Source organism: Pelodiscus sinensis, chromosome 5 (assembly GCF_049634645.1).
Source record: "Pelodiscus sinensis isolate JC-2024 chromosome 5, ASM4963464v1, whole genome shotgun sequence".
NCBI classification, from domain to species: Eukaryota; Metazoa; Chordata; order Testudines; family Trionychidae; genus Pelodiscus; species Pelodiscus sinensis.
In genome coordinates this window covers 57738112-57882290 of record NC_134715.1, presented here as the reverse complement: position 1 = coordinate 57882290, position 144179 = coordinate 57738112, and the positions used below count along the sequence as shown (strand labels likewise).

General features: G+C 41.1%; 2 protein-coding genes and 1 long non-coding RNA gene across 4 annotated transcripts in view; 1 reads left to right on the top strand and 2 right to left on the bottom strand.

The window, feature by feature from the left end:
* LOC142829607 (uncharacterized) overlaps positions 1 to 6205 on the bottom strand; it is a 19855-nt gene extending 13650 nt beyond the window's left edge. Inside the window, exons 1-2 of the long non-coding RNA XR_012904181.1 lie at positions 6015 to 6205; positions 263 to 417 (exon numbers count right to left, since the gene is read on the bottom strand). This is a non-coding gene — a long non-coding RNA (uncharacterized LOC142829607). The remainder of the gene's footprint in view (positions 1 to 262; positions 418 to 6014) is intronic.
* Positions 6206 to 10777: 4572 nt separating this feature from the next.
* On the top strand, positions 10778 to 36080 carry ASIC5 (acid sensing ion channel subunit family member 5). The gene is made up of 10 exons (XM_006119672.3): positions 10778 to 10829; positions 15788 to 16094; positions 18268 to 18496; positions 19650 to 19772; positions 20823 to 20972; positions 22153 to 22300; positions 26768 to 26824; positions 29573 to 29741; positions 34389 to 34480; positions 35015 to 36080. The coding sequence occupies exons 1-10, from the start codon at positions 10778 to 10780 to the stop codon at positions 35203 to 35205; spliced, it is 1518 nt and encodes a 505-aa protein (XP_006119734.1). The 3' UTR covers positions 35206 to 36080.
* A 32121-nt stretch (positions 36081 to 68201) lies between these two features.
* Positions 68202 to 137785, bottom strand: GUCY1B1 (guanylate cyclase 1 soluble subunit beta 1). 2 transcript variants are annotated; one of them, XM_075930114.1, is made up of 14 exons: positions 137638 to 137785; positions 137054 to 137127; positions 113785 to 113885; positions 112636 to 112754; positions 106174 to 106371; positions 89732 to 89962; positions 89321 to 89437; positions 85797 to 85930; positions 84761 to 84958; positions 80973 to 81210; positions 80400 to 80540; positions 77360 to 77514; positions 75963 to 76089; positions 68202 to 69324 (listed from the first exon to the last, which is right to left on the bottom strand). In XM_075930114.1, exons 1-14 carry the CDS (start codon positions 137638 to 137640, stop codon positions 69301 to 69303), a joined length of 1860 nt encoding a protein of 619 aa, XP_075786229.1. In that variant the 5' UTR covers positions 137641 to 137785; the 3' UTR covers positions 68202 to 69300. The 2 variants fall into 2 exon arrangements, with proteins under 2 accessions (XP_075786229.1, XP_075786230.1); XM_075930115.1 differs by having other exon boundaries at positions 68202 to 69137.
* Between the last annotated feature and the right edge of the window lie 6394 nt (positions 137786 to 144179).

The window sequence follows — 144179 nt, the reverse complement described above, 5'->3', positions numbered from 1 at the left end:
ATAGAGGTGCTCAGCATGTAAAGGATGGACTGTCCACCAGGGCTTCTTCCTGGAGGCCTTTTTTTTCCCCAAAAGAACAGGCTCCCCGTGTCCCCACACACCTTTTTTCAACAGAATTCTGTTGAAAAAGGCATTATTCTTCATAAAACGAGGTTTACCGCTGTCGACAAAACCACCATGTTCTTTCAATTTACTGTTGACAGAACACGGAGGCAGTCTAGATGCAAGTACAGTTTTTTCGAAAAAGGCCACTTGGACACACCTGGAGGGTCTGATGCAGCAAAATATATAAGTTCACCCTTGCTGTGGGAGACTAGGCAAGGCTGTGAAGACAATTGAAGTCAAGGTTGAGTGATCTGGCCCATGCCCCGCCCCCAGCCTCAGTCAGGTTTCTGCAGCGTGGAAGGCAGAAGCAGTCTAGGATTAACAGAGATCTCAGTTAATACAGTAATCTTATCCTAACTGTACAGTGAGAACATTTGATTTCATCATGAGGCTAAACACTACACAAACAGCAACACAGAATAGGAACACACTGAGATTCTTGGAACTCAACTGTGTGGCCTTCAACTCAACTATTGATGTTCTCCTGGGCATGGTTTAGAGTTACAATGATAATGCATCTGGCAACAGAGGGCTGGACATGGGAACAGGCGTCCAATTAACAGTGTCCTCTATCATCCCCACCCCTCACTCCTTCCTGGTAGCTGGACTAGCTTACCTACTCTCAACTGTGATAATGTTCAGCCTGATTCAAACAAGTTCTGGTTTGTCTGCTTGGATTGAAAGGAGCAGCTCTGGTAAGTAAGGTGCAAAGGACTAGACCTACAATGGGACTTAACGTATGTCTACACTGCACAACTACCTCTGGTATTCCAGAATAGCTACCCTGCGTCTACACAAGCTGCCCGTTATTTTGAAATATTTTTTGAAATAACAGGCAAGCTATTTTGCCAACCTGGTAAACCTCGTTGCACACAGGATAAGGGATGGCTTGAAATAGCATGTTATTTCAAATTTTGGTGCTGTGTAGATGCACCAAATTTCAAAATAAGCTAATTCAAAATTCAATCAAAATAAGATACACAATTTATGTAGTGCAAATTGTGTCGCTTATTTCAAGTTTAGGGTGCTGTGCAGAAGCACCCTTAAATACCTACATTCACTCAGCTGCCCCTCCCCTGATAGGTGCCTACATTTCCACAGTTAGTACCCCTATAAAGCTGCATTTCTATCAGTGAACATACACATAGCCACCTCAGTCTGGGGTCTTAACTAATGTAGTCCCCAGCAGGATCCACAAACTAGACATTCCCTCACCTTTGTTATCTATAGGATATGACCTCACCTCCCACCAGGCATTTTCAGAGATGCTCTACAGAATAGCCAGGGTAGATGGAGGAAGAAGATATCCCTCTTATAACATTTAGTCCAGTGGGCAGGCCATTCACCTGGAATGTGGGACAACCCAGCTATGTTTCCTCCCCTGTCCCTTACCTGTTGACAAGAGATTTTAACTTGGGCTTCATTCCTTTTAGATGAGTGTTCTAACTCCTATGCTATGGGACATTTTGGTGTGAGTCTTTCACAATCTCTTCTATTGTTTTTTCACTATTTAAAAACAATTGATATGGATTGGGCCAGAGAGTGGCAATGACTCTATACCACAGTGATTATGGAACTCACCTGAACAGTGTTTAAATGCCTTCTTCACAACTGGTAGGGAGAACCTTATCACAAGTGAGGGTACGTCTACACTACAACGTTAATTCGAACTAACTTAGTTCGAATTAGTTAATTCGAACTAAGCTAATTCGAACTAATGGATCCAGACTAAAAAACTAGTTCGAATTAGCGTTTTGCTAATTCGAACTAGCATGTCCACATTAAGCGGACCCTGAACCAGGCTTAAGGATGGCCGGAAGCAGTGCCAGCAGGGCATCAGAGGAGGACTTAGAGCGTGGAGATGCTGTCTCAGGCTAGCCGAGGGCTGTGCTTAAAGGGTCCCGAACCCCACCCCGGACAGACAGTTCTCAGGGGTGCCCCGCTTGCAAAGCAGTCCTGGCTTGGATTGCCCGAAGTACCCACACTGGGCACATCACAGCACTCGGCCATCAGCCCAGCTGCACTTGCCGCAGGCTGCCATCTGGGGAGAGGGGTCAATTGAGGGGCTGCAGGAGAGCTTCCACCCCCAGAAGCCCGCAGAACCAGCCCAGTCCTCCCCATTGGGGGCGCGTACCCCATTCCTCCCTCACCTCCTTCCACTTACCCTTCCTTAGCCCCTCTTCTTGATGTACAAAATAAAGGACAATTGTGTTCCAAAATGGAATCTGTCTTTATTGAACAAAACTGGGGGAGCCTGGGAAAAGGAGGTGGGAGAGGGGAAGAGAGAGGGTGGGAGAGGGGAGGGCAACTAAAATGACCAGAGGTTGGGAACAGGTCCCATATGAAGAGAGGCTAAAGAGACTGGGACTTTTCAGCTTAGAAAAGAGGAGACAGAGGGGGGACAGGATAGAGGTCTCTAAAAGCAGGAGTTGGGTGGAGAGGGTGCATACAGAAAAGTTCTTCATTAGTTCCCATAAAGAAGGACTAGAGGACACCAAAGGAAAGGAATGGGTAGTAGGCTTCAAACTAGTAACAGAAAGTTATTCTTTACAAAGCAAAGAGTCAACCTGTGGAACTCCTTGCTGCAGGAGGCTGTGAAGGCTACAACTAGAACAGAGTTTAAAGGGAAATGAGATCAAGTCATGGAGGTTGGGTCCATGGAGTGGTATTAGCCAAGGGGTAGGAGTGGTGTCTCTGCCCAAGGTTTGTGGAAGGCTGGAGAGGGATGGCACGAGACAAATGGCTTGGTCACTGTCTTTGGTCCATCCCCTCCAGGGTCCCTAGGGTTGGCCGCTGTCGGCAGACAGGCTACTGGGATAGATGGACCTTTGGTCTGACGTAGGACGGCCATTGTAAGCTCAGGGCTCAGGGTCGGGGGTCTCAGTGAACCATCTTGATTTTCATGCACACCTGCTCCTGGGTGGCCAGGCTGGGAGCTATCCTGCCCTAGACAGCCACTTTCCTGTGCCTAGTGTGGAGGTCGTGGACGAGGTCCACGATGTCCGCACTAGCCCAGGCGGGTGCCCGCCTCTTGCGGTCCCGGGCAAGCTCCCGGGAGCCGCCAGCCTGGTCCCGGGAAGAGGGAGAGGGCTGGGGGGCATCGGGTGGGTGGCTCGATCTGTGCCAGGTGCAGGGTCTGCTGGCTGGGTGCTGGCAGGCTTGCACCTGGCACGGGCACCGTAGCCAGCCCGTGTCCCTTTAAGGGGTCCGGGGCCGGGATGGGGGCTGACGAGTTTCCCTGGTGTTGGCCAGAGTGGCCACCAGGGAAACCTGGGGAGGGCGAGCCTCCCACTAGTTCGGATTAAGGGGCTACACAGCCCTTAATTCGAACTAGCTAGTTCGAACTAGGCTTAATCCTCGTGGAATGAGGATTACCTAGTTCGAACTAAGCGCTCCGCTAGTTCGAATTAAATTTGAACTAACGGAGCGCTAGTGTAGCGCCTATGAAAGTTAGTTCAAACTAACGTCCGTTAGTTCGAACTAACTTTGTAGTGTAGACATACCCTGAGAGAACCAGATTGCCCATATCACAAGTGACTGTGTTAATCACTGGGCTAAAAGGTTATACAGAAGTTGACTGCCTTTCTTGCATGAAATAGCTAACTCCAAGAGAGGATTCATGGCTGTGAATCCCATGTGGAGCTAGGTACGTCCCCCAGTCTGCATTTACTTACCTAAGTTACTTCGAGAGGTGGCTCTTATGACCCACCTCTCTCTTCACCACCCTAGAAGAGGCAGTTTTCTGTTCAGCATGCAGGCTTTTGTAGTTCCTACTATTAAGCTCCTCTCCCTTGCTCCAGGTATTGTGTGGGGATTCTAGGCGTTTAATTCAGGGCTATGGATTTCACTGGGTGGCAAAAGATCCAGAAGCAAGGTGCTGAAACACTGAGTATTAACAATGGCTAAATCTTCTTGTAGAGCTAACAATGCCAAAAGGGAACCTTCCTCTGGCCTGGCCAATTGAAGCTCTCTAGACTTGTGTCATCCAGAAGTTATTCTGGGCACATTTTATAGTTGCAGTTAGAGTGAAGTTTTCAGCACTCATTTGTGTGTGTGTGTGTGTGTGTGTGTGTGTGTGTGTGTGTGTGTGTGTGTGTGTGTGTGTGTGGCGCTCTAGACATAAAACTTTAATGTACTGAAGACAGAGAAGTAATCAAAACCCAATATTTGAGTCTCAAGTAGCCACCTGGAATTCTCACACCTGTTGGAGCAGAACTGGTTTAATCCATCGGTCCAATTTAGCCTATGTGAAATACATTAGAAAAATATTTTATATATGCAAATAGTATGACCATCAGCACCCTTGTTTCTATTCAGAAATTATCATTATGATTAAAAATTCACATGAACTTCATTTTCATTTGCACTCACAATCAAGAGAGCTAGGAGATTCCTCAGCTACATGTAAGTAACATATAACACGCACCCTACTTATGATTCTTTCATTACTACTGCTAATATTTCTATGCCTAGTTACACCCATGCAATTCAAGTGAATTCAATGAAGGTAGAATTTGATCCTGGGATCCCACAACACTTCCAGCATAGCTAATAATGGAGAAGCCATTGCAGCCATTTCTCAGAAATTCTGTTTGCAGTTTACACATGACAGGCCTTCTAGAAAATCATTTTTCTCTGTTCTCTCAGACTCCAGGTCATATAAGCACTTAAACACATGCTTACTTTTAAATTTAAACAAGTGCCTAAGAGCTGTACTGAATCCATATGTTCTTCCTGAACTGAGGCCTCAAACACATAAGGCACACATTTTCTTCTCCTTCTACTTGCTATAGTTGTGTTGGATGAGTTAGTATTGCCTATTAACTTATATTTACTAGGGGAATAATCCTGATCCTTTTAACATGCACACTACCAATTATCTATATCTATATCCATATCTATATCCAGGGCTCGCTGAACCACGGCAAGCCCCGCTCGCCAGCCACGCTGTCTGGCGATCTGCGCACGTGCAGATCGCCCGAACCCGGCTCTTCCGGGTTGCAATCTACTCACCATAGGTAAGTAGATTGCATTATTTGTCGAGCCCTGTCTATATCTATATATCAAAAGCACTTAGGAGCTCCAGTCATGTACCAAGACTCCATCATGCTAGGTGATGTACAAACACTGAACAAAAAGATGATTCCTTCCCAAAGAGCTTACAATCTAAGTGTCAGAAAAGAGACCATGTACAAATAAAAAAGACCAATGTATTGCCCTTTTATAATCTAGTTTCCCGTTACATGTTCCATTGAGCCTAAAATTACTTTTCATTACTATGTATAATGCATATTCTAATAATTTATGCATTTCCTCATTTTGCTTTATTATGTATAAAATTCTGAAGGAAAGGCAATATTAAATAACAATGCTTGATGGTGTTTCTATTAACAAAGACTTTAAACATAAATATTCTGTCACAAAACATCAATATATGAAGTGCTGTGCTTCATATCAGAAGCAAAAATTCCCATGTGTTCAATGAGTATTTTGTAATTTCCGTAGTTTGTAAGAGCCCTTTGCAGTTAAAAAACAAACTGTTAATTGCAAGTGGCAGTTAAGTCAAATAAAGATTCAATAACTCAAGGTTAGACAAATAAGGGAAAAGATTGACGCAATATTAATAATCCAATCAGCCATTTGTACTTTGTGGGAGGAATAAAGTTCAAAGTCTTGCAAACAACCAAACAATTGATTTGTAAAACACAGTGAAGAAAGATAGTACCCAAGAGGATTTTTTTTTCAAATGCTGCATATGAGTGGCCTTCTAAACACAAGGGGCTATCTTGTCTCTCCTCAACATTTCTGTCATTATTTCCAAAGTATACTCAGAAAGATATCCTCACAGTTGTTACCAAAACTCCTCTCCTTCCCCCAATTAAATACATCAATAGCAATGAAAACAGTACCTATGAAGATAAATCTTAAACAGATGCACAAACTTGTCGAGTTTTATGGTACTCTGCCAAGATATTATTTTGGAAGGGGGATCGCATTTCCTTCTCTTAATATGCTCCGACTCTGTATTGCAGTGACTAGCTCTCCAGCTCAGGATAGCTGGCTGACTTTTCCTCCCAAACTCAAAAGCATGGATGCCCCTGAAAAGCACATGGAAAGAACTAGAGTGATGTCAGTACTCCCATCCCCACTTCTCCCTCCCCCCCCTCCCACACGGCTGAGCACATGATGTGGCTTGTTTTGTAACACAGTCAGCACAACTGACCAAGAGGAGAGACAGACCTGGCTCAGGACATGAATTCTAATAGTATTACACTACCAGTCTGACTGACTGGTTAGCCCCGTAATAGGATAAAATCCACCCCAGCCCAGTCACAGGGATTCATCTTGTCCATTCAGTTTTATTCACCATTTTTCATGCATCCCATAATTTGCCATTTTAAAATGCATCACTTTCATTTATTTTATTATTCTATTTTTCTAATCCAGTTCCGAGCTAATCATGAAATCTTAATCTTCCACATTCTTCTGATTCAGATCTTGTATATTTCTCAAGGCTGACTCAAGAACTTCTCCTTGTTAAGAGATCATTTTATGCAATCTGGCATATGATTGGGAGTCTAGGTTTTATTCCCAGACCTGCCACTGATGTGAGATATCATCTCCAAGAAGTAAATGCTTCTCTATACAAAATTTCCTCAGTCTATAAAATTCTCTGTCTGTAGGTTCTTTTAAAAACAAATCTGGAATAGCTCTGTGATTTATTCATGTTTGTAAAAGCCATAGATATTTTGATATAGACAGGCAAAATATTTTATTATACTGTGTAAGTAAAAAATCCTTTCTTATGTCCACAGATATAAGAATGTGTGTTTTCTTTTGTAGTAGAAAGCAAAGAAGACCTGAAATGCACAGTAGATCTGCATAGCCATTTGCTCCTAGGCAGCCCACAGGAATTGTTTTAAAACATTATCAACAATGTGACAAGAATAAAAATATTTTAGAACTACAGATGGCCAGAGTCACTAAGTCACATAGAATTCTTTGAAATATGGGGACATGTTTGGAAAAAAAAACAAAAAACTGTGTCTGTTTTTTTGTCCAAGAATATTACAATTCAGAATATATGGACCAGTGGCAAAATATACTGACCAGTGACAATACCATCTTTGTTGTACGCCGTTGTTGTGTGGGGAGATGTTGGGGGCTACAACACAGATACCCTGAGGAGAAGTAATGTCATTGTTATTCTGTAATATTATAAACTATAATTTAATCAGTAATATGTTTAATTTAATCAGTAATATGTCCTCTTCTTTGTATTCTAGGGTATTACAAGATTGCCTATTGCCATATTGCAGAAGCACTGGATGATGATTGCATCTTGAACTCATCCTCTGGTCCCTTTGTAGAGTGAAGTGCATACCCAGAAGTTTCATTCATTCAAAATTTTGCAATTTGTTTTCATACTAGATAGAAAATGTTGGTTATTCCTTTTTTTGTTCCACTCATCGAAGAGTAGATACAATATAATACCATGTAACTTAGGCTATGTCTACACTAAAAAGGGAAGGAGTGTAATTATCAGAATGTCTAGATTTACTGTCATTAAGCTAGCATGCTAAAAACAGAACTGCAGTCCTGGTAGCTGTGGGGCAGTGGTGGCAGCAGTACAGGCTAGCTGTCCTGAATACAAACCTGCTTGACCTCCATAGATACATATTTGAAGTGAAGTTCATACTGCTGCTGCTGCCACTATCCACACTAAGTGGATTAAGGTTTAAAGGAGCCTGGACCAGAGCTAGAGGGGGGCACCTCCCCCGCAGCTTTCTTCCCTGGTCCTATCCTCATTCCACCCCTTCCATCTATGGCCCCACACCCTTCAGCCCATTCCTTACCCACTGCAGCTCCAAAACTGGCCAGGTCCCAGGGATGCAGTGTGGAGTGATAGCTCCCCAGTCCTGAGGCTGCAACAGGAGTCAGACCTCCTCCAATTCTCCCTTTACCTGGCATTTCTGCTAGGGAGCAGAATTGGGGTGCTGGGCTTCTCCTAGTGCTTCTGATAGGCCTCTCAACCCTGGTCTACACTAGGGAGTTATTTGGAAATAATTCCCCTTATTTCAAAATAAAAAGCAGAGCATCCGCACTACCAAGCCCATTATTTTGAAATAATTTGAATTAATGGGCTGGTTATTTCAAAATCTGTACTTCTGCTTTCCTCAGGGAATAACGCTTAATTTGAAATAGTGTTAGTGTAGACGCTCTGCTGCTGCTGCTTCCTGGGGCTGTAAGTCAAGATAGCACATCACCAACAATGGAGCCTGCCTCAGACTAATTTTGAGGCTCCTGCGTAATGGGATTTTGTTATTTTGGGAGATATTATTTTGAAATAATTTCTTAGTGTAGAGATGTTCTAATGCTCCCCATCTGTTGGAGATGGTCAAACTTTTTTCTTATAGACTGGGGCCTTTTGGCGTGAGTCCAGTTAGCCCATTGGCTAATTCGCCACTGTGTCCATGCTACCACAACTGCACTAGTATTTTTAGCATATCAGCTCCATGAGAGTTAGAATGACAAGTGATGGGAGTCACATCCCTAGTAGTGTAGATCTGCCTTGAGGTAACCTGCCACATAATTCAAGTAGTGAATGGATGAAGCAAATAATTTTTGAGCATCCCATACCTTGAAAACCATTTGTGCAACATACAGGGAGAAAAAAGATAATTTGTTTAAAAACCACGTAAACTGACTCCTCTTTCTTATAGGGCTCAGATATAAAGAACATTGATCACATTGTTAGGAGATTTGTTATACTAGGTTAAGACCACAACACAAATATTTAATTTTAGAGAAGCTCACTGTTCATATTGCTTTCTCTCATTCAATGTGCATGAAAACAAGATGTTTCAACCGAGTGCAAAAACGCCAGGCAATTCTCAAAACAGAACTTAGTGTGAGTTCAATTATGCTGTGGACCACACAATATTTTATGCACTAGAATGTATTTCACTGTGAATGAATGGACCAGCAAATGCCTCCTCAGTAATGTTCTGGACATAACTGAGAAGAGCCTTGTTGTTAGGTGTTTAATTTCATGAGCACACAACTGCAATTCTAGATTTGCCCCAGCAGATGGCTTCATTTGTGACCAATAATCAGTACTCTTTATAAGGGCTTCCACAATTACTAAAGAGCCTTGCAAAACAATAGTTTTTAATCTAACAGGGACCAGAGATTATTAGAAAACAGAGCTTATTTCTGTTACATAGGTTTTAGTGACCCGTCAACAAAATGCAGCCAACTGATAATAAGTGAGTAATTGGCTGCATTTTGGTGAGGGTCTCTTCCAAAACCCAGATTCCCATTAACGTTAATAGACATTGCATCAGGCTCTTAGTTTTCTCCCCTCCCACATAGACGATTTTAAACCTAAAATCCCATTTCTATGCAGAAGATAGCTGGGACACACAGTCATGATATTTAAAACAATCCCTCAAGTCCACCACAATACTGGAATGCCTGATATTGTCTATCACCCAGTATTAGAGGCATGGTTATTTATTTTTTTATGTTATATCCTTATCCTTTGGCCTTGCCCATACAACGAACATCAGCCTACTTCATCAGAAGCTGCCAAAACAGTGATGTCCGTGTATCCTTACACGATGAAGCTGAATAGGACAGAAGTAGAATGATCACTCTGTGAAAAAAAATGTTCACCCACAGGAGAATAGGGTATTTTTGTCTTTTACCTCTGTATGCTCATTAGAGAGCACAATGATTGTCTGGTTTCACCCACATAGCTGCTGCTGGAGTATTTATTGCCCTGGATTAAGTATACCGCACATGCAGTCATGCATAGTTTCAGCTGATGCCTTCTCCTCCCTACCTTTATCTGATGCCAGAACCTGGCCTGGGGAGGCTGGTGGTGGCTGCCCAGCTGCTCCCAATTGCTCTGGGACTGCACCATGGAGCCATGTGCCAGTTCCAGCCCTAGAGAAGCTGGTGGTAGCTGCCCAGCTGCTCCTGGGGTAGGGGTGGACCCTGGTCGCGTGCTGGATCATTGTAGCTGTGGACATATGGCTGCAGGTTTTGCATCTGTGGCTCTGGCATGGTCTAGCATCACTGAGTTGGTGTGTCCTGCCCTATAAGGAGCTTGCTTTTGATGATGAGCAAGGAAAGGTTGGGGTTAATGTGAAGGTCAGACGTGGGTGTTCAGAACAGATTTCTTTCAGAATTGGTGATAGTTTTTTCATGATATCCAGTATGGGGTAGTAGGTGACAACTAAGGGTGTTCATCAGAGGGCTCCCAAAATATTTAAAGGTGTGTTATTCTGTTCCTGTACACTAGAGCAGCATTACTTTGCACAGTCTCAAATGAAGTAAATTGGTATTATTAACTGATTTTTTTTAAATAAATCTGTTTGCATTTGAGGCAATGTACTTCAGCACAAAGACTGACTCTCCATTGTTGCATGTCCAATATCATGTGTACTTAACATTATATACCTGATCCTGCCATAAAAATTAATCTTTTCTTTTGCTTTGCAGCTCATGTTATTTAGAAAGCAAAGCATAGCAACAGAGGCAGGTAAATTGCCCAGTGCTGTGTCATCTAATATCCCCTCCCCTTTATTTTCTATAAAAGCCATTAACTAGCAATGATCAACCATGAAAAGGAAGGTTTATTCACTCACTCCTCCCTTCTGACACTATGAACAACATAAGGGACCAGTTTGGGAAATGTAGAGGATTTGATGCCCGAGGTATGTAACAAGAAATATTATAATGCATTCACATATACTTTACTTGCCTTCACATAGGTTTTTAGCATCCATGATGAAAGAGGGGTGGAATAATCTTCTTTCATTTGGGAGCTTGCTCTGAAGTATTATTGATGTAGGGTGAGACTACATGAAGAAGAGGAGAGAAACAAGAGATGTAATAACATGTAATACTTGTAATGAGTGTGATACATAAAAATATATATTTAGAAGTAATAATAAGTTATCTTTTAATGCTATACTATTAACTAGATAAAGTTCCCTATGAAAGATGGCTTTATTTAATAATTGGCAGATTTTAAGGCTAGAAAGGAGGGTCTATTATGATAATCTAGTCTGACCTGCTGCATAATACAGGCCATAGAATTTATCTGAATTAATTCCTTCTTCAGGTCCAATACCTGTAGTTGAACTAGAATGTACCCTTTAGAAAGAAATCCAATCTGGATTTTAAAATTTTCTAGTGCTGGACAATCTACCACGACGTTTGGAAAGTTATTCCAATAGTTAATTATCCTCAGAATTAAAAAAAAAAAATGTGCCTTGTTTCTTGTCTGAATATGTCCAGTTTCAAATTCTGGTCACTGGATTTTATTGTACCTTTGTGTGCTAAGTTCAAGAGCTCTCTGTTATCAGATTCTTATTCCCTGTGTAGGTATATCTAGAGTGTGAGCAAATCATTTATTTTCTTTGATAAGCTAAATAGACTCAAGGATCTCAAGGCTTTTTTCCCAATCATGTAATCATTCTCATGGCTCTTCTCTGAACCCTCCAGAATTTTTCCACATCCTGCTTGGTGTGGGCATCAGAACTGGACAAGGTATTCCAGTAAGAATTATACTATTACAGATACAGCGATAATATAACTACCCCATTTCAGTGCAATATTCCCTATAGCCCTTTTGGCTGCAGCATTGCACTAGGAGCTCATGTTCAGCTGATTATCCCCCATGACACTCAAGTCTTTTTTAAAGTCACAGCAGCTCAGAATAGAGTCCCTCCAGCCTGTATAGCCTACAGTCTTACATTTGGCCATATTGAAACTCATAGTGTTCAATTGTGCCCTGCTTTCCAACTGATCCAGATCTCTCTGAATAGTGACATGTCTTCTTCCTTCCTTTCCATGCCCCCAATGTATGTGTCATTTGCAAATATTGTCAGTGATGATTTTAGGTTTTCTTTCAAGCAACTGATAAAAATTCTAGGTAACATACATACAAGAACTAGTCCCTGGAAGATATCACTTGAAACACATCCTCTTTATGATGATCCTCCATTTACAATTATACTTTGAGCTCTATCGGCTGGCCACTGTATACTCCATCAGATTGATTTGGTATTTTTCTAGTTTTCTTAATAAAAATGTGGTGCCAAGTCAAAAGCCTCACAGAAATCTATTAGATCAATATTATTGCCTGCATCAACCAAACTTGTCATCTCATAAAAATGGATATCAAGTTAGCCAGGATCTATTTTTCCATGAGCTCATGTTGATTGGAATTAATTATATTTTCCTCTTAATTCTTTATTAATTGAAACCCATCTCAGCCCTTCTATTCTTTTGTTTAGTTAAATACCATTAGCACTTATGTTGTTACATACACTTAGACACAAATCTCAAAACAAATTACCTGTGCTGAATTACATACCTGAATTCACATTGCAATTATATGATCAGAAAGGTTGAGCTAACATATTTAGACATTGCTGTAGGTTGCTCAATTACCATAAACTTCTACAATTAGGCTACGTCTACATTGCACTCTCTTGCACAAGAACATATGCAAATGAGGTGCAGCAATGAATATCACCACACCTCATTTGCATATGTTCTTGCACAAGAGAGCGCAATGTAGATGTAGCCTTACAGTATTTTCATGAGGCATCTGTAAGTAACATAAATACAGTCATGAAGCCCTCACTCACATGATGAGATAGGCTGAAGGAGTAGGTGCTAAGATACTTGGTAACATTATGTATTATTACCAAACTATTCACATGAACTATTCACATGCAGGACTATGTATGTTTATAGTAGTTTCTATGTGCAGTACTAGAACTGCATGTTTGCATTTGCTGAATAAACTAGCTTGAGTTTTGTAAGAGTATGTCCATTATGTGACTCATGGATGAGAGATGCCATATATACAAAGTGCTTCCCTAGCTAGTGCAGCAAGTAAGAGCAGAGATACAAGCAAATAAGGCCTCCTTTATAAGGACTCCTTTGCAGGTTCAGCCAGGGTTGAATTGCATATTGTGTCCTGGGGGAAATAAATGTAGACACACACTATGAATGCACTTTGCTTATGATCAGAGCTGCAGCAAAGTGCACATCCAGCTACCATTGATATAAATTGCAACATACATGCTGACTTAGGGAGAAGTTAAACACACCACTTAATTGTGGTGGCGAGGTCTGAAGTCCTGTATGTTAGCTTGGCATCTCTCTAAAAAAACTCATTTGAGCATGAGAGACAGTCTACCTGGCTGCTTGTGTAGGGGTGATGAGGGTAGGATGGGTTCTTTTCTTGTGTCAAGATTTAGCTCAAACCAGTAAAAGTATCTGAGAAGCCTTGGAATAAAAAAGTGCTACATAAACGTTTAAGGTGGGATTTTCAAAAGCCTTCGGCAGTGGTATAATTCTATTTCTGTTGGATACAATGGCATTTTTAAGAATAATTTCAAAGGGATCAGAGTCAGGCCATTTTACTTACTTATGAAAACCCAATCCACAGTGTCAATCCTACATACAGTTCCCAAGACATGTATGCTGGAGGTCAGGCTATCAGGAGATAAAAAGATGTGGAATAGTGACTTTTTGGGGTTTTTTGTGGATCAGACTAAAATATTGGCCTTCAGACAAGAAAAAGGCCTAGACTTTTCTTCTCACATTCAGCTCTGAATACGGGGGGAAACACAATGTTGCACTGTTGCAAAAAAATCTAGGAAGCTTTGTGATTACAGGTTGGACCTCCCTGGTCTGGCACCCTGGGGACCTTACTGGCCCCAGATGAGGGATTTTGCCAGACCAGGGAGGTCCAACCTGACCCCCCTGCCACCAGCTCCCTCCAGCCCTGGCCTGACTGCCAGCCTCTGAGCTGGCTTCTCCCTCTCACTGGTCCCCACTATCCTGACAACCCCTGTTTCCCTGCCAGGCAGCCCCACCGCCTCCGCACGCACTGGGCTTTTGCTGCAGTGCCCAGCAGCCCTGCTACCTCCATGTGCACTGGGCTCTTGCTGCCGTGTGGGGCTCTTGCTGCAGCACCCAGCTCCTACTGTCATGCCAGACACCCCACAGCCTCTGCATGCCCAGCTCCCGCTGCCCTACCAGGCAGCTCCACTATCGTGCGTGGGACTCCCACTACCCTGCCGGGAAGCTCTATTAGTGCATATCAGGTTCCCACTGCCCTGCCAGCCTGAAGGGCTCTCAATGCTAGTTCTCCACTGGGACTCTCTGGTCCTAAGACATTTGCGGTCCTGCCGGACCACAGATGTTGCCAGACCAAAGAATTCCGGTTGAAATTGTTTCAACCTGTCTTACAATTTCTTCTTTGTTCCACTCTTCCTGTGGGGTTGAGACCATAATTTACTGCAAGTCCTGAAGGGGTGCAGCTTACTTCCTCTTGCTGTCCCAGCCAGCTCTGTTGGTCACCATACATTAATGACAGGATCAAGAATCTTCCCATTTCTCACTCCACTCCATCACTTCATGACCACTTGCTCTCTGGAGTGGGGTGCATCTATTATGTAGTCTTTGTATTCTCTACTGTAACCACCAAATCCCAGGCAGTCTTAGTGTGGCTACTGAGAAGCATGAGAAGAGCTTTGTGTGGCTCTATTAGGATTAACACTCCATCTCTAAATACAGTGTGGATAGATGGGTTTGTTATTTTGGGGAAGGAGGGTAGTTAGTAGCGGCCAAGGGAGACATCTATCCTCAGAGCCTCAACATTATTTCTAGGTAAAGCTTCTTTGGGTTAATATTGTCCTGTCGTTTACATCACAAGGTAACAAACAATATCCTCCATGCCACTGCCATGATCTAAGACATTTTGCCAAACTGCTGATCTGCTGATCCTAGTAGAGCTTGATTGTACATTGTTAAAATTCTCTCTTATTGATATTGTGCGGTAGAAGACTCTATTCTAAAACCTCAAAGATCGTTCAGCACTAAGCATTTTGTGTAATTACTGTATTTTCAAATTCTGTATTATATCTACTGATTCTGTAGCTCATAAACTATTTTAAAATTCATGAAAAAAGCTTAGGGTAGTAAGATAAGATCTCTCCACTGCAAAGGTTTGGAGCCAGAGTATAATCAAGAAAAATGCATATAGAATTAGATCTAACCTTTGAGCTTGTAGCCTTCTAGCTTTTGTCCTGAAACATTCTATAGTAAGAGACTGACATTTCTTTTACAATATTGTCTTAGCTCATTTGTAAGACTCAGGGCCTTACCCTTCATAGTTAATAGGAAGTTCTGGGAACTCCAGCTGGTCAGCATCTCATAGCAGGGGTGAAACATTCCACAGATTTAAGTCCTTATTAAAGTATCTCACCATTTAAGCCTTTGTCATAACATGCCAGGCTAGACGGACTATTAGTTTACATTAAAGGAATGTAGTTAAAAAACTATAAGGATATGGTAGGTCATGTTCTGCTGTTGCTAGGGCTTTTGCTTTCTCAGTGTCTGATTGCGTTGACTGTTCAGGATGGACTGAGCTACTCTTCTAGAGCAAAACCGGAATTCTAAAACACCTCCAGGAGGGAGAATTCTATTTTAGAAACAATATGCCAGCTAGTTGTTAAACTCCTTTCTGGAGGGGCATTAGAACTCTGTTTCCTGAGGAATTCCTGCCAAAGGTAACATTTGAATCACTACATATTAAAAATGTTACCAAAATCCCTAATGATAACTTTTCATCTTATCCAATGTTAAGGATTGCTGGAAAAGATAAGGCTATACTTAACAAGGAAACCATTGCCTTCGTTGGAGGAAAGAAAGAAGTTTGACCATGAGTTTGCCATATCCACTTCATTTCATGGAGTGCACAATATCGTCCAAACTCAGAGCAAGATACGAAAGGTGCTGTGGATATTGGTGGTCCTGGGTTCTATTACCATTGCCGCTTCACAAATTTTGAATCGATTCGCCTATTATTTCAGCTGGCCAACCACAACCTCCATAGTAGTTCAGTACGTGGAAAACATTGAGTTCCCTGCTGTGACTTTTTGTAACTTGAACAGGTAAGATATGTCAAATACCTGCAGCAATAACAGATCTCTTTAATATCCTAAAATGCATTCTTATTCTACAGAACATCATTTCACATAAAACAGTACACTAAGACAGCCTATGGTCAATTTTCAACATGGTAGACAGGGAATTAGCTTCATGCTGCTAGTAGGAGTTGAATGAATAGAAGACATTCCTGAGCAACATTTTAAACATGTTAGTCCACTCAGTACATCTGACCGTTCACAGAGGACAGTTCTAAGTTATAACCGGCAATGCATGTATTCAGCATTAAGGGCCAAATCATGTCCTGTTTAAGTGAGCAGCTCCTGACTTATTTGAACAAATTAGATAAGCAAATCAAACAGAGTTTGGCTTTATAGGGATTGCAGGCTCTTTCTCAGAGTTCTGGGCAAAATATTTAACTGAAGAGGAAGACACTGGAGAATGAGAGAATTCTTTGACAATGAATTTCACTACAGAAGAGAGTGAGATTTTAAGAGATTGTTTTAATACCTCTGAAGTCTGGTGTCGGATCAGCGTAGGCCATCAGAAATCATACTTTACTGACAGGTAGAATGTACATGCAATACATAACAACAGGGTCATGAGTATATTTTGGTGACAGATGCTCATCCTGTAATCTTTCCTAAGGAACTCTTGCCAATCCCATGAGAGAGGCCAAATATACAGGCCACATTTGGAAGCGTGGGAGGCTAAAACTTGTCTTCTAAATAATTTTTTAAGTTCCTGCATAGAAGAAACCTCATTATCGGAGGTGCACAGCCTGACAGTTCTGGTTGACATCAGTGCGGTATGTGGGTGTTTTTCCCTTTTGCAAACAGTGACTATTATTTAGGAAGTCACTTTATGAACTTACCTTTGAACATATTGGCCATAATACCCAAATTAGTTTAAAGTGCAATAATATTTAAATACGTGACTCTGATTTAGCTTTTAAACTTTTAAAATAGTATATTGATCCCACTCACTCATTAATATAGCAGCCATTAGGTACAATCTCAGAACCCATGCTGAGTTTCCCCACAATGTTTCATTGGGGAAATGAGCTTTCTTGTGGCTGATCTCCCAGCACAATGGGTCACATTTTTTGACATCTCTGGGGCCCCCTTAACCTTCAGGCCCTCCAGCTATAAACCCATAGCAGGAAATGCAATGCCACTACTAGATGCCCATTTAGAATACAAAAGAAACTATACAATGATTAAACTGTGAATACCTTATATAGGCAGGCTAGTCAGATATGCATCGTGTATAGAGTGGTGGTGGGAAATATGACACAAATACTATTCAATTATTTTAACAATAGCTGCAGAATGTTACAGTTACTTATCAGCAATTCAGAGCATGGCAACGGGCCACTAACATGTCAGTTTGCTTCAACCCCCATCTGTTCATGTCAATCTGAATTATTTCTCTCTCGATTTAGCAGCCCTACTTTTGGAGAAATTGCCAGTCTTGAATATAGTGTGCTTTCAAAATAAAGTTAAAATCAACGTTAACCCAGAAAGTAACAGCATTTTGTTGAGTTGCAATAAGACCGCTGTTTTTAGATATTAAGATAAAATTGATCCATTTATTATCCTGCTGTATAAGGATAATTTAATATTAGCATTAGCATAAAATAGCAGTCCCAGAACAACTCATATAACGATGGCTTATTATTGTCTCTTCAATACCTTAAGTTCAAATCTACAATGGCCATTCAGCAAATCCTTAATTCACTTTACCATCTGAAGCTTTTAACATTTTCTACAGGAAAGTTGTTTTAGGCCCCATAACATTTTAGGGCATTTAAACTGATGGTAGGCATTAGATTCCCACATCTGTCCCAATTTATACCACTGTCTGCCATCAGGCACCCTGGTAGTAGATGTCAGCTGTGAAACCTGCCTAATCCAAGAAGCAGTCAAGGTAGGTATAACCTCTTTCACTGTGAGACTGCTGTACACAGAGGGTGAGCTGTCGAAGTGATACACACGGTTATTCTCAGTTTTCAGGTGAAAAGGGTAAACTGATTTATAAGGACCAAGACTGTGTTATCCATTCACTGTAATACAGAGTAAGGTGTGATTCTGGTGGATTAGGTAATGAATGTTTGCAGGAGAGTTTTAGAAAAAAAGCTGCAGCTACTCTTATAACTGTTCCCTTTCCTATTTACAGATTCCAAACTCATGCAGTAGCCAACCTCAAAATCGTTTTTTTCCTTTGGAGCATTGTGTCTGGAGTTCTTCATGCTTTTTATAGTAACAAGTTCTCGCAAGAGCTAAATGATTTCCTTCTGGGACATCAAAACTTCAGCATAAAAGAATTTACCCGGAATAATGGCTTTTATCTCAACAACAGCACTTTGCTAGAATGTGATTTTTTTGGGCAGCCATGTTATCCAGAGGTGACATTTTTGCTTTTATCATAACATTAACAATAAGACTAAAATGTAATATTGCCTCAAAAGCAGGCTGTTGATAGATTTTATCTACAGTCACAAAATGAGACTAATGATACTGTGAGGCACAACTCTAATTTTTAAAGGCCACCTTTCAAGTGTCTCACATTTTGCATCTACAAGGGCTGACCCTGCAGCCTTGTATATGCAAAACAAAACTCTCACTGATTTCAGTGGGAGTTTCTACATGTGGCATGACTGGAGGGTTACACCTAATCAATGGGATTACTCATGTGTTTAAAATTAAGAACTTGCCAAAGTGCTAGTCAGGGTTTTATTCCTCCCATGAGAACATATTAATTACATGCAGAAATAAAAAAATACAGATACTTAAAGAAAGCCAGAGTCACATTTTTTAGCAAAAATAAAACAGAAGACCTGATTTCTGACTGCTCTTTACATCTATTTTATACCAATGTACTTCAGTGGAGTCATGCCCCTTTACACTCAAGGGAGAACAAAATTAGAAAGAATTTTTTTCAGTTTCACCTAACTCTTATTGAGAAACTACAGCATGCTTAGAATTACTGAAAGAGTTGTGTTGAGTCTAATTTAAAACATTAGCAGTAAGAACATGCCCTTGGAGCTAAGACTCCAAAACAATGAAATACAATCCAAATAGCAAATGTATTTAACCTCATTATTCAGCCCTACTACCATTTGACAAATATGCAAATCCATAATCATCCAATTTACTATGGCTTCATACATTCACTGGAAACTACCAACACCCAGTGAACTAAACATCATCTGTGGAAAATTATACAATTTGGAAGTGATCACCCATTTCTTTATGGAGAAAGCCTACAAAACTTAACAAGAATAAGACCAATAGGATCCTATCAAAGTTACTCTAAGTAGCCCACAGATTTAAGAGAATTACAGTCCTTCTACAAAACTCGATAGGTTGGCTTATGCCAAAGGAATCTCACACTGTGGGACTATTTCTATTAGTATTTGCATACTCAGCTGCCATTTTCATAGGATCACAAGCTGATCATTAGAGAATGTAGCCTATAATACATCCTCAAACCCACTAGCTTAGATTTAGATTATCTTGTTTCAAATTTTATTCTTCTGTTTGTTTTCATTGTTAAAGGATTTTGAACATGTCTTTACTGAATATGGAAACTGCTTTACTTTTAATCACATGGATCTTCAAGCAAGGAGAAGAGTGAGTGTTTCTGGAAGAGGCTTAAGTTTACTTTTTGATATCAAACAGGTACAACCATCACAATAAAATATATATCTTATCATCCATTAACCTGTAGCTTCAAAGATTTGAAAAATTGAAGGGACCATTATTTTAATCTAGTCTGACCTCCTACATAACAAAGGTCATATAATTACACCCATACATTCTTACATCAAGTCCACTACTTCTGGGCTGAGACATCCATTCTTGATTTAAGAATTCAAGTGGTAGAAAGTCCACCAACTCCCTTAGTAAGTTATTTCAAATTACATTTGACCTGTATTGAATTAGTAACCCAAGGGCAAATGCAGGATGTGCTACAGCTTCAAAAATTAGAACAGCAATAAAATGAAAGCTAATTCAAAACATCTTCAAGATAGTACACTCTGCTTTATTCACTGATTTATATGATTTTCCATTAAAGTTTGTTCAGAATCCCAGGAGACAGTCATTTGGTACCAAATACTGAATGTTGACTTCAATGGGAGCTGCAGGTAGTCAGTATCAATTAGGATTTGACCTAATTCATTACCTCATATCACTATTGGCATATTCCTTTAGATACCACCAGCAAATACAGAAAACTGCCATGTACTCAATGGGGAGGGAAATTTTCTAAACAAGATGGGAGGGGGGGAGTGGAAATCTAGGATTTCCCTTCCTATTAGAATTTCTCTCTAAGCAATGTTAGGAACAACAACAGTGGCTGGCTCTAGAGGGAATAATGAGTAGTGTGCTGGAACAGGAAGACTAGTTGTCATGTAAAAAGAGGACTCTCGGAATTCTGAAAGAAGCTTGGATTAGCCTTTTTGATTTTTAATGGAAGTTGGGGAGACAAGGGGAAAGAACAAATAATTAATTATTTTCTAAACTATGAGGAACTTTAGAGACCAAAGCACATTGGATTTACTTACTTTTATGTTTATTTGGTTTTTTTAATTGACAGTGGAGATTTGTCTGCAGGCACTGTAAATTTTAATCCAACCAAAACAGTGGTGCAGCTTTAAGCAAAGCTAAGCCTCAGAGGGTAAATAAATAACATGACATTGCTTTTCTAAAGAATTCTTTTTGTACCAGGAACAATTTACTGATGACCCTGCCTTTGGCTTTATTGATGCTGGTATAACTTATGTTATCCATTCACCTAAAGAACCTCCACATTTTGACGGCTTAGGCTTATCAACCCCAGTAGGTATGCATGCGCATGCTGCAATCAGCCAGCTGAAGGTAAGCAATTTATATTCACTATCTTACACAATATATATAAGTGCATTTCCAATCTGAAAAGTGACAGTAAAATTGACATTTTGAAGGTTCAGTATTTATGGTCTCAATGACTTCCAGGGGAAATGTTCTGCATTTACATTTAAAAAGCTGATTTCTTTCCTGGTAACCTATCACTATGATGATGGCAAAAGCATGTCTGCTTTTAGTTCCACCTTGAAAACCCATTGAAAGCTAGTGCTATAGAGCTATAGTGCTACTATAATTTGAGCCAGTGGCATCTTTATTAATTGGCAATGGTGAATAAAGGAAAGAAGGCACCTTGATTTTCAGAATCCAGGCAAGGGTTGTAATACTGGCAATTAGAAAACAAGCATATTTTTACTCGTGCACTAATATAATAAAAATAGTGCCCAACAGTTCTATATTTACTTTTTTTTTTTAACCAGAAATCACCAGCCTGAAACCAATGCAGGTTTTTTATACTATACATTAAGAGATCATGCATGAAGTGGATTTTCCACAGGGATTAAAATTACTCCCCTAGAATTCTGATAATGTCGTTCTTAGGAGGTTCTTTGAAGTCACATTTCCATAGGACATCCATATCAGAGAGATGTTTCAGGCCTGCTTAGCTGGGTTCAAGAGGAAGTATTTTTGACTACTATCATGTTAAACCATAAAATCAATATACACTGCAATTTGAAACAAACATTCTCTTCAGGAACACAGTGCTGTGTTTCTCCTTCAACAGTGTACACGATAGCTTAAAAATGAAAGGGAGCAACAGTCAAATACTCTTCTCAATGCATTTAGAATTTGACCCTAAAAGAAATTCTGTTTTCTGGACTGTTTCAAGATACTAGTGTTAGCACCAACACTTGAAATCAGTGCTTAGAGGGGAAGTTTCTTATCCTTCAGTGAAACCAGTCAGAGTGGATCCTTCTCCCTCTCGGAGACATATTGAAGCCCAATCTTCCAGGAGCTTGTGCTATCAGATTGCACAGAAGAATCGGGGCCTAGGAGAGGAACCGATGTACACTATTTTTAAAAATAGTTGGATTTTTAAAACTATACTTTGCTACTAATTTGAGGTTTATTTTGGTAGCAATTCTGCTTAACATTTACCAAAGCTTCAATTAACAATTTATGTGCTAAAATTCTGCCATTTTTTCATCTAAAGACAGTTAACCAAGAATACCCTTGGGGAGACTGCAATCCTAACCTCAAACTTAAGTACCACAAAATCTACAGCACCTATGGGTGTCTCCAGGAGTGTAAGGCCAGGCACATACAAGAGCGGTGTGGATGTTTGCCATTTTTGCTTCCAGGTACTTCTTGGGACATGCTACATTTGTGCTTCTAAAAGGTGTTCCATGGCTCTTTTTAAACATTTTGCCTTGTCAAGTTTTACTTTCACTTAGAGTACATCTACACAGCAGTGTTATTTCAGAATAATTGATGTTATTCCAGAATAACATAGTCCATGTCTATACTACAAGCAGTTATTTTGACAATGTCAAAATAATGTCAAGCTGGAGGACTTGTAACTACAACTCCTGCAACCCTCATTTTATGAGGAGTAAGGGAAGTCAGAGGAATAGTGCTCTACCTTGGACTTCTAGCTGTGTAGACAGCACCAAAAGGTTTAATGAGCTATTTCGACTTAAGCTATGCATTGATGTCACTGAAGTTGTGTAGTTCATTTTGGCTTTCGCCCTGCTGTGTAGACATGCCCAGACATCTTAGAATCTTGAAACCCTCTAGGCCTGATGAAAATAGCATTTCTCATGCCAAATTGATGTTGTAGTGAAAGGCACTGAAAAAGTTTGACCAGTTCTAAACCCAACATCTGCTGCTGAGCAGATCCTTAATGCACCCTGAATACTTGTCTTATTAGGTCACAACTTTTTAGTGGTGCATAAACTTAATTGCTCATTAGTAGAGCTGGGCAGAATTTTCTGATGAATGAATTTAGTTGGAAAATATTGGTTCCTCAAACTTCAACCAGTTCATGACAATGGCTGGAGATCAACAAATTTTCATTCAATCTGTCATGATTCATAGAATCATAGAATATTAGAACTGGAAGGGATCTCAAGCAGTGTTCCTTCTAAGCTGCTCAGTAGCAGAGCTTCACAGATGATTAATGAGCCTCTTACTGGGCAGGCCTTATTAAACACCTGTGAAGCTGTGCTGCCACCACGCTTAGAGGGAACATTGATCTCCAGAAGTCATCAAGTCCAGTCCCCTGCACTCACAGCAGGACTAAGATTATTCCTGAGAGATGTTTATCTAATCTGCTCTTAAATATCTGCAGTGACGGAGATTGCACAACTTCCCTAGGCAATTTATTTCAGTGTTTAACCACTCTGACAGTTAGGAAGTTTTTTCCTAATGTCCAACCAAAACCTCCCTTGCTGCAATTTAAGCCCAATGCTTCTTGTCCTATCATCAGAGGTCAAGGAGAACACATTTCTCCCTCCTCTTTATAACACCCCTTTTAGATACTTGAAACGGCTATCATGTCCCCTCTCAGTCTTTTCTAAACTAAACAAGCCAAATTCTTTCAGTCTTCCCTCACAGGTAATGTTTTCTAGACCCATAACCATTTTTGTTGCTCTTCTCTGGACCTTCTCCAGTTTCTCCACATCTGTCTTGAAATGTGATGCCCAGAACTGGACACATACGCCAACTGAGGCTTAATCAATGCAGAGTAGAGTGAGGGTATGTCTACACTACCCTCCTATTTCGAAATAGGAGGGTAATGTAGGCATACCGCAATTGCAAATGAAGCCCGAGATTTGAATTTCCCGGGCTTCATTTGCATAAGCCGGGCGCCGCCATTTTTAAATCCCGGCTGGTTCGAACCCCGTGCCACGCGGCTACACGCGGCACGAACTAGGTAGTTCAAACTAGGCTTCCTAGTTCGAACTACCGTTACTCCTCATTCCACGAGGAGTAACGGTAGTTCGAACTAGGAAACCTAGTTCGAACTACCTAGTTCGTGCCGCGTGTAGCCGCGCGGCACGGGGTTCGAACCAGCCGGGATTTAAAAATGGCGGCGCCCGGCTTATGCAAATGAAGCCCGGGAAATTCAAATCCCGGGCTTCATTTGCAATTGCGGTATGCCTACATTACCCCGCTAGTTCGAACTAGCGGGGTAGTGTAGACATACCCTGAAATAATTACTTCTAGAGTCTTGCTCACAACACTCCTCTTAATACATCCCAGAATAATATTTGCTCTTTTTTTTTTTTTTTTGCAATAGTGTTACACTGTTGACTCATATTTAGCTTGTGGTCCACTGTGACCCCTAGATTCCTTTCTGCTGACCTCCTTCCTAGACAGACACTTCCTATTCTGTATGTGTGAAACTGATTGTTCCTTCCCAAGTGGAGTACTTTACATTTGTCCTTATTAAACTTCATCCTATTTACCTCAGACCATTTCTCCAGTTTGTCCAGATCATTTTGAATGATGACCCCATCCTCCAAAGCACTCTAAATCCCCCCGAGCTTAGTATCATTTGCAAACTTAATAAGTATACTCTCTATGCCAATATTTAAATCACTGGTGAAGATATTGAACTGAACCGGTCCCAAAACTAACCACTGTGTAACTCTACTTGATATGCCCTCATTATGCTCTTCCAGCATGACTCTGAACTACTCTCTGAGAATAGTTATCCAGCCAGTTGTGCACCCACCTTACAGTAGCCCCACCAGGGTTGTACATCCCTAGTTTATTGTCAAGAAGATCATGCAAGACCATATCAGATACTTTACTAAAGTCTAGATATACCACATCCACTAGCAGATTGGTTTGACATGTTTTGTTCTTTACAAATCCATGCTGGCTATTGCCTGTTACCTTATTATCTTCTAGATGTTTGCAGATTAATTCCTTAATTATTTGCTCCATTATCTTTCCTGGCAAATAAGTTAACCTGACAGGTCTGTAGTTTCCTGGGTTGTTCTTATTTCCCTTTTTGTAGGCAGGCACTATATTTTCCCTTTTCCAGTCTTCTGGACTCTCTCCCAACTTACATGATTTTTCAAAGATGATAGCTAATGGCTTAGATACCTCCTCTGTCAGCTCCTTTAATATTCTAGGATGCATTTCATCAAGACCTGGTGACTTGAAAACATCTAATTTTTCTAAGGAATGTTTAACTTGTTCTATTTTTATTTTAACTTCTAAACCTACCCCATGTCCACTAGCATTCACTATGTTAGGCATCCAGTCATCGTCAATCTTCTTGGTGAAAACTGAAACAAAGAACTCATTAAGCACCTCTGGCATTCCCAAGTTTCCTGTTATTGTTTTTCCCTCATCACTGAGCAGTGGGCCTACTCTGTCCTTGGTTTTCCTCTTGCTTCTAATATATTTGTAAAATGTTTTCTTGCTACTCTTTATGTCTCTAGCTTGATTGAGCTTGTTTTGTGCCCCTTTGCCTATCTAATCTTGACCCTATATATGTCCATTATTTGCTTATATTCACCCTTCTCTGTCAGAAGTCTGCCTGACAGACTGCCAGGGATCCCAGTATTATAGATCTTTGGCTCTTGGTCAGATGCCCAACTTTGGAGCTTCCAAGAACTGGAAATTTGAAAGCCCTCTAATTAGGGCTTGGTTCACAGTTCTGCATCAGGCAGTCTTGATACCTTAGAACCCCAGCTCAACCCATATCATGTAACCAAAACTCAGGTTACAAATCAAGCATATCTACAAGAAAAAAAACTTAAGGAAGAAGGCTTAAAGGAAAAGACAACCTGTTGCCTCTCAATGGCTGTGACAGGGATAAATTGGCCAAGCAGGATGTGCCAGTAAGAAGTCTGGAGTGAAATCCTAACTTTCCTGAGGTCAATAGAATTTTGCAATTTACTTCTATGGGGACAAGTCTTTAGGCTGCCCTTGCACATAGTTTAAGAGCTTATCAATCAAATTAGTAGGAAATTATACACAAATCACTTCCTTTCCCCATTTCAATTATGTAATTAAGAACTATAGTTTCTGATTTTAACTCGCTGAAATATTTGGTTTCCATAATACATATTGTGTTATGCTCTAATAAATCCACAAGTATAATGAAATTTACTCTTAATTTTAAATTTTACCAAATTTATTTTTTGGGTTTTTTCTGTTATTTTGTTTCTGCCTAACTCTACTAATGAGCAATTAAGTTTACTTTCTACAAAAAAACAAAACAATAACAAAAACACTGAACCAATAGGCCAACACACTGAACCAATGGGCCAACCCTTTCTAATGTAGGTTCCTAAAGTAAGGCACTTCCCCCCACACACACACATCCCCCTTTGGTTCTGAAATTTGATTTGTCCTTTTCATATGTGTTCTTTTTTTTTTTTAATTGTATCCTTTGGTATATATGGTTGTGACTATTTTCTTCTACTATTTGATCTGAGGAAGTGGGTCTAGCCCACGAAAGCTCATCATCTAATAAACCATCTTGTTAGTCTTTAAAGTGCTACATAGTCCTGTATTTTGGAAGTGAAAAGGCATTTAATCCAATGTACCTGATGTAATTCCCTCTGAACTTAACATTAGAACAACTTAGAACAGAAACTGGTCTACTAGCTTTAGTGAAATCGTTAAATTGAATTTGCATTCTTCAGGTAGAGTAAACAGATAGGGGTGTAAAAATTGGAATGAGGTAGGGAGTAAGAGACACCTATATAAGAAAAATCTCTGAATATTGAGACTGTCTCTATAAAAATCACAACATCTGGTTATTCTAACTGCAAGCTTTAATTATTACTACCACTATTTTTAAGGAAATGGAACAGAATGTGACCTAGAAAAATTCTACAGTTGTGTTTCTCCTTCACTCTGTAAGTAACAGTTTAATTAACATATGAATATTTGTATGTTCTTGAGCTCCATTAAAAGTACATCAGAAGGCTCCAAGCTAGAAAACAGGTAGGAAACCAATATGAAGAATGGCAATACACATTTAAATAAATGCCTTAAAAAGAAACCTTGATACCCATATTATGAATGCCACCTTACATTTTAAGAACGGAGACTGCCAATTCATTCCTTTATGCTTTTTGTTTGCCTTTCTTCATCTCCTAAATTTGGGAACTGCAGATTAGTCAGTTTCAATTTCCTACTTAGGCACAGCTTTACTTACCGGGTCTTTCACCCTAGTACAGTGGTCTTGCATTTCCAGTGCTACATAGGGTTAGTGACATTTTTAATCTGTTTTCATGAATATTTTTATGAGACAGCACTTTTATTTATGGAAGGTGCTGTATATAACCCTTCTACCAAAAACCTTATTCCAACAATTGTGTTGCAGAAAATTCCCTAGAGACGATTCTTGGCCTTAAAGGCCAAGACCCTGCAGTTCTACTCTGTGCCAAATCTGGCTATTCTGTGTGCTGCTTTTAAGTTTTGTTTCTCAAGTGTTCGGTATATTAAATATACTGTGCAAAAAATAGTAGTTATATATTATTGCTATTGTAGTTATTTCTTTCTAGTACTGGAATGAGTAGATAGCTACATCAAAGGAAGCACTAACAAATCACTAAATAGGAATAGTTTTTTTATTTCTAAAACAAAAATTGGTTTAGTACACTAATTTTTACTCATTCTTACAAAATGCATTCTCTTATTCAAGTACTGAGTTGATGTAAAACACCTTTTAAATATTGTTTCACATACCATTATCTGAACTGAATTTTCATTTCCAATGACACCAGAGTATAGGAAAAGCCACTTAGCTCAACATTTTGCTTTTATTAGAATGCTTCTAAGTGTTAGACATATACGGTGCTCAACTTAAATCTTTCATGACTAAGGCTGGATTTTTATCACCATACTTAAGGGAATCATTGGTTCCCTAATGTTCTTGTTCTTAAATATCTGTAATCTTTGACATTTGGGTATTTTTATGGAAGAGGTTTATCAGTCAGTAGATATTCTGAGAAGTAGCTGAAAGCTTCAAAGAGAACCTTGAAATGCAGAACAAAAGGTAAACTCTGAGTCTCATAGAAGGTCAATAGGACAGGAGCTCTGAGGCAACATAGCAGAGACACAAGTACTAGAATGGTAGGCTTTCACTGAAAGCTTCAATTTCAAATTGGGATACAATGTTACCAGATGCTAAAATAAATACATGTAGCTATATAATAAAGGCTGAGTATTTACTTTGTTAAAAAGCCTTTTGAAAAAAAAAAAACATTTGGGATCCATGATGAGTTCACCAATGTTTACTCCGGGGAATCAACTTTTAACATTTTGACCACGGCTGAAGTAAATTAGTCCTGCCAGATCTTCATGTCCATTTCCCTTGAATGCATGAAGTTCTCTCTGTGTAGGATGATATAACTGATATGCACCTAACTGGAACAGAAAAGTTAAGGGGGCCCCAAAATTACTAGCGCAATTTGTTAGTTACACCAAACTAGAAAGTTAAAAATTTATTTTGGAAAACAACTATTAGAGGACCAGATTCCATTCCACATCATTTTAGTGTGCTTAGCCCAGCAAAGAGCTTAGTGGGGAAAAGCATAAGCATATCTGAAATCAAGTTTTCTATGACTATACTCCTTGACACCCTCCCATATCCTACAGAAAAATTAACCTTACACTTGGGCTAGGGGAAGGACTTTGGACTATTTACAATCAGGGTAAAGGGAGATCCTGTAAACTTGGTGTCCTTTTTGTTTTTCCAGTAACATAAAGAGAACACGGTAACATTTTAAATTTATATGAAAGACTTTCTAATATCCTGTTAAATTCTGACAATTTTAACTATTTTCTAGCACAATTACTTTTCCTAAGAATTGCTATGACAAAATGACATCCCTACACATGGAATTACTCACTGTCACAATGAAATTACAGATCTGAATATCTGTGACTTCAAGTAACAATGCCAGAATGTGAGAACACAGAGAAGAAGTGCAAGACAGACAGAATGGATTCAGTCTACACAAAAAAAGTGACATATGCCGATCTTTAACAGGGATTCTTTTCAGATAGCATAACAACACTGGATTATCAAGATGGCAATATAGCAAATGGACAAAACATTCTTCCTGAGATTTTTCTTGATGATCAACATCAAGAAATAACCATTAGCCCATAGAATATTGAGATCAATTTGCAAGCACTTCTACACACAGAGAAACTTCATGATGAAAGTTCAGCAAGACATAGTCAAATGGATTAGCATCGCGTCTTAGTGGTAAAAGACCTACATTCCCATTTCCAGCTATACCAGGAACTTTCTGTGTGGTCTGGCACAAATTTTTTATGAAGACCTGAGCATCCAGCTTCCAACTGAAGTGTGAGAAATGCAAGGTCTGAACATCTAAAAAAAAATCAGGCAGTTAAAGTGTTGAGTGCCTCCATTTCCACCTCCATAAAATGGAAATGATACTTATCCTCTTCTGTGAAATATTTTGGGGTTTACATATAAAGATCTGTCTATCAAGTTTACGTTATTTATTGGGGTCAATTAAATTATATTGGCTAGTTTCCCAAACTTCCTTTGTATAAGACAAAACATTACAAACTTTGCATTCCTATGAACATATATTTTATTGATTCCTTTTTCCCTGAAATTTCAGATAACATAGAACTAAAGGGACTATGTACGGTAGGAACCCACAATTCCACTTGCCCTGCACCTTGTGAAGAAACTGGTTATCCCACTAGTGTCACCTATTCAAGTTTTGCAAGTGAAAAAGCCTTAAAATACCTTTCCACAAAGCTGAAGAAAAGTGCGGAGTACATCAGGTAATCTTATTTAAAGCTCTGTCTTTAAAAGGAATATGTTGGATCACTTACAAATGCCATCTTTACTGAAATATTTAAAGGGCCTGACTAAAATGTGACTCTGTTCAGTTATGTAAGATGTTACAATGGATAAAATATTAAGAACAATGATGTTAATAGATGTAAAGTATTCTCATGGGAAATTGGCCAAGACACAGTATTGTATTGTTTTATCTTTGTTGCCATGTGGGTATCAAATTAGATAACCTGTGTTGAGACTAGTGGTTTAAAGTATTTTCCCCAGCAATTATCCCCATATTACAAATATAGCTATAATGATTTGGAACCTCTCTTCCCATCTAGAGAAGAGAAGAGTGAGGGGGGATTTGATAGCAGCCTTTAACTACCTGAAGGGGGTTCCAAAGAGGATGGAGAGAGGCTGTTCTCAGTGGTGACAGATGACAGAATGAGGAGCAATGGTCTCAAGTTGCAGTGGGGGAGGTCTAGGTTCTATATTAGGAAAAACTATTTCACTAGGAGGGTGGTGAAGCACTGGAATGGGTTACGTAGAGAGGTTGTGGAATCTCAATCCCTAGAGGTTTTTAAGGCCTGGCTCAACAAAGCCCTGGCTGGGATGATTTAGTTGCGGTAGGTCCTGCTTTTAACAGGGGGTTGGACTTGATGACCTCCTGAGGTTCATAGGGCTGACCTTCCAAACCTATGATTCTACCCACAAAGGAAGAGGCAGTGCTCAGGGTTCCACCTGAAACCCATTCATAACCCCCAGGAAGAGAGTTTGTGCAATAGGCAATACTGAGATCTTGGTCCTGATGCAACTCAAGTCAATGGCACAACTCTACCCTACATCAGTGGAAGCAGGATTTTTCCTTCCCTAAAGATAAGTAGAAGTATTTATAAAACCTGAGCAAAGTGAGCTGTCTTAGTGTGGGCCTGTTGCTGTGGGTTTAAGATTATAGGTTGAATACTGTGTTTTATCAATATTAGGCTTAATATAATTCACCCCTTACACCAAGAACGCAGATAATATTTGATGCTATATTATCTAAATAAAGGTAGGCAATACAATACTGTTTATAAGATCATGGAATACTATAAAGGACACATTCCTTAAAAGGGAGTTATTTGCTTGGGAAAGAGATCTTTCAGAAGCTTGTATGATCTATTTTATCGATTGGTTCAATAATATATATCATACACACATATAACCTCACCTCATAGGATTACATTAATTCAATACATACAGATTTCTGGCTAGCAAATGTATGAACTAATGTAATCTAATTTCTCTTCTAATTTACAACAGGAAAAGCATCAGCAAGCACTTGATATACTTTGTTTTGATAGATTCATATGGGATTTATTTAATAAAAGTACTGACTTACAAATCTGAACAGAAGAAGAGAACAACTTATAGAACATAAGAACAGCCATACTGGGTCAGACAAAAGGTTCTTCTAGCCCAGTTTCATGTCTTTTGACATTGGCGAATGCCAGGTACCCCAGAGGGAATTAACAGAACAAGTGATCCACCCTCTGTCACTCATTCCCAGAGATTAGGGACACCATTTCTGCCCATCCTGGCTAAAGTCCTGGTCTTCACAACATCCTCTGGAAAGGAGTTCCATAGGGTGGCATGTCATTAGGAATTACAATCTGATTGTTAGAGATTCTAACTCAGTAAGGGGAGCCAACAGACTTACCAGGCACCTTGACAAGATGGGGTAGTGGCTCCAGGCTCCCAGAAGGGGTGGGGCCTCAGGTAGAAGGGGCAGGAATAGGGCAGCCATCAGTGCCACCAAGACTGCGGCATACCAGCCTCCCCCTCAGTCCATACTTAGCCTGGAGTGCAATGCCCAGGGTTCTGATGGTGATTTAAAGGGCCTGGGGCTTCAACTGCTAAAGTAGCAGCAGCAAGCAGCCAGGAAAACTAGGTCCTTTTGAATTGTCGAGGCCTGAGACAGTTGCCCTCCTTTACCTCTCATGTTGACGGGCCTGAATTCAATTCATAGAACTGTTTGTGTATGTGTAAGCACATTTGGAAGCACAAGCATTGTAGAATCTCAGAGTTATAAAAGCTTCAAGAATGAAGATTGTTTATAACTCTAAAAAAAGTAAGGGATGTCCTGTCCTCTCCTGTCCTGTCCTTCTCTTCTGCCTGATTTTGTACTTCCAGTTCGACATGAGGCATGTGCTTGACTGCTCAGTTCATAACACTGGTGTTTATAATTAAGGTTCTATAAAATGCAGTAGTTATTAATAGTTTCATGGACAGATACTATACACAGAAAAAGACTGTAGGTGTTTTAAAGAATTGTTTGGAAGTTTTGGCCCATAAAATATCCAAGTTGCTTAATTGTTTATGAGTGTGTTAAACTTCCTGTTCCTGAAACCATGGTGTCTCTTGCATGTGAACAAAGGGCATGCAAATTAAGTATATTATTAATGGAAATCTATATTAAGCCTCTGAAAATTCCACAACAACATTATTATGTATTTTACTTTGTCAATTATTTTATTGTTTGTAAACATTAGACAAACCAGCAATTACTCAATTAACCAAGTCAAAATACAAAAAATTCTTCTGTAACCAAGTCTGTAGCCAATATGAATCAAGCAAATATATTAATTAGGACATGCCATAAATTACCAGATGTAGGGATCTATTGATTTTTTCAGACGTAAAAAGGTAACGTTAACTATTTACAGCCTTATTACAAATATACACAATAGCAATTCCTTGGCAATGCTAGGAAGTGTAATTAATAGGATCCATTAACAGGGGAATTATTGTCATTAGATGGAGGACCACCTATGTCATGTACAGACCAGAATGAAGAAAAAAATCTCAGAAGAAAATTTTTGTTGCTCTTCATGGTCTGCTTTGGTCTTAACTATCTTGAGCAGTTTGGTATCATCTGAAAATTTTGCCACCTCACTCTTTACCCCTTTCTCTAGATCATTTATAAATAAGTTGAGTAGAATTGGTCCCAGGACAGACCCTTGGGAGAGCTTCAAAAAGATCTCACCAAACTAAGTGTTTGGGCAACAAAATGGCAAGTGAAATTTAATGTTGACAAATGTAAAATAATGTGCATTGGAAAAAATAATCCCAACTATACATACAATATAATGAGGACTAATTTAGCTAGAACTACTCAAAAGAGAGATCTAGGAGCCACTGTGGATAGTTCTCTGAAAACATCCATGCAGTGTGCAGTGGCAGTCAAAAAAAGCAAATAGAATGTTAGGAATCACTAAAAAGGGGATAGAGAATAAGACAGAGAATATCTTATTGCCTCTATATAAAACCATGGTATACTTGAATATTGTGTACAGATGTGGTCGCTTTAGCTCAAAAAAAGATATATTGGCTTTGGAAAAGGTTCAGAGAAGGGCAACAAAAATGATCAGGAGTTTGGAATGGGTCCCATATGAAGAGAGATACAAAAGACTTGGACTTTTCAGCTTAGAAAAATGGAGATTAAGGGGGATATGATAGAGGTCTATAAAATCATGACTGGTGTGGAGAAAGTGAATAAGGATAAGTTATTTACTTGTTCCCATAATATAAGAACTAGAGGTCACCAAATGAAATTAATAGGTAGCAGGTTTAAAACAAACAAAAGGAAGTTTTTCTTTATATGGCGCATAGTCAACCTGTGTAACTCCTTGCTAGAGGTTATTGTACAGACTAGGACTTTAATAGGGTTCAAAAAAGAGCTACATAAATTCACGAAGGTTAGGTGGCCATTAGCCAGGATGGATTGGAATGGTGTCCCTAGCTTCTTTCTGTTTGGAAATTGATGACAGGAGAGGGAACATGTCAAGATTACTTCCCTCTGGGGCATTCGGTATTGGACACTATGGCAGACAGGATACTGGGCTGGATGGACCTTTGGTCTGACCTAGTATAGCTGTTTTTATGTTCTTATGTGATAGGTAGTGTGTGTGCGCCTGGATGTGCCTACCAAAGTGGATCTCATAGGTGGTCCTCCATCTATCTTCCCCTGGTTTATGCATTGGTCTGGGTCTTAGATGGGGCCTAGCATCCAGATTTCTAGAGCAAGGCACCAGCATATATTTCCAGAGGCAGAAATTTAGGGTAGCAGGATACTTTTACATTGGAAGATGTAGCACCTACATCATTTGGCAGCAGTTGTACACTGGTCTTGTGGATCCCATTGTAACCTAAAACTCTGACATAGGTGCCTAAGTTTGGGGTTTAAATGCCTAAGTACCCTTTTGGATCTGGGCCTTGCTTAATATCCTTGTCCATGTGTGTTTGCCCCCTATATACAGCTCTTCAGTTCTGGTCCCTAATGTGACTGGATTGCTGTGCCTATGCAAAGTTCGCTATAAGACAGGGATTTTGAAGAGGGAAATTCTGGCTGTACTTACATAGTCATAAGCAGATAAGCTTCCAACACTTTGCAAGAGAGACTATTCCACATTCTGGTAGACAACTGCTAGGAAATTTTCCCTGATGATCATCTTAAATTTACTTTTGTCCATTTCATTTCATTGCACTTTAACAGTGCTGGTTATTTCTTTTTCCAATATTAATTTAATTTCTAACTATACAACTAATGATAGAAAAAAGTAGTAATAGTAACTTTCGAATTATGTTGTATGTGTATTTGTCATTAGGGAGAATCTTGTGTATATTGACATTAAATATCATGATCTGAACTACAAAATGACTCGGCAGCAGAAGGCCCTGAGCGTGGCTGAGTTGCTTGGTAAATATTCATTGGTTAATACTTTTTTTCTTTATATCTATTCTTTTTCCACACACTCTGGTCAAGTTTCTAAATGAGGCGAATGCCTACCTTATCCTATATACAACTGTCAATCACTGTTACAGAACACATTCTAGAAAGAATGTTCTGCTGTTCCTTGAAAAGGCTCAGTAGCGTGGACAGCACCTTTATTGCAGATTAAGAGCCTTATTCTGCTTCATTGTCTCAGGTAGAGTTCTGCCACTTGCCCTAAAAAATTGTTGCTTATCAAATTTCTTATCAAATTTTTCTTAAAAGATTGTAAATACTGTGCAAGGGTTTTGTTGGGTTGTAGGTTTTATTTTGAACATTTAAGCATTAGATTCATCTTCTCCCGTAAACATTCAAACACATTTAATTTTTTTAAATGATAAATTAGGTGTTTTTTAAGTGATAAATTAGCTTACTTAGTACTTGAACCTGGCAGGATTTTCTTTGCTGGCTAGACTAAACCAAATGCTTAGGCTGATATGAGTTTATTTTCTTCCATTACAGCTGACATTGGTGGCCAACTGGGTTTGTTTTGTGGAGCCAGTATGATTACAGTCATAGAAATAGTTGAATATATTTTCACCAACTTCTGTTGGCTGTGCATCTTTCTTCTACTGAAAGCACCAGAAATGCCTCAGTGGAATATTCCAGCTCAGACAGAGCAGACAGACAAGAAGAGAATACAAGAATGCTAATGGCTTGTCAAAGAACCAAGCCTCGCTGTCTGCTGTAACTTGTCTTTATTTTTACAGATATTAAGATAAAATTGATATTTAACCTTAACTGGTTTTTCTTGCTTAACAGCTATAAATAATGCAACAATGCAATTCTAAACAGTAGTCACTGGAAAAACTCTGCTTCCTTCTCTTATGATGAAACATGTCATCTTTATCTAATCCTTGTAATTTTTAGTGGCTGAATGAATGATTTATGCTGGCACATAACATTATTGCAAGTGTGACACAGAGTTAAGGACCCTAACAGTTTGGGTAAGCAAAATTAATGGTCTCACAGAGATGATTTTAGCTCCCCAAGGTCACCCACCGTTACCCACAAACAAATCTAGTTATTATTACAGAAGTGATGATAAATTACCAGATGTAGGGATCTATTGATGAAGAGGGGATCCCCACTGACCACAAGATTTTGTGCTGCAGTCCACCTGCAATTACAGTTAAAAGTCTATGGAAGTTCTGCTATGGATCTAGCTCAGTGGAATTAGCTGTTGTCCTGTAACACCGTGTTTCTCAACCAGTGGTACAAGAACCCTTAGGGGTACTTGAGAGAAGTCTGGTGGGGGTACATCAAGACAACTGAAATTTGGAGAAAACTGAATTTTTGTTTTAAGTTTTACAGCGCTTTATTATTTTTGTACTTTTTACACTGAAAAATTTCACTGCCCACCCAGCTATGATTAAGTTGTTTAAACAAATGTGTTGCAATGGTAGGAAAAACTTGTGTGTCTGAAAACTGTAAGTACTGGGAGTACTTATTTTTTTTAAAAGGGATACTGTATAAAAAAAAAAGGTTGAAAAACACTGCTGTAACACACAAGATTTAATTTAGGGTGTGTCAGTCCCAAATAAATAAAAGCCTATAGGTCAGCCTACTGCAGTGCTTGGAGAAGCAAGAATACCTTCTCATGTTCCCTTAATGAGAAGTGAGGGATGGGAAAGGAGTACTGACACTTCACATTCTTTGTCTCCTTAAACATAGCTGGGGGTAAGCACATGACTTTTTGTATTCAAAAGAGTATTAAAAGGTTATAATTAAAATACTGTAAAGGTTATTTTTACAGCTTAATTGCTTACCTCACATACTTAATTCTACTTGTAACTGACTCAATCAAAACAGTGTATAAAGAGATTTCAAAGTGACTTAACGAAGCTTTCAGAATTATTAAACAAATTGATAAAGGCAAAGATCCTGATCCAAGTCCTGTGAAAGTCAATAGAAAGAGCCCAATTGTTCTGGACATGGACCCGACCCTATCTATACAGACTTGTGAAAGGTTCACAATCTAGTTACCAGTGTTACAGAACTAAGTGAAAATAAGAGTTCTCAGCCAGAACTGTGTCATAGAATCATAGAACCATCGAGCTGGAAGAGATCTCAGAAGGTCATCAAGTCCAGCCCTCTGCTTTAGGTAGGACCAATCCCAACTAATCCCAGGGCTTTGTCAAGCCGAGACTTAAACACCTCTAGGGATGGAGACTCCACTACTTCCCTAGATAACCCGTTCCAGTGCTTCACTACCCTCCTAGTGAAATAGTTTTTCCTAATATCCAACCTGGACCTCTCCCACAACATGTCATGTATAAGGTAGTCAAGATAGACTAAGCTACCGGAGAAACTTATGATGGAAGCTAAATGTACAATAAAACTCCAATAGTCTGGCATCCCTGATAGTCCGGCATCAAAATGGCAAGAGCCTAGTGAGTGAGCCTCGGCAAAAAAAGAGTCACAAGGTAACAGCGTCAGCAGCTGAACTGAGCAAAAAGGGTAAAAAAGGCTTAAAAAAACTAAAACATTACAGTATACTGTATACAGTATGTACAATAAAAAGGGTTAAGAACACTTTATATACCGTATATAATGTATACAGTATATATATAACCTGCTTATAGTACCTCCTGATAGTCCGTCATATCTGATAATCCGGCACCACCTAAGTCCCGTAGGTTCCGGATTATCGGAAGACTACTGTAAATGGATACCGGAAAAGCTTTGAGAGCCGAAATCTTAAAGTTATGTTTACTAAGGTGTGTTACAGTTTAAAACAAACTCATTTAAACATTATGAAGAGGAATAAGAAACTCTTGAATAACCAGAGCTTTGTACATATTTGAAAGCATGAGACCATATTTTGCCCTGATTTACCCTCTCAGGCTGTGTCTAGACTGCAGGGTTTTTCCGAAAAAAGTAGCCTTTTTTCAAAAAAACTTCCCCTGCGTCTAGACTACAGCCGCGTTCTTTCAAAATTAAATTGAAAGAATGCAGCTTTTCTTTCGACAGCGGTACTCCTCATTTCACGAGGAATAACGCCTTTTTTCGAAAGTGCTCTTTCGAAAAAAGGCACTATGTAATGCAAACTGTGCTTTTTCGAAAGAGAGCATCTAGACTGCCTAGGTGCTCTCTTTCAAAAAAGCAGCTTGCTTTTTCAAAAGTACTAATTGTAGTACTTTTTTGTAAGAAGCTCTTGATGACCTCTTGATACTCTTTTGAATTGATGCTCTTTTTTGAAAGAAGCTTTTTCGAAAGTATCTTTCGAAAAAGCCTCTTTCGAAAGAGGCTTACAGACTAGATGTAGCCTCAGTTACCCCACTGAAATCAGTGAATTTGGTCTCTTGATACAAATGAAAATGTGGAATTTGGAAGGGATAATAATGATCCATTTTTAAAGTGAAGTAAAGTAAAGTAAAGAAAGTGAAGCTTTTAGTCAACATTTCAAATCAGTGTCATTTCTTTTGCAGCACCTCGATATTTAAAATTAGCTTGCTTGTTTTCTCAAAACTTTAGAGATTATTTTCCTTTGCTTTCAGAGTGAATTGAGTCAACAGTGTGCCCTTGTAACCAAGAAGGCTAATGGCATATTAGGTTGCATTAGGAGGAGCATTGCCAGCAGATCTAGAGAAGTGATTATTCCACTTAATTCGGCTCTGGTGAGGCCACATCTGGAGTATTGTGTCCAGTTCTGGGCCCCCCACTATAGAAAGGACATGGACATATTGGAGAGGATCCAGCAGAGGGCAACCAAAATGAATAGGGGGCTGGAGCACATGACTTATGAGGAGACACTGAAGGATTTGGGTTTGTTTAGTCTGCAGAAGAGAAGAGCGAGGGGGGATCTGATAGCAGCCTTCAACTTCCTGAAGGGAGGTTTCAAAGAGGCTGGAAAAAGGCTGTTTTCAGTAGTGGGACAGATGGCAGAACAGGGAGCAATGGTCTCAAGTTACTGTGGGGGAGGTCTAGGTTGGATATTAGGAAAAACTATTTAACTAGGAGGGTGGTGAAGCACTGGAATGGGTTACCTAGGGAGGTGATGGAATCTCTATCCCTAGAGGTTAAGTCTCAGCTTGACAAAGATCTGCCTGGGTTGATTTAGTTGGGGTTGGTCCTGCCTTGGGCAGAGGGCTGGACTTGATGACCTCCTATGGTCTCTTCCAGCCCTAGGATTCCTACCTTTTAGGTTTAACCAGATTTGCTAGCCAATAGTGCCACAAACATAAAATTGGGCCTATAATTAAAACTAGTAGAAGAACATGAAGAAATTATCTTTATTATTATTATTATTAATAATAATAATAATAATAATAATAATAATCTGCATAATTTCTGATCATTGCAAAAACATAAACCCATATTAATAGTCCATAAAGTATACTCCTCTTTTTGTTTTGTGGCATTTCAATATGGTGTATGTGGTCCCATTTACACAGTGCTTCTCTGAGAAGCCACATAGTGCCACAAATTCAGATAATTTCTCCAAAGTTAGCTACTATATTGCAGAAGCAGAGAAGTAAGGAATGTAATAATGCAAGCTGTTAGATAAAAATAGTAATTAATTAATAAAATTCCATCAGTTAGCTATGTCAGGCCTGGCACGTCTTTCTGGGACTCCACTTTAAGTCCTGGGATAATAAACATTTCTGCTCTCAAGAAATAGAAAAGGCCTCAATTTTAGTTCTCAGTAAGTAGGAATTTGAGTGAATTTGAGGTCAGTATATAGATTGGTGCATAGAATAGCTTAGGGCATTGCTTGATGGGAAAATGTTTCATGGTAGTGTCAAAATTGTGAACAACAGAGAAACAGTGAGAAGAAGAAATTGTTGTCTTGGAGGAGGAGGAAAAAAGGAGTCTGTCCATCATATAGTGGAGCACTTCCCAGGACCAGGCTGGCAGCTCCCAGGAGCCTGCCCAGGGTTACAAGAGGCGGGCGCCCGCCTGGTCTAGTGCGGAGATCGTGGACCTCATCGAGGTTTGGGGGAGGCCTCCAACATCCATGATCTCTGCACTCGACACAGGAACTAACCCCATCTACAGCCGCATGGCTGACAGACTGGCCACCAGAGGACACATGCGGACTCGGGAGCCGGTCCGCTGCAAAATTAAGGATCTGCAGCAGGCCTACTCCAGGGCCTCCCAGCCAGGGGCTGACCCAGAGGCATGCCCTCACTTTGAGGCCATGGACCGCATCCTGAGGGCTCATGCAGTCCATGCCCCCTGGATGGTGATCGACCCCGAGGCAGAGGGACCTGTACCTGACACGGAGGAGGAGGAGGAGGAGGATGCCGGGAGCCAGGAGCCTGCCCAGGACCCGAGGCACCCCACAGAGCACATTGTCTGAGGCCGGGGAGGGCTCCACATGTGAGTGCCATCATGCTCCCCTTATGGATATGGGGGATGTGGGGGAGAGGGAGCCCAGGGACCGTGCGCAGGGGCCTTGCCCACCATGGAGCAGCAGCTGGGTGTCATTCAGGGGCCCTGGCCCGTTCACCCACCATGTCCCCAGGGAGAACTGACCACTGCTCTTGTTTCATCACAGCCACAGCACCTGGGACTGCAGGGTGCACCACCCCGCCTGCAACAGCCACCCGCACCCGGGCCAGCAGGTGCACCAGGAACCTGGAGGACTACCAGCGGCAGCACCTGCGGCTACTGGAGCAACAGCTCCGCGTCCAAGACCACTGGGTCCAGGAGGACCTGTGGCTGCGGCAGCAGAGCTTGGAGGTGCTGGAAGAGCAGAGCCGTGCTCTCAGAGGTCACCTCCAGACCCTGGTGGACAGGTTCCTGTCTCCTCCTGCTCCAGCCCCTGCGGCCGCCCCAGCTCTCGCTCCTCCTCCCACCCCTACTTTCCTGCCCACTTCCTCTGCACCCCTGTCCCTCATGCCCCACCCTCCACATCCACTCCCTCCCGATGCCCCCGCACCCGCAGTGCTACGAGATGGGAGAGCCAGAAAGACCCCCAACCCTGAGCTTTCCCTTCCCTTCCTCCCCTTATGCCCCCTTCCAGCTCCCTCCTCCCAGGTTTCCCCCTACCCTCTCCCACTCTCACTCCTCCCTCCCCCACCCCAGTTATGTACAATAAAGAGAGATTTTTTGTTGGCAAAACAGGTGTGTTTATTTGACATTAGGAAGGGGGGGTTAGAGAGGGGAAAGGGGAAGGAGGGGAGGGTGAAAGAAGGCCCCAGTGGGGCATGCAGGGAGAGTTGAGTCCTCCTCCTCCACCTGGAAGTTCTCCCACAGGGCTTTCCGGATCAGGACGGCCCCCCGCTGGGCCTCCCATATGGCGGCGGTGCGGGGCTGCACATATTGGTCAGCCATGCAGTTAGCCTCAGCCATCCAGGCTGGCAAGAAAGCCTCCCCCTTCATTATTAAAAAACCAACTTGTTTTAATCCTAACAATAAAAATATTGTAATGTGAACAGTGGGGCTTCCTGGGCCACCCATAACTCTTAAACCCGACATGTATTGGACAGTCTGATTCATCTGAATTTTAAGGTAGGTGGTGGTAGATGGACATTTTTTAGACAGGAGGTGGCATTTCCAGCTGTGATTCCAGTTTTGTATTTCCAGTTGTGGCAGTTCCAGTTAAACACATGGTGTAAAACAAACTGAAAAGGAGATGCAAACTGAAAGATTTAAAAGCCATTAAGACTGTGTTTTGTTTTAAATTTCACTCTGAATCAGAAAGGAGGGTTTGTGTGTCTTTTTCTACACGTTGTTCCAGAATATCATGTTCCATTACAAAGAATATTAAAGCTTATAGGGAGAATTTTTTACAGCTCCCTTTATGCTGCTGAGTAACAAATAGAGCAAGCAAAAAAATCAGATTAGTTCCTAAAAACAAAGACAAAACCTTTATGATTCAATCACTGGAGTCTCTGACTCCATTTCAGAATCAGAAGATTAGATGAAAATGAAGTCGACAAAAACACTGGGTGCTTCCTTTGAAAAGTTTTGCTAGCTTTTCCCCCATGCTTCTTTTTCTAACCAGGTCCACTATGAAGCAAAACAAAATTTACAAGGTGAACAACTGGGTCTCTGTAAAGATGGAGTACCAGTAGCTGACAGGGCTTATCCTGGATGGTATGAAAGGGAAATAATGTTAGTCAAAGAGGAATCTTCATGTAGGTAAGGTAGTAGCTTACCCAGCAGGGGGCATGAAGAAATGAAAGAGACTAAAAGTGAAGGACTTGGGATAAGATTCAGTTCTACCACATTATAAGTGAGATTTGGTTCTTGCTTAGATCCAATTAAGTTCCACTGAAATTTCTACAAATTTACACAGATGTACCAGCAGACTTTTACTTAAATTTCACTCATCACTAATTGTTGCTAATCACCAGCAGAGGTCCTACTTAGCCTTGACTTGCTCCATATTCAGAGCCAATCTCTCAGTATTATACAGACTCATGGGATATTTAAAAATACTTTTATCCTTTTTAAATTTTGAAAATGCCTCTAAAGAATTGCTTGTAAACCCAATATGACTTGCTCTGTATATATTCTTTGTAACTTCAAAACCAGTTACATTTCTTTATTCCTTTCTTTTACATTTTCACTTACTGTTATGTAAAAAGATATGTGTTTAAATCACCATATACTACTTCCAAAATTATAACAGTCCCAGCCAATCTTGGCGGGTGGGGAGGCGGAGGAATCATCCAATAGAAACATTAAGATCAAATAATTTTGCCTTGATCACTAGGATCAGTAAATTGATGAAGAAAAACAAGAATCAGCCCTAATTTTCACTAATCCCTTGAATTTGATCCATCATTAGAGCAGTTTGTATATTTAGGCTCTCAAATGTGAGGGAAAGTTAGATACATTTATTCCGTTGCTCTCCTGTGATACATGCTGCCACACTTAGCTCTGTCATTCAAGTAAACTTTAGGGACAGCAAGATGACTTGTTCCACTCCACTGGTGCCAGTGGCAGACCCAGCAGACTCCTTTGGGCTATGCTCAAGTTCTTTGGCAGTTCAAGTAGTTCCTGGGGGATTGTCCAGAAAGCATATGTGCATTGCTAATCCCAGACCATATTAAATTATAGCAGTGCACGCATGCCTGCTATTAAAGCAAATACATACATAGCTTTAAAATTATGTAGATTATGCACTAATGTTTATAATGTATCAGATTAATATAACCATATCCCAAATTAAACACATGATCAGGTTGACACCAAATGCAGCTATTACTTCCTGTATTTTGAGTTTATCTTAAAGTTGGTATTATAATGATTAGTTATTTCATTGTTGAGACACGACTGGGTTATAAATAGGCTTGGAAGAATTAGATTTTTATCAGTAGGTGACAGTTCACATCAAATTCATTGTAGAGATACAAAAAGAAAAAAATATTTCCACTGATAATAGAAATGAACAGATAGTTTTTTTCTTACCTTTGCCTACATACGAATTTATTAATTATTTAAGGATATTTACTTTGCATATTATAACGTGATTTTGACAATGCGTTTTAACTGTTATAAAGTCTCAAAGAAGTAGCTGTGTTAGTCTGTAACTTTAAAAATTACTTGTTTTTAACTGTTATAAATCTTTAATTTTTTAATAGCAGTGTCGACATCCATGTACAGTAATTATTGTCTGCCTTCCTCCATAATTTCCAACAACCGTGAAAATTTAAACTAGAAAAACTGCTTTAAAATAAACTTCATTATAATCACAACTATAAAACTCTCCAAATTCCATAAAGACTAATTATAAATGGCTTGTGTATGTAATAGGAGCGTGATGTGATTATAGATTGAAGTACCAGCACCACAGTCCCATTGCAGGTCACAAAATCTCATCCACCCACTCCTGTAATAGACCCATAACCTCTGGCAAAGTTACTGAGGTCCTCAAATAATGGTTTATAAAACTTCAAGTTACAGAGAAATCATCATTTATATTAGTTTTAACCTACAAGTGACCCATGTCCCATGCTGCAGAGGAAGACAAAAAACAGCAGGGCCTCTGCCAGTCTGACATGGGGAAAAATTCTTTCTCAGACCCAAACATGGTGATCAGTTAGACCCTGACCATATAAGACAGTGGGGCCGACAGACTTACCAGGTACTTACAGACAAGGCAGGGAAGGGAGTGTGGCTCTGCTCTCTGAAGAGGGCAGAGCCTCCAGAAGAAGGTGTGGGACTGAGCCTAGCCTCCCCCATGCAGCCTTCAGTGCTGCCCGGGGCTCCGGCAGCAATTTAAATGGCCTAGAGCTCTGGCAGAAGTGGCAACCGGGAGCCCAAGACCTTTTTGAATCACCGAGGTGCAGGACAGTTGCCCTCTTTGTCCCTACCACCACCAGTGATTCTGCATATGGGTGGCAACCCCCAGTCAGATATCTCAGAAGGAATTCTCTGTAGTAACTCAGAGCCCCTTCCTAAGCCCTGGTCTACACTAGGACCTTATCCCAAAATAACTCCCTCAGGTTTGAATTTATAAACACTGCATCTACACTACCAAGCCCAATATTTCAAAATAATGGGTGGCTGAATTCAAACTCGGTACTCCTGCTTTTCACAAAGAGTAACACTCATTCCTAAATAGTAATTTTGAAATAAAATGTTAGCGTGGACACTCTGGTTCTGCTAATTCAAAGGCCTCTGAGAGCCCTCCCATAGCTCCCCACAGTTCTTGCTGAGGCTCTAAGTCCAAGGTAGTGCACCCACATTAACCAAGCCTGCCTCAGACTAATTTTGATACTTCCCCATAGTGAGGACATGCTAGTTCAAATTTGTTAAATCTGGAGTTTTTAAGTGAAATTTAGTAATTTCAAAATAGTTTCCTAGTGTATACATGGCCTAGATGATCAGTTGGAAATACATCTCTAGTTCCAATTTACAGGGTAAGTATATTTATTAGGGGCTGAATCAAACTAAAACTACTAAATGGGAATCATTCATTGCCTTAAACAAGTTTTGGATCAAGCTCTTCATAAATCAAGTTTGCTCCCCTTTATAGCATGCAAGGTCTTATAATTATTCATTCTGCATATGTTATACCATATCTTGACCCTTATAGTAATTTTAATAAATGGAATTTGAACCATAATAACCCAAGCAACCTGTTACAAAAACTATATGAATACAAATGGCAAACAGTGCCCAGCATGATACAAACCAGACGTATGAGGAGAGATTTTGTTTAGGTAGTTTAACTTCATAAAATGTCCAAAGACTGACTCGCAGGAGGTTTTGTTTATGGTTGAAATAAGAAATTCAGCTAACAATAACAAATAGCTAAAAAGATGAAATGGTCAGAAAGACTTGTGGTTGAAATAACCATTCATACTACAGCAATGAATAGTCATTGGCTCAGGAAAAGCACAGCAATCATCAGGGTATTCACCAAGATGGGGAAGATCCAAGTTCAAGTCCTCGTTTGAATGACTAATTATATTTATGCAAAATAGAACAGCTTAAACAGAAGTCACTGGGATATTTGTGGTGCAGGTCTCTCTCATACTACAGTGGCTAGGAGACTTTTCTGTAATGTTGGAGATCCTAGTTCAAAGCTGTTCTCCACATCAGGCAGAGGGAAGAGTTGAACCTGGGTCTCCTATATCCCAGGTGAGTACCCTAATCATTGAGTTGAAAGTTATCAGGAGACCACATCTCTTCTTCTGTGATCCTAGCCCCTTAAAAATATCACCAATCAAAATATTTGGTGCAAAGCAACATGTTTTGTTTCACCAAAAATGGATTTTCTCAATTTGGCAAAGTTTTTAGTAATTTTCAGGCTGTTTGGCCTAAACTGGTTTATTGTGTTTTCAACTTTTTTGGAACTGTCAGCAAACTGAAAAGTCAGTTATTCACCCAACTCTACCTGTGAATCAGTATAAAGATAACTGTACGGTGATACAGTACAAGGCGATCTACTCTATAATTCTCCTTAATCAATATATTATCTTCATTTTCAATGAGGACTAGACTACAAATTGTTATCAAATTGTTATTTATTTTGTAGCAGTGCCAATGAATCCAGTCAGGATCAGGGCTCCATTGTACTACATTCTATACCAATACATGTGAAAATGTGGTTCCTGCTCCAAAAACCTTGCAGTTGGAGAAAAATTTACAATATATTGTTTATATTAATTACTTGGACACTGATCTTGAGAGGTGTTTAGCACCCTTAGTTGATATAATTTTATTATGATAAATCAAACCATTTCTAGTTACCCCATTTCCCTTCTTCATTCCCTCCAGCAGCTCCAGTTACTACCATTATTTCTCAGTCAATTTGTGTTTCAATAGTCAATAATACTTATGCTACCAAGGTAAAAAGCATACACCTCCATGCTGACAACTATTCTGACAACTTCTTAGGGTACCATCAAAGCCCAGTCATGCAAACTTTAATTTATGAGAGCTGTCTCATTAACTTCAATGAGGCAACTTGGACCATTTACCTAATCTATTAAGATTCAGGATTTGAAAATCTTTGTTTCTGACATATGCCCATATTTTCTGACAGATTCACTGATTTTGAGTGCCCCGTTTTCTGGATCCCCCGCCTGAGATTTTCAAAACTTCTCCTCAAAGATGATGAGCTGGGACAGAAGGGCAGTTTAAAGGCCAAGACCTGGAACCTCCAGTCAGTTAAGGTTCTAGAACCTGGCAATCTGAAGCCTGGAGATATCAAATTTTACAAATTGACTAATTAATTCTCCTCAAAAGGTGAGCATGTGGAAGAATCAGTCAGTCTGTTTGGAACCAAAAAACCTCCCGAAAAACAACAACCCAATTTAGCTACTAGAGTGATCCTTGTAATTTCTGAAATACTTTGATGGGAAATACTATATACAATACAGTCAAAAGAGAGCAGAAGATGGACCAGCTTGTGTTTCTATATTCCTCTCCACCCCTAACTACTCACAGACTTTCATGGAAAGATGTAAACATTTCTGGGAAGTTAAGAAATCACTAGAACAACTTTTAATCTACCTTGCCAAGTCAAGGTTCAATTTTTTGCACAGCTTTATAGTTTCCCCTTGAATATGAAGCCCTTTCTCAATGCCAAATCTGCTCCATTGAAAGAGGAATTTCACAGCTGTAGCAACTCAGATACAAAGACCTTTTCATAGATTCTTGTATCTTTTTCTACATGATTATAGCAAACACAGATCAGTGTTTTCTTCTGCAATTGGACATTTCTGTTTAGTATCTAGTCACATGAACAGTTTAAGAGACAAAGCCTCTTTTTGAAAATGAGGCAGAAGTTAATAGAACCCAAGTGCACTCTGCACCTGACAGGTTCAGACCTTTGATGTTTAGCTGATAGGAGACCTCATCTGGGGGACTGCCTCACATCACTGCCCTCTTATTTTACCTCTCTTTCCTCCAGGATAAACAATTTGAAATGCACCTTCTGAAGGCTGAAGCTTTTACTGAACTTGTATCTAGAAATGAACCTGAGATATTAGATTTTGTGGGAATCCCCTAGGCTCTAGGGTGGAGCCAAAATGAGGGGTTCAGTGTGTGGGAGGTACAGGAGGAAGTGGGGGCTCCAATTGGGGATATGAGTTCTGTGGTGGAGCTGGAGATGAGGTATTTCAAGAGAAGGAAGTAGCTCTGGAATGAGGCTAAGGGGTTTGGAATGTGGGAGCAGGATCAGGGCAGGAGGCTGGGGTAGCAGGGCAGGAGAGGGCTCAAGGTTGGTTTGTGGAGTCTAGAAGGGAGCTACAGTACTGGAGCATACTCAGGCCTGAGGCTCAGGGTTTCAATGAGGAGTCTGGGAAGATTTGGGGGCAAGAGGGGGCTCAGGGTTTAGATGTGGAGTCTGGCATGCATTTAGGGTGCTGGAGTGGGCTCAGAGCTGTGGCTCAGGGTTGGGTGTGGGGGTCTGAGGGAATTAGGGACTAGGGGCTGGGGCATAGGGTGTGGTGTCTGGGTGGGAGATAGGTGTGAGAGCTGATTTATTCCTGGTTTCAGTTAAATCTTGCACAAGAGAGTGAAGCCAAACACTTGTAGGACTGGGCCCTGGGGGAGTAACAGAGTTTAGGGCCAGAAGGCACCAGGAGATCATCCCAGTCTAACCTCATGCACACCACAAACCACCAAATCCAACAACCCTAATTAAACCAAAGTGTTACAGCCCAGAGGACTCTAAAACCCTGGGTGGCAGGTATAAGAGGCACAAGGAGGCAACGCCTTTCTTCAGTCTTAGTGGTCCCTTCATTCTATCCCTATTCTGAATATCCCTGAACACTCCTCCAGCAGGCTGTTGCTGCTTGCAGACTGGTGACACTTCCCCATAAGTGGATCTGTTAACTTAAAAGTGAAAAGCTTTCTAGCTTGCCAGACCTCTTAGCCTAACATTGAAGAGTCATTAATGGGTAAGGAAGCCATATAAAGGCATGAGTCAAACCTGAATTTACTGACAAAAACAGTTGTGCATTACTATGTCTACTGGACCTTAGTTTAAAATTTGCTTTATATATTTCATTCATTTGTTCCTGAAGATTATAAAATCACATCTCTAAAAAAATCCTTCAATAGCTATTTAGATGCATAATCTGAGTATTAGCTTTAGCCTTAAATGCTTGGCCCTTCAAACATAGGGTTTTTTAAACAAATTCTTCAAAAGACCCACTCCTTTATCTAAAATACACATTTTAATTACAATAGTGCAAAAACTTGCTTTTAAAGTCTTCCTGTCCTTTTTATCCATCCTTGCTCTCCTTTCCCCCTCCTGTTGAAGAGAACCCTTAAAGGGACAACATTCCTCTTCTCCCAGATAGCTGGGCAAATGAGTTTCCCTTTTACTTCTGTCTATTTGATGAACTAGTTTTAAGAGAACCATCCAGCAAAATCAGTACAAACTAAGACATAAAATCATTTGTTATGCCTAAAATCTTTAGAAGCATATTTTTAACATAAACATATAGTGAACTACCATTAAAATGTCTTATGAAAATCACACAAAACAAAACACTGTTCCCTTTTTCTAAAAGCAATGAACTTGTTATGAAGACACTAAACTACTTTGAGTGATTAATTTAAATGATGTATTTGTTTCAGTGAATTTAAACATGTAGTATTCTGGAATGCTTTCTATATGAAGGCTGAAGAATATATTTAAAATATAAAGTCAGCTTAGAATTGCTGATTAAGAAAATGTAAAACAGAGAAGAGATGCATCATGTATTCCATAAAATGTATTGTTGTATTCAGCAGAACAACTGACTTGCCATTACTACAAAGTTTCTGCACATAAATCTCTGACAAGCTTCAGGGTATTTCAAAAGACCTCTGACTGACATTTTTTATTCCCAAATTTTTAGTGATTTTAATTAGGTACCTTCTAGATGTCCAGTATTCCCAATCTGGCATGAAGTGGAAAACATGTTCCATTGTTTTTAGAAAGAAATTTTAGAAAAATGATTTTTTTTCAAATGTCATTTGCTATATTTGGGTTTATGATTTGGCCAAAATGGATGAGCAGAGAGAAGAGAGAAATGGTGAGGAGGGGACAGGACCTGGGCACAGCAGCAGTGGAGTATGGGTGGGGCTGCAGGCTTGGGAGCTTCTCTCCCTAGCAACAGCTTCATCCATTGCCCATGACTAAAATATTATGTGCCATGAGCAGAGAATGGGAGGGACTGAGGTGCATCATTGTCAGAGGCCTGCTGTAATAATTGGGCCTAAAAACTTAGCCTAATTCTGAGCCCAGCTGTAAGTATCATGTGAAAGTACATAAGTTGTCACAATAACCTGTAATAACAAATAGAAATAGAAAAATATATGAAATAGAGGCTGAAAGACTGAATTACTCCAAATAAAAATGCCTACTGTTATAATATAAGGCCTATGTAAAGATCATACTCAGTAAACAAGAAAAGTATGGTACCAAAAATCTGAGCCAAATTGGTGTGAACCAAAATTGATGTGTCAGAAATTAGGCCCTAAGTAGTAGGGGAAAAAATATGGCATAAGCTATTCCATACCATCATTCCCTTCAGGGGTGCATCAGGCCTTTACCCTTTTGATCCTTACAGAACTAGACAAGGCCGGAGAGCAGGGCCCAGATGACATTGGCACTTCTACAAGCTCCAACTGAATCTCAACCAATTGGGTAAAACAAGATCAGACTCCACTAATCTTAGCTCAACTTATTTTTCACCCCCAAAAAGACAACTATTAGCATCTCTAATACCATCTAGAAGGCTGTCATATGGAGGGGATTTTCCTTCCGAATACTCTCTCAAGCTAAAGAGAGAGGGGAAAAGCCTCATTGAAAAGCCTTTTTAATACTTTACATTTCAAATGTTTTAACTGTTTCTCCTTCTTTTTTATCTTTAATAAAAGGTACAATTATTTTATTAGTGCTTGTGCCATGGTATTAAATAAGGTAAAGTCTCTGTATGTCAAGTCCCTCTTAACACTGTTTAATGTTCAGCAATTCCTGGGTTATATTAACATCTTTGGCCTACATAGCCACCTAAATTAATACTACAGGTCTCTAACACTCAGACAAGCCTGGCAAATAACCTTCCCACTTCTGAAGAGGAAGGTACAAAAAACCTCTCTCTTTTTAGCAATTTGGTTAGAATTATTCATTCCTCATTTTTTCAGGGACACAAATAGAGTGAAACTACACCAGAAATAAATGTATCCCACTCATATAACATTCTGCATAGGACAAACAGGAGACAATCATCATTTAGGCTATGTCTATACCATCAGGTTATTTCAAAAATAAGTTATTTTGAAATAATAACTCCTGTCGTAACTATTTTGAAATCTGCTCATGGAGAGGAATAAGCTTGAGTTATTATTTCAAAATAACTGGCTTGGTAATGTGGACGTTCACCTTGTTATTTTGAAATAAGAGGAGTTATTTCAAAATAACTTAGAGCCTTTTAACCTTCAAAAAGCCTGCTGAGAAAGGGCAGGGTTAAATAAGCCTAACATTTCAGCAATGAACACATCTGACTGAAAGGTTTGAATGAAAAGTGCATTGTGATCAGAACTGAAAAACTAAGAATTAGGGAGAACACATGCTACAAAACAGATGCATTGATTCAGTTAGGATTTGCATTATGATTTCACTAATTATTACATAAGTAGCAATGAGATTTTTTATATACAAATTTCCCCTAAAATACTATTTTTATTCTCAGCAATAGAAGGAATGGTTGACCATTTCAACAACTTCCACCCCTCAGTTAGCGAGGCTCAGATCATCAGATCTATCTTTTCCAGTCTTGCCACCCCAAAGCTCACTCCTCATCCACTCCAAACAACAGACCATAGCCTTCAAAATATAAGGGGGCTTTGAAAAGTCTAGGCTTGCAGGATTTTAACTTGGCTTTCTGGACTTCTCCATGCCACTATACGTTGGTCTTTCTGGCTCCTTTTACAGAATTGACTAGGCGCCTCTTTCTGTGCAAAACTTCTGCCTGTGGAGGTTGCAGGCACAGCCCCCTAATTAATATGCTACAGGCTGTAGTCACTTAGGTATTGATCTTTGTATCATCACCATGTAAAGTGAGAAGAGTAGAGCAGGGTACAGCTTCTCATGCATCCTGCCCTACACATTCACCCATCCCATCCTCACAGAGCCTGTGGCAACATCTTTCTTAATGTCCATGTACCAGTGTTACAAGGGCTGTTACAGAGGAGATCTAATGCTCATAAAATGACATAGCTAATCATTTGATTTACATTGTACCTTTCTGCCACAACCACCAAATAGTGTTACTTGTTTGCCTTGTTTCTTTGCACTAGCTGCGGGTGTCAATGAGTTTCCCAAAATACGCTTTAAATCCTTTTTTTCTTCCTCCTTATGCAAGAGCGTATTCCTTTCATCACCTATTCCCTTGCTCAGTTCTTTATTACCCCCACTGCTGTTACATTTATCAACACTAAGTTACAAAATGATAGAGCTGCATCATTTTAACAAACTATATATGGGCTAAATTCAAGCTTTTTCTTTTGCTGAAACAAACTTTGCGTCAACACATGCTCTTAATTTAGGAGCAAAAGATGTTCCAAACTCTGGTCCTGCTACTGTGGTTAGTAACACAGATGACTTATTGACGTTTCCAAATCCTACGTGCAAGCAAAACAATTCTGATATGTGCTGCCAAAAACACTGCAGCTTATTTATCCAGGAGATATGGGAAAAGGAGGAGGGTTGCAGCAGAAATAGATGAGGAATTGCAATAAAGATTCTTACATAAATCCAAGCCCATCTGTTTCTTCCACCAGTTTAGTAATTAAGTTTGTACTGTACTTTGAAAATACAGCACATTAATGCCAGACTCACAGGCCTTTGGCATGTTCTCTGTGATTACAATAACTTGGAACTAATGGCAATAAAGATGATGGGTTTCTTATTGTTTGTAAGCCTTTCTGCCTCCACTCCTATTTCAGAGACATGTCCAACCTGTCTTCACTGTTCAACGTTCATTGCTGGGAGCGACTGGTTCAAAGCATAAATATCAGGCTGCAATTGGTAAAGCATAATGTAACATTGCTCTGTAGCCAGAACATCCTCATGACTAGAAAGCACAGGCTCTAGCAGTGCCTACAAAGGTGCTATCTGCTTGAAAGACAAAAGATAGGCAGAACAGTACTAACTGGCTGTGTCTAGACTGCATCCCTTTTCCGTAAAAGGGATGCAAATTAGACACATCGCAATTGCAAATGAAGCGGGGATTTTAACCCCCCCTGCGCTTCATTTGCATAAACATGGCTGCCGCCTTTTTCCGGCTCGGAGCTTTGCCAAAAAAAGCGCCAGTCTAGACGGGGATCTTTCGGAAAATAAAGCCTTTTCCGAAAGATCCCTTATTCCTCTTAAAAAAAGGAATAAGGGATCTTTCAGAAAAGGCTTTATTTTCCGTTAGATCCCCATCTAGACTGGCGCTTTTTTCCAGCAAAGCTCCGAGCCGGAAAAAAGCGGCAGCCATGTTTATGCAAATGAAGTGGGGGGGATTTAAATCCCAGCTTCATTTGCAATTGCGATGTGTCTAATTTGCATCCCTTTTACGGAAAAGGGATGCAGTCTAGACACAGCCACTGGGTCTAATGGGGAATGCACTGCACACTCTCCATGGATGGCAGAACTTACTCTCACCTATGCGCTCCCTGAGAATCCCGAAATGGAATTCTGGTTGGGTCCTTCCCCAGCCTGAAAAGTCAGAATCTAGCCTTAGAAAATGGAAGGTGGCAAGATAAGCTGTTACAGAAACAAATTGATCAGGTTTTTAAATACAGCTCCCAAAATGCAATCATGGACTGCCAGAGCTCAAAATGTTTGCTGATGATCCAAGAATTGCCTAGCTGTATGAGGCCAATTTTCAAGAGCTTTCTATAATTGTATGTTCCTCAGTTTTTGGATGGTCAACTTGAAACATATGGGGCATGATCTTCAAAACCTGTAACTCCACTTAAAGTCAATGGAAATTGACTCTGTTAATTGGGTCTTCGATTTCAGAACAGGAACACAGAAACAGAGGCTCTCAAAAACTCAGAGGATGCTTCTAAAAGCACTAGGTCTGGTGTTGGCTCTTTCAGTTTTGGCCTTCTTATTACTTTAACAAATGGCTAAAAATACATTACTTTCCTAACATTATTTTAGCTTACAACAATTGCTGTGGCTACATTACTGACATTATTTCATTGCCAGTGGGAGGCTGCATGATTGCGACTGGGCACAGAAATAAGCCATGTCACAAGATAATGTTTACATGTATGGTAAGTCTACACTGCAAAAAAATACATATGGATGGCACCAAGTCTCAGAGACCAGTCAATTTGCTTGGGTTTGCAATGCCTTGCCTGTGGCACTGAAAATACCAGTGCAGACATTTCCACTCGGACTGGAGCCCAGGCTCTGAAACCAGGGAGGGGAAAGGATCTTGGAGCATGGACTTGAGCCAAAGCAGGAATATCTACACTGCTATTTTGAGTGTCACAGGACAAGCCCTATGAACCTGAATGAACTGACCCTGCCACTAAAACTTGGCAACGCAGGTTTTTCTTCACAATAGAGATGTCCCTAAGATAAAGTGCCAATAGACAGCACTCAGGAATATTCTGGGTTGTGTAGGAGGAATAAAACTTGCTGTACAAGTACAAATGACTTCCTTTGTGCACCTTTTTACAATAATCTTCCTATTAAGATGTCATCTATGCTATGAAATGTTTAGGACTCTCTGAGGTAGCATATAATCTTTGGGTTATAGCCTCCGCTTTCCTTCACCTGACTCATTTTAAAATTAAAATAAGCCATTCCCTTTTAAAATAGGAGCTGACTTCCAACAAGTGATATATTCACATAAGAAATATTATATTTTGTGAACTGTACGTTTAAGTTTCCTTTAATGGTATTTATGGAACGACTCTGTCTAGTTCTATAAAAAAAAATCCATATTTAAATTGAATTGGATATTATAGGGTGGTATATAACCCATACAAATCCTTTAATTGATGAAAATATTTTAGCTGTTTTGATTCCACTTCTAAAATACTTAATGTTCATTTTAAAAACACCATGTTAAATTACATCTTTGCTATGAGACAGTTCCTATGACACTAACCTACCAACTGCGTTACGTATTCTAGTTAAACAAACCTTATGATACATGTCTCTTAGAGCATGAATATTTGCCCTATTTAGTGAGATGAACTTTTCTGAATATCACCTGTAACAATCACATGGCAGGACAGTAAGGACTGCAAGTATCAGAGCAGAGTTAGGAGGAAAGTTCCAAGTCTTTCGAAAGCATATCATCCAAACTGCTATTGAGTTCAGATTTTCCAGCCTACGAGTGGCATCTCAACCATTTACTTATTCATTCACAATGACAAAAATAATGACAATATACTCCCACTTCATTTGCTGGCTCTTGTGTAGTTGCTGCTACCACCTACAAACCCTGCCCTCCATGTCTTACATTATAGATTTTCATATAAAAAGCCAGAAGAGTTTGTCTGTTTCATGGACACGGGGGAGATTCCAAAGGAAAGATGTTCTCACAGAGAATGCCCCCTCTCTTTTATACCAAGAGTAGTCCAGCTCAACAATTCTTGGGTAGAAAAGTCCTAGCATTCTTACTGAACTTCAGTTTAGCTTTCTGTCCAAATGATGGTATATCTAACAATTCTTTTACATTAGGCATTCACTCTGTTGCTGGGACAAACAGTGCAGCTAAGCCTCCAGCTAAGCCACATCTATGCTCACAGGGGCTAGAATGAGGGCTGCTGGAAGTTTATCACCCCCTATCTTGAAGTAGTTTCCATCATATGAAGGGGTTCCAGTTTGGTTCAATGGCTCTTAGCACCACCATTATAGAAACTCTTCTAGCATCAAGCATTTGAGACACTTAAGGTCCATCTACAAATAACACACTCCCTACTCACTGGTGCAGCAATACACAGAGGACACCCACAGTCCCCAATACAGTTCTCCACAGCAGATGCATATTTTATAAGGTCTGGCATAGCAGCAGGTGCATAATTGTCAGTATAGACTAAAATACGTCATTTCTTTTACTATAAATACAAATGCCATATGCATAGCAGATGATATGGATAGGGGAACAAATCTGAACATTTTTTAGCTTGGTGGCTGGTGGTTCATTTGAGTAATGGGGTTTGGCCCAACAGACTGCGTGTGTCCCAAAGAGCTATGTTTTCATACTATAGTAAGTGGGATGAATGACAGAATTAAGATGGGGTGCTACCCTTACCCCTCTATACCCGAGGGAGACTGGGAAGGCAGCCTACTATGATGAACACTGCTTCATCAGTGTTTCCTGATGTATGCTAATTGTTCCTACAGTTCAATGTTTTATTTTATTGGATAGTTTTAAATTATACGCAACCAGGCCCTGCTCAGATGCAACCCACCAGTCTTGCAGTGTGAGCAGCCTCCTATGCTTTCACTTTCTGGATCAGATTCTGAGAAGGATTGAGGCACTGCATATCTCATGGATGTAGGTAGCCATTTTGAGGAAATTCAGGAGGGAGCTGTTTAGCAAGACTGGGATATGAAGCTAAAAAGAGGTAATCATAATATAATGGTGCGATGAACATCGGGTTACAGTAAGATGAAGGGGGGAGTATTACTTTGGGTTCTTTAATACTGTTACTTTTCTTTTTTTGCAAAGGAAAACTAAAAAAAATCTTAAAACTCAAAGGACTGAAATTGAAGGGAGGGTCATGAATGGTGAGAACAGCACACATCAGACACAATCATCCCATCAGTCATGCAGCACCATTACTCTTAAAGCCTACTTGGGATGGGATCTTGGTATTAGACTATGTCTACACTGGCACTTTCATTATTAAAACTTTTGTTCCTCGGAGGTGTGAAAAACACCGCGAATGACAAATTTTAATGACAAAAAACATTGACGTGGACATTTCATTGGTGGGAGATGTGTTCCCAGCAACAAAGCTCCTGCCCTTCATGGGCAGAGGGTGTTATTTTGTCACCAAGCAGAGCTGGACTAAGACAGTTGGCTTTAGGACTGCAGCCCAAGGCCCTGGGTGAAAGAGTGCCCCTTCGGCCTAGGACCTTGGGCTGAAGCCACTAATGCACCAGGAACACTGGCTGGGGGAGCGGGGGAGACAGCTGTGCACACTGCTGTTCCTCACACCCCATGCTCCTCCGTGGACTGGAGTTGCATCACTGCAAGTCCCAGGAAGCTCAGTACCCATGCTGCACTCACCTGGAGGCTCTGTTCACGCAGCTTCCATTGTTCCCCACAAACACAGGGACGCTTCAGCTGCACCAGATAAGTGCCCTGCACTCCAACCCCTTTCCCCAGTGCTGAGCCCCCTCCTGCATCCAAAGTCCTGCCCAGACCCTGCATCCCCAGCCCACTCCTGGTCCTGAGCTCACTTCCACCCTGCATATCTTCCTACCATTAGCCCCACAGAAATCAGCAACTACAGTAACATCCTCAGAGGTTATGTTGTTTTTCCTACAAATAAAACCTCCTTTGTGAGGCTCTCCCTTTAGACTGTAGGAATCAAACAATAGTCCTTCACACCAGAATCCCATCCAAGTGGCATTGGGTCTTGGTTCCTCACTATCTAGCAGAACTGGGGCAGACACCCAGGATCCCTGAACTTTGCTTCCTAGGGTAGGGAAAAGGACACTGAAAGGTTTTTGAACTGGCTCTCTCAGGGAGATTTCTTTTATTTTGCCCTTTTACATATGCTCACCCCCATGAGTTCTTCTGTGTAGGGGCCAACTGAACATTTAGGTCCAGTATTTTCTGAGGCAAAACTCTTAATGAAGACAGAAAATATCATCGGTGAGGTTGTGCATATGGAAAGAATACATGTGAATAGCTAATGGGAACACAGTAAAGACAATTATCTAACACAAGAAAATAAGTCAGGAGGGTAAAGAGAGAGAGATACTTAAGCTGGGTTTAAGAAGCTGCTACAATTTATATCCTGTAGCTCATCTTGGGTCAGCTCTGTTGTACTCCACACAAGTTTTTCAATTTGAGATTACATGCTGTTAGAAAAACAGTGAATGGCTGTTTCCCATCAGTGCTGTCAGCAACACACTGACTGGACAAGAGAATAATCATCCTGCAATGATTGATTTGCTAGGGACAAAGGCTAGTAACAAAAGCCAATAGAAACTACTTGCAGATGCTAGTAGAGGCACACTGTTAGTACAATAGCAGTATAAGATTCAGGACACCAATGTTTTATTTTTAGTTTGTCAGTGGTCCATCCTGGATGTCTACATTGCAGCAGTGACACATATTTTCTTCCTTGCTCATAACAGGTGCCCAGAGAAACAGTTTGGTGTATTACTGTAAAAAAGATGAAGTAATTCAGCACTATGAAAGCACAGGCCTTATCAGTAAAGCTCTCCCTGGAAAGAGAAGTTAATCTCCTAATATACATAAAGAGGTTACAAACATTAAAACACAACATGAAAATTGCCTTCAGGTCAGTATTTCTTACCCAGCAAAAAGAGCTCAGAAAACAGGTTTCTCCTATGTCTCCTTTTTCTTTCCTGAAGCAGCTGCTTCTAGAACCCTGCCCTAGAGCACCTGCATGAGCCTTTAATTGCTATTAACTCTTTGTTTCCTGGGGGACTTGGCTAGTCCCCTGTGCATATTATGTGTTAAGAAAACTGATAAAATTTAACAAAATATCATAGTAGGAACTTATTCCAGTGACTCATAGATTGTTTTAGCCCATGCTGCTGCTGTATTCCCCCAAATCAGAGGTTCCCAAACTGTGGGGCATACCACCCTGGGGAGGAGGGGGAGACAGGAACATTTGTGGGGGAGACGTGGGGGGGGTACAAACAACCTTCCAAGGGCAAGGAAGTAGGGAAGCCAGTCCAGCTCTGCTGCTGGCCTCAACCCTGGCTGCTGGTCTCAGCTGCCAACCCCACTCCTGGAGCCTTGCACTGCCATTCCCAGTCTCAGCCCTCTTACCATTACATCATTTCCTCCCAGAGCCCAGGTCCTGCTCCTAACCCTGGCTTGGGGAAGGAAATGGACGGGGGTAAGGAAGGGGTTGAGGTAAAAAATTTTTGCTCTACCTCAGCCTTTTTGATACTGTGGTGGGCAATCATGACATGGCATATATGAAGTGGCTTGGTGAAATCTTTTAATCATTTGATACCTGTAACAAACATCCTATGCACACTGTTGCCAACTCTTACAATTTTATCAGGAATCTCATGATATCTTGTGTTTCCTTAAAGCGCCAGCTGCTGGAGTCAACCAAGCCTTTAAGTAAAACTAAAAGTATGTCTCTAGCTTTGTGGTTGTGGAGAAAAGCTTGAACAGGTGACAGGAGTGCATCCTTAAGACTGATAAACAAAAAGGCACATAAAAAGAGCCCAACATTTATTATTTTTTAAAATCTCATGTTTTAAGGCAATCCTCTGATTTGTGAGACCTGATTGACAATTTTGGGAAGCTTTAAAGTGCCAATATTGTATCTTCCTACTCATCCTTTTTAAATCTTCCCTCACCTATTAAGCCTTCCACCCATGACGATGAATTGTTCAGTCTACTCATGTCATGACACCAATAAAAGCAATGCAGCAGAAGAGGCAAAAACCTGGGGACTATCAAAACCTCTAAACTCCCTTTACTTTAGAGCATAAACGTTCTCTTTTGTAGTAAGTAATAATACCTGCCTCTTATACCATGTCTTTCATCAACAGATCTCAAAGTACGTTATGAAAGAGGGCTGTATTAATAGCCCCATTTTATAGATAGTGAAACTGAGGCACAGAGCTCTAAAGTAACTTGTAAAAGGTCACCCAGCAGGCCTGTTGCAGACCCAGGTTACCTAAATACCAGTCCAGGACTCAGACCCTTGTGCAGGCTCTCTAACATGCAAAATAACGATAAGGCTGTCCTTTATAACTGTTCTTGACTCTGTGCACTAGGGTGTAGTGCCCAGAGCAGAGAGACAGACTCAACTCCATGGGACAGGAGCCATTTGTGTAGAGTAAGTGCAGATGGATTTACCCCCCAATCCCTAGAACCTCCCATCTGCACCAAACCGGGATCAGGATTGTAGTGCCAGGGAAGAGGGTGCTGGTGCAGGTGGTCAGTACCCCCTGAGCAGTTTAGTATAGTGCACCCATTGAACTGTGGGTCTGTATCTGTCACAGTATGGAACATGAAGATCGGAGGCTGGCAACTGTGCAAGTGAGAAGATTGTCAGTCAAGTTTATTGATTCACTATGCCTAATCTCAATGTGATATCACTTCATCAGCATGCAGCTCCATTTAAAACAATCTGTTGGAATATTTTTTTTGAGCTAAGGGAAATGAATCGTACAAGGAATTCTTAGCACTTTAACATGCCAAGTTTAATTTTGTCTCCATCCTTGCTGTAGGTACTGGTAGTTGGAGACAGAAAGTTACTGCTCTTTTCAGCTCCGTACTAGTAAAAAGGACATACTTTTGCGCAGGAAGTCCGCAAGATAATTAAGGATTACCATTACGATTTTACATACAGAATTCTAAGTAGATGTTCTAATGCCATATTTTTCAAATGTCACCACTAAAAACTAGCATTTGTGCAGAGTTGCCACACTGTGGTATCTGAAGTACTGAAATCAGACCCCACACTTATCACAGAAAATAAGGATGTTACTTCTGATACCACTGCACAATACCTATGGGCAAATGTTGACTTATTAATGGGAACCACTATAGCAAAACATGAACTGTTTCTAGCTAAAATCAAAAAGAATGCTGAGATTTAAACTAGAACTACACAATATATTTAGATCAGACATTAAAGATACTCAATAAGAGTCTCAGGCTAGAGAATTATGTACATTCATGACACTGAAACTGTGTTCATGAACTGCCAGCTCAAGTTGTTTACACAAGTGGGAAGTCCTTCTAAGCCAGACTTCCTTGTTCCATCAATAAACTCAATAACTCAATAAATCCCATCTTTTTCCCTGCAAAGACAGGTGAGGTGGGAGGAGCTCTGGAGATTGTAGCCATAAAGGGGGCAATTTTGGATCTATTGCTTTCAGCGTACTTGGTTCCGGCCTAAGCCTCTGATAGTGAAATAAAAGAGTATTTGTCATTGTTTCAATAATAGATGGTAAGCAAATTTTGAAATGTTTGCAGTCCTGGGGTACATTTTTGTCATTATGAGTTTAGAAAATCGGCTTGTAACAAATGTGCATTCAAGGAAAGATTGAGGGCTTAATAGAAGAAAAGTCCTATGTAGTAAATGAAAATAAAGCCAAACTGAGAGGTGGTCAAGTTTCCAATTTTATTCACCTAATGTAAACCTTAAAACAAATTGGTCTTTTGTGGTCTGATGTAGTGAAGAATGATAAAGATACCAGATATGATTAAAAAAGGAGATTGTTCGAGCTTTTCCTGAATAAATAACCTTTAATGGCTTTTCAGTGCTAGCTGCAAGATGGATTTGAAGCATCTAGGGATGCAATTAATAATGTTAATACATGCTAATTACATACTTTAAAATGGCAATAAGAAACATGCATTTAAAAAATCAACAGACTTGATCAATGTCTGATCAATGTGACCTTGCCACATCACATTGTGCTTATACATACTTACCTTCTTTCCTAAAGTACTTTAAGATTTATAAATAAGAAGAATTATATAGATATTAAGTACCAGAATGATTGTTAATTTGGAATTTAGAATCATAGAATTCCAGGGTTGGAAGAGACCAAAGCAGGACCAATCACAACTAAATCATCCCAGCCAGGACTTTGTGAAGCTGGGACTTAAAAACCTCTGGGCTATGTCTACACTGCACATTCTTGCACAAGAAGATATGCAAATGAGGCACAATGATGAATATCGCCATGCCTCATTTGCATACCTAATGAGCTGTCATTTTTGAGCAAGGGGCCTTTGCACAAGAAGGAACTGTCTACACTGCTCCTTGCACAAAACACCCCTCTTGCACAGGGGCCGTTCTGCCACTTACTTTCAGGAAGAACGGCTCATGCGTAAGAGAGTTTTTTGGCACAAGAAGGAGAAGTGTAGAAAGCTCCTTCTTCTGCAAAAGCCCCTTCTGCAAAAATGGCAGCTTATTGGGTATGTAAATGAGGTGCGGGGATATTTATCGCCGCACCTCATTTGCATATCTTCTTGCACAACAATGCGCAGTGTAGACGTAGCTCTAGGGATGGAGATTCCACCACCTCCCTGCATAACGCATTCCAGTGCTTCACCTCCCTCCTAGTGAAATAGTTTCCCCTAATATTCAACCTAGATCTTCTCCATTGTAACTTGCGACCATTGTTCCTTCTTCTGCCATCTGTCACTAATGAGCACAGCCTCTCTCCATTCTCTTTGGAACCCACCTTCAGGATGTTGAAGGCTGCTATCAAATCCCCCCTCACTCTACTCTTCTGCAGACTAAATAAGCCCAAATCCCTCAGCTTTTCTTCATAGGTCATGTGTTCCAGCCCCTTAATCATTTTGATTGACCTCTGCTAGACCCTCTCCAATGCGTCCACATCCTTCCTGTAGTGGGGGGCCCAGAACTGGATGCAGTACTCCAGATGTGGCCTCACCAATGCAGAATAAAGGGGAATAATCACTTCTCTAGAGCTGCTGGCAATGCTCCTTCTAATGCACCCTAATATGCCATTTCCCTTTTTGACTACCAGGGCACACTGTTGCCTCATATCCAGCTTCTCATCCATTGTAATCCCCAGATTCTTTTCTGCAGAACTGCTGCTTAGCTGGTTGGTCCCTAGCCTGTAACAATGCTTGGGATTCTTCCATCTCAAGTGCAGGACTCAGCACTTGTCCTTCTTGAACCTCATCAGATTTCTTCTGATCCAAGCCTCTAATTTTTCTTGTCACTCTGGACCCTATCCCTACTCTCCAATGTATCTATCTCTCCCCCTTGCTTAGTGTAATCTGCAAACTTGCTGAGGGTGCAATCCATCCCCTCATCCAGGTTATTAATAAAGATGTTGAAAAAATCAGGCCCTAGAACTAGTCCTTCGGGCACTCCACTTGAAACCAACCACCAACCAGAAATCAAGCCATTGATCACTACCTATTGTGCCCAACGATCTAGCCAGCTTTCAATCTGCCTTACAGTCCATTCATCCAATCCATACATCCTTAAGCTGCTGGCAAGAATATTATGGGAGACCGTATCAAAAGCTTTGCTAAAGTCAAGGTATATCCCATGTCCACAGAGCCAGTTAATTTCTCATAGAAGCTAATCAGATTGGCATGACTTACCCTTTTTGACTATTCCTGATCACTTTCCCCTCTTCCAAGTGCTTCAGAATGGATTCCCTGAGGATCCCTTCCATTATTTTTCTGGGACTGAGGTAAGGTTGACTGGTCTGTAGTTTCCTGGATTGTCCTTTTTTCCCTTTTTGAAAGATTGGCACAACATTTACTACTGATTCATAAGCAAAACTAGGTCCCAAAGAGATCTCCATATAGCAAATATATATGAGATGAATGCCAAGGGAAAAATATACAACCAAAGGACAGAAACTTAGGACATGTGCTACTGACATTCGCATTTGGTGTGTTCTTGAGCACATTAAACCTCTTGAGACTCAGTATCCCCATCTGTAAAGCAGCACTTTGACCAGTATTACTTGTTTTGCTGCAGGATGGTGTTTTTACTGTACCAGTATAAAGTGTAGCTTTCCTGGCATTGCTGCATCCACGCTTGGAGTATTTTGCCAGTATTGTATACTGCAATTTCGATCCTGCTAAATCACTGAGGGTATGTCTACACTACCCTCCTATTTCGAAGTAGGAGGGTAATGTAGGCATACCGCACTTGCAAATGAAGCCCGGGATTTGAATTTCCCGGACTTCATTTGCATAAGCCGGGCGCCGCCATTTTTAAATGCCGGCTGGTTCGAACCCCGTGCCGCGCGGCTACACGCGGCACGAACTAGGTAGTTCGAACTAGGCTTTCTAGTTCGAACTACCGTTACTCCTCGTGGAATGGTAATCACTAAAAAAGGCATGGGACAAAACCTTTGTAAGAGAGAAATCGCCAGCCCTGCAGTAAGCACAAAAACTATTCTTACTCTCCCTTTTCTTCTTTATCAGTATTCACCCTGGAAAAAGGATCAATCAGCTGTTATAGTGGAGGTCAGCATTAGCCTTTGTCAATAACAAATGAAGAATGTCTTACTGAAGAAAGCACGTATTGTTCCAGTTTTTCCACAACTGTCCTTCAAAGCAATCTGAAGCTTGAGAATCAATAGGGGAAAAACAAAGAGCGCTGTATATGAAATTCTATATCCAGAAGTAAAGCTATTTTCTTTTCATGTTTGGATTAGCACCTTCCCCTTTAAAACAATTTTAGATGCAGTAAATCAGAAAAGGTAGGAAAATGTTTGCTGTTGAACCCTGAGAAATATGAGTTATTGTACATTCTTTTCTAATTGCAGGCTAGATGCATAAAAGAACCACAATACCTGAAATGCAAGAACAATTTTAATATTTCTCCAAGTGGAGAAAAACAAAAATTTGTAAGGAAAACAATATGAATACTTCTTTCAATATCCAATAATGAAAAACAGAGCTACAAGGAAAGTAACAGGTTTCTCTAGCCAAATGAAGCAAGCAGAGTGACACTTGTAAATGATTTATAGTATGTAAGATCACAGCTGTGTTACAAGTCTGAGCCAGCTCATAGTTTGGAGAGTATGTATTCCTATCCTGTTCAGGTTCTTGCACCTCTGTGACAGAGGCATTGGAACAATTTGTATAGTGGAGGTGCTGAAAGATGTTGATCAAAACTGTAAATCCTGTGTATGATGGATACTACTTCAAGCCAGGAGCAGCAACACCCTCCCAACCATAGTTCCAGCATCTCTGACTCTGATACATGAGCTTCTAATATAGATTTGTGTTCATAATGTGGCTAGGATAACATGGCTGTGGAAAAGTGTTAGGTAACCTTAATACAACCTATCATAATACAGTTATTTAACTGAACTGTTCCATTCACACTACACAAACATAACAACAAAACTGAACCAAGACAGACAGCCACACACTGGCAGTTAGGTCTGTAGTTTAAACAAGATTTTAGAGATTTCAGTACGTAGGAACCCATTAGATGGGCAGCTTGAAAAGTGCTGATTTTTTATGTTTTAAAAATTCAAGTGGCAGACAACTTCTTCCAGAGAAGAGGCTATGAGGCTCGGAGTTCCCGGACAAATGGTTTCTCTTTCCCAGTGGAACTCCCATTATAGCCATCTGCAGATGCCATCATAGCCAATGTAGACTATTCCCTTTGCTTATACGTTATTTCCCTTTAAAGGTGAGATTCTAGCCAATCAAATTGTAGTAAAACATTTTGTGTTACATACTGGGCTACAAAACACAATCCAACTGGCTGAAACAATGTCATGTGACCTAATTAGTTTTACAGTCTTATCTTTCTATCTGCCCCCTCTTTTTAATGAAAAAGATTTCCTGATTTAGTAGAACTCGGTGTCCTCTGGACATTACTAGGTCTCCCCCGCCAAGGATTCCTTCATGAGATGAGAATTCTCCATCATTTAGAATGCGCCAAATAATAGGTGGATTCAAAAAATATCTATATACAGTTCTAAGGCACTCAACAAACAAGTATGTATGAGAGCTACACACACAAAAAAAGGCACTGATACTGCCAACATTCAAGGATGTGCTTAATATTACTGCTGTGACTGGTTCCATTGAACTCACAGTAGTAAAAGAAACATGTGTGGGATCCGGGTGCAAATAAGAAAACAAAATCATGAAATATGTGTCCCTGTTTTCATCAGAAAATCAACCATCTCTAATTTGCACTTCTCCCAGGCTTTGTCTTCACTGCAGGGTTTTTGCGCAAGAAGCTTTTTGTGGAAGAGATCGTCCTCAAAAACTTCTTGCGCAAAAGAGCGTCCACAACTCAAAAGTGCATTGCAAAAGCAATGTGCTTTTGCACAAGAGAGCGTCCACACTGCATGGATGCTCTTGCACAAGAAAGTTCTGATTGCCATTCACAGAATGGCCATCAGAGCACCTGTGCTTTTGTGATAGGCTCTTTTTGCACAAGAAACCCCTGTTGAGCAACCACACACACCTTTTTGCACAAGAACTCTTGCACAAAAAAGAGTTATTCCTCATAGAAAGAGATATACCTACAGTGCAAAAAGCTCTCTGTTCTGCTGTTTTACTGTTTTTTACTCAAAAACATGCTTGAGGTGTGGATGCTCCACGGAGTTTTGCGCAAAAACACTGTAGTTTAGACATAGCCTTTGTCCCTGCACTGGGTAAGGACCAAGTTAACCTAGATCGTCCTTGACAAGTGTTTGTTTAACCTCTTCTAATGTTCTACACAATCTTCTTTGGAAGATTATTCCAGTGTTTAAATATCCTGAAGGAAAGGTTTTTAAAAATAATATCTTAGCTAAATCTTCCTTGCTGCAGATTAAACCCATTATTTCTAATTTTAACTTCAGCAGATGTGGAGAACAGCTGATCAACTGATCCTCATCCTCCTTGTATCAACCTTTATATTTGAAGACTGTTTTCAATTCCCATTCTGTCTTTTCCCTAAATTAACATAACCAGGTTTTTTTAATATTTCCTCATAGGGCAGTTTTTACTTTTTATCATTTTTGTTCCTCTTCTTCAGACTCTCTCCAATTTGTCCACATCTTTCCTAAATCGTGGCTACTGGAACAGGACACAATACACCAGCTAAGACTCACCAGTGCCAAACAAAATTCTGTCTCCTGTGTCCTGTGTACAATACTCTTATGGCTGTGTCTACACTGGCAAGTTATTCTGGAAAATCAGCCGCTTTTCCGGAAAAACTTGCCAGCTGTCTACACTGGCCGCTTGAATTTCCGGAAAAGCACTGACATCCCTTATTTTAAGAGGGATAAGGGATCTTTCGGAAAAGGCTTTATTTTCCGAAAGATCCGCATATAGACTGGCGCTTTTTTCTGGCAAAGCTCCGTGCCGAAAAAAAGCGGCAGCCATTTTTATGCAAATGAAGCGGGGAAGATTTAAATCCCCGCTTCATTAGCAATTGCAATATGTCTAATTTGCATCCCTTTTACGAAAAAGGGATGCACTCTAGATGTAGCTTGTGTGATTTATCCAGGAAAAAACATTCTCAGGTTAATGGAAATGAGTAGTTTAATGTTAAGGCTTTGTGTTAGACTCCAGGCTTAATGAAGTCAGGGTGCAAATTGCTTTTGAGTAGGGAAGAAAAGTGACAGCCTTCTGGAGTGTTGGAGTGTGTTACCAAAATGTACATTCTGAAGGTGGAAAAGAATATAAAAGCATTGCTACTTAACTTCTAAATTCCTTGGTTGCGTCTAGACTCGCATGATTTTACGGAAATACTTTTAACGGAAAAGTTTTTTCCGTTAAAAGTATTTCTGCAAAGAGTGTCTAGATTGGCATGGATGCTTTTGCGCAAAAAGTGCTTTTGTGTAAAAGCATCTGTGCCCAGTATAGACGCGCTTTTGTGCAAGAAAGCTCCGATGGCCATTTTGGCCATTGGGCTTTCTTGTGCAAAAAATTAAGATGCCTGTCTACACTGGCCCTCTTGTGCAAGTATTCTTGTGCAAGAGGGCTTATCCCTGAATGGGAGCGTCAAAGTATTTGCGCAAGAAGCACTGAATTCTTACATTAGAACGTCAGTGCTCTTGTGCAAATTCAAGCGGCTAGTGTAGACAGCTAGCAAGTTTTTGCTGCGCAAAATCTTGCCAGTCTAGACGCACCCCTTGCTTTTAAGCTTTTGAGTGGATCAACTGTGTCCTCACACAACTGTAACTATCATTGTTTGTAACTAACAGAGTTACCCAGCGCAGCCCGGGTTTGGCCCACTGGTAGGGAGGGGGTGGGGGGGAAGGACCACGTAGCCCTCTCGCCGGTGCACCCCAGGCTGTCCCAGGAAATTGGTAGGGGGCTGGTCTGGGGACATAGAGGTGGACCCACCCAGGAGTTTGGGAAGTGAACCTGGCTTAGGGGTTGGATTTGGGGGAGGGACCCAGCCTGAGGCTGGGGATTGGGGCTGCACATTGGGGCTGCACAGACCTACCCTTGACCAGCGCTTTCCAGGCCCGGCCTGGTGGAGTAGGGAGGCCTCCCCCACCAGCAGTCCCTCGGGGCTGGAGGTGGGAGTGTGGAGGAAGAGGCAGTGTGTACAGGCTTCCCTCCTCAGCATTCCCCAGTATGGGGAGGCAGGGAGGTAGCACAGGTCTCTACTCCTCAGGCCCAGCTAGAGAGGATGGGGGACGGGGGGAGGAGGGGAGGCAGTGTAAGCCTCCTGCACCAGCACTCCCCAGGCCCAGCCTAGGGCAAGGGGCACGGCCTCCCCCATGCCAGCGCTCCCGAGTCCAGCTCAGGGGATGGAGGTGCACAGGGGTGGCCACAGCATTCACACAGACTAACACAAACCTCTAAAAATATAGAGAGATTTTAGGTTGCCAATTATTGTTTAAATGTATCAAAATAATGATTGTACATGCAATTTTATGTCCTTGTTTGTGGTTTTATTTTTGTTTGTTTTTTGTGTGTGTGAGGAAGGAGCCTACACATTTTGAGCACTATTCCATATAGGCACTGACTGCAAGATTGGAGCCATAGTTTGGAAAATAGCTGAAAATCTGTATGATCCTTCCTTGAGGACTGTATCTTCACCTGGCTGGGGAGGCTCGTATGCTCCAGTGAACCTGTGAGCTATGCTGGCAGGAGTTTTAACTTCTGTTAAGGGCACTTCAGCTGGACATGTCGAGGGACAGATGAAAAGTATCAGAGGGGTAGCCATGTTAGTCTGGATCTGCAAAAGCGACACGGAGTCCTGTGGCACTTTATAGACTAACACATATATTGAAGCATAAGCTTTTGAGGGCAAAGACCCACCATGCATCTGATGAAGTGGGTCTTTGCCCACAAAAGCTTATGCTCCAATACATCTGTTACTCTATAAGATGAAAAGTAGTTCTTTGACCCTTGAAACTGGGGGTTGAATGATAGGTCATTAACCTAGTCTCATAAAAAAGTTAAGATTTAGAAACACAGTGGGGTAGCCATTCTATCAAACAGCATGATTGGCAAGGATGGACTTGTTCATGCCCCAAGTGACATCTGATGGCACAGGAAATATTCAGATTCAGAATTCATATAATACAATAACATTTGTCACAGCAAGTGTAATATGTTTGTTTTTATTGAAGAAATAAACTTTCCAAAGACCAATGGAAAAAATAATTTATTGCAGTTTCTTTTACACATTAGCATGAAACATTTATACATATATTTTTGGGCTGAAAAGATACACTGTAGACAAACTTTTATTTTTCACACAAGTAATTGTACTGTACTAACATAATTGTATAAAGCAACTATTTGAAAAATATCCTAGAGCTAAGACTGAACATATTATTCCAACAGCAATGCCCTTTACACTGAAGCTAACATAATTATTCCTGACTTTTGTCTAGAACATTATAAAATTCTTCTAAGGACTGAAACAAAAACATTTCTGAAAACTAAAGACACAAAAAATAAAAGGCTTGCTTGACAACCTTGTCCCAGTGCTGTGCCTTTATATGTTTATGGTTGAGAGGAAAAGAACCAAAGCAACATTGAGTGGCAAAACATTTTGCAGCAAGTCAGCGGCATTCAGTGAATATGAATCAATGAAAAATAAATGGAAAGTGAGCAGCATTTGGATAGAATTACATTTACACACAATTCAAATTGCAGTATTAGATGACCAACCCCCTCTTTTGAATATAGAAAATGTATATATAGTATATCCAGGTGAAAATTGTACAATAACATCAAAAGAACTATTGTTTTCACAATACTTATTAGCACAGTGTTTCAAGTGTTGTTCCCGGAAGGAACTGGAGTACCACATGCTGGCATATTGAAGGAAAATGGATAGCATTAATAAGATAGCTTTTATAATCATGATGAAGACAATGAGCACATGTGAGAAGCACCAAATTAAAAGGGTTAGTTATGGCACACACATTGCATAATGTCATTCAGCACTATCCGATGTTCAGGGCACAAAAAAAGTTACGTGTCCACAAAAATGGCTTGGAAAACATATCCACAGCAAAAACACGATGTCAAAAACTGAGGCAAATACGAATCTGCAGGAAAGCAGTGAATATGATACTTTCAGAATAGGGCAAATAGGCAAATGAGAAATGCAAAGTGAAGTATTACCCACAATTCATCATTACTGCCAGACCAGTAAGCTGTTTGGGACACAGCAGTGCACCCTATCCAGCGTCCTCTTCCTCTTCCCCCAGCTCAGTAAACATCTTGCTTTATTTCCTTGAGTGCATGTAAGGAAAGTTTGAGAAATGAGGGATTTTCTTTGAAAGAGTGATGTGACATTCAGTGACAAAAAAGTTTGATACATTTCATTCCAGCTTTATTATAAATAATAATGAGAGTGCGAAATGGGGATATTATTGTGCCAGGATCCGGGCTCTGAGTACCTTATTAGCAGGATTAAGACAATTCCATAGTTAGGCAGCAAGTTGCCCTAATTTGTCCCTCACTATCCAAGGCTGCTGTGATACTTGTGACAGAGAAGGCATAGGACTATCCAGTCACAGAGTCCCTACAGCCATTCATGCTACACCGTCTGAGGTTAGAGAGAATGCTGCTTGAGATCAGACTGGGGAACCAGCACAGTGAGGAGTAAGCCCTGGTCTATACTAGGGAACTATTTCGAAATAACTCCCCTTATTTCGAAATAACATTTTTTGATGAGTACAGGATCTTTCGAAAAAGGGTTTCTTTTTCAAAAGAACCATGTCTAGATGGCGGTTTCACTTTCAAAATACCCATTTTCAAAAGAATGCGCGGCTGCCATTATGCAAATGAAGAACAGAAAATTTAAATCCTAGCTTCATTTGCAATTTCGATCTGTCTAATTTACATTCCTCTTTCGAAAGAGGGTTGTAGTTTAGACATGCCCCATCAAGCCTGTAATTTCAAAATAACGGGCTGGTTATTTCAAAATAATAATTCCTGCTTTCCACGAGGAATAACATTTATTTTGAAATAGTTATTTCAAAATAGCGGTAGTGTGGGTTGCAATTTCAAAATAACTACTCCCCAAAGTCAGTCAAAGTAATTACTCCCCAACATGTCCATATTAAAAAAGCCTGCCTTGGACTTGTTTTGAGACTTCCCTGTAGCATGGGCACACTATTTCGAAATACTTATTTCGGGAGTTATTGTTTTAAAATAAGTTACCTCAAAAATAAATGTCCTAGTGTCGACATGCCCTAAGTGAAGACACTCTGAAAATGGGAAACACGGAGTAGGAGGCATCTGGAGGGATAATACTTACATCAGTTGCCTTCAACATGGTGGATGTTATATTAAGGAACCAATATTTTTATTCCCAATTCCTTTTACTTTGGCTGCAGTTTCCTCCCATTTTTGAATGTTGTAATCCAGAAAGGTAAAAATAAATACCTGAGCTTTTCTATTAACTGGACAATCCTACTCTGTGTTTTTAAAATAAACCTCCCTGTCAGAAGTGAAGCAGCAGCTGTACTTTGTTCTAAAAACACAAAAACAAGGGCATCAGGAACTGAAAACAAAAGATAGAGCCAGAGCCACTGGTGCCAATGCTCAGTTCAGACCATGAACGGTGGGTATCATAGGCAGGAGAAGGCATTTCTTTCTCAAATTGCCTCACCTGGCCTCACCCATGCTCCACTGGAATTCCCCAGGCCTCCTTGCCCAGCCTGTTGTTGCGGTGCCAGAGGATGAGGAAGACAGGCTGGGGTCTACACTGCATGTCCTTCCAGCACCGGGGCACTTCTGGCCATCCAACACTAGGGCTGGACAGTCAGCTGTGGGGCTGGGGTATTTTGGTTAGGGGGCTAGCAATTAGGCATGGCACAGGGAGCCTGAAGCCCACCTCCCAGTTCTTCTCTCTGGTGCTTGGGACCAGGTGAGACTGAGGCCATACTGCCATTGGTTTTCTGGAGCTTTAGGGCTGGGGGAAGCTGGGGACATGCTGTCTGCTGGCTCTTCAGAGCTCCAGTGCAGAAGCAGACTGGGGATGTGCTGCTCGTTGGTTTTCCAGAGCTCACAGGCTCTCCGCAGCTTTGAAGCAGGCTGGGGCCATGCCACCTGATGGAGCTCTGGGGATGAAGGAAGCTGGGGCTGCACTGTCCCAGGCTGGGGGTTCTATCCTGGGCAAGGAGCAAGAGGGGGAGAGCTGAGCAGGGACCAGCAGCCACCACAGTGAGGGGTCTGGGCTCTGCTAGGCACATCAAGTGGAAGGGGCAGAGCTGGAGGGCCGGCTTCCCCAAGTCATGGGGACATTCATCGCCCATGGTTCAGATGTGGGCCTAAAACTGTTGGGTAGAAGAAAGTGCTTAGGGGGAAAACAGAAAAAAGAATACAAAATGCAAGCAAATACTGGTGCTTGGAATATGTAATACTGTAATATGTCAGCGGCTGACATCACTTAGTGATGCTAGAAAAGGGATCTAAACATCTAGTCAACTACCCGATAAGCCTAGACTTTTCGGATAGTAGAGCCGTTACTCAACTAGTCACTTCCCACCCGCCTGCTGTTTCTGTATAAGAGGCAGCAAGGGTGGGGAACAGGAGCTGGTGCAGCAGGGAGCTGACTTAAAAACTGGTTCCACCCCCCAGCATCATCTCTGCAGGGGGGCAGAGGAGGCAGAGGTTCAGTGGGAGTAAGGACATGAGTTGGGTCCTGATTGCTGTGCCTTTGCCTTTTAAATATAGTAAGAGTCCTAGGCTTTTCAGTCCCCACTCAACCCAGGTTCCCTGCTGCACCTCTTCTTTTTCATTGTAGTAAGAGCTGCAAGCAGCTCTTACTACATTTAAAAGGCAGAGGCGCTGCCAAGATAGCAAGCGCCCCACTCCCACCCCCTTGTTGACTAATTGAGTAGTCAATGGAAATTCCATCAACTACTCAATTAGCTGATTAATCGAAATTTAACATCCCCTAGTGATAAGCTGCTATAACTCACATTGCTATGTACTGATGCTTTAGGTTACGTCTACACTACAGGCTCCTTGCACAAGAAGCCTTTTGCACTAGAGTTTTTGCACAAAAACTTGTTGCTCAAGAGCACGTTCACACCTCCACACTGCTGGACACTCTTGCGCAAGAAAGCTCTGATGGCCATTCTGTGAATGGCTATCGGAGCACCTGTGCCTTTTTCCATACATGCCTTCTTGCGCAATAGCTGGAACGCTAAAAGCAGTTATGCCTCAGAAAAGGAGGTTTACCTATGGCGGAAAAAGCCCTCTGTTCTGCCATTTATCTTCACATTTAATTGTGCAAGAGCTCATCTGAGGTGTGGACGCTCCCCAGGTTTTTGCGCAAAAATCTTGTGGTGTAGACATAGCCTGAGAAACTCAGGGTCTTTTAAAGTCTGGCACAAAATCTTGATCTACTTGTTGGAAACATTTACTTCTTGTGTTAATTATTGTGATCTAATATAAAATGTTATAAATTAGGAGAAGGTGAGTTTCATCACTGCCTTCTGGGATAAAGAGAATGGACATGGCATATTACCAACATGAATCAATCAATCAGAATCAGAGATAATGGAGGTGAAAAAGATTTTAAGAAATCTTTTAAATATGTAATTCATTCTATGACGCACTCCTTGCAACATGCAGGAAAGTCCCTACTAGATGGTAGAGAGAAGAGGTGGGTGAGGTAATATTGTTTATTAGACTAACTTCTGTTAGTGAGACAGGCATGCTTTTGAGCTTACACAGAGCTCTTCTGTGATGGGAGGAATCTTACTGAACAGGAACACTGTATTTGTGTGCATCTGTATTTAGGGAAAAGCTGAAACAAAACAATCCCTGGCTTTTACCAGGCAAGGAAATAATCCTATTGGTCTATCAGAGTCTGAAGGAAACTGTACCCTGTGTTTGAGACATGTCTGAGAATTCTAGGTAAATTTATCATAAGAAGCAGAAGACATTTATGTAGCACATGGTCTGAGTCAGACCTAGAGGCATTGTTCTTTCCAGAATACAACTTAGTTTCCCTTCTTCTGGGAGGAAAGTATAAAGCCTATTCTCCACCACACACATTCTTTTGGGGCAGCAATTTGCATAGGCTACATCTAAAGAAAGTGTTAGGTCAGCTATCCAGAAAGAGACTGAATAGAACTGAAAAGCATGTGTTGTCCTACGATAAAGAGTGCTACAATGCTTGGTAAAACAGATAACTTGGGGTATGGCTACACTAGCCCCCTAACGTAGGCATTCGAAGTTGCAAATCAATCCCGGGATTTAAATATCCCGTGCTTGATTTGCATCTTCCCGGTCGGTCGCCATTTTTGAAATTTACAAGTCCGGACTAACTGCCCGTGTCTACATGTGGCAGGGACCCGGTAGTTCGAATTAAAGCCCTAAATCAAACTACCTGTTAAACCTCATTCCAGGAGGAATAACAGGTTGTTCGAACTAGGGCTTTAATTGGAACTACCGGGTCCCTGCCGCGTGTAGACGCGGGCAGTTAGTCCGGACTTGTAAATTTCAAAAAATGGCAACCGGCCAGGAAGATGCAAATCAAGCGCGGGATATTTAAAACCCGGGCTTGATTTGCAACTTTGAATGCCTACATTAGCCTCCCTGGTTCAAACTAGGAGGCTAGTGTAGGCATACCCTTAGTTATAACATTTATCTCCGGAGTGAAATAATGTTATGTATAATGCATACAATGGACAGCCCATTACAATATTACATATATAATGGTATCCTAAAGATACTAGATTCTACTTCCTATTCATGTTTTAGAAATAGCTAATGATTTGTGAAAGGGTAAATGAAAATGAGTCAGTAGAGCAATTCATTTATTTTAGTCAGTTGTCAATTGTTAATCATTTATCTTACAGTAGCATCCAGCCTTCTGAGCAAAGGCCTGGGAACCAGCTGCTCCTCAGCTGGTATAACATCCCTGACTGTGGCTATAAGCAAGTTACTTTCAGCCAAAATGTCAAAAGTTGCCATTAGTGATGAGTTTCTCAGTTATGGAGAGTGCAATTTGAAACACCTTGGACCTAGTTTTCAGAAATGCTAAGCTCCTGTGACTCTGTAAAAGCTGCAGGTACTTAATGCTCCTAGAAATCAGGCCCAAGATGTCTCTAGCTGTGTTCCTTTGTCTCGGTTTCCTCCTCTATAAAAGAGGATTTACAATGTTTTCTTTACCTACTTATCTCTTAAGAGGGTTGGGAAAATGAATAGGTTAGTGTTAATAAAAAGCTGATAATTGCTACATAATATAAATGATAAATATTATTAATATCAGCAGTAGCCTTGATTATATGAACCCTTTAAAAACCACTTTAAATAACTGTTCAGGCTAGAGTGGCTAGTACACACATGGTTATGAATTCCTCTCTAACGCTACATTTAAATACAAGTGCTTTGTTAAATAGGATCTCTATTGTTTTTAAGTTAGGAAAAAATGTTTTGATAAAACTCTTTTACTTCTGACTATGGATCTCAAGTGGAAATGTCAGCCATATGAAATTATGGTATATTCTCAGTTGGTATAAAACACAAATATCAAAGTATCATCAAATGGAGGTGCACAGAATATTCATAAAAGTCACAGAGTCTGTGCTAAGGACTATAAATAAGTTCTAGAGAAAATACAGAATTTTCCCTGAAATATATTGCCCTAGAATAAGAAATATCAACTTTTAGTATGTACCATTAAAAATCACCATTTGATTGTTCTAATACCTGCAGTAAGAACGGAGAGTAAAATTTGCAAAATGACTAAGTGGCTTAGCAGCCTAAGCCCTATTTTCAAAAGAGATTTAGGCTCTTGGAGTCTAAGTCCCATAGGGTATGTCTACACTATCCCGCTAGTTTGAACTAGGAGGGTAATGTAGGCATACCGCACTTGCAAATGAAGCCCGGGATTTGAATTTCCCGGGCTTCATTTGCATAAGCGGGGAGCCGCCATTTTTAAAACCCCGCTGGTTCGAACCCCGTGCAGCGCAGCTACACGGGGCTCAAACTAGGTAGTTCGGACTAGGATTCCTATTCCGAACTACCGGTACACCTCGCACGGGGTTCGAACCAGCGGGGTTTTAAAAATGGCGGCTCCCCGCTTATGCAAATGAAGCCCGGGAAATTCAAATCCCGGGCTTCATTTGCAAGTGCGGTATGCCTACATTACCCCGCTAGTTCGAATTAGCGGGGTAGTGTAGACATACCCATAGACTCTGAATGAGGTTCCTGCTGCCGTGGCGGTTGCAGGAGGGTGTAAGACTGCTGCTGCTGCACCAGCCTCCTCCCCAGTGGTCCCCAAAGCCACATCCTTGGGGACTGGGTTCCATAGAGGGCAGAGAGTGGGGCAATAGTGGGAAGGGATGGGGCTTAGGAGCCAGTAACAGACAGCCCACCCTAACCCTCTGGGAATACCAGGCCGGATTGCACAATCTCTCCTTCTTCATGTGGAGAAACCCTGTTCTTGCATAGGACCCTATTGTCTTCAATACGGAGTCTACCCAGAGGTAGTTGCTGGACTGGCATAAAAAAGGAGATACACTGCATACAGGCAAATGAAGAGTTTTCAAATGGCACTAACTATACGTGTCACTTCAACAGAGATGTACTGTACATTACTAAGTCTAATATTTTAGAGAAATCTGTAAGGAGAGATAAATATTTAAACACTTGGCACTCCCTCAAGGACTTTTTTAAAATACAAAAGTATTTTTTAGAGAATGCATAAACAACAAAGATAAATAATCAAGACCTTTAATCTGCTGTCAAGATTGTAAACACATTAATTCAACAACATTTTACAAAATGGTCCTTTTCTCGTAGGGAACATTTAGTTTTGCAAGTGAAAATGGTTCTTAGTGGTTTAGATTAAACTTGTGTTTATTCCTTGTTTTAAAGAAGAATTACTCTTTGATTAGTCATACCTCTGTCTCTGTACTCTTTCTGGACAAAAACCAAACTTGCATTGGTTCTTTTTTACCCTTCATGGAAACCGGGCCTCTGTGTTCCAGGTGGAATTGTGGATCTGAATTTTCTGGTGACATAAGACACCTGCAATTAAAAACAAAGATTACAGCCAGACATACATACACACATACATATGCACACGAAAACAGAGAAAACATTAAACATGCTACATCTGAGGACACATTAATTGCACTGACAGGCAATATTATAGACCTGGCTTAACATAAATAATTGGACATGTGTGAGGACTCATTCCTTGGGATACAGGATTAGGGAGATAAATCAATCAGCAGACTGGAAAAAAGAACGTCAGTATTACCTAAAATAAGGGGGAGCCATTCACAATGGACAAGGTAACAATGAATAAAACAAGCTTGGAACGTAAGATGAGGAAAAAAGTAAGTCATACAGGAACAATAAGGCTATGTCTACACTGAAGGCTTTTTGCTTTTTGCGCAAAAACTTGCAGAGCATCTACACTGCACGCGTGTTCTTGTGCAAGTAAATTTACAGTAAATCATTAGAAAAGAGGGCTTCTTGTGCAAGAGTTATTCCTCTCCCCATGAGGAATAAGCCCCCTGTGCAAGAAGGCAGTGTGAGCAGGCAACACGGGTTTCTTGCGCAGGAAACCCCTATGGCTAAAATGTCCATCAGAGCTTTCTTGTGCAAGAGAGCATCCACAAGGCCATGGATGCACTTACGCAAAAGCACATATCTTGCACAAAAGCACATGCAGTGTGGACATGCTCTTGCACAAGACCTTTTGTGCAAGAACTCTTGTGCAAAACAGTTCTTGCACAAGAAGCCTGCAGTGTAGACATAGCCTTAACGTACAGAACATTCTGTAAGGGGATGGCTTCCTACAAAGTAACCAAGGCAATCCCAAAATGTGTAATGAAATGTATTGTTAATGCAATGAAATGTGTAACTGCAAATAAAGGAAGAAGTTTGCAGCATAACTTTGGATGTGTGGTACTGCTATACCAACCCTACACTTGAGTCTGGTCATCTCAGTATAGCTTTGTTGCATGCCAAATAAAGAAACCCAAGTGACAAGCCTTGTGTCAGAATATATTCTTAGGCAACCTGAGTGGAAGCTGTGTCAGAGGAATCCCAACAAATATCTTAAGGCAGGTATCATGTCTCACCACAAATTCCTGTGGCTCAATATATTTGTTTCTTATGGAAATAGTGATCTCTGGTCATGCAACTTGTCCCAACACTGCATATAAATGCATGTGCTATAATGTACTGAATGGAATTGTCACTAGCACTTCTAAAGTTACTTTAAGGATACATTGATAAAGTTGTGTCTTCTGAAATTCTTATCAAGAAGGGGTTCTGCATTTCTTACCTGTAGGTGTACTCAGAAACGTTGATTTTTCCCTTTTCTCCGGTGGTTTCTGTTCTGCTCGTTAGATTAACAGTGTTTCCAAAGAGACAGTAGCGTGGCATCCTTTGGCCTATGACACCTGTAACCACCTCTCCAGTGTGGATGCCTATTGTTATCTTTAACAAGAAAAAGCAAGCTAGAATATTTATAGTTCAGCATAAATTTTACTAACTTGATGTTTCCAACTAAACACATATACTATACATTCCCTAAATGTTAGAGCTTATTTTTCATGAGTCACCAGGCTTGATTCTTTATCGCCTTACATTACACCACATAGACTGAGTGTAAAATGCTATTCATTCAGAATGGTTGCATTCTACATCCACTTTGCACAGGTATACATGATGTCACAAGGTGAAAGGCAGTGGGAAATTAGGCTCCCTTTTTTGTACAAGAGAAATACCACTCTAAGGGCCACAGAGGATCACATTCACAGATTCAGCAGAGAAGAATTATCTTGTCACGGGATACTGATAATCACAGGCTCTTGTAGGATGCCCACTCCACAAATCCTGGTGCAGGAATATGTTGGTGGTGCAAGATGGAGGTTGCAAGCCACAGTGAAAGCAGTCAGGGAGATTCTGTGGATTCTGTGTGGCAGTGCCACCTGTAGGAGCTCTCCAGGACTATCTAAACTACATCAGGTGCTGTTTCAACTTTTGTAGCAGCCCACATCTAGGACACAAATGAGGCTTCATGCCACCATACTCCCTTGTCCAGGCTCTGTGTTTTATGTTGCACCTCCCCAAAGAACGAGTGAAAGAACACACTAATTGATTTTAATGATTTGTGAGTGTAACTCACAGCAGAATTTGACCACTGTGCATGTTACTAAAGCCAAATGGAGGCTTCAAACACAGAGGTTTAAATATTAGGTGCACAGAACACAAGGTGACTTTTATATATATTTTCTTGTTAACAAGAAAAAAAGTAAGGATTTTTAAGTCTGACATATTGCACACTCTCTGACATATTGCCAACCTCTAATCTGAACTGAGCACACAGATATGTCATTCAAAAACCTCACAAGTGTGTATGAACTCATCTGCAAGAGGGGCAGAGTACTTTTCTTTTTCTTTTACCAAGTTCATTGCCTGAAAATAATGACTAACCCCATTATTCGTATGATCACCAAGATGCATGGCACATCATGGTAGCAAAGGACATTACTTAAAAAGTTAATAATAATGTCTGAAGTTTACAGCTTTTGGATGAAATCAGCAACCCAATTCTCTATTACAGCCACATATATCCAAAGCAATTTCAATATAGCTAATACAGCTTTCTGTGAGATTATTTTATTTCTGCTATATTCCTAATTGTCTCTATTTTTGCTAATATGGGGCATGATTCCACTCTCAAGAAAGTTGGTGTAAATCATGAGTAATTTCAATGGAGCCTTGACAGATGGCTTATTTCTAGAAATGATGGTTAACTTATTTTTAAAATATTATTACTCTTGCTTTGATTACTTCTGGCTTGAATTATTAAATTTAAGCCAGAAGTAATCAAAGCAAGAGTAATATTTTAAAAATAAGTTGTTAGTTCCTGTTTTGATTAAATTAAGCAGTTACTGAATTAAATAGAAGGCACTCGCCTACATTTTCCTATACAGATTATGATGTACACTGAGTCAGAAGTAAGAATGTGTCCCTTTCCATGAAATCCTGTGCATATACACACTAATTAGGAACTGGAAAAACCTTGAAAATATTTCACTACATTTTTAACAGAGCCCGACCCACATATTGTAACAAGTGGCACTAAATGTATAATTATACAAGAACATGAACCAGCAGGATTTCCTACTTATTGAGCATCCCAACCTTTTCATTTATAATAATTTTATTCAGTGATAAATAGGTCACAAGTGAATCAGGAGTTATATACACTCAAACAACTCTGCTAGGATAATATAAGAATTTGCTCAGTGTGGGTGTGTCTAGATTACTAGGTTTTTTCGAAAAAACTTCCCCTGCATCTAGACTGCTGCCGCGTTTTTTTCCGAAAGTAAATAGAAAGAACTCGGCAGTTTTTTCGACAGCGGTAAACCTCATTGTACGAGGAATAACGACTTTTTTTAAAGTGCTCTTTTGAAAAAAGGCACTATGTAATGCAAACTATGCTTTTTCAAAAGAGAACATCCAGACCGCCTGGGTGCTCTCTTTTGAAAAAGCGGCTTGCTTTTTCGAAAGTACTGGTTATAGTCTAGATGCTCTTTTTCGAAAAAGGCTTTTTGGAAAGTATCTTTTGAAAAATCCTCTTTCGAAAGAGGCTTGTAGTCTAGATGTAGCCTGGGGGTTTTGTGGCTCAGTTTTATACAGGCATGTTGCTTATTAGCAAAGATGCTTCTCACTATAAAGAATGGGATTAAGTCCTTTTAGAGACCTCTTGGTTAGTGCAGAGCATCAAATCCATGCCTTCTCCACTGCTATGCTCATAAATAGAAAAACATGGGGCCAAATATGCTACTGGCAAAAAGGAACAGGAGAAATTCAATTCATGTACATAGGGTTTATTCAGTGGCTCTTTTTCTAAAGATGAAAGATTATTACAAGAACTTTAATTCTGTGTTAATTCAAAATGTAACTTCTAGTAGTCACAGTATTGCCTGCCATTCTCAACAAATGCCTAGAGAAACGTACACGGCTCTGAAATGAAAGATTTTCCCAAGTTAGCTAGTGGCTCTAAACTAGAATCAAAATGGGTTGGGGAGAGAACAATATTGTTCTGTACACTGTGTTTCAAGCCCATACATACTGCAGGCAAATGTGGCCATGGACAGAATTTGGACCTTAATAAGATTGATACACTCAGTATCTATCTTTTGGGAGTTTGGAGGATGCGTTACACATATGACACATATTTCTGTTTCATCTTATCACTAAAAAGATCACTCATCTTTCAGCAATAATAAAACCTCTGATGACTGTATTTTGAGTTGTATTATATTTCAGTGGTGGGATTTTAAAAGAAATCTACAGCAACAAATACTAACCTGTACAGGCTCTCCATCTACTTGAACCTGTCCTGCTATTTCCATCATATCCAATGCCAGGTGGCAGATAGATCGTGCATGATGAATGCATGGCTCTGGTAGACCACTCACTGTCATATACTTGTCTCCAACTGTTTCCACCTATCAAAACACGTACGGCAATTATGCATTAGAAAGCTTGAGCTACTATGGAGTTTCCTTCAAAATTGTGAACACTTTATCTTTTTCCACATTCCTAACACAGCCTTGAAGAATCATGTAGATAATTCCTTAACATTAGTTAGGAAACTCAGTATCCATTGATGAATTGCTTATTCTATCTTTATTTGCCAAAGAGTACTTATTTTAATGATTGCAAGAATTTATTTCATTGTGCAGTGCTCCAAATAAGAGCTCTTTATTCTGTATGGTGTTAAAACTAGCATTGGACATGTTCTTTTCTTCACTGAGGATTAAATCCATACCAAAGTTGTAATAATGTCTGAATTTCAATGGACTGTACAGATATTTTATTTATTTTATGACACTACCTGATAGCAAAACAGTAGCAATGCCCACAAATCTCATATTTACCTTATAAACAAATGGATTCCTTCGTGAATCAGTTAGAATGTCAAATCTTGTGTAAAGGTCATTTAAAAGATTAACAATTTTCATGGCTCCTTCTCCAGAGGCATGTTTACTGCAGAATGCATTGAATCCAACAATGCCACTGAACAGAATGGTCACGTTATCATACCGCTTAGCTGGCACAGGCCGCTTGTGTCTCAGTTCATTTGCAACAGATGGAGGAAGCACAGAATACAGCAATCTAGACATGTAAAATAAGCAAAGGATATGAAAGAGAGAGAGAGAGAGAGAGAGAGAGAGAGAGAGAGAGGATATTAATGCAATATTTAAATATGACCCAAATATTTCCCTAACGTGTTATTATACAGTAGTCATATCCAACTGTTAGTGATATGGGCTTATACTGAAGTATCTACTCCTTAAACAGCAGGATCGGATATGCATCTGTACGGTTCATACGGTTAAAGCTATTACATTACAAACACACATGCTAGTAGATTAAAATTACCATGTAATTACCAAGAAATATGTTAGTAATTCTTTTATCACAATCTGTTAAAGAAACCTGGTATTACCTATTCCTATTCCTAAAGTACATTGGCCAGATCCTCAGCTCATGTAACTTGGTTTTGCTCCACTGATTTCAGTGGATCTTCACCAATTTACACTATCAGTGTATCTGGCCCTTATGGTTTATTACATTTTTTTTTAAATCGAACAGTGAATAGGACAAAAAGAAACCAGTGTGTATTGTAAATCACCATGCACATTAAAAACTAAATCCTACACATAAGACCATATTCTACACTCATGCTCATCCCATACAGCTTTTCATCTGTCCCTGTACAGAATTCAAACTCAGCAATTTGCCAAAGCACTAACTGTTCATTGCTTAACAAAAATATCTGATAGTGACACAGATTAAATGATACTACTTTAGAATCTAAAATTTTGCATTTTAAGGTTCTGGGAGCCTGTAAATATTACAGGTTAAGAGAGACATGAAAGTTAAGAAGAAACAGGAGGAGAAAGATAAGGAACAAAAATAAGAATAATGGATTGATGCACTTTCCCAAAGAATAATAGTTGGAATTCTCTGAAATTATTTGATTTAAAACACATCAAAGTGCACAGTCTCAATTACTGGACCTACTTAAACTGGTTTAAAACACATTCCCGATCTTCCTACACAATGCTAAACTCTCTTGCAGGTGATAGATATGGGCATGTCTGCACTTGGAAATGATTTTGAAATAACTTATTTTGAAATAACTACTCCCAAAATAACTATTTTAAAATAGCATGTCCACATTACAGGAAGTCTCAAAATTAGTCCGAGGCAGGCTCCCTTGTTATTTTGGAATAATGTCCATTATTCCGAAATAACTGTGAGAGCATTTACGCAGCTAGTCTATTATTTTGAAATAATTGGCGGCTTATTTCGGCATTTGTAAACCTCATTCCATGACGAATAACGCCTCTTCCGAAATAGCTATTTCAGAATAGCAGTAGTGTGGATGCTCCACTGCTGCTATTTTGAAATAGCTCCTTCCCCAGGCCATTCAAAATAATTACTCCTCACTGCTTCCTGGGGTAGTACATAGACATTAGAGGATTCTGCTTTGGGCTTTTTCCAGAATTTCCTGTAGTGTAGATGCACTATTTCAAAATAAGCTATTTTGGAGTATTTCTTCCAGAATAGCTTATTCTGAAATAATGGTGCAGTGTAGATGTAGCCTTAATGTGGACACGCTACCTCGATTTAGAGCCCCAGGAAGCACTAGGAAATGATTACTTTGAATGACTCTGGGAAATAGTTATTTCGAAATAGCAACAGTAGAGCATCCACATTACAGCTATTTCGAAATAACTATGTCAAAATAAACATTATTCCTCATTGAAAGCTGGAGTTACTTAAAAAAAGCCGGCACCTTATTTTGAAATAATGGGCTTGGGAATGTGGACACTCCACTTGTTATTTCAAAATAACTCCCTAGTGTAGACCAGGGCTATGACTGTGGTACCTTCTGCATGTGTGGCAAAAGGGCAGGGAAGGGAGTACAAGGCGTTTTTCCTCTCTCAATTATGCAATGGCACACAGGATATCTTGCATCTTGGTTCTTACCATCTCTGAGTACAAAGAAGAAGATAGAATTCTAGCCAGGTACAGGCAGTCCCCGGGTTACGTACAAGATAGGGACTGTAGGTTTGTTCTTAAGTTGAATCTGTATGTAAGTCGGAACTGGCGTCCAGATTCAGCGGCTGCTGAAACTGACCAGCGGCTGACTACAGGAAGCCCGAGGCAGAGTTGCTCTGCCCCAGGTTTCCTGGAATCAGCCTCTGATCAGTTTCAACAGGCTGAATCTGGATGCCAGTTCCGACTTACATACAGATTCAACTTCAGAACCCCAGGCGTCCCCAAGTCAGCTGCTGCTGAAACTGATCAGCGGCTGATTCCAGGAAGCCCGGGGCAGAGCAACTCTGCCTCGGGCTTCCTGTAGTCAGCGCTGGTCAGTTTCAGCAGCAGCTGAATCAGGACGCCTGGGGCAGAGCAGCTGGGGTGCTGCCGGGTTGATCCAGTAGCGCCCAGAGCGGCGCTGCGGGACCAACCGGCAGCTCCCCAGCTGCTCTACCACAGGCGTCCGGAGAAAAGCCTGGACTGCTGGGGAGGGAGGGGGGAGTACTAGCTGCGCCCCGCCCCCAGCAGACCAGGGAGACACGGGCGGGGGACCGAGACGCGCCACGGTCCTGCTGCCCGGGTCCTCTGTGGCTTTGCTCCCCGTCTCCCTGGTCTGCTGGTCTGCTGGAGACCAGCAGACCAGGGAGACGCGGAGCAAAGCCACGGAGGACCCGGGCGGAGGACCGCTGCCCGCGTGCTCCCCGGCTTTGCTCCCCGTCTCCCTGGTCTGGGGAGACGTGGAGCAAAGCCGCGGAGCACGCAGGCAGCGGACAGCCCGGACGCACCGCGGCTGTCCCGCTGCCAGCGTCATCAGAGGCTTTGCTTCCTGTCTCCCTGGTCTGCTGGTCTCCAGGGAGACGGGCAGCAAACCCCATTCGTAACTGCGGATCCGACGTAAGTCGGATCCACGTAACTCTGGGACTGCCTGTATATCAAATCCAAAAGTGAGATTTTAATGGGACTACTTGCATGAGCAAGGGGCTACTTTCATAAGTAAAAATGTGATGGCTGAATCCTATTTCTACACTAAATTTTAAACTTCTGTCATTTTTGCTATAACTCTGTTCTGAAAACCATGGGTAGAATTGTTTCCTCTTCTGCCTCTAGACTATGATTCAGTTTTCAAATAAGAAAATCAAATTTCTTGTACCCTGATTGTGTTTTCTGTCATGCTCAAATTCATAATTAAATGTTCCATATGACAGATCATGAATTCCTTAATATTTTATTATTTCTCTCAGTGTTATTTCAAATGAATTATCTCCTTTATTTACAGGCCCCAAAGTAAATTACAGAGTGATTTCTGCATCACTGGCAATTTGTCACTGGCTCGTCCTAATGCAGCTTCATTAAGATGTTTTCCTGGATCACTGCTTGCTTAGATCATTTCTAAAGTTATGGATACTGTTGGTTCACTTTAGTTTTTAGCTCTCCACAGCAAAGAAGGGACTGTTCTTCAGTTTTCTGTGTGTGTGGTATTCTATATTGCAGCTGCTGAATGAGAGCCTTCATTATATATTATAAAGAAAAAAGAGTTTGTGCTCTCTTTGCTCTGCAATTACCAGCATTTTTTTGTTTTTGTTTCAGATTAAAACTAGAAATTAATTCTTACGTGTCTGTCTTTTTCTTTTCATCTTCTAGGGCTCTGAGTGTGTGCTGAAGTCTGTCTGTGAGGATCTCCAGTTCTTGAGTTAGTTTGTATTCCTCTCTGAACTGCTCTCCCAAAAGAACTAGGTCACGGGTAGCATCATGCAATGGAATGTCACTCAAATATAGCCCCCTTCTGGTTAAATCATCCAAGTTCATCACACTGTTATACAGAAAAATGTACTTTATTATAAATGAAATGCACATTAAAATAAACTTGCCTAAGGAACTCTTTAAAATACTGGTTAGTAGAAGTAGTGGGGTTAAATGGGTAAACAGTGAGCTAATATTGTTAATGAAACTTTTGGAAATGAGGTAAAACAAGTGGCTTCCATCATCTATCTTGTAATTGTATGCATTAATGTATATATTTATGTGTAATACAGCACGCTGATTAAAAATTACAAACAGCAGCAATGTTAGTGGAACCTACTGGTTAACATGTGTTACCAGTATCCACAAGTACCTGTTCCACATAGGATATAAATGTATTATGTAGAGGACTGATCCTTTAACTCAAACTATACAGGTTCATGCTTTTAGCTCTGAAGGTCCTTTGTCAAAATGAAGATGATAGTTGTCACGCTAGGACATGGAGTCCATTACATAATTTATTTTCTAAATTAATTTTTCAAGTGATTTTTAAATATCAGTGCATCTCACTGTGAAAATTGCATTGAAACTATTATACATCACCAACTGAGAAACTGATTCCTAGTTCTTCTTAGTGTTATAAAATTCAAAACCCAAATGTCATGATTTATTAAGCCACTCAGTTAATGAGATGTTCTGCTTAAAAATAGATGGGATATTATGACCCAAAGGTTGAAATGAATAATTTTTAAATGCACCATTCTATTCTCTATGTGCAACCCACTTATAACAATGAGCTTGCAATACTATAACATAGAACAGAATCTGTTCCAGTGAGTTTCATACACATTTAGTGACACTTGCAATTTGGTGGCTATTCAGCAAAGTATTTTTATTACTTAAAGTACCTTGGAGAACAAAGAAAGAGAATACTGTCTGCTTCAGGTAAGTAGATCATTTGACCTTTGAGGCGTAAGCAGCTGATTTCTGTGCCAGTTAGATCATCTTCACACTCCAGCTTTTCTACATCCAACAAACCTTCCTTTTAATGAAAAAGTAGTAATAATTAAATAATAATAATGATTCCTGTATAACTTCATCAAACAAAAGTGCGCATGAAAACAGACACATGTAAACCTTCACTAGAGGTAAGCTCAGGATGCCTGGAATCAATCCATAAATCATAGACTACATTACACTGAAGATCAAATGAACTAGTTTCTTGAACTTGCCAACTATAGTATTATTAACTTATCTAAAGCTTCCTATATCCATTACTTGCTCTTGCCATCCCTATTACTCGGAACTTTTTTCTGATTTCTTCACAATTATTTGATACTTAAGCTTGTGCTGACTTTCTTTCATCTCCATCATGTTTTTGTTACTTGCCTAATGTTGACACTGACACAGCATGCATGCACTTTGCTGGTTTTGTCCGCCTTTTTCTGTTAGACGTCATCAAACTGGTGGTCTGATCCTGTCTCGGCATATGCAACATTTAAAATACAAAGACACAGCAGGGGTAGGTCTGGGAACCGACAGCCTTGGCTCATGCCAGATCCCGGAATACTGTATCTCTGCCTTTTAAATGTAGTAAGAACCACCCAGCTCTCACAACATTTAAATGCAGAGCCGCAGCAGGGTTAGGTATAGGACCTGGTGCGAGCTGGGACTGAACAGTTCTGACTCGCACCGGATCCCAGGGTATGTCTACACTACAACGTTAATTCGAACTAAGCTAATTCGAACTAATGGATCCAGACTAAAAAACTAGTTCGAATTAGCGTTTTGCTAATTCAAACTAGCATGTCCACATTAAGTGGACCCTGAACCGGGGTTAAGGATGGCCGGAAGCAGTGCCGGCAGGGCATCAGAGGAGGACTAAGAGCGTGGAGATGCTGTCTCAGGCTAGCCGAGGGCTGTGCTTAAAGGGTCCCGACCCCCACCCCGGACAGACAGTTCTCAGGGGTGCCCCACTTGCAAAGCAGTCCTGGCTTGGATTGCCCGGACTACCCACACTGGGCACATCACAGCACTCGGCCATCAGCCCGGCTGCACTTGCCGCAGGCTGCCATCTGGGGAGAGGAGGCAATCGGGGGGCTGCAGGAGAGCTTCCACCCCCAGAAGCCCGCAGAGCCAGCTCAGTCCTCCCCATCGGGGGCACGTACCCCATTCCTCCCTCACCTCCTTCCACTTACCCTTCCCTAGCCCCTGTTCTTGATGTACAAAATAAAGATAACGTGTCTTCCAAAATGGAATCTGTCTTTATTGAACAAAACTGGAGGAGACTGGGAAAAGGAGGTGGGAGAGGGGAAGAGAGAGGCTGGGAGAGGGGAGGGCAACTAAAATGATCAGGGGTTGGGAACAGGTCCCATATGAAGAGAGGCTAAAGAGACTGGGACTTTTCAGCTTAGAAAAGAGGAGACGGAGGGGGGACAGGATAGAGGTCTCTAAAAGCATGAGTGGGGTGGAGAGGGTGCATACAGAAAAGTTCTTCATTAGTTCCCATAAAGAAGGACTAGAGGACACCAAAGGAAAGGAATGGGTAGCAGGCTTCAAACTAGTAACAGAAAGTTGTTCTTCACAAAGCAAAGAGTCAACCTGTGGAACTCCTTGCTGCAGGAGGCTGTGAAGGCTAGAACTAGAACAGAGTTTAAAGAGAAGTGAGATAAAGTCATGGAGGTTGGGTCCATGGAGTGGTATTAGCCAGGGGGTAGGAGTGGTGTCCCTGCCCAAGGTTTGTGGAAGGCTGGGGAGGGATGGCACGAGACAAATGGCTTGGTCACTGTCTTCGGTCCATCCCCTCCAGGGTGCCTAGGGTTGGCCGCTGTCAGCAGACAGGCTGCTGGGCTAGATGGACCTTTGGTCTGACCCAGCATGGTCATTGTAAGCTCAGGGTCGGGGGTCTCAGTGGACCCCCTTGATTCTCTTGCACACCTGCTCCTGGGTGGCCAGGCTGGCAGCTCTCCTGCCCTAGCCAGCCACTTTCCTGTGCCTAGTGCGGAGATCGTGGATGAGGTCCACGATGTCTGCACTAGCCCAGGCGGGTGCCCGCCTCTTGCGGTCCCGGGCAAGCTCCCAGGAGCCGCCAGCCTGGTCCCGGGAAGAGGGGGAGGGCTGGGGGGTATCGGGTGGATGGCTCGATCCGTGCCAGGTGCAGGGTCTGTTGACTGGGTGCTGGCAGGCTTGCACCTGGCACAGGCACCGTAGCCAGCCCGTTCCACTTTAAGGGGTCCGGGGCCAGGAGGGGGGCAGACGAGTTTCCCTGGTGTTGGCCAGAGTGGCTACCAGGGAAAGCTGGGGAGGGCTAGCCTCCCACTAGTTTGAATTAAGGGGCTACACACCCCTTAATTCGAACTAGCTAGTTCGAACTAGGCTTAATCCTCGTAAAATGAGGTTTTCCTAGTTCGAACTAAGCGCTCCGCTAGTTCGATTTATATTCGAACTAGCGGAGCGCTAGTGTAGTGCCTATTAAAGTTATTTCGAACTAACGTCTGTTTGTTCGAATTAACTTTGTAGTGTAGACATACCCTCAGACTGCTGCAGCTCTGATTCCCTTCCAACCCCTTCCCCTCCACACCATGGAGATGGTGCTGGGGGAAACAGCTCCTGTGTCCATCCCCTCCTTGCTGCCACTGAGACAGAGGCAGCAAGGGAGAGGGAATGAAACTACTCGAGTAGTGGCTTGATTACCCAATAAGCCTAGGCTTATCAGGTATTCAACTACTTGAGTAGTCGGGGGGAGGGAGGAAGAGGTGGAGGAGAGAGAGAGAAAGAGAGAGAGAGAGAGACTGTGTCTGTGTGTGTCCAAACAATGATATGCCTAAATACTGTACTCCCAAATTATTGCATAGTTGCTTCCCTTCCAAAATCAGGAGCAGCGGCTGTCATTCAGTTACTTCTAGTGGAAGGCTGCATTTCTGCAAAGTCATTTATTTGTACAGGATCATCTTTTATAAAGAAGACATTATAGACAGAGCCCTGCACACATAAAAGTTATCCAAATCTGCATCTACAAAAAATGATTCACAGATATTTGCATCCACATCTGTGGATACCCACCTATATAAACCAGATATCCTTAGATTTGTAGGATTCTAGATACAAAATGTGTATCCACATCCATATCTACAAAAATGAGCCATGGAGATCCACGTGCATATCCATGCATGCAAATACCTATGATTTAAAGCGGATATCTATGGATTTGCAGGGCTCTGATCATAGGTGCAAAAATATGCACCATCCTATCTGCTCCTGCAGCCTATTCTAACAACATATGAATTCATGAATCTGGCTTTTTCTTGGCCCAAGACACAGAATGGGCTCAGGGCTTACTACTGTGCAAAAGATTTTTGCTGAAGGCCTTTGAGTGTTCTCTTATCTCTGTAAAATTACTTATGCAAAAGCCAGATGAATATTATTTGATTACCTTGCTCCTCAATACAAAGACAGTGTTGATGTGTGAGAGGATCCCATGAAAACTAATATCAATATGAGGCCGAACCAAGGAAAAAACTGACAATAGATTGCAGTTTCCTGGCAGAAGCTAAAACATAAACAAGACAAAAAGAAGCTCATTAGCTCAGGAAATAAAGGATTTTTCTACAACCAGAAAATATTCACATAGTGAGTGTATTTTTCACTGCATATACAACATAAGGTAGAAGATTTTTACAGTTATTGACCTAAAGAATGCAGGTATAAATTTTTTATATAAAATATTAGACTAAATTATGGTTTATCACAAATCAATATGAAAATATAATATCACTTGAGTCTTGTTATTAAAATAATATCTAAAACACTGGTAACAGCTGCCCACATAAGACAATGGTCTCACCTGTGGAAGGACTCTGTATATAGCATTGCCACACTGTGTGACCACCAGGTCTCTGTCAAATATTATGTGGAAAGGAAAAGCCTTGCAGAAAGTGTAAGGACTGATGCGGGACTCCTGGGTCCCATTCTCTTCAAATCTGTCAAGGTCTTCATAAAAGTCCTCTTCCTTAGACTCTTTCTCTTCTATTAAAAATTGAGTGTGGTCACACTCTCCATTTCTTTGTTGAATGACCTGGACAAAAGAAGAGAAAGACTGCAGGAAGCAATAATCTCCATCATGTGTCAATAACTGCAATTCTATTGCAAAGACAAGAACACAGTTAGAGAAAATAGATACATAAATACCAAAATAATGAGTTCCAGCTCTTACATTAATTCAGTATTTCCATATAAATCTCCAGTTTTAAAAAGTTTCTACAAGTGAAGGGGGAGGGGGAAGCATTTATTTGTTAAAGCACAGTGGCTCTTGGGACTAACTGAAGGCCATTCAAATATAAATTGTAAATTCTAAATTAAACAGATATTTCTGCACCAACTGAAGATCCTGAAAATATGGAGTCATACTCAGCCATAGATTATGCTTAGCTCTGCTGGTATAGCCCAGAAGACAGGAACCCTTGTGAGGGAAAGTCCCCCTGGAAGGTTTTGCATTGCCCAAACCACCTCCACCTGTATTTCTGTGGGGGCCTGCAGCTGGTCAATGGATTCCCAATGGTAGATAATGCTGTCAGGGGAGAGATCATGGCTAATCTAAGGATAGACTCATGCAGCACATGGCTTTGGCAGACTTCACTGCCAGGGCTCTTCAATAGTATAATACTTCCCTCCCCTGTTGAACTTCCAAGAAGAAGAAGAAAACCAACCAGCTACCAATTCCCAACCCTTCCTTTGTTGGAGATGCACCAGATAGCTCAAAGAGGGGGGTAATTAGAACATGCACCAGTGAAGGTAGATTAAGTCTATGATGTCTGGCAGAACATAAATATAATAGTAAATAGCTGGCTTATAACAAAGAACTAGCTCCCCATTACTCCTCACTTTGTAGAAATAAATGAAAGAAAAGCATGTGGCTATTCCCATTTGTAACTCAATCTCTGTTATTATAGAGCAAGGCTTTAACAAACTAAAGTATACACAAGTGTGAGCCTTTAACAAACTATATGCGGTTTTCTTTTTTAACAAATTGTTATGACATGTGAGAATGTGTTGATGGATGCAGATGCAGCAGTGAAATGAGGACAGACATATCCATGGAATTAAGCAACAGGCCTCAGCTTTTATTAAACTTTTACTAGAAAGGCGTGCTTTTCCCCAATCATCCATATCCTTTAACACTAAACACTTAACTGGTTCCAGGTCAGGTTTGTAAGGCACCACACCATCTAACCCCAGCCTACTTTTAGGACTTAGCTCTCTCTGAGTCCTAGCAAACCTTGGAAGATTAACAGGCTAAAGGAGCACTCAAGGACAATAAGATCATTGTGGAAAAACTAAATTAATTCTTTGCTTTGGTCTTTCTGGCTGAGGATGTGATGTATATTCTGAAACCTGAGCTATTCTTTTAGGTGACAAATCTGAGGAACTGTCCCAGATTGAGGTGTCATTAGAGGAAGTTTTGGAACAAACTGATAGACTAAACAGTAATACGTCTCCAGGACCAGATGGCAGTCACCCAAGAGTTCTGAAGGAACTCAAATGCAAAACTCCGGAACTACGAACTGTGATTTGTAATCTAGCCTTTAAATCAGCTGCTGTATCTAATGACTGGAGGATAAATTAATGTGATGTCAATTTTTTAAAAGGGCTCTAACGGTGATCCTGGCAATTACAGGCTGGAAAAATCTAACTTCAGTACCAGGTAATTGGTTGAAACTATAGTAAAGAACAGAACGGTTAGATACAAAGATGAACATAATTTGTTAGGGAAGTGTCAATGTAGTTTTTGTAAAGGGAAATCATGTCTCACCAATCTACTAAAATTCTTTGAGGGGGGTCAGCAAGCAAGTGCACAAGGAAGATCCAGTGAATAGGGTGTACTTAGATTTACAGAAAGCCCTTGAAAAGGTCTTCTTACCAAAGGCTCTTAAATAAAGTAAGTTGTCATGGGATAAAAAGGAAGGTCCTCTCATGGACTGATAACTAGTCAAAAGAAAGGAAACAAAGGGTAGAAATAAATTATTAGTTTTTAGAACAGAGAGAGGTAACTAGAGGCGTCCCCCAGAGGTCTGTACTGGGACCAGTCCTATTCAACATGTTCATAAATTATCTGGAGAAAAGTGTCAACAGTGAGTTGGCAATATGCATATTGGAAAACCTAATCCCATCTATACAAATAAAATGATGAGGTCTACGTTAACTATTACCACTAAAGAGAGAAATCCAGGAGTCATTGTAGATAATTCTTTGAAAACAGCCACTCGATGTGCAGTGGCTGTCAAAAAAGCAAACAACACATTGGAAATCATTATTTGTCCCTTTTTAAAATAAGAGAAAATATCATACTGCCTCTATATACATCCACAGTACACCCGATCTTGAACACTGTGTAGAAGTGCAGTTGTTTTAGCTCAAAAAAGATATACTGGAATAGGAAAATATCAAAAAAAGGCAACAAAAATTATTTGGGGTATGGAATAGCTTCCATAAGAGTATAGATAAAGAAGACTGGGACTTTTCAGTTTGGAAAAGAAACATCTCCATTGGTCACACCGTCTATTGGGAGCAGAGACCAGCAGATCAGCAAATGCCGATGTCTATCCGCATCCATAGGTAGACATTTGTAACTTTGCACGGCTCTACCCATATTCAAGTTGTGATCCAGTATAATCTCAACTCCTTTTCCGCATTACAGCTGCTTCGCCAGTTATTCCCTATTTTGTAGTTGTGCATTTGATTTTTCCTTCCCAAGAGTAGTACGATGCATTTGCCTTATTGAAGGTCATCTTGTGGATTTCAGACCAATTCTCCAAATTGTCAGCATCATTTTGAATGTTAATGCTATCCACCAAAATACTTGTTACTGCTCTTACCTTTGTGTCATCTGCAAATGTAATATGTAGATACTTTCTAGTCTATTAGTGACTCTATTAGATATATCCTCTTAGTTTGATAGCAAACCACTGGTAACTATTCTCAGAGTGCACTCTTTCAATCAAATGTGCATCCAGTTTACTGTAATTTCAGGTAGATAAATTTCCCTAGTTTGCTTATGAGATGATAGTCCTGTCTAAAAAAATATAATCATGTAATTCAAGATTGTAACATAATGAATATACCACTCCTTTAACTTCTGGCTCTGTGTAGCAGTTCCATTCTCCTCGCCTACCCAGCCTTCAGAATTAAACACATAACATGTAATTAAAGATTGCATAATTAAATAATGTATTAAAATACATATAAAATCATGCCTGGAATGGAAAAATTGAATAAATAAAAGTTTCTCATAACACAAGAACTAGGGGGTCACCAAATGAAATCAATACGCTGAAGGTTTAAAACAAGCAAAAGGAAGGATTTTATCAGTGTTCAAAAAAGAACTAGATAAATTCATGCAGGATAGGTCCATCAACGGCTATTAGCCAGGATGGGCAGGAATGGTGAGCCTATCTTCTGTTTGTTAGAAGCTGGGAATGGGTGACAGAGATCACTTAGAATCATAGAATACTAGAACTGGAAGGAACCTCAAGAGGTCATGAATTCCAGTCCTCTGCACCCATGGCAGGACCAAGCAGCTTCTAGATCATTCCTGATAGATGTCTATTTGCTCTTAAATATTTCCGGTGATGGAGATTCCACAACCTCTCTAGGCAATTTATTCCAGTGTTTAATCACCCTGTTAGGAAGTTTTTCCTAATGTTCAACTGAAACCTCCCTTGCTGCAATTTAAGCCCATTGCTTCTTGTCCTATCATCAGAGGCCAAGAAGAACAATTTTTCTCCCTCCTCCTTGTGACACCCTTTTAGATACTTGAAAACAGCTATCATGTGCACTTTCAGTATTCTCTTTTCTAAACTAAACAAGCCCAATTCTTTCAGCCTTCCCTTATAGGACATGTTTTCTAGATCTTTAATCACTTTTATTGCTCTTCCCTGGACCTTCCCCAAATCTTTCTTGAAATGTGGTGTTCAAAACTGGACACAATACTCCAACTGAGGCTTAATCAGTGCAGAGTAGAGTGCAATAATTACTTCTAGTGTCTTGCTCATAACACTCCTGTTAATGAATCCCAGAATCATGTTTGCTTTTTTTGCAACAGTGTCACACTGTTGACTCATATTCAGCTTCTGTTCCACTATGACCCCTAGATTCCTTTCAGCAGTACTCCTTCCTAGTCAATTGCTCCCCATTCTGTATGTGTGAAGCTGATTGTTCCTTCCTAAGTGGAATACTTTGCATTTGTCTCTGTTAAACTTCATCTTCTTAACTTCAGACCATTTCTCCAGTTTGTCCAGATTATTTTGAATTGTGACTCTACCCTAAAGCATTTGTAACACCTCTCAGCTTGGTATCATCCCCAAACTTAATAAGTGTACTCTCTATGCCAATATCTAAATCACTGATGATGATATTGAACAGAATAGATCCTAAAACAGACCTCTGCAGAATCCCACTTGTTATGCTCTTCTAGCATGACTGTGAACCATTAATAATTATTCTCAAAGGGTATGTCTACACTACAAAGTTAGTTCGAACTAACGGATGTTAGTTCGAACTAACTTTCATAGGCGCTACACTAGTGCTCCATTAGTTCAAATTTAATTCGAACTAACGGAGCACTTAGTTCGAACTAGGTAATCCTCATTCCACGAGGATTAAGCTTAGTTTGAATTTACTAGTTCGAATTAAGGGCTGTGTAGACCCTTAATTCGAACTAGTGGGAGGCTAGCCCTCCCCAGGTTTCCCTGGTGGCCACTCTGGCCAACACCAGGGAAACTTGTCTGCCCCCCTCCCGGCCCCGGACCCCTTAAAGGGGCACGGGCTGGCTATGGTGCCCGTGCCAGGTGCAAGCCTGCCAGCACCCAGCCAGCAGACCCTGCACCTGGCACAGATCGAGCCACCCACCCGATGCCCCCCAGCCCTCCCCCTCTTCCCGGGACCAGGCTGGCGGCTCCCGGGAGCTTGCCCGGGACCGCGAGAGGTGGGCACCCGCCTCGGCTAGTGCGGACATTGTGGACCTCTTCCACGATCTCCGCACTAGGCACAGGAAAGTGGCTGGCTAGGGCAGGAGAGCTGCCAGCCTGGCCACCCAGGAGCAGGTGTGCAAGAGAATCAAGGGGGTCCAGTGAGACACCCGATCCTGAGCCCTGAGCTTACAATGGCCATCCTGGGTCAGACCAAAGGTCCATCTAGCCCAGTAGCCTGTCTGCCGACAGTGACCAACTCTAGGGACCCTGGAGGGGATGGACCGAAGACAGTGACCAAGCCATTTGTCTCGTGCCATCCCTCTCCAGCCTTCCACAAACCTTGGGCAGGGACACCACTCCTACCCCCTGGCTAATACCACTCCATGGACCCAACCTCCATGACTTGATCTCACTTCCCTTTAAACTCTGTTCTAGTTCTAGCCTTCACAGCCTCCTGCAGCAAGGGGTTCCACAGGTTGACTCTTTGCTTTGTGAAGAACAACTTTCTGTTACCAGTTTGAAGCCTGCTACCCATTCCTTTCCTTTGGTGTCCTCTAGTCCTTCTTTATGGGAACTAATGAAGAACTTTTCTGTATGCACCCTCTCCACCCAACTCCTGCTTTTAGAGACCTCTATCCTGTCCCCCCTCCGTCTCCTCTTTTCTAAGCTGAAAAGTCCCAGACTCTTTAGCCTCTCTTCATATGGGACCTGTTCCCAACCCCTGATCATTTTAGTTGCCCTCCCCTCTCCCAGCCTCTCTCTTCCCCTCTCCCACCTCCTTTTCCCAGTCTCCCCCAGTTTTGTTCAATAAAGACAGATTCCATTTTTGAACACAATTGTCCTTTATTTTGTACATCAAGAAAAGGGGCTAGGGAAGGGTAAGTGGAAGGAGGTGAGGGAGGAATGGGGCACGAGCCCCTGATGGGGAGGACTGGGCTGGCTCTGCGGGCTTTTGGGGTGGAAGCTCTCCTGCAGCCCCCCGATTGCCTCCTCTCCCCAGATGGCAGCCTGCGGCAAGTGCAGCCGGGCTGATGGCCGAGTGCTGTGATGTGCCCAGTGTGGGTATTCCGGGCACTCCAAGCCAGGACTGCTTTGCAAGCGGGGCACCCCTGAGAACTGTCTGTCCGGGGTGGGGGTCGGGACCCTTTAAGCGCAGCCCTCGGCTAGCCTGAGACAGCATCTCCACGCTCTAAGTCCTCCTCTGATGCCCTGCCGGCACTGCTTCCGGCCATCCTTAAGCCTGGTTCAGGGTCCACTTAAAGTGGACATGCTAGTTCGAATTAGCAAAATGCTAATTCGAACTAGTTTTTTAGTCTAGATCCATTAGTTCGAATTAGCTTAGTTCAAATTAACTAATTCGAACTAAGTTAATTCGAATTAACGTAGTGTAGACGTACCCTAAGAATGGTTATCCAGCCTATTATGCACCCACCTTATAGTAGCCCCATCTAGGTTGTATATGTCAAGTTTATTGATAAGAAGGTCACGTGAGACCACATCAAATGCTTTACTAAAGTCTAAGTATACAACATCCACCGCTTGTCTCTTATCCACAAGACTCGTTATCCTATCAAAGAAAGCTATCAATTGATCTGACATGATTTGTTCTTTACAAATCCATGCTGGCTGTTACCTATCATCACCTTATTATCTTCCAGGTCTTTGCAGTATTGTTTAGCAGCAATATATTGGAATATATTAGGCTCAATTCTGTCTTCACTTCTGGCCTAATGCAAGGTTTATTAACATCAGTGAGATACTCCCCCATTGACTTCAGTGAACATTAAAACTTATACCCTGAGCAATCCTGTATATTTCAGTGAGGCGTAAATCAAGACTGAAAGCCATAGTTCCTAGTCATGTTCAAAAAATCCAGTTAACCATACAAAAACCTGGATTCAAGAATGCATTGTACATCCCTTTTAAAAAATAAACTAAAAGTCTTAAAATATACAAGATCAAAAACACAGAAAAACAAGACTTTAGGGCTACGTCTAGACTGGCATGATTTTCTGGAAAAGCTTTGCGCAAAAGGGACTTTTGTCCGAATGGGTGTAGCATAGTATTTCCACAAAAAGCACTGATTTCTTACAGTAGGAAGTCAGTGCTTTTGCAGAAATTCAAGCGGCCAGTGTAGACAGCTGGCAAGTTTTTCCAGAAAAGCGGCTGATTTTCCGGAAAAACTTGCCAGTCTAGACACAACCTAGGAGTTCTGAGGTGAGCAGATATATCTTGAAATGTTCCAAAACACTCTGGATATTTAAACTAAAGATATTGGCACAAATTATTATGCACCACAAATGCAATCACTTAAATACATAGCATATTGAGAGGTCTTTCCCCCTCTCTGAATCATCATAATTCATGTGTGTTAACAGCACAGGCAAGAATGTTACAAAATTTGCTTCCCATTTTTGCATGGAGAAACTATGTTCTCATCACTTATAAACAGGCTCATCACTTATAAAACCATCTTGTAGTCTTTAAAGTGCTACATAGTTTTTCCTTTTGTTTTTGTAAGATCAGACTAACACGGCTACTTCTCTATTATTGTTCTCCTCTGACATCGGGAGGGTCTAAGGATCTCAAAATGCTTTACAGACATCAAAGAATTAAGCCACAAATATCTTAGAAAACACTCATATAACTACAAGTCACCATTTAACACAGAGAAAAGGTGTGATAGAATTATTTGGACTCCCAGTCTTGTGCATTACACACCAGCCCATCCTTCCTTTCTGCAGTCCTATAAAAGATGTCATTAACTCCCTTTGTCTATCTGGTGGATTAGTTTAAGCTTCATGCTGCTCAGTATGTGCATTATCAATGTGGAACGCCAGCTTTGCAGTGGAAGGATTTGTAGCAAGCAGTCACAGCTGGAGAGCCTAGAATATATATGAGTTCAGAAATTACTTGTTGCCACATGAAAGAAAACAATATCTGTGAATTTTTGAAAGTGCCAGTGAGGCTTAGACTTTTGTTTTTTGTGAATTCAGAGTTTAAGTGACCACTACCCCTTCATCTTCCAAGAGATCATTACTCTGTATTTGAAAGAAGGAAAGAGGCTATAGCCACACTGTAGTTAGATAGTATTGGTGGTTCTGAAGGGAAGGAAGGGTTTCTCTTTATTGGCCACAAAATGTTTTGTTTTGTTTTTTGATAGGGACAACTGGGCCACTAGAATTTAACTGATTAACCTCTTCAAAAATCCATAGAGGTATCACCTTCATTAAGAACATTAGAACATAAGAACAGCCATACTGGGTCAGACCAAAGGTCCATCTAGCCCAGTACCCTGTCTGCCGACAGTGGCCAATCCCAGATACCCCAGAGCGAGGGATCACAACAGGAAATCCTCATGTGATCCCTCCCCTGTCACGCACTTCCAGAGAAACAGAGGCTAGGGATACCATTAAACTAGGTCTTCCAGATTATCATTTCCATTGATGACTTCCATGGGATTAAAGCCTAGAATTTGGATCCCACTTCTAAGAAATCTCATGTATCACAACCAGGAAAACTTGTATAGCTTGGGTGAAAAACTTTTCTCTTTGAAAGCAAATAGTTTGGAAACTATTTTTTAAATCTCATATTCCAAGAAAATTTGCAGTTGAATACTATATCTTCCAACTACATCAATAATATCACCTCACGATAGTCTCTCTAGTTCTCTGCTGTCATGCTGAACCTCTTTACAGGTTTACATCTTTTCTTATCGGTAACAAAGCCATTAAAAACAATCAACCAATAAATGCTTGGATTCAGTATAAAACACTAGCCATAAAAGACTAGCAATTGGCAATCTATTTTTAGCTTTTCATACTAAACATCTCAGTAAAGCAATTTCATTCACCCAAATCTCCAATGTGCTGCATCAGCATAGGAATCAAAGAGTGTGGGTGAAAGCAAATGCTAATTGCCAAAGTCCTATCATATTGAAGGAGGTATCAGAATGACTATATCACAGTGTTTCTTAAACTTTTTAAGACCGAGGAACACCAAACAATTTTTTTATGAGGAACACCAAGGATTTTTTGTTGAGGGGGAAAAAAGGGTTGGGGGGGGGGGGGAGTTACTGACCAAAAAAAAAAAAAAAAGGATCGCCTGCCCCTTTTAAGGGTGGCCATTTTGAACTCTGTTCTCTGTGGCACACCAGTGTACTGCAGAACATAGTTTAAAAACCACTGCTATATCATATACACTTCATATATCTTGAGTCATCTAGTTAGGGCTGAGTTGTGACCTTACACAGACACAGCAACAGCAAGCTTTCAGTTTAATAAAGGCAGCATGCTACTGTGTGGAAGTGCTGTGCTAATCTCTTAACCTTTATAGAATGTAAACATGTCAATAGCAGCACAAAGATACAGTCTGAAACACAATGTAGAATACTGACTTTGATGTGAGCACTTAACAGGCAGCACCGTGAAAGGCAACTGCAACTCATCCATGTATAGAAAGAGGGAACATCTCCATCACTGAATATAGAGGAAATGTAAGAAACAAACAAGATAATTAAATGCCTCAGCCAAAGCCCATTGAAGTCATTGGGAGTTGTTCAACTATTTTCAATGCACTCTGGATCATATCCTAGATTACAGTGTATTCAGCTGCCTATTAAAACTGGAGACTAGGTTAGGTATTGTTCTGGAATCCTCCATAAAGAATTTAATAGAAAACTATATCCTTTCTGTTGATTTTAAAGAATTGAATGGAATATTATATTACCACAATAAAATTTTATAGGATTATTCAAAACCTATAGAACGGATTATATTCTCTGTTAAATTGTACAGATTTTTATAGTAGTTTCTATACAACCCTATTGATTTCATACTAGTTAAATTTTATTAACTTTTTCTGTATGTACCATGTCCTCTTGCTTGTGTGCCTTCTTTAAAATTAAACTTCTGAGTATTTAAACATGCATCTAAATTCTGCATTCAGCTTCACCCAGGCAAATATAGGCAAAACAAACTGAGCCAAATCTTCAGATGACATTTATGGGGTCTGGCCCAAAATGACTGACCTAATATCACTGGTATAAATCTCGAGCACACGAGGACAATGTCTTATTATTATAATCAAGTTTACAAGCCACAGAATTCCAACATTATGTAAATATTTCCAAAGAAGATGCTATCAAAGCTTGATAAATGAGAGATCAGCATCAGCAGTGACAAAGCCAGGAGTCAAGTTTAATTCTTCTCTTTTCCCTGTGTGGTTTTAGTTGGTAAGTGATATCAATCTGCTAAGTAGAAGAGCTCAATCACTATGGTAACTACAGTTAAAATTCAGACAAATTGTCCTTCCAGCTTCAAAGAGAGTATCTAGCTGTTTCTGCCCCCTGAGTTTTGCAACCAAATGCATCTTCAGAATATGTCCCTACTTAGCTAAATGAAAAGTCTCAACACTACTGAAGAGAATGACCATTTTGAAAATGTCTTAAGTCTGGTCCAAGTAATTGGAAATATTGCCCAAGAGTACTTGAAGCCCTCTTTGCTTTGGAAAAATCAGAATAATTTTAGAAGTATTTATTGGCTAATACTGTGGATCTCATATGACAAGACATGTATTTCAGCTTTATGAAATGCAAACATTATTGCAACTGATCTACATACATTCACCTTCTGCAAAAACAGCATCTATATAAATGTTATCCACTAAACTTTAAAAGAAATAAAGCAAATAATAAATACAGTCTTACATCAAACATGTTTAATCTTGATCCCACTGGTTTCATCTACTGTTGTGTCTTAGAAAAATTGAAGAGGGGCACCATTCTTCAGTTTATGACCATATATACAAATTCAGTTGAAATTTAGGGTACATCTACACTGTACGGCTATTTCAGGATACCAGAGTTATCCTGAAATAGCTACCCCATGTCTGCACAAGCCACCTGTTATTTTGAGATATTTTTCGAAATAACGGGCACACTTTCCTGAAGTTACAATCTTTGCCAAAGTAAAAACTGTGTTTTTCCTCAATCTTTCTTTGTCCTTGTCTCTTATGTGATTGGCAGGGTCGGAGCTGTGTGTGTCTTAGCCGTTGCAACCAGAAGAGTTAGAATCTTGAATTTGTTTTTAAAATACATGAACACTTAGATTCTCTCTCGATCACTGTTTGTGGCAAGGGATGGATTGAACTGCAAATTTCAGAGCTGTACACTCTCAGAAAACAGAAGATGATGGCCATAGTAAACCACCACATAGGATCTAATGACTTAATGAAACAAAACTATTTATACTGAAAATCACTTAAAATTTGCTATAGATTTCATAGAAACTTGATGTGTGTGACCTGAATGAGCAATTTCCTTGCAGACATAAGCAGAACTATCCATATACAAAACCTCTACGCAAAAAGAGACTTAATATTGTGCATTATCTTTTATTCTTTCAACCAACAGATTTGTTTTAGCATTTGCTCTAACACCTATAAAAAGCTCAGATGATAAAGTAATTAAATGTAAAAAAGGGTAGCCATCCATTTGGCAGTAGGATGGACACTGAATTGACACTATCCTGCATTTAAGCTGTGATTACCACGGAAGGAGTGGCCATCAGGGCACCTGTGCTTTTCCCTCTTTCCTCTTCTTTTGAAAGAACTCCCTCTTCCCCGTCCACACACATTTTTTCCAAAAGAGCTCTTTCAGAAGAAGCCCTCTTTCTTGTAGAAAGAGGTTTACCAATGTTGGAAAAAACCCCATTCTTTTGTCATTTTTTTTTCAAAATAATGTGATTGCAGTGTGGACATAAATTAAGCTTTTTTGGAAAAACCACTTTTTTTTTTGGAAAAACAGTGTTTTTTTCCGAAAAAACTTTGCAGTGTAGACATACTTTTGCTAATCCATTGACAAGAGAATTTATATATATAAAGTAAAGCTCATAATTTGTATCTGATTGGTCAAGTTCTGTCAGTATGAATGGAATCTTGAAAGTTTAATAGATTCCAATTATACGTATGGCTGTCATTGATCATAGCAGGAGTGGATGGGACATATTATGAATCACATAAAAGAAATATGTTACTAACATGTTACTAAAAGACGGAACATGGAAACACTAAGCAAAACTTGGTATGTGGAATTATGGTAAAAATATACAACTGATTGTTTATGGCCTTATTTTTCCAAGTGATTTTTGAAGTGTTTATTTGGAAAATGTTTGTGCGGGGAGGCAACAGCTTTATTGGGCCCCTAGAGGATGGCTCTGCCCTCCCAGAAGGGGTGGGCCCTTGGGTGGAAAGAACGGACGGGGGGGGCAGCCATCCCTCATAGCCTCCCAGAACGCACAATGCCCCCTCCCCACTCAGCCAACCCTTAGCACTGTCCAGAGCGTACTGTGTAGTGTTACAGCAGCAACTAAAGGGTCTAGGGTTCCAGCTGCTGCCACAGCTACAGTGGTTGAGAGCCTCAGGCCCTTCTGAATCACCGGGCCCCAAGGCAATTGAGTCCTCCTCCTACCTCCCACCATTGGCAGGCCTATGTGTGTGATTAATGTTTGACCATTGGTGTATGTATATATATATATATATACACATACATACACTTTGTTTTCATGAATAAGCTGTGGACGTGATACTGAGGGAAAGATTCTGACCCATCATCTCAGACTAAATAGCATCTTATTCCATAAATAAATGCCACTGAAGTCAGTAGGACAATTCGTGGAATAAGGTGCTATTTAATGCAATTAGGGGTGTCAGAATTCATCTTGCAGAGCCAGAGAAAAGTTCATTTGAGGATGGAGGCCACATGCCATTTTAAAGTAAGCCCCATTATTTGTTACAATTAGGAATAATGTTTCATTAACAAATCAACAAATGTGAAGTGCAATTTATTCAGTTCTTATGGTATGTAAACAGTGTGTACATTTCACAGTTTAGAAGTACATGACTACTGATTAATTTATAATAAGGACTTTATGCCTCTGGTTCTCATAATTTGGAATGTCTTTGGATTTAAATTAAATGCTATGTACAGTTATAATAGTTTAGACTGATGTTGGTCAGTTTATTTTTAATATCAGTTCAGTAATGAAAACACTAAAATAAGGAATGCTCTTTTGAGGAGATAATGTTAATGAGAAAAAATAAATCCACTTTCAATATTTATTCTCGTTAGTGTATTTATTGTGCCTGAAAAGTGCTAGATTGATGTCTGTGGAGATGAACATCCTCTTTCCCTCCACAGAACAGGATGAGCAGTATTAATGCAAGCTTTCCAACATTACTCCCACTCCTGTCTCAACACTGGTCTGGAGGAACCCCCACTTCCAGTGTGGAGCAGGTTGCTCATTTCTGCATATCTGTTCATTCATCAAAGGTCCTCTAGAATGCAAACTGAGACCACCACTCTGAGACGAGAAATTTCCATCACTACAGGTTGGACCTCCGTGGTCCGGCACCCTCAGGACCTGACAGGTCCCAGATGAGGGATTTTTCAGGACCAGGGGAGATCATTACAGGCCCCTACGCCAGCCCTCCCCATGCCAGCCCTCCCACTGCCAGCACCCACTTCCTGGTTCCCCCCAGAACCTAGCTGAGCTATGAGCAGATTCCAGGCACTCTACCTCTCTGCCAAAGTCCCATGGAGCTGCACCCCGCAGCCCAAATGAGCCACAATTTGGCTCCCAGGCCCCCACACCCTTGCAGCATGCCAGGACTTTGCTCCTAGAACATCCATGGTCATGCCAGACCACGGATGTTGCCAGACCAGAGAATCACGGATTTTAGAGGTGCAACCTGTACAAACTTCTGTTGGATTTAACAAGAAACCCAAAACCTAGACTCCAGCTTCTCATTACCAATCTATTGGTCATCCATTCCCCAATAAATATATCATACGAGTTAGATAATGTTTTTCCTTTTAATTCAATGAATAATTCCACCAAGGACAGGACAAGAAACAATGGGCTTAACTTGCAGCAAAGGAGATTTAGATTAGATATTAGGAAAAACTTTCTAATTAAAGGATAGAATTCTGGAATAGGCTTACAAGGAGGCTGTGTAATCCCTGTCACTGGAGGTTTTAAAGAATAGGTTTGACAAATGCCTATCAGGCATGGTCTAGGTTAACCTGATTCTGCCTAAGTGCAGGGAGCTGGACTCAATGCCTTCTCAAGGTATCTTCCAGCCCCACATTTCTATGATCCTGCTGAATGAATAAACCAAACATGCTTTAGAAACAAGCATAGAAGTTTATACCTACTCTGTGTTAACTGTATATTTAAGTCTCAGGTTAAACCAGATTCAAAGTAAAACCAAGTATCACTCTTGGTTTTGGAGTAATAGTGGAATGCAACTTTACTAAAATATATGCTGATGTGTTACTAGAAGGATGCTGAAAAAATGCCTGGAGTGTAAGGAGATTATCTGTTTATTTTTTTGCTCACTTGCTAAGAATTGTTTGATCCATGCTGATAATTACTGTAATTGTCAAACACTTTTAAACACTGGTCTTCTATTGCTTACATTCCCTTAGACTTGCAACTGATATGATATAAACAGGATTGGGCCTGATCCAGTTATGGATTAATATTTTCTATTATCCCAGAGAGACACTAAGGGGGTTTAGGAAGGGATTTAGGAGCCCAAATCACATCTTCATAAGTGACTGCAGTACATAAGAGTATAAGGGTATGTCTTTTCTAAACATGGTATAGAGCAGGCCTGTGCAAAATACGGCCCTTGGGCCAGATCCAGCCCACCAAGCCAACAGATCCAGCCCATGGAGACAGTCGGGAGCCCCAGGCAGGCTCCCCTGCTTGTCCCACATGCTGCTCAGAAACATGGCTACACGGCGCTTTCTTTTTATGAGTCCGGAGGGGTGGGGAGAGGGGGGAAGATTCAGATGCTGCTCCTTCCTCCAGCACAATCCCATTGGCCAGATTCGGGCAGAAACTGGTCAATGAGAGCTGCCTGTTTGAATAACAGGCAGCCATGAAGCATAACACTCCTGCTGATTTACTCACTCAAGCACATGTCCGAGCAGACAGAAACATTTAAGCTCTGCAAGCCTTTAGCTCTGCTACTAAGTCTCCTAGCCAGAACCTGCCTCTGGCACCCCAGGTCCTCCCTCCTCCCCCCAACCCTCTGCCCCCCATTCCTGCCCCGCTACTCCACATGCATCCATTGCCGCAGATCTGGCACTCCAATCTCCTGCCCAAGATCACAATCCCTGCTTACCCTAGGTTGCATCCTAAAACCCTGCACCTCAGTTCCCTGCTATAGGTCACAACTGCCTCCTTCACCCAAACTCCCTCCCAGACTCCATTCTCCCTCCTGCACCCCAATCCCTTACCCCAAGCTCCCTCCTACATCCAACGTCCATACCAAACCCTGCACCTGCTCCATTAATACCATGGAAGAGTGCAGCCTTTGACCACTTTCCAAAATGTTGGAGTGGCCCCCATGAAAAATTATTGCTCACCCCTGGTGTACTGTCACAGCTGCACTGCTGTAGCTTTTCAGTATACACACTCACTACAGAGATGGGAGGGGATCTTTTGTCACTGTCATTAGTCCACCTCTCCAAGAGATTGTAGCTATATTGACAGAAGAATCCTGCCTACCTAGCACTGAAACATCATCTCTGTACCTCTTTTTTCTTTCTTTGGATTACTGGCTATTGTCATGAGCCACTGGAAAACTGAACTATATGAAAATTAATACTAGGCTGTTCAGCACCAGACTGACATATTTCCCGGTTAAACATGAATAGTGCTAGTGAGTCAGTAGGTAGCACTCCAGAGACAGTTCTGAATCAATGTACCATTGTGGTACTAAAGAGACAGAACAGTTGTAATCTTTCTCATAAGCAAGATATTTTTTTAAAAGAGAGCTCCTGAACACTTATTGCCATTAAAGATTCCATGGTACATTGTGCTAGATGTGCTTCCTCTGGTATCCCGGCCAAATGGCAAGCAAGCTGGATTTACATTCTTCCAATGCAACATTCTCTCTGCAGTTTCAAGTGGACATGTTAATCTTCATTTCTTGGTCTATATCGTCATTTATGCTGTGACATGGTGTTCTGGTTAGTGAAAAGCAGTCCTAAAATTGTCAGATAATATCACTGGAGGATCCTACCAGTATAGGGAGATGTCAGTTGGTACAGGGGCTCCTATGCCATGCTCCTTTTCTGTTGCTAGTACAGGGGTATATCCAGGGCAAAGACAGGTGACCTTGAAGGTATTAGATTGATAAGGGGGAAGGTAATGAGGATAAAAAAATATTATTTTCCATTATATCATATAGCGCTTTCAATATTATGAATGAAATCAACATTCAATCAGAACATACCAGGAAATATTACCTTCATATCTATTTCTGTACCATGGATCTGCTGAGCTACTGTTTTGATTATTCCAATGACAATATCCTGAAGTCCTTCTCTCTCTGAATAATAATGCAGAATGAGTCCTTTCCCTTTTTCTGCATCAGTGCACCTAAAGGAAGGGGCACGCATACCCGGATAAATAGTAGCCAGATGGTCATGTAGAGCATCCAAGTTCTAAAGGGATCATTTAAAAAACACACATATCAGAATAGAATTCATGACTGTGGCAAACCACCAATTTGAGAATACAAGTAGTTCAAGTAATAGTTTTAAAGACCTAAACTACATCTATATCTCAATATCTCTATCAATATTTAGGTAGGTATATACGTTATTGATTCAACACATTTCCTGGCTACTCTGGCCCCTCCATGTCCATAATAATAACAATTTTTGTGGGTTTTTGTCAGCAAGTTTCAGACCCTCATGCAAGGCTTCTAGGCAGGTTGCAATGCTGTTTTTAACTTCTGGGAAGAGTGCTGAGGGTACCACTGCTGGGGGACCACACATCTGACCATGAGTTTAGTCTATGATTGGCACTGAAAATAATGCCAGTAAAAGTCACTTAACAGAGAAAAGAGAATTACTGGGCTGCGCTACATTTCCAAGTCTTGTTTTTTTATTTCACATGCCTAAAGTTAAACAGCCTTTGTTAATGTTTCTAATGAAAGAGTAGAGTAGTGATGCATTTTTAAACATTAACAAAAGTTTATAAGCTCTGCCAGTATATAAGAAAGAGTTTTCAAAGTTAGAAATTGTAGAGCTAATATCTTTAAAATTAATCTACCACATTTTCTAAAATTGTTCAGTCACATGATTTCATTGAGAACAAGTGAATGAATCCAAATTAATTCTAGAACAGAACGTAGTTGAAACAAAGCACTTTAAAAAGTGAGACCTTTAAACAAAACAGCTCTGCTTTTTTAAACTCTCATTTTTTAAATGTCCCAGACATTTTCTTTGATAAATCTCAAACTTTGGAAAAAGTAAATTATTCTCTGGATAGGAAACGTGTCTCATAAACTGGAAATTGGGATCAGAATCAGACTACGGCTATGGAGTCATTTTTCTATTCACTTTGTAATAGCTTAGGGTATATCTATACTACACAGCTTTTAGTGAGAAGGCTGTGTTAACACAGCCCTGTCGCTAAAAGTCAGAGATTATGAATGTTTTTTGTTGCCAACAAAATACTTTCACCCCCAATGAGCGGGTTTTGTCTGTTGGCAGGAGAGTGCTCCTGGTGACAAAGCAGCATTCACAAGTGCACTTGCAGTGGCAAAACTTTGCTATTCACAGGGAGAGGAGTTTAAGCATCCATGCTCAATTTGTCGAGCAAGTGCAAGTGTAAACATAGCCTTAGATAGAAAGGATAACCAGACTGGCCGAATAGTATTACAAGCCAGGTAATTATCTACCAATATTCTTGTCAAGATTGTATATTCTCTCCATTTAATGGGTGGTTAGCACTGTCCTACATTTTTTCCACTTTAACACTGGGTATTGTTTTGTGATTTTTGCCAGTTAAGGGTACAATGAAGATGTTCTAAATTTGCAGAATGGATCACTTCCCTTTTCTTAACATCTGTAGATCTTCAAAGTTGTGATGGTAGCTTGAACAGCTGCTGCTTTTCTTGGAAGGCCTCCAAAGGAAATGAGTCTCTTATAAATGAATTCCTTGGGATGCATGCATCCTGGAACATCCTTCTTTACTTTTTTATTTTGTAATCCATTTGTATTTTTATTGCAATGATATATCACTACCTGAAATTAAAACTGGAGGCAAAAATCTGTGGCTTCAACAGAGCCCAGCCATTACCATGAATACAATGGTGAAGATACATGGAACCAACCACTTGCAGACATTTGTAGGGACCAGAAACATTCCCCTTGAGAGGTAGAGACCAACTCTATAATGGCTTGAAAAACTACAGGTGAGTGGGGAGCTTGAGAGCTGGAAAGGTGCTCAGATGGGAAATTCACTGGGGATTGCATGAAAGGGTGCCAATCAAGCTGTTCTTCCAGTGTGTCCGCCTCAGGAGAATCTTGGATATCTAGAAGCTTTGGAAGATGTCTATTAAGAAGGGACTCAGAAGAGTCATCTTCCTCTGCACAGAGCCATCCATACTTGAACAGTCTCAAAAGAGTTTAAGTCCAACACAGGTCGAACCTCCTTTGTCCGGTACCCTCAGGACCTGAGTGGTCTCGAACCAAGAAGTTTGCCGGACAAGGGGAGGTGAAGGTTCCCTACACTGCTACTGGCTCTGCTCCCGGCTGGGGCTGCACTCCTTGCTGCCTGCTGCTGCCTCCAGTCCCCCACCATGCCAGTCCTGACTGAGGCTGCGCCCCCAGAACACCAGCCCCACACAAGGGCCGCCCCTCTGCCTCTAGCCCCAGATGGAGATGTACCCTCCAAAACACTGATCCGGGTTGCACACCCAGCTGCTGGCCCTGCTGACTCCAGCCCTGGCTGGGGCTGTGCTCTTTGCTGTCAGCAGCAGCCAGGACTGTGCTCCTGACTGCAAACCCTGCTGCCTCCAACTCTGGCTGGGGCTGCGTTTCCCTCCACCCCAAGGTGCCAGCCCTGACCAGGCTGTGTTTCTTACAGCGCCAGCTCTGGGTGGGGCTGTACTCCTCACCATGACAACCTCAGTCATAGCTGTGCCCCTGGCCACTGGCCCCATTGCCTCCAACCCCGCCTGGGGCTGCACTCCTTGCCATCAGCTCTGGCCAGGGCTGTGCTCCCCACCGTGCCAGCCCACTGGAATGCACTCCCGACTGCCAGCCCAACTTGGGATGCACTTCTGAACCTGGGGGCTCTCTGGTCCATCAATAGCCATGGTCCTACTGGACTGCGGATGTTGCTGGACCAGAGAGTCATGGATTTTAGAGGTTCAACTTGTATTATGGAAAAGGGCATAAGATGTATTCCACACACTGATTTTCTGTAAAATATTGGCACAAAATTCCAATACCCTTATTAACAATTCAATCATCCACTAGTTCATTTGAAATCTTACTTTTAGAGTAAGGCATTACTCAACATGAGCAAGAGCATCAGAATCCAGCCCTGAGAGAACTTTAGCAGGTAGTCTTACATTTTTTATTTCAGCTTTGCAGTTCTTCTTGTGACTATTTCACATATATTTAGTAAAGTTATATCGCACATATTACTAAAGCACTTGCATGATAGATAAATTCCTATTGGTTAAGTATTCTGGGACTACTTATTATGCTAAACAATGATTTTCCTATTACTTTGTCATCCTCTTTTCCAGCCTAAGACTTGTCTATTGTGTGTGCATGGTGTCATTCACCATATGCGTCATGTTAAAACTGTAAATTCTCTGGAAGATGAAGTGTGTGTGTGTGCATGCATGCACACATTACCTGGGCTGCTATATTTTATGTCAGGGCTAGCATGTTACTGCTTTTCGATCGTGCAGCAGTAATCAGACTCTTGCTCATGCTGTTTTTTTCTGACAAATGGATTTTAGTGCAGTACAGAAACTGAACCAATAATCATAAATCAAATTGAAACTACTCTAGAAATTGTCTGTGTGTGATTCTTTTCCAGGATTATGGTTGTGCTGCTCAGATATCTATGTGCTATATCACGTATGTGAATACTTTGGTAAAGAGAAATAAAACATAGATTTATTGGATTGATTTTACTATAAATTCAATAGACAATTAAACGATTCCCTGAAGGATTTGGTATTAGCCACTACTCATGAGTCTGATTGATTTTCCCTAGATAGTTTTTAACATAAAAGCACACTTGAGAATTCTTAGATTGCATCTCTCTTCAGATTGCATCTCTGTGCCATGTTCTTTTAACATGACTAGCAATTTTTTCAGACCCATGTTGTACTGTGAGGAAGAAGTACTTTAATTCTAAGTATTTCCCTTTTGTAAATTCTTTAAATTTACCTGTCCTTACTTGCTTAAATTACCTGTGACATTTCTATAAACAATCTCCTTTACAACAGATTCCAATGAACATGAAATATAATAGTCAAAATTGTTTACACAGGCTTTAAAAACAAAACCTTTAATTGTTTGTTACATTATGGGCTCAGTATAAATTGTAATTTAGGTACTGTGTTTATACAGAGTTCAGCACAATGGGCCCCCATCCATAATGGGGCGTATGAGGACGTTTGTTATACAAATAATAAATCAGTATCATCCACTAGCATAACTTCTCAAAGTAGTAACAAAAAATCATAGATAATTAAAAATGATCTGAGCTTCATAATTGCAGCTACAAAAACCCAATCTCATGTTGTCAGTAGAAATACCTATATATTCCTTCTGTTTATATTTACAAATGTGCAAATGGCCAATATCATCTGTTCAAACTGGAATTCTAATGAATGACAGTCTCAGATATTGAGGTTACAAGAATACAAATGTAATGTTACTACAGAGGTTTTCCTGCACTACAGTCTTACCTTCAACTTTCCCATCTGGTAAATAATGAAAAATTATATGAAAAGAGGAGCCTGCCCATTATTCTGTTCCCAAGCTGAGGATGGAATAAGTCAGCTATGGATTTTAATTTTGTCTGTTTCTACTCTGTCAAATTTTGCTCACCCAGGGAATGCAGACTGGCAGTATATTATGTTCTGCTGAAGGCTGCACATTCCAATAGGCCAATGCTGGGCACAGCTTGTGAACTCAGCTGGAGTAAAAAATTATGGAAAGACATTGTTCTGCAAGGTAAAAAATGAACTGTTTGAAAAAATGATTTTGACAGAACCTTTCCTTTGTGTATATTGTATGTGGCATCCTATGCTGGGAACATATAGAGATCCATTCAGGCTCTCAAGTAGTCAGGTTGAAGAGGTACTGCAAGGGATAAGGATGCCAGGGTGTGGGGAGGTCTTGGTCTCCAGGGGTACGTCTAGACTACAGGCTTCTGTCGACAGAAGTTTTGTCGACAGATACTGTCGACAAAACTTCTGTCAACAGAGAGTGTCTAGACTACATTGAGTTCTGTCGACAAAGCAAGCTGCTTTGTTGACATGGTAGTGTAGACGCCAAGGACAGTTTACATGCAATAACACTTTCTGTCGACAGAAACTCTGTCGACAGAAGGCGTTATGCCTCGTAAAATGAGGTTTACCAGCGTCGACAAAACTGCTGAGTTCTGTCAACGTTATGTCGACAGAACTCAGCGGTAGTGTGGACGCAGGTATAGTTTTGTCGACAAAAGTCCACTTTTGTCGACAAAACCCTGTAGTCTAGACACACCCCAGATGTATGCTCAAGCAACTGAATAACTGTATTGAGAAAGCCTTTAAATCGGGAAGGAAAATATACAAACTATGCACTACCCTCTTCACTTCTTTATAATGGAGAAAATTTCCAAAGGCCCAGATGGCAGCTGCATGCTCAACTCCCATTGGTAGTCAACTGTAATCATCATTTATGCATTTGAAAATATTCCGAATATTTGAATCAGTTCATGTGCTTTAAATTTATTACAGCATATGTTCCTCACTGAAAGCTACAGTCACTCTGAATTTGAAATGCGAAATCCAAACTCTTTTCACGTGAGAATAATGTTCTGGGATCAAATAACCTCACCTCCCACTATTTTACCCCATATTTAGATCAGCTCCTATAGATCTGCCTAGATTTCCTTGATATTAATAAAGCAAAATGGATTTTCATTTTTCAACATTAACAGCAATATAAATTCACATTGTTCTGAGAGACTGGGGCAGCACAAAAGTAGTGTATTTGCTCTTCCCTATTCCTCAACATGTGGACAAGGAGTAACTCTCTTGAGCTATGAGACAGAAGTAACAGCTAGCACTTCTCAAAGGAGCCAGATAATACACATATTGAAATGATCAGTGTCAACAGTAATTAGTCAGCCAGTCTTTTGGAGAAGAAAGAGCTCATCACCCACTAGACCAAAATTTTTGCTGGTGTCAAATGGTAAGCTGCGCCCAGTGACACCAATAATGAATTTGATCCAACATGCTTCAGGGAAAGGAACAGTGAATTATATCTCATAAAGAAAAACTATGTTAAAAAGACTGTTACTTAGGCTGCCAAGCTGAAAATTAGGAAATGCCAGATTTATTATTGTTGTACAACCTTTGTTTTGTTCCCTGCTAATTCCATCCTGCGCACTGAAGAGCTAAGGACAAGTGCAAAATATAGTATGTGATCATGTAATGGAAGACTGTATCAAAATGTATATGCAATAAAGGGTGTAATGCCAAAATTTCCCTGAGAAATAAAACTCTATAACAAGGAAAGGGAAAGGAAGCAATTTACTAAGATCACTTGCCAGACAAGTAATAGAAGCCCAAACAGAACCCAAGCTTCCTTACTCCCAGGCCAATGCCCTATCCAAAAGGCCCTAATCTGCCTGCACCGTGCTACCTCACTTTAAATGAGTAGGCACAACATTCTTACCTGCAAAAATTCTCTGACATTTGATCCCAAGACACGGAGGATTGTGTCATAACCAGATTCTTGACAGAACACAAAGAACATCTTCCCAAACATTTGAAGGATTTCTCCTGCATTAAGATCTATTTAAAATACAGAAAATCGGATTCATTTAAGGCACTGCATTGTTTGTACAGTACTTTGCTATCAATTTTAGACTCCATTTTATGATACCATAATTATATGTAAAATTAGTTATTTTGCATAGTTATTTTCTATCTGCAGTCCAGAGAACACAGTACCTCAGATCAGCCCCACCACCAAAAAAATACCGAGCTCATTTTTCCATCAGGGGATAAATTTTCCTCACCTTTTCTTCCCTCCCACCAACTACTCTTCTACTCAGTAAGAAGCAGCTGGTTTCACCTTTAACCCATAGTCCCCTGAAGATCAGTGTAAGCCAGAGCTATCTATGCAAAAACAGTGGATTCTTCTCCAGAAGAATTAGTGGCTGGTTGCTGGTTCACTGTGACTGCAGAGATGGGATTACAATTAAGACATTAGGGATGGGGATAATACTACCTTTCTAATTCCAGCTCAGAGCAGCAGAAGCTGAAAATCAGTGCTATGCAAATTGATGGCCTATATGAGGTATGCCCTTCACAACAACCCCACATTTGGGCACCCTTGCTAACTATCTCAGCTGAGAAGCCAATGATTGAATGGGCCTGGAGACTAAATTACACTATCAAGAAGAAGTCAGGTGGTTAGGTACATGGGGTGGGGAGGACATAGTGGCATACTGTAGTGCAATGCCACTGCATGTAATATATGTCTTGTGCATAACATTTCATTTTCCTGAGATAGCAACCTGACATATATCAGAAGCATTGAATTCATTCTCAAAAATGAAAGGAAAAAAAACTGATTTTAAATAAACTTAGGTAACCAATAACTCTTTTTCTGAGCAAGTCTTTTTTTCTAACCATAACCACAATTCACTTCCTCTGTGTTAAATCCCCGTTATACTTATTTGCATACTTATTACACTTACATACGTAATTTACTAAGAAACAAATGCATTAAAGTTATAGAGAAATCAGAGACCTCACTGCATGAGGCCTAACCTATTAAAAGAAGGTATAATTTCTAAGAGATAGCCATATTACTCACTAAGCACTTTGCTTGCTGCTGCAACCAGATCGTATGTTTTAGAATCATCATAAATTATTCTGACTAGAAACTGTCCTTCTTCATCCAACTGTGCTTCTTTTCTAAATGGAAACACAACAAAAATACAGTCATTGAGAATTAAGACTTATGCATTGACTATATAAATCAATTACTTACAATCTGGAATATGTCTTTGAAATGAAATAAATTTGTTGGCTCCATCTTTGAGAAGTTAGTTAATGTTCAACCTTAAAATGTACTAAGAAGAAATCTGTTACATATTTTACTGTAATTAAGGGTTAGAACAAAATTTCTGCTCTCACTCTTGTCCAGAAAGCCACAAATCATTGGGAGAAAAAAAATCTCCTTTAACAATAAACAATCCCAGAAAAGGAGTAATTCAGATAAGAAAGGCCCAAGTCTGACAGTTGAGAATATGTTATTCTTAATATCTAATAGACTGGAAAACTGCAAGAAATAATATACTTAGATAAATATTGTTATGAAGGGTTTTTAGTACATACATTATTTCATTGTTTCAAATCATGATTATATTTTATTTACAGAAGGCATAGCAATTTTTTTTAAATTGACACCTGTCTAAATTTTCAAAGAACAGAACTTAAAATCCATATTTAGATATTTAACAAAGTGACCTGATTATCTGAAGTGTTGAGCACTCACCAGATCCCAATGATAAAAAAAATACCTAGGGCTTTTGCATCACAGCTCTTCAAGGCATGGATCAGCTCTATATTTGTATAGTGCCTAGCACAATTGGCTTCTAGGGACTGCCACAATACAAATAATTAAGAAATAGCAACAACAAAATCTGTGCTGCTTTTTCATTCAGAAAGTGCTCCTGGCACAATGCTACAAAAAATGAGGTAACATATAAATATTTATCTGAAAACTGTAGGCAACCCAAACACTACTTTAACAAAACAAACCAGCAATTAGGACCAGCATGTCTGCGTATCCCTAATAACTTTCAATAAATAAGACATACATCCTGCAGCAACAGTCTCAACTAATAAATAAATTAAGACATCCTGCTACTACACAAAAATCTCAGCCCCCATTAAGTCCCCCAGTGTTGCAACACTAATAAAAAAGGTGTGTTCTTGTCACATTTTAGCTAACACATAAGTATAATCCTGAAGACAAAGCAATTTTTTTTTTTTTACATGTGCAAGTCAAGCTAAACACTAGGGGGAAGTCTAAGGTTTACTTCAACCTATTAATACATGTGAGAACTACAAACTGCTTTCTCCTCACTAGGATTTTACCAAGTGTGTGTTATCTAAGGCATGGTAAAAACACACCGGTTTTTCTAGTGAAGACAACAATCCAACCTTTCAAGCAAGGCTACTGTGGATGCACATGCCACATGCACATTTTGTACTACTGCTGAGTTAAAAGCAGTGAAAATAAAATGGAAAGAAAAGTAGAGCAGAGAACAACAGACCCTCACTTTATTTCTATAAATATATCATTGTTTCTTTCAGTTTGAGCACTGAGCCAGCAGCTTGTCTCCTAGGCAGTCAGCTGTATACTCTGACTGCTTCTTTCTCCTGGATGAGAGAGAATAGGCTTTTTCACCACAATAAATGTTGCTTTCCCTGTGGGATCAACTGTGCTATAGCAGGCCACAGACTCCCATGCTTCTCAGTGTTCTGACCTCCTTGTGCTCCCCACCACTCATGAGCAATATGCACAGCTCTAGTAGCCACAGGCTGATGCACAGGTGTGAGACAGTCATGCTTGCACCCCCTGTGGGTAATAAGCACCTTCCTGAGAACAAAGAAGGAGCAGTCCTTGTGCTCCCTAAATGCAGGAACAAGTACATAGGGAGTGCAGAAATAGGAAGGAGTTTTTGCTCATTCCTCCTAGTACATCTGTGAAAAGAGCCCTATATTAGCTCATCATTACTGGGTATTGCTTTCTTCTGAGGTGGACATGTAATTGGACACGTACTGTTCTCAGTTACTGAAGATCTAGGATGTTTCATTAAGTGGCTTTGATTTGCATTTCTCATGTTTTGCATAAACCCCCACTTCTTTTTTAAATACAGTTATTTTACAGTGATTAAATCTCCATGCATGGGCTTGCTTGTGATGATTACTGAGAGAGACACAGTGTCACCTGTAGCTGAAACAAAAAACAGGCCTATGTAGCACTTTAAAGACTAACAAGACGGCTTATTAGATGATGAGCTTTCGCGGACCAGACCCACTTCCTCAGATCAAATAGTGGAAGAAAATTGTCACAACCATACATACCAAAGGATACAATTTTTTTGTATCCCACGAAAGCTCATCGCCTAATAAACCATTTTGTTAGTCTTTAAAGTGCTACATAGTCCTGTTTTTTGTTTCAGCTACACCAGACTAACACTGCTACATTTCTATCACTATGTCACTTGTAGGATAATGATAAAATGATACTTATAAGTCTTTGTGTGCTTTAATTTAATACACTCAAGATTATATTTCAATTCAGTAAAATACTATGATGGCTCAAGGCATCAAAATAATATCTTAGGGTACGTCTAGACTACAGGGTTTTGTCGACGGAAGTTTTGTCGACAGATACTGTCGACAAAACTTCTGTTGACATAGAGTGTCTAGACACATTCAGTTCTGTCGACAAAGCAAGTTGCTTTGTCGACAAAACCCTGTAGTCTAGATGCAACCCTACAGGCAATAACACCTTCTGTCGACAGAACTCTGTCGACAGAAGGTGTTATGCCTCGTAAAATGAGGTTTACCAGCGTCGACAAAACTGCTGAGTTCTGTAGACGTTATGTCGACAGAACTCAACGGTAGTGTAGACGCAGGTATAGTTTTGTCGACAAAAGTCCACTTTTGTCGACAAAACTCAGTAGACTAGACACACCCTTAAAGTGCAGAAGGTCACAGATACCTTATTTAAAAATATTCTTCTATCTATACATATCTGCTCTTCAGAAAAACAAGGAAAGCAAAAGAGGGAGGCAAGTTTAGGAAAGAACTGATGAGTTACATTTTTTCATGTGATGAAAAAAATCTAGCAAAAGAATTGTTCAGGAAAAAACACAGAATTAGAAGAAAGCATAAGGAAATAAATGATGAGGTAGATCCTAGTAGTGACTCAGCACACGTCATTTAAATTCAATGGATTAAGTCAAGGAGGGAGACATCTTCTCAGAGTTGGGGCCATCATCTTTGTAGTTCACAAACAAAAAAGGAACCATTAATAAGAATGAATTATTAGTATTCCTAGTAAGAATGAAAGGTCTTTATGATAGCAGGGATAATAGCATCACTAGAAGTAAGTTTATTCTTAATCAGCCAGTTATTTTATGTGCTCTAAGTTTCCATTGGCCATTAGATGAAAAAAAGTAAAAGCATGGTATAGGTCAACTGTATAAAATCCTCCAGTTCCCTTCCTGGCAATAGAAAGTTAATGCATCTCTCTAAAAAATAATGATGAAGTGGTGGTCCACTAACCAAAACAAAACTATGTTTGACTGTATCTTTGACTCTAATTTCCTCAAATTGGCATTCAACTATTTAAAAATGAAATTATGTAAAATGCTAATTCTTTACATGATAAGAATTAAACAAGTAATCACAAATTACAGTTGCATTAGATAGCCATAAGAGAATGGAAATATTTCTTGTATTAATTCAAAGGGAGAAAGCTCTGCATTTCTTGTGCAGAAACCACATCACATTTTTTTTTAATATTCATCTTTGAAGGAACTAGCAGCTGCAGCTCCAATGAAAACTGGTTTAACTGGCTAATGTTTAACTGGTTAATGACTAAACAGGCTGGTGGGCAGGAGACTGATCCTGCAGGGCTCCCACTCGCAGCCTCGTGTGTGGCTGGCTGCCATCTCTTGGCCCCAGACCCAGTTGCGTGGGATGAAGTGACCTACCAGCTGGGGGCACCACACAGGAGCCTGGCAGGACTGGAGCAGCCCTCTGCCCACAGCAGGATGTGGGTAGGGGGCTGCTCCCAGGTAACCAGTTACCCATTCACATCCCTAAAAGCCACCAATTTCAGTGTCTGTATCTGATAAGGACTGATACGACTACACTCCACATATTGTATGATATTTCATATTTCCATGCTTCACAAATATATTCCCAAAGCTTTCCCCACAAAAGACTCTAGTAACTGGGTTAAATGAAGTACTCCAGGATGCTAAATGGCTTCCCTTTAGTTCCTACGTATTTCAAATTACTGGCTTCAGAAGCTGGACTCAGACATTTAGAGAGGCAGTTGCTGGTGTAAACAAGCAAATGGGAGAGGCAGGAGCCTGTCACAGAAATAGCAACTTCTGGCAATATCTGTGGGAGACTGGGAGAGCTCATTGGATTTAATTTATATAGCTTTGGAGTCAGCTGTATTATAAATGCGAAGTTTATGTATTATTATGTGATAGTCTGTAACTTCTTTAGGAAGATGATGTGGCCAGTGTACACCCTGGGAAATAATATAAGCTTAATAGGACTATTTCAATATGCCTGACAGGAAGGAATTTCCAGGACAAGCAAAGTAAGGGAGTGCAAATTCCCACCTCTGGACCCAGCCTTTGTAAACTGTCGTAAAGACGGAACAACTGTTTGGCTAGATTACCTGTTCACAGTCTCTGCAGATCAAAGATCTTGACTGTATAAAGGAAAGGCTAATCTATGCAAGAGCGACTAGTGGGAGGGACCCCAGTAACCTCCTTGCATGATCTCCCCGTGTGACTTGTTCTTGCCCCTAGCCCATGAGCCCTTGTGCTCTCCCCGTGCTCTCTGCAGGGAATATTGCCCAATGGGGTGGTGGGCACTCTGTCCTCTCCCAGGCAGCTTTTGGTCACACTGCCTGCTTGGGATGCTGCCCAGTGCAGCCCGACAGCTGCTTGGGAGAATGCAGCCACTGCACTGAACCAGGCAGCATCCCAGGTAGGCAGCATGGCCAGAACTGGAAAAGGAGATGCTATAGCTCCACCTCTTCCCTTCACATTTTGCCACTGTCCCCTTGCCCTACCTCGGTGTTTTAGGGAAGGTTATGTGATTATGTATCCTCTTATCACGCATTGCCCCGACCCCGTGCATATAGGGTTGCCAGATGTCTGGTATTTTTGCATCCTGTCTGGTAAAAAATGTCAGAAAATACCGGACACCTAAAATGTCCAGTATTTTCTGATTTTTTCCCACCCAGGAGGCGAAAATCCTAGGTGCTTACTGGGTTCTGTAGGGGAGCTGTCCGGCCTGGTGCAGGGAGGCAAGATGGTGGGCAGCCACCAGCAAAAAAGCCTCAAAAGCATTTCTTAAAGGGGCCACGCTGTTTTGTTTTGTTGCTTAACAACTCTCGGGGTCCTTTTTTTTTGTTCAGTATTTTTTCAGAAACCATCTTGCAACTCTATGTACATAGGAGTCCTTGTTCTGAGAAAAAGCTCTTATGAATATGTGACCACAGAAAAAATATTTGGAGGGGTTGAAGGACTGACATCTACCAGAACCTTTGTTTTGGAGCTGGGTGTGATCTCTGATAAAATTATTTTCATGTGTAACAGTTCTTGTATGTTTTTGATGGGTCTTCTGCCTAGTTCTTTCATTTTAAGGATCGTGTGTTAGCCTACAAAAGGATGTGTGATACCTTATCAGTTGGCAATTATACTGTTCATCACATTGAAGGAGAATGCAAAGCGCAGACACTAGCCTGCTCAGGTAGTCTGACTTGCAGGGAAACTCACAATGTTAGTAGCAAACTGCGCAGCCTAGAAAAGCCCATTTCAGGAGGGGAAGAGGTGTGGGCCTCTGCCTATGTGAGTCGATGGCTGAGGAGCTAGGAGCCTAGAATAGCTGCCCTTGCTGGACCATGGAGGGAGAAATATATAGGTTCAGTCACTGTCACATTCCTGAGTACCTCTAAGGTACTTCCCCCTATGGATGGGTGTGATGAAAAATTAGACACGGCAAAGGAACCACCTCAGATCAATATTGGTATTTCCTGTACATGTCATGAAAGAATGCTGCTAGAATTAGTAACTATTTTAAAATGGCAAACTCAGTATAATGGTACCACTTGTATATTTGTGGAGGTATTTGTGCCTGGAAAATTCATAGCAATATAGGTTATCAGATAATAAGTTTGCTTGAGGGTACATATGTTCAATAATACTGCAACATATTTGGCTACTACTTCAATATTTATATATTGCATACTTTAAAAGCCTACCCTTTACTAATGCAAACTATGCCATACTTTAAAACTTGACCTCAGTGTTACAGCTTTCCTTCATCTCCAAATGTATCTATCTATTTTTAAACAATAATACTTAAACTACCCACTTTCACAATAATTAAACGACTCTAACTGCACAACAAGTCCAGCACAAGCTATGCCAATTTTCACATGAACCTCAGTCCCTAGGATTAGGATAAAACTACTATCATATGCACACAGGCCAGTGTGCAGCTACAGGATGGTAAAGACTGTCTACTATAATTGACCAGGACAAACCACACTGCAATTGCATTCTTTTGAAAAAAAATCGAAAGAACAGAGGGGTTCTTCCAACAGTGGTAATCCTCTTTCTATGAGGAAAGAGCTCTTTCAGAAAAAGGCATGTGTGGATGGGGAGGAAGGTTTTCTTTCAGAAGAGGAGGCCTCCAGGAAATAACACGGGTGCCCTGGTGGACATTCCATCCAAAGTAATCACAACGCTATAGTTCCTGTCTCCTGGTCCCTCGTAAAGCTGCAGGCATCCTGGACAAGCTTTGTGGCAGGAAGCCAGCCCTGGGAGCAGCACCTGACCATGTGGCTCTCCCTGCTACCCCAGACTGTTAACAATAACCAAGCCACAAGTCCCCCAAGACCCTCTTGGCCCTTGAAGGGAGCACAAGCAGGGCTCCCAGGACCCACCAAGGTGGACCAAGAGGTGGGCACCTTCCTGGTCTGGAGCGGAGATCCTGTCCCTCTTCAAGCTGTGGAACAAGGAGGAGACACTGCAGGATCTCCGCTCTAGGGCTATGTCTAGACTGCAAGCCTCTTTCAAAAGAGGCTCTTTTGAAAGCATCTTTCGAAAGAGCCTCTTTCGAAAGAGAGCGTCTAGACTGCATGGAGAAATTTCGAAAAAGCGGCTTGCTTTTTCGAAAGAAAGCATCCAGTGAGTCTGGATGCTCTCTTTTGAAGAAGCCCTATTTACATTGAAGAACGCCTTCTTTCGAAAGAGGAACTTTCGAAAGAAGGCGTTCTTCCTCGTGAAATGAGGTTTACCGCCATCGAAAGAAAAGCCGCATTCTTTCGAATTAATTTCGAAAGAACGCGGCTTGAGTCTGGACGCAGGGGAAGTTTTTTTGAAAAAAGGCTACTTTTTTCTAAAAAAAACCCTGAGTCTGGACACAGCCTAAGTGCCAGAACACAGACATTTTTGGGTGCATGGCCGAATCCCTGACAGAGTGCAGACACCCACCCCAGACCTTGTAACAGGTCTGGAGTAAGGTGAAAGAGCTCCACCCGGGATATGTGAAGGCCAAAGAGCATATTTCATGCTCCGGGGCAGGACCCCACACCTGCCCCTAAGCTGCACCAGACCCTGGAGGGTGGGGAAGCTGTTTCCCCACCCCTCATGGTGGACTCCGGTCTCGACATACCTGTCATCGCCCAGCTGGAGGTCACAGCAGAGGAGGAGGAGGACTAGGGGCAGCAGCAGGAGGAGTAGGAGGAGGCAGATGATATGGCCTCCATCACGCTCTCATTGGAGCCAGTTCCCTTGAGCCTGGACATCTCCCAGGCCTTGTCTGATCCCAGGGAGGGATCTTCAGGTGAGTGCTCTCAGTTTGTCACACACACAGGGCGGGGGAGGTGAGCACGGAGGGGGAGGAGTGTGAGCGTCTCTTGGCCTGCTTGGGCTGGAAATCGTGCTGCAGTCCATGCACGTGGAACCACATGCAGCATTAGTGTGCACCACGCGGACTCAGCAGGCAGCCCCTGAGCATGCCCAGGAACGGGGGAGGCCCTCCCAGCACTTACCATGGCTGGAAGCAGGCTAACCACAAGCGCACAGGCACGACCCCAGACACACCAAGGAGTGCTGCACACAGCACACAGGCATGCCTGCATGTGCAAGGCAGCACCCACTCCCACGGGCAGTGCTGCCAGGTGCAGGTTTCTGCTGCCAGGGTCCATGAAGACTGGATACAGCAGCACTTCAGCATCCTGCATGACATGCAGCGGACCCTGGCACAGAAGACCCGGGACGACGCAGAGTGGTGGAACCATGCGTGGAACCAGCTCATGCAGTGGTGCAATAGCATGTGTGCCATCATGCGCAACATGATGACACGTCCGGCTGCTGTCACTGCTCCTACCTACCACCCTCCTGCGCCCCTGCTATGCCCATTCCCCCTCCCCCGCAAGCGATGCTTCTGTTCCCTCTTCAAGCAATGCCTCTACTCCTTCCCCAAACAATGCCATGTGCCCTCCCCAAGTGATGCTTATGCCCCCTTCCCCTGCCCCCCTGACATCCCTGACCCCACTCCAGCTCCCCCTCCTGTGGTCCCAGGACCCACCCAACCCTAAGTCTGACGAGGTCCCTGTACCCGAGGTGGCACATCCAGCCGCCCCCTACACCACTCCGAGCCTTCCTCCTCCTTCAAGTTATGAGCCCTCTTCTCCTCCCCAACTTTTTTTAATGAAAGATCAATACAGAGTTCATTTTGTTCAAAACCAAACAGGTGTCTTTATTGAGAGGTCAGGGAAGGGATGAAGGGAGGGGTTGTGGTGGGAAACACCCCCAAGTGAGCAACAAACCACAGGCCCATGGAGGAGGCCTTGGGATGAGTTACTGGGGTCCATGAGAGAAACTCTCCCTCAGGGCCTCCCGGATGTGCACCCCAGCCTGATGGGCCTGGCAAATGGCAGCTGTCTGTGGCTACTGAAAGGGTCTCCCTTCGCAGCCAGCATCTGACCCCCACCCTGGGAGGAAGGTCTCCCCCTTCCTCTCCACAATGTTGTGGAGGACACAACATGCCGCGACCACCTCAGAGATGTTGTGCTCCCCCACGTCCAGGTGGGTCACGATGCACCTGACGCCTTGAGGCAGCCAAAGGCACAGTCGACCTGAATCCTGGCTTGGTTGAGATGGGCATTAAATTGGTTCCTGCTGGGGTCCAGGTAGCCAGTATAAGGCTTCATAGGTCATGGTATCAGGTGGTTGGCTATGTCCCCCACTATGCACAATGGCATCTGCACATCCCCAACCGCAAAGTCACAGAGGGGGAAGAATGTGCCCACCTCCAGCTTCCCGTAGAGGCTGGAATTCCAAAAAATCCGGGCATCGTGTGCCCTACCCGACCCCACTCCACCCCCCAAGACCGCAACCCTCCTTTCCCAAGGGTCCTCCTTCTCCAGCTCTCCCCTTCCCCCCCTTCTCTCCCAGGCAGGGACTGCAGCCTGAGAGTATCTTACTTCCATGAGGAGGGCCCCAAGGGTGGACTTCCCCATGCCGAACTGGTTTCTCAATGACTGGTAACTATCTGGGGTGGTGAGCTTCTATACAGCAATGGCAACTTGCTTCTCCATGGGGATGGCGGGCCGCAGGTGGGTGTCGTGTCATCAGAGGGCAGGGGTGAGCCAGGCACACAGCTCCAAAAAAGTGACCTTCCACATGAAGTTTTGGAGCCACACTGCTGGTCGTCCCAGCGCTCCATATCCAGCCAGTCCGTCCCACTAGTAGGAACTGGTGTCCAACCTCCAGAAATGCCTCTCCACTGTGGGTTACAGTTGCAAGGGTGTTGCTCCCGCACCCAGGGAGAGGATACCAAGAATGAGCTCAGTGTGGACATTATCTTTCAAAAAAGCAGATTGCTTTTTCAATGCACTTGGACAGTGTGGACACTCTCTTTCGGAAGAAGTTTTTTCAGAAGATCTCTTCTGGAAAAGCCTGCAGTCTAGACGTAGCCTCTGTGTATCTTGTTTTCCTCTTATATTATCCCACTGCTTCTCAACCCACAGCTGCATTTTTGCTCAGTTGGCACACAACCACATCCCATGTGACAGTCTCAGGACTATACTGGTTGTAAATATACATTGTGTGGATATGCGTCACATAACATCTAGAGAGATGCAGGTGTGGTCCACAATGGTAAATAGAAATTACCAATAACCTGGTTAAAACATCACATTTTAGTTTTGTGCAAGCACACACGTCGCGATACACTTTTGGGAACCACTACCTGACCTTTTGTGTATCTTGTCTATTTATACTGAATGCTATTGAAGTTGGGGAGGGTGTGTCAACACTGCACCCAGAGCTTGAAAATAAGCTACGCAATTTGAGCTGCACAAATTGTGTGGCTTATTTTGAGTTATTTTCTAAATAGCTTATTTTGAAATTTGGTCCTGTCTACACAGTGCCAAATTTCAAAAAAGAGCGCTATTCCGAAATGTCCCTTACTCCTTGTGGAATGAAGTTTACAGGGACATTGGAATAGCAAGCCCGTTACATTCCGAAATAACGAACGCACTCAAAACACATGGAATACCTATTTCAGGATTTAGCGCCTCAGTGTAGATGTAGCCGGACTGTCTTTCACTATATTTGTCATGTGGCTAGTACACTGGAGCTCTGATCCCAGCTGAAGCTATTAGGTGTTATGCAATAATAAATAATAATCTAATTTCGTACTAAGCAAACAGCATAATTTTAAAAATGATTCTGTTAAAGAGAATATTCACATCAGATCATCTTCATGTAATTCAAGCCAGGAAATTCAAAGCAGTTTAAGGTTCAATGTGCTACCCTAGTTCCACTCTAGCTGACCTCCACTGAAGTTCTATGCAAAGATCGTGGGAAGAGCTACATAGAAAATTCAGAAGATTCAACATTTTAATGAAAAATGGGCAACACTTTTCTTTGGTATTTTTGCTGAAGTATTTGTCCCTATTTTGTGACTAGCTCTAATTGTGAACAAAAGTTAGTATAACAGTGATAACTTGGAAATTTTATGCAAATTGTAGGATCTGACAATTTTATGCAAATTGTAGGTAATAGCAACAGTAAACATGTGGTGACTTTCTTAATAGACTGGCTGGAAATCAGCCAGTAGCAACAATATCTGGCAAACTCAGAAGTGCAGCTGCAGTTGATTTCTTAGCAAGTTAGCAGCATTATAGTAGCAAACTTTAACCTTCTGTATGTGTTTTTCTTTGAAAACAGCTTCCAAGCCAAACAGAAAAATAGCAATAACATGATTTACGATTTATGTCACCTTTACATTTCTGAAAACAAAAGAAAGGGTGTACTTCATTCCTAACTAGGTGAACGTACTAAACTTCAAAAACTCCAGTAGACAGGTAATCTCACTTCTTGCCCAAACTGACCCCCAAGGTAGATACATCATACCTGATTTATTATTGCTCTGAACTTGGATAGCAATTTACACCTTTATAAAATGTTACCAAAGCAGATACGCAGCAATTTATACCTACTTTACACTCTCGTTTTGCACTCATGTAAAAAGCTAGACAAATTGTAGGGAAACAGAGACTCAAACTTAGGGTCTTCTGAGATTCATTAGCACCTCCCCCTCAGCCTAAAAAAAAAACAAAAAAAAAACCTTGCATAAATCATCCAGGCCAATCTGAACAGGAACAGGTCAGCCCAGTATGTAATAGGGAGAAAAAAATCTTGCTTACTGTGAAGTAGGAGACAGCAGAGCTGGCAGCGAACTTATATAAGGTGGATCGATGATCCCATTCAAGTCAATGGAAAAGTTTCTAGTGATTAGAATGATGCAGTATCATTTTCAAGCCTAAAATGAGCCTTGCCTCAAACCGATTTAAAGATAAAGAAAGGAGGAAATTAGGGGTCTTTCATGCCTCGTGGAAAGTGCAGCCGTTCTAGCAGTACAGAAAAGCTAATGTCTTCAGGTGCCTCTGAACATACACCATGGGTCCTTTGAAAATGTTCTTATTGCGAGAGTAGTTTTGTGCGAGAAAACATATTCCCATTGTTAGATTTGTTGGTAATGTTAATAATTTACAAAGAAGGATGAAGAGTTAACACTAGGACAAAAATTGTCTTTAAAAACAAGAGATTTTCCATTATGGAATTAAAAAAAAACTGATTTAATATATTTTAAAAGATTTACACTGTAAAGAACTATGAGATATGACTAAAACAAGTTCATTTGTGTTTAGGTCAGGGATTCTTAATTAGCATTCATGGCAAGAGACTTGCTATTAGCATGAAGCTTTAAGATCAAGAAAATGTGTAATCATTTATTTACTTTCTTTTGGCTGGAGGAAAGGAGCAGTTTGCCATTCTTGGTATGATGAGATACATTCTACATTATTTTTATACATGTGTCTAGTATGTATTCAATATTTTAGACTGAAGGTGGATTTTTGATGGTTTTTTTTTTTGTGATAGTACTTCTGAATTCAAAGGTAAATTATAATCACTTGAAGAGTTGCTTCTCTTAGATACCCTTTTATCCTTTTAATTTCAGTACTTGGCATCTAATTGTGTCCTGTCATGAAGTTAAAAATAAAAATAAAACCTTTCTTTGATTAAAAAAAACTTCTTTGGAGAATAGTTAGTTACATTTTACTTTCTGGTACATATTATTATTTATGCTTTCATTTTGCACTCACGTAAAAACCTAGACAGTTTAGGGAAAGAGAGACCTCAAATTTAGGGTCTTTGGAGATTTATTCAGAATTAGAAACATGGTGGTAAAAATCTTCTAGAAATTTGTTTTGTGAAACTGTGCAGGCTTCTTTGTGACATAAAACACACTACACAACCTAGAAAAATTAAAGTTTAGAAGCCTCTGACCCTCCATTTACAGCTGGCTTTGTAAATTGCAAATGCAGCTGTATCTCTTCCTACTGAGCCTGTGTTCTTGAGAGCATACACTGTGTATAGCATCTTCAACACACCACATTGAAAAACATGTGCAAAATGACTCCTAGGAGTTTTTGCACAATAGATGTTGTTACTGTTGGGATTTCCCTCCCATACACACACACACTGTGCTTCACTATTCCTGGAGTCCTATGGATGGTGCGAAGCAATTTCCAAGGATGGAAAAAATGCTCATTGAACTGACTATACTAGACATAATAACCGTAATGGTATAATAGTATACTCAGACATTGGGCATGATTCTGCTTTCACTGACAATGGAGTAAATCAAGAGTGAGTAAAAAGTAACTGAATTAAAGTCAACAGAATTACACAGGTGTAAAACTAAAATTGGCATAACCGGAATCAGATACAGGACCTTTGCTTCATACCAAATGCATGCTTTAATGTTTAAATTATACAATTACTGAGTGGTGTGTTACCTCAGAGATTATCTTTATCTTTTTCACATTAATCATCTTCCTTTCAGATGGTTCACTGGGGCACATTGTTAAAACATATCAACAGTATTGATCTACCTAAAAAACAAATGACCTGTATGTATTCTAGATGGTCTAAAGATATTTTAAACATTCAGTTGGGACAAAAACATAAATTACCGTGAGCCACAAGATTAAATAAAATGGGAATCTATCCAGGAAACTGACTTTCTGCATAAAGTAAATAGGTGTATTTATGGACTTCAGAACTCAGAGTTGCTTCCCTGGTCTATGGATTGGAGATGAGAATGTTTAATGTAGGCTTTCAGAATAAGATAATCCTAGGTGATACAGTCAACTGTAACAAATTTACAAGCTGCATGTTACTATGCCAAAAACTAAAAATATGATAAAGAATACAAAGCCAATATTATTTTGCTTCCTTTATACAAGTTGACCGAAAGGAATGCTATTTACAAAAGGCTTTCATTTGTAATAACTGATGTATTTATAGCACATTTTATCCCAACAGATCTCAAAGCACTGTACAAACTGTGGACTAAAATATTCCCCTACGCAGTGAAACCCAGGAGATGGAGTAAGAGATTGAAAAAATCTCTGGTTCATATTTTGCCATCGTTTCCTCTTTTTTTTTTTTTTTTTTAGCAGAAATCCCCCACAGAAATAAACAGGAAGTACTGTTAGAAATCAGATCTCCCCACATCAGATTTCCTTAATGAAGGTTTCTTCAGTGAGAGTCAACCCCTTGATATTATGTGTTTGTAATATGAAAAGAATAACTTCACTCTTAACATTCAGGTTGTTAATTAATCTTTGGAATAATATGAATGAAAGAGTTTCATTTAGGAATTTAACTGGCTATCCATTAGTGCCACTTAAATCACTATTTGAAAGAAAACTCATTAAATGTTAAAAGGCCTAATGGAAAAATGTAGAATCCTTTATTGGCCTTTCACTAATGAAGATTTCATACTGAATTATCTTTTACACACAAATGAAATCCATTCAGTAGCATCTTTGTGGTCCTAGGAATGTGATCCTAGGAAGTCTTAAAATTAACGGAGGCTTCAGATTTCAATCTCTGTCCAACTTGCTATCTGTAAAATGGGGGCAATACAACTCCTTCACTTCTCAAGGGTTTTGTGAAAATCCATTGTTTGTAAGGCACTCTTGTTAGTATAGTGATAAGCACCACAGAAAAGCCTATGAGGAAATCAGAAATTAATTCTTCAGGGCAGGATTTGAATAAATCAGGCTTCAGCCACACACTGAATAGTGAAGAGAAAATAAAACACAGGCCTGAGGACAGAGTGGGTGTACAGGGGCCAGTTACCCCAGGGCCCAGTGATTCAAAAGGCAACACTGAATGGCTGGGGTGGGGCTCAGCAGGGTCCAGGCAACACTAAGAGCTGCCTGTCCCACTCCTGCCCCTTCTGGGAGTGCAGAACCAACCACATACATATTGCCCAGCAGCTCAGCAATCCTGTCATCCCTTACTCCCATCCCAGGAGAAAATAAAATAGTGTATGTCTACACTACAAAGTTAATTCGAACTAACAGCCGTTAGTTCGAATTAACTTTGATAGGCGCTACACATACAAACCGCTAGTTCGAACTTAATTCAAACTAGCGGAGCGCTTAATTCAAACTAGGTAAACCTCATTCTACGAGGACTAATGCCTAGTTCGAATTAAGCAGTTCGAATTAAGGGCTGTGTAGCCACTTAATTCGAACTAGTGGGAGGCTAGCCCTCCCCAGCTTTCCCTGGTGGCCACTCTGGGCACCACCAGGGAAACTTGTCTGCCCCCCTCCCGGCCCCGGAGCCCTTAAAGGGGCACAGTCTGGCAACGGTGCCCATGCCAGATGCAAGCCTGCCAGCACCCAGACGGCAGACCCTGCACCTGGCATGGCATGAACCAGCTACCCACTGCCACCCAGCCCTCCACCTCTTCCCAGGACCAGGCTGGCAGCTCCCGGGAGCCTGCCTGGGTCCGCAAGAGGCAGGCGCCCACCTGGTCTAGTGCGGAGATTGTGGACCTCATCCACGACGTCTGCAGGAGGCACAGGAAAGTGGCCTAGGGCAGGATAGCTGCCAGCCTGGCCACCCAGGATCAGGTCTGCATGAAAATCAAGGTGGTCCAGTGAGACCCCCGACCCTGAGCCCTGAGCTTAGAATGGCCGTACTGGGTCAGACCAAAGGTCCATCTAGCCCAATAGCCTGTCTGCCGACAGCAGCCAACACTAGGGACCCTGGAGGGGATGGACCGAAACAATGACCAAGCCACTTATCTCATGCCATCCATCTCCAGCCTTCCACAAACATAGGGCAGGGACACCACTCCTACCCCCTGGCTAATACCACTCCATGGACCCAACCTCCATGACTTTATCTCACTTCTCTTTAAATTCTGTTCTAGTTCTAGCCTTCACAGCCTCCTGCAGCAAGGAGTTCCACAGGTTGACTATTTGCTTTGTGAAGAAGAACTTTCTCTTATTAGTTTGAAGCCTGCTACCCATTCATTTAATTTAGTGTCCTCTAGTCCTTCTATTATGGGAACTAATGAAGAACTTTTCTTTATGCACCCTTTCCACACCACTCATGCTTTTATAAACCTCTATCATATCCCCCCTCAGTCTCCTCTTTTCTAAGCTGAAAAGTTCCAGTCTCTTTAGCCTCTCTTCATATGGGACCTGTTCCAAACCCCTGACCATTTTAGTTGCCCTCCCCTCTCCCACCCTCTCTCTTCCCCTCTCCCACCTCCTTTTCCCAGTCTCCCCGAGTTTTGTTCAATAAAGAGAGTTTCTATTTTTGAACACACGTGTCCTTTATTTTGTATATGAGGAAGGGGGGCTAGGGAGGGGTAAGTGGATGGAGGTGAGGGAGGAATGGGGTACGAGCCCCCAATGGGGAGGACTGGGATGGCTCTGCGGGCTCCTCGGGGTGGAAGATCTCCTGCAGCCCCCCGATTGACCCCCCTCTCTGGATGGCAGCCTGCGGCAAGTGCAGCTGGGCTGATGGCCGAGTGCTGTAATGTGCCGAGTGTGGGCACTCAGGGCACTCCAAGCCAGGACTGCTTTGCTGTCCCTCATCAAGTTAGACAAGCAAGCGGGGAACCCCTGGAACTGTCTGTCCGGGGTGGGGGTCCCTTTAAGCACAGCCCTCGGCTAGCCTGAGACATTCCTGAGTCCTAACCTGATGCCCTGCCGGCACTGCTTCCAGCCATCCTTAACCCTGGTTCAGGGTCCACTCAATGTGGACATGCTAGTTCGAATTAGCAAAATGCTAATTCGAACTAGTTTTAAGGTCTAGATGCACTAGTTCGAATTAGCTTAGTTCGAATTAACTAATTCGAATTAAGTTAATTCGAATTAGTGCTGTAGTGTAGACATACCCATACTGAATAGCTGTTCATTAAGGGTATGTCTAGACTACATGCCTCTGCTGACCGGTTTACAGGAGCGGTCGACAAAGGCTTCCCTTGTTGATTGATCTGCGTCTTGACTCGCGCGCTGTGCTGACGATCAGCTGAGCCGGCACAGCGCGGCGGCCATTTTTATTTTAATGAAGCCGGGGATATTTAAACCTCTGCTTCATTGACTATGTTGGGTAGCCTATTTTACATGCTTCTGTCGGCAGAGGCATGTAGTCTAGACATACCCTAAGTGAGCACCATCTGTTCTGTGCATGGAATGAGGTAGAGATTGTGTGGAAAAAATAGTATGAGTCAAGTAATTAAAGACTGTATCATAATGCACAAGACAGTTGAATAAAAGTTACCCATACAACCTTAACACTAGCATTTCCTAACTCTTGAGTGCTTGACTTTGCAACCTTAATAATGTTCTTGTAGCATAAATTTGTGTGAATGTAATAAATACTGCATTTTTGCTTTTCTCTTTCATGCTTATGTTCTGGGGTGTGTGCACACACACAGGTGTTCACAACTGTTGCTGAAATGATCATCATAGCAATTACAAGCATTGACTGTCATGATAGGTACCTTATCACCAACCCGTGCCTACTTCCATACACTCCAACAATACTAGCACTTCTGACACATTAACATTCACACCTTATGAGGAATGGAATTTCTCTTGAGGGCTCCAATGACAGAACAGATCCCCTGAAGCCCCTCCAGTGAACTAAGAGAAAACAAGATTAAACTATAGTTCAAATACTCACTAAGCAATTTGGGTTGAGACTTTTTGTTCTGTGTTTGGGCAGAGCCTCACACATTGGAGTCCTGGGCCATGACCAGGGATCCTAGATGCTACCTTTACCATTACTAATATTAATAACAAATGCACTTTGAAAGGCTATTTTTCTTCTTTAATGCTGCAAGTAAAGGATTCTTATCAATGTTAATAAGAATTCTCCATTCTGACTGGCAGCAGATTAGACCTCTTTTGGTGGAATTTGTAATAATCAATAGTCCACTTATATTCAACTCAAACTCCAATTAAATAATAATATAGCAGTTTTTAGGATGAAATTTCAGGCAAAAACATCTAATATTGGGTGGTATGGGAACTCTACAAGGGTATGTCTACACTACCCCGCTAGTTCGAACTAGCGGGGTAATGTAGGCATTCCGCACTTGCAAATGAAGCCCGGGATTTGAATTTCCCGGGCTTCATTTGCATAAGCGGGGAGCCGCCATTTTTAAAACCCCGCTGGTTCGAACCCCGTGCAGTGCGGCTAAACGGGGCTCGAACTAGGTAGTTCGGACTAGGCTTCCTATTCCGAACTACCGGTACACCTCGTCCAGAAGCCTAGTCCGAACTACCTAGTTCGAGCCCCGTGTAGCCGCGCTGCACGGGGTTTGAACCAGTGGGGTTTTAAAAATGGCGGTTCCCCGCTTATGCAAATGAAGCCTGGGAAATTCAAATCCCGGGCTTCATTTGCAAGTGCGGTATGCCTACATTACCCTCCTAGTTCGAACTAGGAGGGTAGTGTAGACATACCCCAAGTTGTCTGAGAGACAGCACAGTAAGATAGTTGCTTTCTCATGGGTCAATGGCAGAATATTAAGATCACATCAGTTCATACAGCTAAATTTTTTAAACATTTCTGGGAAGGAGCAACTTTATTTAAGTCTTAATTTATGGTTAATTGTAACTTGGACTAACATGCAAAGAACTACAAAGAACTATTAGATGATGAGGAACCACTAATTAGCAGGCAACCCTAACCCTGAATCTGGGCAGAGGCCATACTTTCATTTATTCTCCCACCACACAACAAGTGGGCAAAGAGGGAATGGCTAGAGCCATGGATCTATTGCAAATGCTGAACACCGAGGAAACAAATTACTAACCCCCACCCAGATCAAAATGGGGAGCAAGGAGAGAACTGTAGCTCCTGGGTTCAGAGTAACACAACACAACTTGCTATGTATTCATTGTGACACATTTGTTCTTAGATCTTCTTCTTTAGGGAGTCTACTACAGTATCACCAATTATTTAGTGGCAGCCTTTTGTAGTAAGGACAGGCTTCATCATCTGGTCTATTTCTTTCTACACTCACCAGATCATGGAACCTTTTTTATGGGAACCTTTGGCATAGCAACTGAAAGAAGACAGAGATTTCATTCAAAGAGCTTTCTTTAGCTCCAGGCAACACTTGGATTTCACAGAGCCAGATCTTTCAAGATCTGCTATTTAGGAAGAGGATTATTTATTCTGCATTAATTTGAAAGGAGACTGCAAAGGATCTCATTGCTGTGAAGAAGAGTTTTGCTGTTGTGTTTTAATAAGACATTTAAAAACTCACTCATATATTTTTGGAAATCTCACTCACTGAAAGTGTCACAAATTGTTGGTCAAGTCTAGCTGAAAACCAGATACTGGAGGCCACAGAGGCACCTTGGATTTGTTTAAAGATAATCCAGCTCAAAACCTAACCATACTGACAGAAGCTCAGGGTAAAACAGTAATTTACATATTCCCGACTGGAAACATTGCCTTCAGTAAGCCCATATGACTTAAGGCTGCTGAAACCATGCACCTGTTTAAAGCATACATCCCTGTTCATTACGTCTGCTAGGTGGTTAAACCCTTAGCATTGAAGAGAGGTGCCAGGAGGTTTTCAGGTGTGCTAGCAATGTAGCCCAGCTATATGTGACACTTTTTCTGCAGGAAATCTCAAAGCGTATCCATGACTTTTTAATATGTATGTACTTCTCTTTTTAAGATATTTAATGTCAACACATTAATGTAGAACAGGACAATAAGAAGCACCTAGCATTGGTGGCTATCCTTTTGGCATTTAGAGTTGCATTGTATAAAATAAACATATGAAAGACTGTTAAAAACAGCACGATGATAATGTCCACAGACATAGGTTAAATATTCAGTGCAGTATGTAGCAATTCTCTTTAACAGAATGAAACTCATAGCATTAAATTCCTGTACACCCAGTTGCAAACACATACCCGAATGTGAAGATAACCCAATGACAGCAAAGAAGTAAATGACAACAAATAACCTCATTTGTTTCTAGCAGTGGGTAATTAGAGAAAAGTACAAATGGCCATACCATATGCAACAATCACAAAAATTAAGTGTCTGAAATCTATTTTTCTGAGAAAGGGAAGCAAACATCAAAAGTCTCTAAATATATTTTTAAAAAGAAACTGAGCCCTTACTTAGCATGAAAACCCTTGTATATAAAATAATATAATATTAGTCTGGATATAGTGAAGCATGTGTCCCATATCCAGAGTTATGTTCTTCAGAAGAAATTAATTGAAAAAGTGGATTAAAATGACAAGCATAACACAGACCATGTAACTTTTAGATCTAACTTTTAAACCAGGCTGGCTTAAGGTACATCATCCAGCTTTGCAAAATGTGTAGGTGGATTCAGCTTACCTTAAGATGAGACACCACTACGTCTACACTGCGGAAGGCCGACTCCTCTCAGAATGAGGAGTACTGGATGATGGCAGCAGCTGCCTTTAGCCTTCGATCTGGGGTCTACACTAGCCCCGCTAAATCTAATGCTAGAAAATCGATCTCCATAGTATAGACATGCCCTCTCTAAGATAAAATAATGGAAAATATTATCTTGGAACATCCATCCTTTATTTTAAGGATAATCTGCTACAACAATGCCCATCCACTTCATGGAGACTTTACCCCATGTGGATATCACTCTCCTATCATATCCAGCTGCATCCATATAGGGAAGTGGCATGACTCATGCCAGGAAAACCATTGAAAAATCCCAGATTCTTAATTTTAGGAGGACCAGGGAGAGAAAAATGTATAAAGTAGCTCCTGTAAATACTAAGATGTGGAAACCAATGGAAGTGCTATAACTCAGGATTACATTCCATCAGCCAGATTTTAGCCTTTTCATCTTTTTTTCCCGGATTTAATCTATGATCTATGATTTATTTGGGACCTTCCATATTGATTCAGTAAAGCAGACTTCCAGAGTTTCTCTGAATGTGTATTAATTAATTAATTAATTAATTAATTATTATTAATAACACTAATAATAATACTGTTCTTTTGTAATTCCAGGTCTTTATTAAAAATCAAACCAGATTTCCACTCAAAGTATGACAGTATTGTTATCAGCTTGTAATCATTCAAGTCTCACCATAACCTACTTGAGTTGCTTTTATAAATTCAGTTCAGTGTTTCTGTGTAGAGTCCCTTGGTCTGTAAAAAAGCATGTTATATTTTGGGTGGAGTGCAATCTATTTATAGGTGGATGCAAATGTACAGACCTAATCCTCCTGACAGTTCCACTTTGTGTCATTTGCACACTTTTTTCAATAACACAGATTATGAGGCTGATGGTGGTTGTAAAGGAATCCTGTAGAACTGTTTGAAGGCCAAGAGTAGAGACTTAAATTGTAATTGTGTCTATGTTTTGAGGATAACGGTGACAACAAAATGTCACTCTTACAGCAGCATGAAAAAATGCACCAATGATTTGCTCTTGCACTTCTATAGACAAAGCTCCATTCAATGGTACATTAGATCTTGATAAATCTAAGAAAAATAATGTACTGCAGGCTAGCAGACGAATACAAATCCTTTCAAATTTACTGCTTAATAACTCTTCACACACAAAAATTAAAATAATACTAAAAAAATAGGTTGCCAATTGAAAGGAGAATTATACCCCTAATTAACTGAGGTAAACCTAAAAAATTCTACTGCTCATTTAAAATAACACATTATGCCCATGTATTACATCCTGTTTTTCATCTGCTTTTCTACAATCCATCATTATTACTAAGCCTAGGGCTAAAGGAGAAATTTCTTACAGGGCAAATTTAAAACTATATAATGTATTTATGAATTCAGAATATATTGTGTCTTTAATCTATTTCTCCTATGATTTTGGTTAAATATCGAAGTAACTGTATTTTATTTAAATGGAGGTTTGTTCTCATAATCCAAATCATACTTCTGTTTAATCCAGCAGTGAAAATTTAATCATCCTTCAATATTTTGACATAATAATTAGTCCCTTGGATACAGACAAATTTCACAAACTATATTTGGCATTCCTTGGAGGATTGTTTTTCTTATTTCAAGTTCAGTATTGAAATTGCTTGTTAATGTCATTTTTATATTGTATTTTAATATAATTAAGAAGGTATATCTACAAATTCCACTTGAACTCTTTCAGGAATTTGCAAGAAATCTAATTGTTGTGTCTACCAAACACTGATCTGACACAAGGATGTTATGTAGTCTCCCCATGCAGTGTCTGAATCCTCTACATACACAATATTTATTTCCTTATCAAGGAGTCAAAATGGGACCACATTCAAGAACCATTAGCAGCAGAGGTCAATTTCATCCTTGAGGGAATTCCATTGAAATCAATGGAAAGAGAATGAATCAAGCCCCAGCTGAACTAAAATGGACTTTACCCTGAATTAATTTGAAAATGCCTTGATAATCTTGTCACAGCAAGAGGTTACTTTTTGATGACCACTTGTAGCTACATGCAGTTATACAACCCTGTATAATTAACATGATATATATTTTAACTTAAAATGCAATATCTACCACAAGTCCAGATGCAAAAGTGTGCAGGCAAGAAGGGTGTGTGAAAAGTATCAAGTGTTTGTGTACTATTTGGTGAACAACTTCACAGAAGTGTGCATGTATACCCTGACTTGAACATACACATCAGGTGAGGTGATTGGTTTATGCAATCCCTCCTGCATACTATTGTAGATGTTGTACATTGAAAAACATGTCTCCCTTAGGGGATCATGTTAACAGTGCACTGTGGGGGTTAAAACACTTACCACTTTGTTAACAAATAAAATCCCTAAATTAGGAAAAGAGTGAAAATAAACACTCTTTTTCCACTGTACATTTATCGTGTGCGTCTGCACTGAGCCCAGCTCAGCGGCCGCGATCCGAAGGAAGGGACGGGGCTGAGATCGGGGATGGGCAGCAGCCCTTCGACTCTCCCTCGGGAGCTCGGCGTAGGATCAGCGCATTCCCACGATCAGCAGCTGAGCTCGGATCGGCCGGTTCCGGAGGCTGAGTCTGTGGCACCGACCTTGCTCCTTCCTTCCCACGAACCCGAGCGCTGCCTCTCACCAAGCCCCAGCGAGCCGGGACCTGCCTCTCGCCCGCAGCCCTGACCCGTGTCCCCCGCACGGGTTGCTGCGGCTGCCTCCGCTCCCCCTGCTCTGAGCGTGGGAACCAGCCGTGGCTGCCCTGGCTCGGGCTGCAGCTGCGAGTGCTCGGGCGGGGGGGGGACCCCTACGGGGCGAGGGAGCCGCAATCAGCACGGGGGTGGGGGGCTCCTGCGCTGCCGCGGGCCCCCCAATGAGACCAGAGGCAGATGGGGACGGGGGGGGGGGGGGAGACTCCCGGGCAGAGCGAGCGAGCCGGGTCCCACAGCGCGCTGGGGGCGGCACTTACTTGATGTCCTCCCAGACCTCCGGGCCGTAATTCCGGATCACCAGCAGCTCCAGGGCGTGATTGACGAACCCGTACTGCGGACAAGGGGCGAGGGGGGCGGGTCAGTCCCGGGGGGGGGGCAAAGAACGAAGGCGAGGGGGGACTCGTGGGGGGACCCGAGGGATCTAGGAGCAGGGCGGGGGTAGCTGTCACTTGCCATGGCCGGGGGAAAGAGCCCCGCATCTTGCACCCCCCGCATCCTGGCTGCGTTCCGGGGCCGATCCCCAGGCGCGAGCATCGCCACAGCGGGTGCCAGCTGCAGCCTGGGCCGCCTCCCCCAGCGCAGCAGCCCACGGGGATATATCTGCCTTCCCAGGGCTCTGCACGCTCCGCTGCACCCGCCACCGCCATCACCCCGGCCTGCCCTGCCGGTCACCCCCTGCCTTCCCCTCCACCGCGGCTGCCCCGCGCCCAGCCCATCTCTGATAACCCCTCTCTGTTCCCCTCCCCCCGCCCCCCATAGCAAGGGCCGGGATCCGAACAGGCGCGGGCGAGCACCCTGGGGAGAGCGGGAAGTGCCCCCCGCCGCCGCCGCGGGCTCTCACCATTGCGCCGCCACTCGCTCCCCTCCGCTCGCTGACGCCCTCTGCCCGACCGCTCTCGGGGACCCTGGCCGCCGCTCCTCCAGCAGGAGCCGGAGCGCTAGCCACCGCCACCCCCGCTGCGCCTGACTGCCACCTCCCGCCGGCCAATCCGCGCCCTGGCCCAGGCCCGGCTTCCAATCACAGGCAGAGGAGGGAATTCGGATGCCTCGAGGATGCTGTTCGAGCCTCCCCCCCCCCCCCCCCCCCGGGGAAGCGAAGCGGGGAGGGGGAGAAATGCTTTTCCTGGGGATGGAGAGAATGTGATGGCAGCAGCCGCAGCGAACCCCTTTGCAGTAGGTTTCAAGTGCAGGACCAATGTAAACAGCTGACGGTGAGCGGCGGTGGCTGCAGCCTGGAGGTATTTGTGGTTACTGTTCTGGGTAGCTGGGGTTACCTGGTTGCTTGGCTTGTGACAATAACAGGTCTTTCCATTCCTTGGTTTCTCTGGCTCGTACATGGTAAATATGTAACATGTGTGGTTTCTCTTGCCTCAGTCCTGCTAGAGAATACATGCCATCATATGTGTACCCGAAAAAGACAGGGAGATATGAGAAACAGAAGGTTTAATGGCCTGACCGGATTTAAGGGATTTAAGGACATGCCTTTGGGCTTGCTGCTTTGCTCAGGGCTTCCGTTTTGCCACAGAGGGGGACACAGAAATCATGAATTAGAGTAAGGTCAGTGAAATTTTGGAAATAGTCATAAAAACACCTGTGATTAGGTCCCCAAACCAAGAGGTATTAATACCTGGTACATGGGTCACAGCTGCACTAGGTTGCAAACATCCTGAACAAGGAGTAATTTCTTCTCTCCCAGCCCACATACACACACTACTCCACTTCTTCTGTGAAATTTACTAAAAATGTCCATGGCATACATAATGCTATTATGGGTTAATGCCCATATATCTTTTATGCTAGCCCACAGTGTGATGGGTTCTGTGTATGCTACATGTTATAGAAAACATTATATTGTTAACATTAACACCATGAAATAGAACCTCATTTTTCCTAATGTTCTCTGCAGGGAACCATCTGTCATATAGTTCAAGTAGTTTGTATCAGAAAGATCTTTTAATTGTAATGCTGATAGGTGGCCTCTAGAGCTTAGTGTATGAGCCTCTACTCCACCATATGAGCTAAAAGCCAACTGGCTATCAGCTAAGGCTGTAGAGCAACCTTATTATTCTTTCTGTAAGTGCTCTCAAGTGCCACTATATGGGACAATACACCACACCCAGAGGGTGTGTGGGTTACATAACCTCTTATATTTCTGGATAGGAGACAGTAGGACTGACCTGACATGGCTGCTGAGTGTTCAGTGTCCTAGAAGTTTATATTATACATTATATTTATATTATAATAAGTAACAAATACCAAATGGGCAAATATGCACTTTGGTTTGACTGGTTTTTTTTTTTTTGTAATGGCCAAAAGAGATAATTTTGAAAGGAACCAAGTGGACTTACATTTAATCAAAGGTCTAAATTTTGTTTAAACTGATGTCTTCATAATTAAGACCAACAAAAATGTTTCTACAATTGTTTTAAATTCCAGTGAAAACACATAGGTTTATCTCATTACTATTTGAAAACCAAATATTCCTGCACTAAAAACCTATAAATACAAATTAATATTCCTTCACTGATTTTCCTATTCCACTACAAGTGAAATACAAAAGATAAATCGATAGCGCCAATGACAAGCAGGTTACATTTTTAAAAATTCTCTCTTAATCATTTAATGATTCAACCACATATGATTTAATAAATTGAGAGTGTCATTGTAATTAGCACACGGAAAGGAAAAGTCACAGAATAGCAGTAGTACAGCCTTCCTGCGGGTCCAACAGCTGTTACTGGCCCTGGGGCAAGATATTAGACGGGGGTGGCTTCATGCCCCAAGAATGGGCAGGGCTGAGATCACTCAGCCTTTAGCACCACCCTGACTGCTGAGCCCTCCCTGCCCCCAGCCCTCAGAACCACGCTAAGTGGCACTCCAGTGGCAATTCAAAGAGGCTCGGGTTTCTGGTTGCCACCGCCACAGTAGTTGTGGCCGGGAGCTCCAGGGCCTTTTGAATCTCCAGGCCCCAGGGCAATTGCCCCCTTTGCCTCTCCCTGTCTGTGGGCCTGCAGCCTACTGAATAAGGGTGCATCTACATTGCACCCATAGCTCGAAAAAAGCTACGCAATTTGGGCTACGCAGCTAAACAGGGCCAAATTTTGAAATAAACCACTATTCCAAAAGATCCCTTAACAAGGTGTATGGGGATGTTGGAATAGCAAGCCTGTTATTTCAAAAGCTATTTCAAAAGAATGGGCTTGTTTAAAAGACATGGAATAGCTGTTTCAGCATACCAGAAGTATCCCGAAATAGTGATGCAGTGTAGATGTATCTTAAGGTGTTATTCACAGATAAGCAACCAACTGAAACATGCATTTCCAGATGGAGTTTTGGATACATTAAAGAGGACGATATGCAGGCAGACAGAGTTCATGGTGATCATTGACTCTAGAGCCTAGAAGTCCTACATTTCAATCATGAACTAGAAACTCATTGTGGTAGGCACTGTGCAAATACAATGAAAACCAAAGCTAAGATAATACAGCATTTGGAAAAGTGAGGACATTTCAAACTACTGTAGGTTAAAAGCTCACTTTCATTTAAACATCTTTTATATCTTTAACCTTTATTGTAATACACAAAATTAAGCAGCATGAAACAAAAAAAGTACAATTAAAACTAGAAGATAATTAAAGACCTGTGAAGTTTTGGGACAATAGACCAAATTTCAAAATGAGATTTCTTATAATTGTAATGTATAGACAAATACAAAATAATTTATGCTTTGCAGAGACTTTTAAAACCATCTATCTCAAGAAAGTTAAAATAAGGGCAGTGGGACAATGGAAAACAAGATGCTCCTTAATCAAGGAATGCTTCTTCAGCCAAAGGAATAACTGTTGTTTTCTTCTATTACTTACCCACAGCCTTGGAGGCTTTTATGATTACAGTCAAATTAAGGTTAAAAAGACTGTCCTCTTGGCAAAGAAAACCAGTTGGGAGTGGATCCAAACAACCAGTCATGGGAGCAAGATTATTAAAAACAATCATACAGGCCCAGGCTGAAAAGCTAAGGGACTTAAATCCCTGATGATTGATATGGAAGAAGAAAAAGAAACAAAGATAAAATTTACAAATCTGTTCCTTCCTCATTTCAGCCATCACAATGCTAATAAAAGAACTGTGGGGGCAAATCATCAGATAATGTAATTATTTGTCATTCTCTTCAAGGGCTCCATATCAGCAAAAGATCTAGCTCTCCCTGCTTGAAAGAGAGACTCTGTCGAGTTTGCTGCTGTTTTTTTAAATAAAGTATTATAAATACATCTAAGAAATAGCAGGTTTGGCACAGGTGTTATACTATCCCAGTATTAAACTGTGTACATGTTGACCCACTACTCCAATAAAGAGCTCTAAGATCAAACTTCTAGGCCCATTCATGTCAACAGAAATTTTGCCATTAACTTCAGTGGAGCCAAAATTTCACCCTTTGTCTTTTTCTAAATAAGTAATATGGTCAAAGTTCAGAAGTCAATAAAATTAAATAAGAGAAAAACATGATGACATGCACATCCAGAGACACATGTGTGCTTTAAGTGTTGGAATCTAATGTAGAGCATAATAAATAATACAAATTATTGCTTTATTGATCTGAAGATTAAAGAAAGAGCAAAACAGTGTGTCAAAAGAAATATAAAATTTTAACAAAATGTTATTTTTTAAAAATTTGTAATTGCTTATATTTTTTGACATTAGAAGAACAGATCTGACTCTAGACAGCTCTATTCCATTACTGTGACTGGTGAAGAAAAACTATTGTGACAAATTATAGGTTATTATATTGTAAATAGCATGTCTTCATGGGAGTACAGAGGGAAGGCTGCCACTCTGTCTCATGAAATGGTGCAGCATGTGCTCTTTCCCACACTGCATGTTAACTCCATCACCAGTGGGAGTAATCCTTGAACTTGTGGAGTGCAAGAAATAGTATAAGGCCACTGTGCAAATAGTATGAGGGGATGTGAATGAAAGACACTAGCTTGCCCATAACAGCTACATTCATTTCAATGTGTTTTTGTTGCTACAAAAGCATTAGAAAAGCATTAGTAGTTTTTAAAACTATCTGCTTATTCTGAACTTTGCTCTTAGAGTTTATATATTCACCAAAAACTTCGGTAAAAATTCAAACTTATCTGGTAACTGTTGGAGTTAGTTGGTTGAGTTGTGTTACTTTACCAACAGCAAATCTGGCTTTTGCTGCTGTCAGACCACAGTGGTCTTAGCCTTGGCATTTTCATTGTCATAATGTGTTTCTAAGGACGGGCAAATATGCATTAATTTGGTTAAACTTGGCTCAGAAATGTTCAGAATTTATATTTCAGCAAAATGCTATTTAAATTGTTTTTAATACTGTTATTGTTGAGCTGCAGCAAAAGATTAACTTGATGATTAACAAAAGTTCAAGATCCCATGCTTCCTTATATTGGAATAACCCAGTTTTGCAAAAGATGGGAAACCATGAGTTATCTTGTAAATCCTCCTTCAAGGGGAAGGGTTGGAGATCCTCAAAGGTATTTAGGTGCCTAACTCCCATTAAAATTGATGAGAGTTAGGCACTTAAATACCTTAAATGATCAGTCCAGTATTATTTTGATGTCCCAGAGAAGAGTTATGATAACTTCAGAGCCCAATACACAGCCCACTGAAGTTAATGGAAGGATTCCTGTTGACTTCTACATGCTTTGGATCAGGATTTCAGTAGGCACAAATTTAGAAACATAAGAGGGGCCACCCTGGGTCAGACTGATGGCCCATCTAGCCCAGAATCCTGTTTTCTGACAATGGCCACTGCCAAATCCTTCAGAAGGAATGGATAGAACACTGCAATTGCTGTCTAGTTCTAGTATCTGGCAACTGGGGGCTTAGCAATCTTGGCTAAAAGCCATTGATGGACCTATCCTCCATGAACTTGCTTAATTAGAAAAGCTGTTTTACTTTCAGCGCCAAAATCTTCTGAGGTGCCTTGGACTAGCAGCTTTAAAAGATTGTTTACTTTGGTTTATTATTTCTCTGACTGGGTGCCTAGCCTCATGTTCCAACACAACTGCATATTTAACATTCAGATCAGGCATTTGTGCTCAGGAGAATACACATCTTAAACTGTTGTGTCTGCATATTGCAGGAGTTTCAGAACAACGGATTATCTCCCATATATATTTACCTTCCACATTCCTGCACTGCTGAGTAACTTACAATAATGGGTCATATTCTCCCCTCTGCTCTGGTTTCTAACATTCCATTAGTTATTTGCCTGCCACTGCACATTGAGTGGATATTTTCAGAGATCTGCCCATGATGACTCCAAGATCTCTTTCTTGAGTGGTAACAATGAATTGAGACTCCTTCATTGTATATGTATAGTTGGGCTCCCCTCTCCCCTGCCCCATATGCATTACTTTGCACTTATTAAAACTGAATTTCATTGATTGTTTTGTTGCTCAGTTACCCAATTTACTGAGCTCCCTAGTAATCTTTTACAGCAGGCTTTGGACTTAACTATTTTGAGTAATTTTGTATCATCTGCCAATTTAGTCACCTCATTGTTCGCCCCTTTCCCTAGATTCTTTACGAATATGTTGAGCAGCACTGATCCCAATACAGATTCTTGGAGAAATCCCTTTATTTCTCTCCACTGTGAAAACTGACCATTTAGGATCCACTTGTCCTTTATTTGTAGGTAGGCTCTCAGATGAGATAGGCAGTGCTGCTCAGGGTGCCAGTGACCATTCTAACTAGGTGTCAACAGCAGCTGAGCAAATTTCACTGATGCCTATCAGCAAGTCAATTAGCTTTAGGCAGAGCTTGCAGCTCTAAAGTATGAGGTAGGGATGAGCAGACAAGGTATAAGGCTAAGAACAAAAGCTTTACACTTGGCTATTATGTCAACTCCTTTCATGGCCACATCAAGTCACATGAAATTTCTGCCTTCGTTATTCCCAGCTATAATAATAACTAGCCAATTAGCCCATAGAAAAAGGTGATTTTCAGGTCTCTCCTCCATGTCCTATTCCCTTTCTATCTCAGTCTTCTCTCCTGATCCTCCGGTCTCTCGCTCCATCTCTCTCTCTCTCCCCTCCTCCTATTGCCTCCCCCTCTCTCTCTCAGCTCTCCTCCATCTCCTGCCTCTCTCTCCATCTCTCTTTCTCTTCTCCCCCTCCTGTCTTTCATTCTCTCTTCTCCTCCTCCTCCTGCCTCTCACTCTCTCTTTCTCTTCTCCTCCTCCTCCTGCATGGGGAGCGCGGAGCTCAAATGACTGTTTGCACCTCTTGCTCCCTCACGGCAGCCCAGCTGAGCGGCTGCCTATGAGCTCCAGCTGCCCCCCTGCACCATTTCCCTTCACCCCAGCACTGATCCTGCAGCCTCCCAGTTGTCTTCCACCTC

Excerpts from the sequence above, each read along its gene's own strand:
- ASIC5 (XM_006119672.3), top strand. The coding sequence starts at position 10,778 with ATGAACAACATAAGGGACCAGTTTGGGAAATGTAGAGGATTTGATGCC. Across the intron at positions 16,095-18,267 it reads ACTTTTTGTAACTTGAACAG|ATTCCAAACTCATGCAGTAG; the intron begins GTAAGATATGTC and ends TCCTATTTACAG. Across the intron at positions 22,301-26,767 it reads TTTGCCATTTTTGCTTCCAG|GAAATGGAACAGAATGTGAC; the intron begins GTACTTCTTGGG and ends ACTATTTTTAAG.
- GUCY1B1 (XM_075930114.1), bottom strand. Across the intron at positions 85,931-89,320 it reads TCTTTGTATTGAGGAGCAAG|GAAGGTTTGTTGGATGTAGA; the intron begins GTAATCAAATAA and ends TTTCATTAAAAG. Across the intron at positions 81,211-84,760 it reads GAAAAGAAAAAGACAGACAC|ATTGCTGTATTCTGTGCTTC; the intron begins GTAAGAATTAAT and ends TTACATGTCTAG.